The 144,179-nt window shown below is 49.1% G+C and overlaps 1 protein-coding gene across 2 annotated transcripts; it reads right to left on the bottom strand.

Annotated features, from left to right (window-relative positions):
- Positions 1-28,384: 28,384 nt before the first annotated feature.
- MYOM2 (myomesin 2) lies at positions 28,385-109,166 on the bottom strand (the record flags this gene model as incomplete). 2 transcript variants are annotated; one of them, XM_081221025.1, is made up of 36 exons in its annotated part: positions 28,385-28,914; positions 30,040-30,095; positions 31,208-31,230; positions 32,321-32,357; positions 32,607-32,770; positions 36,429-36,534; positions 49,035-49,073; positions 49,602-49,689; positions 49,879-49,992; positions 54,406-54,473; positions 55,823-55,882; positions 56,002-56,146; positions 60,357-60,493; positions 61,051-61,095; positions 63,552-63,658; positions 63,748-63,904; positions 64,981-65,095; positions 66,420-66,598; positions 67,788-67,914; positions 69,783-69,970; positions 71,586-71,707; positions 73,175-73,349; positions 74,122-74,305; positions 77,674-77,801; positions 86,313-86,366; positions 86,967-87,166; positions 89,148-89,289; positions 91,621-91,782; positions 94,122-94,286; positions 95,029-95,079; positions 95,163-95,251; positions 102,008-102,100; positions 103,239-103,396; positions 103,507-103,669; positions 107,531-107,689; positions 109,060-109,166. In XM_081221025.1, the coding sequence occupies 36 exons, from the start codon at positions 109,164-109,166 to the stop codon at positions 28,597-28,599; spliced, it is 4,425 nt and encodes a 1,474-aa protein (XP_081077151.1). In that variant the 3' UTR covers positions 28,385-28,596. The 2 variants fall into 2 exon arrangements, with proteins under 2 accessions (XP_081077151.1, XP_081077152.1); XM_081221026.1 differs by having other exon boundaries at positions 103,534-103,669.
- Positions 109,167-144,179: the final 35,013 nt, after the last annotated feature.

Raw genomic sequence — 144,179 nt, 5'->3', positions numbered from 1 at the left:
CTCCATCAATCCAGCTCTGGTCACAGAGCTGGAAAGCATTCTTTCCAGGGCACCGGCCACAATGCACAACAGTGGCTTCCCGTTCACCTCATTGTCCTGTACAATAATAAACCTGAAACAGTGACGAGCTTAGATAATAAACACACACCAGTCTAGGACTCAAGTGCAAACAGCTGTCAGGCACATCCAGGGAAAGGTCTCAGTGTAATTGTAGACTATCTACTATCGCAAGCAAGGAAGACATGTCTTTACCTCAAATTCTCTCAGGGAAAGCGCCACCTCATCCCAAGAGGGAGGCTATTTTGTTTTGATAATTGATAATTGATAATTGTTTTGATAATTTGATAATTGCCGATTATTTGAGTTTTGAGGTACATGGAGAAGATGTCACCCTAAAATCTAAACTAACTCTTTGGTTGGCAGGCAGGAAAGATATTTATAAGGTGGGGAGAGGGCAACTCTAGTCTCCACACACCATCCCACAGGGGCAGTCCCAGTTACCCCAGGGAACAAAACAGGACAGTTTTCTAAAGAACAGGGGAACTGCCTGACCTGAAGTCGGCCTTGATGTTCAAGCTGGTGTTTCTTAATTAGAGTGTATGGTAAACACGTCTAGTAGAAAACCTACACCATATCTGTGTCTCCAAAGAGACCCCAATCAGGTGGCTTCATTAATCTGCCCAAATGCAGGAGGCGTGCAGACCTTCACTGCAACGTTATCAAATAAGCACCCAGGTTTCAATGAAGTTTTTAAAAATGCGCACAGCAAAGCCCAGCCACTCTTACTGAGACTCTTGTACTGAACACGTATTCGTTCATCAGTGTGAAGCAGCCTTTGGTCACCCTTCACGCCCAGACTACATGTACTCGTTGTTTTTAGCTGGATTTTACACTCGGCACTGTCCCTGGGGCCAGTGTGTTGGGAAAGTCCGTCTGTGCCGGGCTCGCCATTACCATTTGGAGGAAGGGAAATCTAAGACCAAGCTGAGGGAACCCAGGCTTGAGTCTGAAAGACGCCGTGGGTTTAAATGAGCAGATGCGTTACGGAGGTGTCTCCCCTGGTGAGGTCCAGGGCTCTCACCCTTCTCCTCCCTCAGCGGCATCCTTCTCACCCCCTGTAGAAACCAGAAGAGTTCAAATCCAGGGTCTTTCCAGTTCTCAGGCCGCGATGCTGTACGAAGCTGGCGGCAGATCCAGAATCTGAGTTCAGATCCACTCCATGGGGCGGGCAGCCGGCAGCACCAGAGTGAGATCCTCAGCTAATGTGCATCGTGGGCCATGGGCAGGGATGCAAAATCACCTTCATTCCAAGAACAACAAGTGCTGATTAAGGACCATCCCATATCTTCCCCCCAGGCCAGCCCCCTCCTTCCCGCCCTGAACAAGACATCGGCAGTGTCTCTTGCTCTAAAAGCCTGAACCCCACTAGGCATCACCACACCTGTCACCTGAATTGGGGACTTTAAAGAAGAGTGGAGTGTGAGCCTGACACTCTCCACACTTGTGAAACTGGGCAGGTAGAGGCTGGGGTTCCCTGGTGACGAAAACACAGGGCCTATCCCCGTGCAGGTCAGCCGGGCAGCAAGACACCTCCACAGATGTAGCTGATCTCAGCCCCCGGTGGCTATTTTATTTGCCCGGACTGTGCAAGCTTCAAGTGGAAATTTAGACAATTTCCCCAGAGTTTTCTTATGTCTCAGACACAGACTTGGACAGAATCACTCCATATCACTCAACAAATAACCTGCTAGCTTGTATTTCCTTTAATGACTTCAAGGGGCAATTTGACAGGACCCACTAAACCCGTGGGCTTCATCACGATCAGGAATTCTTCCTGTTCCTCTGAAATGTATCAAAGTGTTGCTCTCTGGATGGGATTCGTATAAAATTAGCTCAGTAGTCATCCTTATCACTCAAAATGGTTTCAGGTTAAATCTAGGAGGAGATTAATTTGTTCACAGTAATGTTACAGATCTAATATATGAGAAGAGAGATCCCAGAAGATGCTGAGGGGAAAAGGCTTAAAATGAGTATTGAATGATTTGGTGCAGACTCTCACCGGCATTCCTCCCCTTGCCATGCATTTATGAGAGCGAAATAATACGCTGGTGAAGGGCTCCTGTGCGTTCAGGCGTACGTCTCAAGGTATAGGATGATCATCTTGCCTCTCTGGGGAAATGTGATGGTGTCATGGTCCCCATTCTGTAAAGGATAAAGGCAGCCTGATTGACAAAGTGATTTCCACGTTTCCAAGAAGCAAGGAAATCCCAGTGCTGGACCGTAGCCTCCATCCCTCAGAACTGTCGTGCAGAAGCGTTTGCAACGGCGCTCACCTCTGAAACAGACATGATCGCTCGGAAATTGAGGTCACACCCGCTGAAGCTGCCAGTGGATGTTCATCCTGTGAGAAGTGTCATTAAAGCAGTTAGGAGGCAGGAAAGCTGGAACGGGGTTGACACTCAGGCGGGATGCAGGACCTGACAGAGGAAGAGCTCGCTGTCTCTGACCCTCCACGCATCCCTTCCTCCAGGGAGAAAATGTGATCCTAATTGCCAGATAAAAGCCCTGTTTCGTTTGTAAATTTTGTTTTCGAAACCAAGTGTTGAATGGTGTTGTTGATGTTGCTATTTCATTTATTTATATCGCATGCATCATGCCTTTCGATTCCCCAAGAACCTTGCGAAGCAAGAAAGAAAAGTATCTTCGCTCCTATCACACAATTAACGAATCTGGGTCTCAGACATGCTAAGTGCCCGGCACAACTCCACTGTGGTGAGCAGGACCCCAGGAGGGACCCGGCCACACGAAGGCAGCATCTGTGGAGAGTGCCCTTGTGCTCCGCCAGAGGGACCACTTGCTGAATGACTGTCCCCTGGACGACAGAGGACACTCAACGGGCAAAGGGCTGCTTGTGCCCATCTGAGCTGACCCCGGGTGGGGACACTGGAGCGTGAGCACGGCCGCCCATCCAAGTGGAGGGTGAGGGTCTGCACGGCTAGGAGATGAGGGGCGTCCCGCTCCCCAGCGCACAGTGGCCCCTGTCCCTCCCCCAGTCCCGCATGCAGGGCTGAGATACACGTGGTTGAAGCACTTGCAGTTGCAGGAGCGCCTCACTAGGTCCCCGGCTATGACGGTAATTCTCTGTGTCACCTGGATGGGACTGAGGGATGCCCAGAGGGCTGGGGTAACGGCATGTCTGGGCCAGGCCTGTGAGGGTGTGTCTGGACGAGATCAGCATTCGAATCTGCGGACAGTAAATAGGATCAGTCTCCCCAGTGTGGGCGGCTTCATGAGGAAGGGAGAACTCTCTCCCTGTCTTTTCTTGAGCTGGGATGTGTCCATCTTCTGACTATGTCCTGGGGCCTTAGGATTTAGGCTGACATACATCACCGCCTTTGCTGGTTTCTGGTTTGCAGACAGCGTATCTCAGCGTCCATAATCACGAGAGCCGATTCTCCTAACAAATCTCCTCTTGTATCTCAGTCATCTATCTGTCTATATCTATCTGTCTCTATCACCTAGCTATGTATCCATCCATCTATCCATCCATCCATCTTATTACTTCTATTTCCTTGGAGAACCCAAGATGCTGGCCCTTGGTGTAAAGGTGACCACAGTGAAGAGGCCAAATGGGAAACTTTGAAACTGCCCACAAGCCCTGGCCAAGATATCAAATCAAAACCATTGTCACACCGGGGGACAGGGAGGGGAGTAGAGATTAGGGCCCTAATTAAAGACGTAAAGTGGGGGCGGGCGCACCTCTCCTGTGGACAGTCAGACCGCACGTATGTCAGGTTTTGCAGACACCACGTCTCTGTGGCCACTGCTCAGCTCTGCACCCCAGCGATGCATGAACCCCGTGAGGGCTGGGCTCACACAGGGCAGTGACAGAACGGATGTGGGCTCGGTGGGGTCCAGTGGGCTGTCAGGTGCGCCCGGGGGGGTGCAGGGTGGTGGTCCCCGCCCCGCCCCCCCTTAGCTCGCTGGGGATGGCTGTATGCAGGCCAACGTCTGTGGACCAGCCCGGGTGTCACCAGGTAGCACCCAGCCCGAGTGCTGTTTCCACAGCAGATTCCTGAGGCCCTGTCCAGAAGGTGTGTGGCCATCGATTTGCTGAAGGCATTCTTCCTCCTTCCAATTAGAAAAGAGGACGAAAAACAGCTGGATTCACATGGGACACACAATAATCTCCATTTAGAGTCCCGCCTCAGGGCTAGGCTTCCTCGCCCACCCTCTCCCACATCATAGGCCACCCCTGTCCCTGGGAAACCCGACAGGAGCCACACAGGTGATTCTAAATCTTCCAGCAGCCACATTTTGAAAAGCAAAGTGTTTAAATTAATTTTCATAATGTCTCTTATTTAGCCCAATACATTTAAGATATTATTTAACATGCAATCAATATAAAAATTATGAACATGGTATTTTACATCTTTGTTTTCATACTCAATCTTGAAAAACCAGGGTGTCCTTTGTCCTCAGAGCACCCCTCAGTTTGGACCAGCCTCGTGTCAAGTGCAGGATGGACCCAGGAGGCTAGTGGCCACCACTTGGACACTGACACTGTGGTCTAAGGGGGTCTGGACTAGCGAGGCAGCCCAAAGAACACACGACCCGTAGCACCGATGGCATCATGCTGATCAGAGGGGACAGGATGCACGCACTCGGGGGGAGGGACTGACCTCTGGGCCTCAGTGTCCTCTGACAATAATTGTGACACCTTGACGTGGGTCATCATGGAAAGTAAATGACTTCATGTGTATCAAGTGCCGAGAACAGTGCCTGGCACATTCTAACGTTCGTAAGTTGTTTCCATCATTAACTGTGTAAAATGACAGGTTGATCAAAGAAGAAATATACTAATAAACAATTTTAAAGGGAAAAAAAAGTGAGAGCACTTTTCACTTGTCACACCGGGGGACACTTTTCACTTAGCACTGCCTGCTAAGGTAGGTAAAGAGCACAAGCACTTTCATGTAACCCGAATCTGTCTGTTGCCCTTAACACCAGAGAATGAAAAGGTGAGGTTTGTGGGTATTTTCAACCTCAGCAACATTTACACAGCTGCACTTACTAGTTTATGATGCTTGGGCTGAGCTGTTCCCACCGACGTGGAAATACATTTCACACCAGTCAGTAATCTCAGTATCCCCACAAAACCACCTTCCCAGCCCCCACAAACCATCTTAGGGGAAGTGGCCCAAGTGGGCCTGGCCTGTGAGTCTCCAAACAAGCGTTACCTGGAAATAGAAGATCCCAGAGGCCCCCTGGAACCTGGGAAAGCCCTGGAATCAATTACAGCGAGGGAGAGGGAGAAGGGACCCGCTCTGGTGTTTATACAGGGCAACAATTCAGCAGTGCTTTTGATTAACTGCCTAAGTAAAGACCAGGCTTAATATATTCCGGATCTAAAATAGAAAGGAGCTCAGCCTGACAGGGGATAATAAACCAACGTGAGCCGTATAATGGGCTGTAACAGCCTTCCAAGTTCTCGGCACAGATCTGAGGGCCGGAGTCAAGTGAAAAGGAGCTTACATTTAGTGCTCAGAGGAGCCAGCCGCTGGCAGGCACTGAGGGCTGCAGAGCCGGGATGCTGCGGCCCAGGGCGCATGGATGGGACTCTGTGGACCGGGCTTTGTCTTGGGTTTTCCGAAGAGGGTGAATGGGGAACTGATTGAAATCTCATCGTGCGTCTCCGCCTTTACACATCACTCCCACTCCGTGCCGAGCCTTCTGGAAACTTTCACTGTTAGAGTCTAAAGCCCCAGAAAGGCTCTATGTAAAGAAAATGGAGCACCTCTCCCCACTTTTGCTGATTTCATATTAGTTAACTACATAAGAGCTTAGTAAGCATCCCACCTACTTCACTTCTGGGAGCACCGTGGTCCAGCTGCCAAGGCCACGGGTCTATGGGAATCAGATGAGTCTGAGCTGTTGGACCCTGTTGTCCATCTCGGCACCCCGTCTCTGTGCTGCCCTCAGCCCTGCACCCCGGGACCCAATGCCTGCCGTCACCCACAGGTTTCCAGATGCAGTGACTGTGGCTCCATCTGTGAAGCCTGGCCTGCAGAGTGAACCACTGCCTGCCTGCTAAGGTAGGTAATTAGAAATTTTGATATCAATACACATACCCCATCCATTCCCCATGAATGCCAGTGGATTTAGGGGTTAGAGGGAGAGAGAAAAGGCAAGCAAAAAATGCATGAAAAAAATACAGCATGTGTAACATGAATCTATCCATATAAAATTGCGTTTGTGCCCATGTGCACAGAAATTTGGGGATAAATAGATAGGGCTGTCTAACGATATAATGCTAAAAGGAAAATAAACTTACTATACAATGTATATAGTATTTTGTTACACATTCAAGATTTTGTTAAAAATTTAAAAATGAATAAAACCCATCTACATGCCTATATCTGGAAAAATGCTGTGTATCTCCAGTTTGATGTGATGAGGTTTAGTTATGATTCATCACCTAATGCATCCTTCAGGAATTATTAGCATAATGATTTTTTCAGAGTACAAATAAGCAAACAAAGGAGAGAAAACACAGATAATTACTAAATTAAAAACAAAGCACTGGGATTTCCCTGGTGGTCCAGTGGTAAAGAATCTGCCTTACAATGCAGGGGACACGGGTTCGATCCCTGGTCTAGGGGAACTAAGATCCCACATGCCGCAGAGCAACTGAGCCCGCGCACCACAACTACTGAGCTCACGCACCTCAGCTAGAGCCCGTGTACTGCAAACTAGAGAGCCCACGCGCCCTGGAGCCTGTGTGCCACAGCTAGCAAGGGAAAACCCACACGCCACAGCTAGAGAAGCCCGTGCACCACAACAAAGAGCCCACGGAATGCAACTAAGACCCGACACAGCCAAAAATAAATAAAATAAATAATAAATAAATCTTTAAAAAAAAAAGCGCCATTTAAGGAGCACCTGTGTGCAAAGTTAGCTGCTGACACCATGACTCCAGAATGCACAGTTGTTGTATTCTGCAACTTTCATCCATATGTTTATCCATCCCCTTTTATTTATTCTTTTCTGTCATGAATATGCATCGGTTTCTCCTCAATCACACTCATCTTGCTTAAGTGTAGCTACTCCTTTGAGATTTATGCTCATTTTCTGAGCACCGAGCGAGGAGAATCTGCAGGAAAAATCACGCTGCATGATTCATATCATATCATATAATTCAGATTATAGCCATACAAATCACATCCATGATTTGTATGCCATAATTTCAGCCAAATTTAAACAGCCTCACATCTGTTATCTACAGAAATAACCATGAATTACCTCTCAAAACAATTTTCCACATTCTCAAAGGTACCACTTCTCTTCCTATTTATAGATATTTTTGCCATGAGATAGTGAGGTATGCGCTGGGCAGCTAGGTTGATGGAGAAAATGACTTTTTTCCTGAATTTAATTAAACAGAAATGGATTGAGTCCATACTGTGTGCTGGACCCATACTGTGAGCTGCAGGAAACACATTCCGGCCCATGCGGGTTCCTCACTCCTGCCCACCTGCCACGGTCAAAACACCTGCTCTGAAGCCCCTGTGCTATCACCAGTGCAGGCTGCTTGGGTTAAGTGATCTCAGGGACATTCTGAGTCCCACGGAGATACTGCTCAGAGGTCACCCCGCCCAATGTGAAAGCATGTGGGAAATCACAGAGAATCATAACCAGGGGTATCTCTTTACTCCAGAGGATTCAGGGATCCCACCTTCACTGCATGAATCTTGACCCACAAGGGATGGCTAAGATCTCATACTTAGCTGTTTGTGTCATAGTGTCTGGTAGCCCTTTTGGGGTTCACCACTGGGTGTATGTTTCTGAATGCGATGACCTCTAAACAGAGCAGAGTTCTGCAGCGAAGCTTCTTTTCCGTGACTCTGAGTGCCTTTTATGGTCTTTTTTAAAAATAGCAAGATATCAGACTGCATCTACCAAAATATACATAATTCTAGCTTTAATCGGAGGGAGACTAATTGCTCCCACTTCGATTGTCAGGATACTGTGTGCTGCCCTGTCTTAAAATGAAAGATTTATAGATCATTTTAAAGGCATTTTAATCATTTTCTTCTTCTTTTTAATTCAGCATATTAATTTGCAGGGACATACTGACAACACTTAAAGTCTCCACAGACTTAGAGGGAAACACAAAACAGGCACTTCGATAATTCATCGGCTGAACAAGGTGGCTGGGGTGACGGGACGGGGTGTTCGTGCCTATAACATGGAAATGCCCTTAATTATATCAGGGATCGCCAAACAAGCAGCTTGACAGTGAGACTAATTCTTATCTATTAAAAGAAAGGAGGGGGTCCGGTGAGGATTTCACCAAATTCATTTTACGTGGGCTCTCCAGCATTCCGTGACAGCGCTGCGTGTGTGTTTGGATTTTGCAGAAATGATACATTGAGCTCTGAGAAATGCACAAGCAAAGAAAAAGAAAAATTAAATGGCTTAGGAGGAGATGATATTAATCTTTGGAGACTCTGCAGTGACCTTGAGCCTTTCTGGTGGGAGACGCTCTGCCCGGATGAACTTCTCAGGAAGGGCTCCAAGTGGCGGAGCAAAGGGGTTGAAACGCCTCTCCTGTGCCCTCAGCCCCTCGCAAAGTGTGAGTCTTTATCTGTAAAGTGACCGTCCTTCCTCCCTGAGTTCTGTGGCTGTAAAGAAATGAGTATTTGTAGATGGTCCCCGTGGAACTACAAAGTGATGTGGGAAGAGGGGATGGAGGGGACTCCCCACTTCCCTTCCGTCCTCCCCTCCCTCTGCAGGAGAGGCTTCTGAGGGAGGGTGGGGGCCAGGGGGCTGTGAGCCCAGCCCTGGGGGAGGCTGACACGGCCCCTCCCCTCAGGAAGGTGCTGTGCGCACCTCCTACAGACTGACCAGCGGAGAATGCAGCTCTGACCTCACCTCACCTGAAGCAGTACCTTGTGCCATGTCACCTAGCGGCTCTGGGCCAGTTCCCATCTGCACTTCAGCAAACAGCATCCTTCAGCCACATGGAGCCCAAAGTAACCCAGCCCTTTCCTTGTGTCTTAAGTTTAAGGAAACACACTTACTACTCACGCCTCTGGCAGGATTAGTGTAGCCACCTTGTGCTAAAAGTGTTAAATTTTTTTAATGAAAATGCCCCTTTGGCTGATGGGAAGTAATTAAAATCAAGATGAGAGTCAGTAAATAAACACTATTGGGGGGAAATCCCTTACTGGCAAAATAAATAAACAACAATTCTCCTTGAGGCTGTAAGGCGGAGCAAGGTCACATCCAGACAAGCCCATCTGTTTTACAGGTCGGCTTGAAAAATGAAATCAGAAAAGGTAGCAACAATGGGATCACATGTGCTCAGTCCTCACCCACCCCCGCCCGAGAGGTGTTCACCACACAGAACACGCTGCAATAAGCTAATTCACAACAACAATTCTTTTTATCTGTTGATGCGTCAAAGTGCATAGCCATTGCCTGTTTTTAAAAATAAAACATTGAGGGCTTCCCTGGTGGCGCAGTGGTTGAGAGTCTGCCTGCCGATGCGGGGGACATAGGTTCGTGCCCCGGTCCGGGAAGATCCCACATGCCGCGGAGGGGCTGGGCCCGTGAGACATGGCCGCTGAGCCTGCGCGTCCGGAGCCTGTGCTCCGCAACGGGAGAGGCCGCAACAGTGAGAGGCCCGCGTACAGAATAAATATAAATAAATAAATAAATAAATAAAACATTGATTCTTCGACAATAAAAGTAACAGGAAATCAGCTGCTACAGAAGGTCCCACATGAGCATCGTTGTCCAGCACACTCCACACAGCCACTTCCTCCCCAGAGGCAGACACCCCCCCAACCCTGCGTCCCTCTCCTTAGTAAGGCCCCTTCTCATCCAGGTATCCACACAGGGTCTGGGACCGTTCCTGTCCCCGGGGAGGGGGGGAGGGGGATGGAAAAGCCAGGGGTCCTTACTCAGGGATCTCCCTGCTTGGTCTGGGTCCTTGCCGTTGTGCCCCAGGCATATTAAATGGGTCATAGCTTTGTCCTTGTGTCCTGAACACACCATCATTCCATGTTTCAGCTCCTCCCATGGGCACTCCTGGGATTTCCCCATCTCCCACCCAGGAGCTCTGACATCTCCTGGCCCATCTGTCTGTTATGATCCACCTGCCCTCCTGTATCTCTCAACAGCCCCGCTCCCGGGTGGCCCCTCCAGAAGCCCTGGTGGACATTTCTGATGCTGAATGCTTCCCAGGCCTCACCTGCCCACATGGCCACCTGTTCTGGTTATAGAAGGTATCCTGATTTGACAGGGTCCCTTCCTCAGCACTCAGCTCTGTTCCTGCAATAGGAGGATGAACACTGAATCCCAGCTCTTTTCACTTGGCCCAGTGCTGGCAGGTAATTCATTCCTTCACACCTGGCAAGATCACAAACTATACTACAGACACATTTCGGGAAGTCCATTTTTTGCAGGTTTTGGCATATCCTCTCATAAAATTTGCAAGGTTGGCAGGGGAGGAGAAATGGAGATCCACGTATCACATCACTAAATATAGGAAAGTTAAAGTCAAGCTAACTAGCAGTGAAGTAGAATGCTTTGGAGCCACTCCCCTTTACAGATACACTTTCATGAAATCCAGGAAGGTCTGGTTCTACCTGACAACTTGTAACCGAGTCCAAGCTCACTCTGCTCGCTGCACGACAAGCCAATACATTGGGAGACAGGTGTGGAGGCAAGGAACACAACTTTATTTGTAAAGCCAGCAGACTAGTGTCTCTGAAAAACCACCTTATCGGGCCCTGGATGCCAGTTTCTTTGACAGAACAGAGAGGGGGAGGAGGTGAGGAAGTAAAGTAAAAAGGCCACTTATCTTGCAAAACATCTCCCGTGGCCAGCATCAGGGAGGGGATGTGTTAATCTCTTCCTTTCTGCAGCCATTCACAGGTGGGCAGGGTCAGATTGTCTCCCTGTGAGCTGAACAGAGGCACCTTAGTTTAATACTCTGGCAGAGGGGCCGGGTTCCCTGAGGCAGGCCATTATGTGTGATTGTAATAACAAAAGCAAAGACTAAAGTCAAAGAAACAGGTCCAAGATGGAGTCAAAATTGTCTCTTCCCTGTTACAAACTGTTGGTCTTCTCAGAGCTCCACCTGGATGGGGGGGTGAGCTGCAAGGAGGGCTGGGCCCCGGCCCTACCCCACACCCTGGGCTTCTCACCCCAGGGTACTCCCACGATGCAAGTGGCATCACACACACACACACACACACACACAGGAGTGTCGATACCCAGGCTCTGTCCACCTGCAAATGGGTGCCTCTTGGCTGCAAACTGATGAAGAGATGTGTCCCTCAGTCAAGGGACCTGGGGAAGGAGCCCAAGAACCCCTAGAATCAAGGCCAATCTCCAGGGCATCTAAGGCCCCATGGGCACATCCTTGGACCCCACCAGTCAGAACATAGCCTGAGAGGGTCCCATCAGGGGTCAGGGTGGCTCCTGTCTGGACCAAGGACAGAACTGCTCTCAGAGACCCAGAGTTCGCCATCAGGAGAGGCGCTAGGACCACTGCCAGTGTCTCGCCTCCATCCTCCTACAGAGAGGGGCACCCGGGACCACCTACCACCTCTGCGTCACCCAGCGGTAACTTCCGTCTGAAGGACGGTCCAAGTAACCATCGGCCCAGAGGAGGAAAGCTGCTGTACTCAGAGGGCACAAGGGGGGGTGCTCAGAATGACTGTGTGCTCAGTCTTCATCCTGTTCTTGGTCCCAAGGGCTCCTGGGGGAGCATCTGAGCTGGAAAGAACAGAAGGAGCCCCCGAAACACCGCAACCACGGGAACCCGGAGTGGGGGAACACCCTGGGGAAGCTGGCAGGGAGGGGGCACCCCTCCTGCAGGTGGCTCAGGGGGGCTCGGCTCAGGGACACCGGCTTTTCCAGGTAGGCAGCACTGGTCCTTGGATTGTAAACTCCACCACCGAGCGCACATAGGAAATAGGGACTGTGGACTGACCTGATCTCAGGGTCCCCTCCCCACCAGGGCTGAGGTCAGAACGGCTTCCTAGACCCTGGACGGCATGAGCTGGCAGGTATCGGAACAATTCGGGGCTGGGAGAAGTCCTGAGTGGGCTGTGCTGGGTGCACACGGGATAATATACTCACATATTCATACAGCACCGGCTTGTAAACCCTTGGGAAAGCAGCCGTTCCTGCACAGATACACACTTTTCATTCTTTGGGTGTGTTTCATCGAAGGCCTCAAAGTCAGATAAATTACACCTGACCCTGGGAATGTATGCACTGCGTGTGGGTCTTGCTGAGCTGCTCGCTTTTTGGAGGCTTGGGGTTTTTTCATTTTCTTTTCTTTTCTGATACTTCACCTCGCACACAGAGGGCAGGCATCCTCTCACTCAGTGCTCGGTAGCATCACCAGCTGTGAAGCCCCAGGGGGAGAACCCTCCAGGACCACTGCCCAGCCACCTGCCTGCCACCTGCCTGTCACCTGCGATTTTGCACGGAAGCCCCTGGTGGACGACTTACTCAGGCTGAGTGCCAGGCCTCCTGATGCCACCTGAAAAGATGCTTTTCAAGAACCAAGAAGAAATGAATGCATGTTTATAAACAGATAAAAAGAACTGCTTGGGGCACCAAGGGAGCTGGGAAAACCGGAGCTTTCGCTGTTATTTTATGTTTCTGTTGCCAATTCACTCAGGACATACTTTTGGGCTCTTAGAACATCTTTCAAGGGAATCACAGCCTGATGGTTTTATTGTTTTTTAATTTAATTAAACGTATATTAAAACTTTTAAGATCGAAGCTATTTTCCCTTTTGTTACCTTTCCCAGTACATCAAAGAACTCAGCACCCAGAGAATCACTTCAGTGTTTTCTCACGTCTTGCTCAGGTTTCCTCATTGTCTTTGGACACTACTGAGCTCAGAGATAAATTATTTCCATATTCAATCATTGGGTAAGTTCTCACCTCCGCATGAATTTCTGTGTGTTAATTTTTTAATCTTAATACTCCCTTTTAATTTTCTCTTTGACCTAACTTCCCCTCACTTTGTGTCATTGTACTGTACATATTGAGAATTATTTCTAAACACTTTTGAAATGAGGGGCGGGATAGGTTGACTGACCAGATGGATGGATGAATAGATAGAAGGTAGATAAATAGGGTAGATCGATACAAAGGTGATAGATACCTAGATAGATGATAGATAAGTACATACATACATACATACATAGATGATAGATGGATAGGATAGTTTAAGATGTTATTAATCCTCCACACCCATGTGGAAGAACAGAAATAAAATTCTTAGCACTGATGACATGGTTTGAGAAGTAAGGAAAGGAGCACAAGAGAGGAAACTGGAATAAAAGTGAACAAGGATTTATTTTCCTTTTACCACTTTCCAGTATTTTATTTTACAATGAGCACTTATTACTTTCAATAGTTTAAAAATGCAGAACATTAGAAACATACATACTCTATAAAAATAAATGCTACATAGATAAACTATTAGAAATATAAATGAATATAAAAAATATAGGGTTGAAATGTAATATATCTTTAAATTCTACATATAAAATGCCACGAAGGCTGCACCAATTTACATTCCCACCAACAGTGCACAAGTGTTCCCTTTTCTCCACATTCTCACCAACTCTTGTTGATAACCTAATTTCTGATCTATTCTAAAGTACCTCAGAAGACACCTTCATTATATACTCACTCATTTTATGTATATATATATATATATATATATATATATATATATATTCCCCCGCCCCGCCCTGCTTTGGCCATGCCACCAGGTATGTGGGATCTTAGTTCCCTGACCAGGGATCAAACCTGTGCCCCTTGCAGTGGAAGCGTGGAGTCCTAACCACTGGACCACCAGGGAAGTCCCTACTCACTTTATATTTGGAAGATAGAAGCACAAATGGATTATCTAAGATTGGAGACGGAGCAAAGAGAGACCTACACTGATGTCTAATTCACTCTCCACAAAAGAGCTCAGAGGCATGTACTTTCCAGCGAATTCATAGCAGAAGATTAACAGCGTAATCATGACCTGTTTTTATTAAATGATTTTATTTGTGTTTGCTTGGTAGATAAGATTTATGGTGAATTAAATAAGGTCCATGAGATTTTTTAAATTAAATATATTAATCATTGAGAAATAGACATGTTTATGTATTTGGTGGGTACTTTTCTTTTTAAATAATGAAAAATAATGAAATCCAAGGGAAAATTTTGATCCACACAAAACAAAAATTGAATCTAAAAATGGTACACACACACATATATACACATACATATACACACACAAACACACACTTCTCATTTGCTTCTTATTTTTTCCTAATTTCTCCACTTTCCCCTACTTTGACACACATTTCATGGATAAAATTTATTTTTAAATATTATTTTAATTTTAATAATATTAATGATACTAAATACTATTTTAAAGAAAAAAAATTTTTTTACAGCAGCTAAACAACCTGTCAACACCATACTTTAAGGAACAGGAATTATACTGGGTTGCAAAAGGCAACACAGGAGAAAGAGGCATTTGACTTTTAAAGGATGATTTTCCTGAAGTTCTGAGGCCAGAGGCCGCGTCCAGATATGCTGGCTGAGATGACCTTGAACTTGGGAGTATTTATAGCCTGTTGAGTTACATAAGCCACACAAGCGTACACTTCATCAGGCAAGAGCGCTGACAGGCGCATTCCGTCAGGAGGATGAGCAGGACAGCTGGTGTGTGTGGATCGTCTGTTGCTTAAGTTCCTGCTAAAACTGTCAGCCACACCCTCACCCTCTCCACCGCTGGCAGAAAGTTGGCACAAATTGTTCCATAGACAGCAGTCTCTTCATTATCCTTTAGATTTATCCTTTAGAGCAGCCCAGGACGGTGGCTGCTCTAAAAATAAAGCTTTTCCCCTCCTCGTTCTGAAATATGCAATGACAACACTGGATAAATATGGCTAACGTTTTCAAAAAGACAGAAATCATGCCTCCTTTCAAAAGGATGGATGTCTGCTCCATCCTTTTTCCATGTCTGACTTGGAAAATTGGATTAAGAAGATGTCAGCTCACTGCTAAGTCTCAATTTGTTAGAAATGCAGGTAACAGAGCTCAGGGAGAGGAAGTCAAATCACTGTTAAATCTGAAGTTGACGAAGTTTGAATATTCGCAGGTGGAGACATCTCTGTGAACCAAAGACTGAGGGGAGGAGCCATCAGTTTCAAGATCAGGAGGCCCCGTGTCTGCTCTGTTCACAGGGCAAGTTGTTTTTCAATCTCATAATAACCCTGCAAAGAGTTACTGTCTCGATTTTACAAATGGAGAGAGGACTCCAGAGAGAACAGAGGTGATTTTCTTCAAGACCCTGGCACCTCAATGAGGCAACGATTGGTTACAGCTTCTGGTCATTTTTATTATCAACACATATTGTGATGAAAACAAACAAGGGATTAACGATTCCCGCTGAACTCTCAACATCTGGCACTTGAAACAGTAAACAGCAGATGAGAGCAGCAATTAGTCAACTGGGATGACGTTCCCTCCACCAGCCAACAAGACGTTGACAAGGTGAAGACAGACCACAGTGTTTTAGAAGGTTCTAGAAACAGTCCACCCCAACTGGAGACAAACAGCTCCTGCACACCAAGTAGAACAATTGAGGAGAGCCACCTCCTTACAGCATCACTACATAACCTTTCCTATCATCCCCCAAAGATGAGATACAGGAGAGGTTCCAGGATCCACCAGGGATGGGGACTATGAACCCTCTAATTTGGGGAGAAGCCAGGAGAGTTCGATGGTCAGGGACCCCTTCCAAAGGGCGTCAGCACATGATTATTAATAATCATTGCTTTTGTTAAAAAGGACATAAATAAAAGAAGAGCATTTCCTGAATTTTCAACCTGTGCCAAAATTTCTCCTTTTTCAGCTACACTTCCCACCTCTCCGGTGTTCCTTCCACCCCCTACCTGACAAACGTCTCGTTGCTCAGGGGCCGCGTCCCTCGAAGACGCCTGAGGAGGCTCCTTGCCACCTGCACCTACGCTCCTAGGGCGCTGATTTTGCAGCCGACTCTGCACACCTTACCTCCTTCCCCTGCTGGATAGAAAGGCTCTGCTATCCTGAATAAATGACAAAGAACTTGAAACCACAGCAAAGGACAACGGATAAGGTAGAATGCGCCGTAGCACTGATGCTCTAAAAGCTACAGCCCACGGTAGGACACAGGTCAGCCTGGGCTGGAGGAAGGCTAGAGGCTGTGAGCCCAGGAGGTGAAGGTGAAGTGGCCTCTATTCTCCCTGCTCCCTGAGTACCACTGGGAGAGGCAGCGGGAAGGGATGGGAGACCCAGGGTCCAGGGAGCTTGGCAAGTGTCTCGTTCCTGCAACTTGCGATGTGGCCAGCAGCCTGTGGGCTCAAGAGGTCCCCTTTCCCTGGACTGGAGGGGCTGGCAGTGGGCACTGCACTGGACTTGTTCTACAACATTCTGTACACACCCCTGGGGAAACCCGTGCACTCTGAGGAAGTAGGACCTCCAGGGGTGTCGGCCAGTTTGGGCACAAGTACCCACAAGACCTCGAAGCCGCTGTGTCTGTGGACATACACACTGGACATTCCTCTGCTTGTGACCAGCGTCCTCAGTGGCCATGTGTGGTGGACATGCTGACCTCTGTGTTCAGCCTGTACTTTATGGTTTGAGGTTATGTTTCTCTTCAGAAAAGTGTTTCCCCTGTTGGTACCTGCTTGCCCAAGTTAGCCTTTGCTGATTCGGTCTCCACCATTTAATGTTAAAGAAATAGGAGAAACCGGCTGGTTAGAAAGAAGATTATAAACAGGAGAGAGAAAATTATAAGGTATCCATTGTTTGCCAAGGTTAATTGTTCCTAATGGTTTTTCACCGAGTTTTAATTACACACAATCTGAAGGTGGTCTGCCTGGTGGTGGGGGAAGTAACCACAGGGAAAGATTCTGCAAGCCCCTTAAGATCAGGAACAGAAAACTTCAAGAAACCAAATTTACATGGCAAAGCCACGCATCAGATGTTTGAAAGGAGAGGTGGTGGGTCCAGGAAGAGGGAGCCTGCCTGGGGCCACCTGGAGGCCTGTGGCTGCGGGACAGGGCTGGGTCCTGGGTAGGCGGACTCGGAACTCCCTTAGGACACTCCCAAGACGTATCATCCTGCATCTTCCAGCTTGAGGGCACATTCCCAGGGGCCAAGGTACCACATAGTCTCACCGTTTTTCAGTGAGTTGTAGATTCAGCAAACAAAAGCTTTTTTGTATTTACTCTCTGTTCTCAAAGAGTTTGCAAATGTTTATTAAACTGAAATCTCACAAACTCGAACAGGTGAGCAGCTCCCTGGAACTGGAAATTAAACTCTTGCAATTGACAGGTAACAAAGATCCTACCTGAGTGTTCTTCTCATTGGAGATACGGAGCATGTCAAGGGGAGATGACGAGCTAGCGGAGACTCAAAGCTCTGCTGGGCGAGTGAGGGTTTCCTGCCTCTGAATAGATGTGGTGCATTTCATGTCCTCCTTCACCCTTCTGCCTCGGAGAGGACGTGAGGTGGCAGCCACATCTTCATCGAGCTTCCACAATCCTGCTTGTGGACCTGCCGGTCCGTAAACCAGAGAAATTGAGTGTGAGTCCACCCCCTTCCCTGGGCAGCCTCCATTTCACACGATTATTCAAGTTACCATCAGGTTCCTGGTTCCCGCACGGCACTGGACCACCACTTGGGAGCACCCATCTCTCAGTCCCACAGGTGAGGTCTCCAAGGTCCCCAGCACATAGCTCACGTGCTGCCCACATTGGACTCAAGACCTCAGACCCCAAAGCCTCTGCACTGCGTCCCTGCCTTCACGGAGGATGGAACCTCAACAACGAAAACACGAACGTGGGAAATGCTCACTTATACCATCTCACTCAAACGCTTTGGGTCCGCTTTCCTGTTCTGATGTGAAGAACATGGTCTTTCGAAAGAAGAAAAAGAAGATAAAACTTATTTTATCCTTTGTTTCTCAGTGAGTGGCACCTCCACTGATGATGATAAAATCATTAAGTGATCAAGTTTTCTCATTTAGTCAAAAAACAATATCTAAACAAGGGGCAATACATAGGTTATGGTGTTTGGTTGAAGTAATCAGAGGAAATACCGCAAAGGCTGTATTCTTCCGTCCATGGAATGGGGAGATTCTAAGCGGCTTTCTTGTGCCTGTAGGTATGGTGTTTTGTTGCTGGTGGTGGTTGTATTTTGCTTTCTGTTAACCCAGGCGATTCAACCCCGGCAAAGGCACCTGCAGCACCCGCCTTGGGCCCAAGACCCTGCTCATCACCTTCACACGCTTTTACTATAAGAAAAGGTGAGATTCATCTGCTCTTTTTTCCCTTGAGGGACAAAAAAAAAAGGTAAGGTTGTATCTTCATCTTAGTTACAGCAGGGAACAGCATTACCTCACGTGTTTCTTTTCCCCTGGTAAAAACTACAAGAACACAAACCTTTTTTGTCTTTAACCCTTAGGCCGAATCTGTGTCCAGGTTAGTAATAGCTGTTCGGGGGAGGTCCCCTGCCTACAATCGAAAAGGGAAACGCGATTCACTATTTCTCTTATGCGACAAATCGATGTGAAGAATAACATACCAGGGAACATATTTTATTTACATTAGTTTAAGAAATCTGTCCCAAATCAGCTCAAATGCCTGCAACGATCCATTTCCACGAGGCAGAGGGGGGCAGTTTTACTCCGAGGGCGGGGTCTGACTTTCACAGCCCTCATACACCTGCCGCCCATGAGTGCCCGTTTATGATCAGGAGCCCAAGGCCAGAGAAGGGGTCACTGACCCTCATCTAGCTAAGAAGTGGGGTCCAGACTAAAGCGGATACCGGCCCTCATTCCCTGAGAACGGCTGTTTTCGGTAGGTTCCACCTCCTTGATTTATTTTATTGTTTTGTGGTCTGTACACGATTTATATCTTTTTAGCCAAGTTAAGAGGGAATGTTCGCTGCAAATAAACACAAGCTGAATTGAGGGCGATGGAGAATCAGGCTAAGGGGACCAGGGACCCCGCCCGCCCCTCCCAGCCCAGCAAGGACCAGCCAGCGCCTGCTTGCGTTTCTGGAAACCTGTCCAGAGAATGCGTGTCTGTAGCTGAAACCTGAGGAAGAACAGCAAAGAATAGCAAAGAGGTCTGTCTCCTGAGGCTTCAGAGTAAATGGTAGACTCACAAGTTGAAGACGCCTTGTGAGTCTGAGTTGAGGGCAGATGACACGTCGATTGGGCAGCAGAGACACAAGGATGCTCAACGCTGAGAGCAGAACAACTAGTTAATCCCAGAGGACGATGCGCGCCAGCTCCCCCAGGGGGTACAATTTAGCTCAAAGTTGCCGTTTTCCATTACTCTGCAGTATCACTGAGAAACATTAAGGTACATTTTCTATTTGTTACACCAGACGTTATACAAGCAATTTTCTCAATGTTGCGATACGTGTTAAGATTGGGTCTTGTTCACGTAACCACACTGATCTCGTAGAAGCTTTGGACCAGCAGACCTGGTTGATTTGTCAGACTGTTTATCGTTTGATTTTTATTTCTTGTCCTCACAAACGACAATGACTTCATCAAACTTAAAATACATTTATTCCTTCAAAGAAGAGTCCCAATTTAACCATTATTACCAAAAAATTGTGTAAAAAATACACAACACAATTGAGATAAATGGAAAAGAGGGCAGAAGAAAAATAAATACTATCAGGAGAAGAGTTCCTATTCAGTGTGTCTGTCTTAAAGATCATGTGAACTTGATCTGGGTGGAAACGTCAACACTGAGGTCCTAGCACCTAATTCTTCTTCTTTCTCCAGGTACAACTGACAAAAAGTATACATATGAAAGATATACAACGTGATGATTTGATACTACATACGCAGGGTGAAATAATCACCACAGTCAAGCTAATTAACACATCCATCACCCGTGTAGTTACCTCTGTTTTTCTTTCTTTCTTTGTAATTCTTGAGGTTTAAATGGTTGTTTATTTATAAAGAAATCAATGTCTGTGTTACCATACTGATAGGTCTCGAGGGAACCCCTAGCTGCAATTTTGGAAAAAAAACTATTTTCTTGACTAGATTCAACTGAGACCACATCATTGTAAAAATGATGCTGATTGGTTGAACACAGAAATAGAAAAGAAGTAAATTCTCAAAAAATTATTTGTAACAGTGTATAGAAGGAAGTGGGAGTGAAACCTCAGGAGAATAGATCAGAAAACGTGATAAGCCACAGAATACCGTAAGGCAGGTAGCAGTGGCGTAGGGGTGGGAAATACTTAAGCATCCCTTTACTTAGGTAGCCTAGTTGATAAACAGGAGCACTTGCTTTTTCTTTTTCTTCTTTTAATCGTTAGAAGGGAAAACAAGTAAACATATTGCCCGGGCGTTTTCTTCCATCGGTCAAAAGAACTGGGGCATCTAAAAAAGTCACTCTAGCCACGAGATGACAGCCTCGATTGGGGTCTTGAAGGGGTGGGGGCCCCAAGGCCCCGGTCACCAGGTATAGCAAGCACCACGCCCACCCACCGGCTGGAGCACGCGCCGCCCACTTGTAGGAAAGGCCCCGCCCACCTTCTGGGGAGGCCCCACCCACCGGCTGGAGCAGGCTCCCCACCCCTGCAGCTCACTGTGCCCCTTTCTTTCCCAGCATGGGCCGCCCTGGGCCTCCCGCCTCCGTTCACCCAGAGCGCTGAGCTGTCTGGGGCCTGAATGCTCAGAAGGTTTGTCCCTGGATTCCAGGTCCCTTCTAGCCCCTTTGCTGTCCCCAGGGTCCTGACTCTCTGCCTGGTTAATGAACGCCCTGCTGAACTTAAGGCGTCCTCCATCCCTTCAGAGCCGTCTTCCTGCCGGTGGCAGGTGGTCTCAAAGGCGACCTGCTTCTCTGTTTCTCACCTGGTGGTCTCCGGGGGTCAGCCATCCTTTACCATGTGGTGAGCTGTTTCTTTAAACGCTCTCCGCGGTTCAACTAGGACATGGGAACGAAGCCAAAAGCATGGACATCCTGGGCGAAGGAGCCTTCCCTGAAGCCAGAGAACCTGCTGGAGCCCAGATTCCACCACGCCTCCGGCAGCACGCAGGTGTGTTTGCCCAGCCCACCTGCGCCTGCACCGCATCCGCCCTCCACGCGCCCACAGGCTGGCAGCTGAGGTCTTGAACTGACTCCTCATCAAAACGACAGACAGAGAAGCTGATGTCCTAAAATTCAGATCTGAGAAGTACTTTAGGAAACTTTTGAACTGCCTGAAAAATCCCAAGAACCTGTTGAAAAGGAGTCTTCTGGAAAGTCCCGCATACGAGACGAAAGCTGAGTGTCACGATGGCGGGGCCCGAAGTGTGCTGGGGAGCTGGTGATGCAGTGACACCCCTGTGGTACGTGGATGGAGCTCAGCTGGAGAACTGCTGGTCCCACTTTTACAGATTAGGAAACTGAGGCACAGAAAGATAAAGAAGATTTGCCCAAGGTTGCTGTGCAGCTGGGTTCCGACAGGGCCAGGACTAAATCCTGAGCTCTCCCTGCGACGCTGTGTTCACCACTTTTCTACGGCAATGTATTAAAAGCAACGAAAGAAACGATGTTTGCGTTACCGGAGAAGCGGAGGAACATCTTTAATAAAATAAAAGCAGATACATCAGTGTGGCTGGTGAGTGAGAGCTGGAGTAGGGAGCGGAGTGAGGAAGAGGAACCAGAAGAGCAGACGTGGTGCGGCCTTGGCGTCATAAAGCTGAACCGAGTGGGGATTGTTTATCTTCATTTTCGTTTTTAATATAACCCTTTATTGTACCTCTTTTATATGCCCCCTTTGTTTAAAAAATGCCATCATAATTCTATGCGAAAATGAGGTTTAAATGGATTTTCAACTATCTTAAGCCAGAAAAAAAAAAGAAGAGAGATTGTTATGTGTAATCTTTTGTTCCATTTCTTTTCTTTCTTTTTTTTTTTTTTTGCGGTACACGGGCCTCTCACTGCTGTGGCCTCTCCCGTTGCGGAGCACAGCCTCCGGACGCGCAGGCTCAGCGGCCATGGCTCACGGGCCCAGCTGCTCCGCAGCATGTGGGATCTTCCCGGACCGGGGCACAAACCCGCATCCCCTGCATCGGCAGGCGGACTCTCAACCACTGCGCCACCAGGGAAGCCCTGTTCCATTTCTTATTTAACTATACGTCCAAGGGGCAATAAAAATGAAAAGAGATCCCCCAAACTAACCATGTTTGTTCACTATAAGACAAAAGGTGATAGGGGTTGCTAATGCCCCCTGGCAGCTTCCTCTCCCAAACTTGCATTGTGAAAAAGTCCTTTGAAAAATCGAGAAGCAGGACAACCGTTGAGAAAGTACTCAAGGACAAACAAGGGCACCTGGGTGATCACAGCTCCCCGAAGATCCAGAAGCTCCTCTGGTTCAGATCCCACACCCTCACCCGATAGCTCCGCAGCATCATTTGCTTCCCAGCATCATGGGAAAAATTCCAGTGCTGTAATTTACTGCTTTGAAAAATGAGGGCGCCTGCTGCGTTTGACATGCCTCTTTGAAACAGGGAATCTTTAAAATTCATACCCCAAACTTAATGTAGAGATAGATCACATCTTTTTATGACTTCACTGATGTAATGAGAGCCTTGTAATCTCTCACAAGGTGTGTTTTATTCCTTCTAATGTGTATCACGTGAAGATTAAGAGGCTATATTATTGCCTTCACAATGACCTGCTATTTCCTGGACACAGTAATTTGCCGGACCTGTCCTTGCCACTGGGATAAGCATAATGCCTTTAATAATTTTCCATTCACTAAGCGACGTGTTTGCATCAAAAAGATGGATCTGGTTTGCCCGGGCAGGCAGGCGTTCGGTACCTGTTCTCCGAGTGCCATCTAGAGGTTTCAGGGCCCCGAGCACAGGAACTGCCTGGGAGAGCTTTCTCCACGTTCATTAATTTAGCATTGAGAGCTTGTTCCCCAGGCTGAGAACTAGTATCTCTAAGAGCTGGGTTATCTCATCACTTCACTCCAGGCGGGAACTGTGGGAATGCAGCCGAGAGAGTGCCGGCAGAAAGGGGCTGAACCTGGGTCTGGGGCAGATTCGCGCTGAGGACAAAGAAACCGTTTAAAGCCGCCCGCACTCATCTGAGCTTAAAACCCAGCGCCGCGGAGAAGCGGGCCTTGGAAAGGCTGTTATATTGAGCTCTTTTTCCAGCAAACAAGATGCCCATCAAAGGTGATGCGAGGAAAGCAAAGGCTTTTATCAAAACCCTGCCGGTAGCGCATCCTTTCAGCCCACCTGCCTTCTGAGTGACCGGCCACCATCCTGTCCCCCTGCCCGCGGGCGGCCGTGGTGCGTCTCTGAGCTGCGGCCCGAGGGGTCACAGGTCACGGGAGCTCCCGTGGCATCGGCCGCCTCCGCCTGGAGGGACCACGGTCGCCAGGCTGGTGTGTGAGGCTGACCGGCCGTGTGTTTGCGTGTGACGTGGCACCAAGTGGAGAGAAGTGTGAGGCCAGGCGTGGCGCACTGCTTCACACCAGAGCCACAGTGTGACCCGCAGTGGCCTGCGAACGTCCGTGATGGAGAGGTAAGCGTGACCCATGTCGCTATGGAACTACCGCCACTGATTACCCACAATCCCCTCTTCTACTGCTAAGGCAGCAAAACCACCATTTTGAAGGAAAGGAGGTACAAGCCCAGCATCCCCAAGGCCTTAGTGTGAAATGAATGCTTAGGGAGCGTGAGGACAGAGAGGCAAACCCCGTCCTGCGGCGCCGCAGCTCCACGCAAGCAGCCGCGAGGACGGGGACGGGCCCCGACTCGTGGGAAACTTCCCTGAAGGGAAATGGTGAAGAGTGGCCTCAAATTTGACCTAAAATCACAGAAAAGATGGTTGAGAAAGAGCAACAAAGTGTGGATGAGGAAAAAGAGGAAAAAAAGTCAAGAGGAAAGTAATCTGGGTTAAATATTAAATGTTAATATTAAATAGTCATACAATGACGGTCATCATGAGAGCAAGCACGCACGTACGCAACACTTGCTGTGCACCAGGCACCGGCCTCAGCGCCTTCTCTGTGCTCGTCACGTGACCACCAAGCTTCATCCGGAGCCTGGGTGTCAGGTCCCACCACTGTCCCCGTTTTACAGTGGACGGAGGAGGACCTGAGTCGGTGACTGTGCCCGGCGCCCAGTGCGTGGGTGGCAGAGCCAGTGTCCTCACGGCTCAGGCGTCTGGGCCCTCTGGCCCCCTCGGTGCAGAGGCGCTGGGAGCTTCAACAGGGACATGGTGGGGGGATGGGGAAGGGAGGGAGGAAGAGTTGGGGGGGGAGAAGAGGGATCCTTATTCCTAAAGAATAAACAGGGCTTCCCAGGTGGCGCAGTGGTTGAGAGTCCGCCTGCCGATGCAGGGGACACGGGTTCGTGCCCCGGTCCGGGAAGATCCCACATGCCACGGAGCGACTGGGCCCGTGAGCCATGGCCACTGAGCCTGAGCGTCCGGAGCCTGTGCGCCGCAACGGGAGAGGCCACAACAGTGAGAGGCCCGCGTACGGCCAAAAAAAAAAAAAAAAAAAAATGATATGGGCAATCTCGATGCCCAGTTTTATAAGACGCAAAATCTCTGTATTTCCCACGTGAGTTGAACAAGTTAACACAGTCGTTTCCCCTGGGTGTATTGAAATATGATTGACGTATAACACTGCATGAGTTTCAGATGTAGGATGATTTGACACGTGTGTCTATTGTAAAACGATGACCCCGCCATAGCCTCAAATCACATAATTACTACTTCTTTTTTGTGGTGAGGACATTTGAGATTTAATCTCTTAGCAACTTTCCAGTATGCAATGGAATATGATTAACTATAGTCGCCATGCTGTGCATTAGACCCCCCCCAGAACTTACTCATCTTGTAACTGGAGGTTTGTGCCCTTTGACCAACATCTCCCCATTCACCACCACCCCCAGCCCCTGGTAACCACCATTCTTCTCTCTGTTGCTGAGTTCAGCTTCTTTACATTTCACGTGTGAGATCATTCAGTGTGTGTCTTTATCTGCCTGACCCTTTCACGGAGCATAACACCCTGGACATCCATCCATGTCATTGCAAATGGCAACATTTTATTCTCTTTTATGGCTGAGCAGTATTCCATTGTGTGTGTGTGTGTGTGTTCACAAATATGCATCACATCTTCCTTCTCCACTCACCCGTGATGGGCACCCAGGTTGCTGCCATGTCTTGTCTATTGTGAATAACGCTGCAGGGAGCATGGAGGTGCAGGTATCTCTTCAAGACAGTGATTTCACTCCCTTTGAATGTACACCCAGAAGCAGTGACATATTCTTTGGGTGATAAGCAGCTAGTAGGACTGTTTAAGCTACAAAACAATGTTTTGGTCTGTGGTCCCCTTAGTAGGTCCTGTCTCAGTTCTGGAAGCTCATGTCTGGTAACGTCATCAGTTTGGTGAAGCGTCATTTTTACAAATGCCAAGTCACACTTCAATCCTTTACATTCCCACCTGCTCAACCTGTTCTCCCAGATGAAGCCTTCTTCCATGGTTGATTCATATGCATTTATACCTAACAATTCTCATGAGATGGCCAGAGAACTAGATATTTTTAACTGATGGTTGATTTCTTTAAAAGCCCCCATTCCACCCTCACCTACCACATTTCATAATCATATGAATCTGAAATTCACTCTTGCTATAACAGCTATCAGAATGCATATCACACTCACTCGTAAAAGGCATCATTTTCCTCCATTTTTGTAGATACAAGAAAACAAGACTTAAAATAATCCAAGTGTGGAGGGGGGTGGTGGGTGGGATGAACTGGGAGATTGGGATTGACATGTATACACCAATATGTATAAAATAGGTAACTAATAAGAACCTGCTGTATAAAAAAATGTATACCATTTATGATAGGATTGCAAAAAAAAAAAAAAAGAAAAGGTACATGGGAGGGTATTTTCATCTGTCTTTGTGTCTGATTGTGTTTTATGTTTTTATTAAACCTTTGTTCTACCTTTTAAAAAAAGTGCCTTATGCTATGATAATTAAATATTATGTTTTCCAAAAAAAAAGGAATCCAAATGACTTGCCCGTAATAAAAAGCTGGCCGTTCGCTGAGCTGGAACTCGGTGCTGGACCTGGGCTCCACGCACCGCGTTTCTGCAAGGAGTCGTCCTTACCAAGGCCTGAGGTCGTGAAGCAGAGGCAGATGTGTCTCATCACGAGCTTTCATACTGAGGCAGGAGTGAAAATGAAGCCACACGTGAACTTGACCTCTGCGGTATTAGGGGACAAAGGTCACCGCAGATGACCAAGAGGAAAGTCCTCACAAAATTCCAGCCTGTGGATGCTGAGATGTCGGAGGTCAGGTGACACCCAGACAAAACCCCCAGAAAGGGGACTCGCCACCCAGGTGCCAAACACAGAACATGGTATTCAAGCTGAATTTGGACAATTTGGGAATAAGAATAAATAAGGACAATAAAATATTACAATCCACTGAATACAATAGGAACCCATAGGTCCAATCTGAGGATGATAGATAAATACAGACATTCACATAGACATAAACACAACACATAAACCCACGCCTGACGGGGAGGGGACCCTTGCTCAGAGCCGGATGCTGAGTAAGAAGCCTGGAGGGTGCAGCTGTCTGAAGCATCACCCTCCTCAGCCATCAGAAGGAAGATGGATTCAGATGAGACTTATCAGTGGGCGCTAAATCTGGGTGGGAAAGCGCCGAGGAGCAGGGTGTTTACATGGTCCTAAAGTGCCCCCACAGGTGGTGGCCTGTGAGCTGCACAGGGACACAGAGCAGCTACCCTGGGTTGCACGATGATATTCAACTTCCAGTGGAGGACGGTGGGATATTGTGCTTCTGGACGTGCCCCCCGGGGAGGCCACCGCACCCTGTGGTAGTGGGCTGGCTGATTTTGTGTGTCACCTGGGCAGGGCCGAGGGATACCCAGAGAGCTGGGAGAACAGTGTTTCTGGGCGTGTCTGTGAGGTCGTGTGTCTGGAAGAGATCAGCATTTGAACCTGCAGACTGAGTGAAGATCATCCTCCCCTGTGGGGGCGGCCTCATCCAGTCCACTGAGAGCCCCAATAGAACAAAGAAGCGGGGAAAGGGAATTCGACGTCCGGTCTGCTCCTGCCCTCGACTTCGGAGCGCCTTTTTCTCAGGTTTTGGACACAGACCAGGAACCCCATTGCCCCAGATTCTGAGGGCTTGGGACCCAGAGGGAATTTTACCACGGCTAAACAAAAATGACTACTTAAACTAAAAAATAAGCAAGTTCTTTCTAACTAAGTAAAGGTCAAATATAGAGAAATCTGCCTGGGTCTACCCTTGCCAACGATGTTCTTGGAAACACTGGTGGACTTTGCAGTAATAAGAAACTCAGCTAAAGATCACCTGTACAACAGAAGAGGTAAAAATGATTTTAAAAATTCGTATCGAGACTCACAGAAGCCTGCTCAGCTGGCTGGCATTATGAGGGATGTACTTATATTTCAGGATTTCTTTGATTACCTTTGGAAAATATAATCCAATGTCATAGAGTTTGGATTGGCCTTAATGACACAGAGAGAGAATATTCTGGACTCTCAGAGCTTGCTCTGTTACGGAGCAATATGTTTAATACAAAACTAAAATACGGAGATTAGGATTTTTATGCCAGAGGAATTTCAGCCTCTTTCCAAAAAAGGGAGAAAAGTTCAAAGAAAGGATATGTTCATCCCACACATTTTTAAATCTTCACCAAGAGATCTTCTGTAAACAGCCAAGTTTCACTTTTCCCCCCATGACCACTACTGTGATCATTTCAAATGAGTTTTCTTCCCTTCGAAATGCCTTAATTAACACACTCAAAAAGCATGCGGCCATCTATGTATTTTGTTTTCCTGACAGTGATTTTACATCCAGTGGACATTTCTAAGCCCGCACGAGATGTCACCTTCCCAGTCCAGTAGCCTCGGGCCTAAGTCCTCACGGGGAAGCTGCTGGGGGTAGCAGGCTGTGCTGGGAGTCTGGTCCCCACCCCAGGCTCCCGGCTTGGGGTGCCTCACCTGCTTGTTCCAGCTGTGAAGCTGCACCGTGACCCGTAATTAAACAAGCCAGAGGGGAGCAGGGAGATGTGCTGGAGACGCAATGGTACAGGAGCGACACCGCAAGTTGCCTTTTAAAGTTTTATTCACCTGAAGCAAGAGAGAGCTGAGAGTACGGAGGCACACACGCTGTCCCACCAGCATTTCAGAGCCCCTAGGCCTGAGGGCACTAGAGGGCACAACCCCAGCGCAACGTCAGCTCACCTCCAACCCACCCCGTCCAGCACCTGCAGACACAGCAGTGCAGCCTCCCGGAAAACATCCGCGTTTCCGCTTAGAAGGACAGAAACCCCTAATCACCAAACATGAAGACTAAAACCGAAACGCACAATAGACTATCAAGCCACGCTGGACGCCGCGGGCCCTTGTCACCTGCTGGGAACGAGCACCCGTGCCGTCTGGCTCCTGGGCCGCCCCTCAATGGGTGGGCGAGGACGCGGACGCAGGGATGAGCTTGGGCTTGGCCTGCTGGGGCAGCACCACGTCGGGGATCTGCTCCCCGTGCTTGTATACGCTGACCGTCACATCGATCTTCTCGCCCCCGTACTTGTTCTTGACGTGGATGCTGTACTTGCCCGAGTCCTCGGAGGTCACACCCTTGATGGTCATGTTGACATACTTGGCCTGCTCCACCTTGACCAAGAAGTGGTCGCTCAGCTCGATGTCCCTGTCGTTCTTGAACCACACCACGTCCGGGTCCGGGTTCCCGAACACCGTGCAGGTCAGGTTCAAGGTCTTAGGGGGAGGGTGGGCAGAGAGGGGATAGTTAGAGAAAGAAAAGCCTGGCGGCCTCCGAGCAGCCTAGGCCCTCCACCCACTCGGCTACTGATCTGCCCTTCAGGACATTTATTTAGTCAACACGCTCTTTACGTATGTAGGCACCACACTGGACACCAGGGATCCAAAAAGAGCAGGAAGTTCACAGCTTCCTGGGGCAGCTGGAGAGAAAACTCAAAGGTAATCTTTTCTATTTATTCCCAGATCTAATTCATGCGTAAGTTGATTAAAAATTTGAAGGTAATCAAGCTCTGGGTTTTCCAGTAGATATTTTTAGCCTGGTTCTAAATTTCCTTTATATTCAGACTCATGGGTTCCCTTTACCAGTTGTTCTGGCAAATCCAGAGACTGCGTTGTCTTATGATAAACTGCATTGTGGACACTTAGCAAAGCATGCTTTCGGTCCAGGATAAAGTAAAACTAGTGCTAATCCTCAATCCATGACCTGCAGGTACAGCTCGCCAGGTTTTCCTCAGCTTCTAAAGAAAAGGGCTCTACATTTTCGTGTTTTGGCCTAATAAAAATTCTCTCAAGTAGCTATGTCCCCGTGACACTGAGATGGAATCACTCAAGCACCCAGAGAAGTACCAATTAGGTATCAGTAATTCCAGTGACAGGTGACCGATTATAACTCCAATAAATGGTTTCCCTTATACACCCCAAAATGACCTTGACAACTGGAGCGGAGATTGCTCTTTTTATTTCACACTTGACAAGGCGGCTCCCACCTTCACACGAGGCAGGTGGGTCGTGTGGGCGAGGGTGTGGGTGGGGCCCACCTGCCCCTTCATTCACGCCCTCGACCGGCCCCCCGGGCCCGTGGCGTCAGAGCCAGGTGGACACCGGGGCTGGAAACACCGGGCGGGAGACCATGTAATGTGTCTCCCCGTGGTGGGAAAGGTGCTCTGTGTGCATTCGGAGGGTTAGACTATTCCCTTCTTTGGGGACACAAGTTTCCCAGAGGCAGCCTGGGCCCAGCAGGACCCAGGACGCCCCCCTCCACACCGGCTGCTGGCACTGGGCCTGCCGTGGGGACCCCCCGCTTCAGCCGCCCTCCCTGGGCACCCCGTTGCCTGCCCTCACCTTTCCCTCCATTATGGTCACCACGTCGGGTAAGCCGCCGAGCACCTTGCCGCGATCTGTAAGAGCAAAGCCACTCTGCTGAGAAAACTGTCCACGGGGACTATCCTGGGGGTCGGGCCCCGGGCTGAGCACCGAGGGGCACAGCAGAAGCTGGGAGGGGAGCGCTGGCCCAGGAGAGGACACAGGGCAAGGCACACCGAAGCGGGGACCCGTGCTAAGGTGCAGGGTGGGAGCAGGGGGTAAGTGACTCCGAGCACGGGGGTCGTGAAACGGTCGAGAGGAAACGCGGCCGTGAGCCGGGCGTGAGGAGGAAGGTCTCACCAGGGGCTCAGCACAGGGCAGACCCCGTCCTTCTGTAATTTAGTCAGGAACGGGGGGCCCGGCCTCTGGAGAGGGGATTTTGCAGGGGGATGTATTGCAGGTATATTATCATTTTCTGTCTACTGTGATGCTCTGACATCGTAAGTCCCGCCTGGCTGGGCAGAGACACCCCCCTACCAGCCAAGGGCCCAGCCAGGAGCCCGCCTGTGACCTATGCCGACAGCCCGGCCAGGCCCGGCCTCCTCCGCCTGCCCCGCCCCCAAGGAGGTGACCCTCCTCTGCCCGAAACACCCGGGCCGGGTGCCTGGCGGCTCGGGGCAGCCCTGTCACCCAAAGCCCAGCAAAATCACTAAAAGCAGCCAATCGTACGTGTTCCCCCCGCCCCACCTGCCTTTCCCCTGGAAACCCCAGTAAAGGCCGTGCCTTCAGTCCTCCTCCGTCCTGTCCTCTGTCCTCTGACCCCCTGGCCATCCCCCCACGTGCCCGGCGTGGCCCTGCCTCTAGGACCCGAGAGCCCAACAAACCGTCCTTCCTGGGCCTGTCCTGAGCCTCCTCTGGCGGCCGCTCCTGACTGACCAGCTCGTGAAAGGACACAAAACAGGTGGTGGAAGGTGAAGGCAGAAAGGAGGCCGGGGGGTGGGGGCGGGGAGCTGGAAGGCGGGCTGTGGGGAAGCTGGGGATGAGCAGGTGAAAGCAGCAGGGGCTGTGGACAGTCCTGAGGGTTTCCAAGCGGGCGGCAGGGTTTGCTGTCTATTATTTAACGCACGAAATGAACACTCGTAAGTGCAGACCTTCTGCCCCACCCCAAATAATATTTTGTGCTCGTTATAATCTAACATGTACTTACTTTTCTCTGCAAAAGCAGCTGCCCTGAAAATTAAAGGGGGGGCAGAGAATAAAAGAGTCATGAGCAAATGCTATCAAACAAGAGCATCACACATTTCAGAGGTTTGCTAGAGATGAAAGCCAGATGAAGAAGGAAACGTGTTTGCTTCTCCTAGAAGAACACATTCGGGTCACAGGGTCTGAGGACCCGTATGTATGTACTTTTCCTGCCGTTTCCCACTGCCCTGTCTTCCAGCTGATAAAACTCACAGAAAAGTTTCTTTTTTCACCAGATTACATTGGAGATTTTTAGATATTTTTGAAAATGTTGGTATTTGATTTACCTAAATCGTCCATTCATCCATTCAACAAATATTTATTGAAAAACCTAGTATGGGACAAAGACTGTTCCCGGTGTCGGATGCTCTAAACTTTAGACACATGTTTAGAAACCCCCAGTTATTCTTTAAAAAGTTGCTCCAAACACTGGGACATTGTTCAGCTAAAAAGAAATGAGAATTTTCTGTACCTTCGTCTCAATTTTGCTGTGAACCTAAAACTGCCCTAGAAATATAAAGTCTTAAAAAAGAACCTAAATATATAACATTAAAAAATTGCTCTGTGTGATGTGTTGCTATAATTATACCTATTTCAGAAATTCAGCATTTAAATTCATTTAAATTAACCCAGGGTTATTATAACTCTAAAATTAACTGATAGATGCATTTACAGTTTAGAAGAATGCCTTCTTCTAGATACTGAATGGCTTAAATTGTTTGTTTGTTTGTTTTTATTGCGGTACCCGGGCCTCTCACTGTCGTGGCCTCTCCCGTTGCGGAGCACAGGCTCCGGACGCGCAGGCTCTGTGGCCATGGCTCACGGGCCCAGCCGCTCCGCGGCATGTGGGATCCTCCCGGACCGGGGCACGAACCCGTGTCCCCTGCATCAGCAGGCAGACTCTCAACCACTGCGCCACCAGGGAAGCCCTAAATTGTTATTTTTAATCCCAGCTCCTAGGAACATCACATTCCTTGGGTCAGCTAGGCGTCCCTAGATGTTCCCACACTCAGCCAAAATGACACCACGTCATCTGGACCCCAGACGGAAACATAATAGCCAAGCATGCAAATCTTACTTGAGCTGCTGGAATTCGGCAAATGCTTCATCAAAAGCTGCAAGGAAATATTTTGTACATTAGTAACCGTTTGAATGTGTTGGGCTTTTGTTCATTCCCTTAGCTGCTCTGCTCGTGAGTTTGCTTAATGAAAACTGATTGGTTTGCTTAATGAAATAGCCAAATGAATAAAGTATCTTCTCTGAATGAAAATGGTAAAATCAGATTGCTTCCCTCTCAGCATCCTTGATCACTAAGGTAATCCCTAAGTACAAAATTATTAGGTGCTAAAGAATAATGATCTTACCTTGACCGGACAGGTCAAGTGACCGTTGATGGTTATTTTTGCCGTCAAAAATCTCGAAGGTGTATTTCCCTTTATCCTTCTCGGTGGGCTCACAGATCTTCAGCCAGGCCATCTCCTCACTCCCGCCAACCCTCATGTGCTCACTTGATGCAATCTTAGCATCCCTTTGAAAAAGTCACAGGGACATACTCAATTTAGAATCTCATATTACATGTAAGATACCGGTGGGGCCATATTACACATCTTTCAGGGGGAGCCTCCTCTAACTTGCTGGAGCTGATGTCATCATAGACTTTTCTGGATGTTATACATTTACTAACTACATCAGCAGCTCAGCTCTGAAAACCTTCTGAAATTAAATCTGATACTTAGTTTTTAAAGATACCTTATGGTTTAACATATGCTTATTGGTAATAGGTAATAGACTATCAAATACTCTAGACAGTATGGCATTTTTCTGCTCAAAAAGTTAAAAATAGAGTCACCATGTGATCCAGTGGATGCACACCCAAAAGAATTGACGGCAGGGGCTCGAACAAATATTCGTACACTCATGTTCATAACAGCATGACTCACAGTAGCCAAAGGGTAGAAACAACCCAAGTGTCCATCGACAGATGATGGATAAACCAACTGTGGTCCATCCATATAATTGAATATTATTCAGCCTTAAAAAGGGAGGAAATTCTGACACCTGCTACAACATGGATGGGCCTGGAGGACACTATGCTGAGTGAAAGAATCCAGTCACAAAAGGAGAATGACCGCGGCATCGGCTCAGCCAGGACGAGGGGTAAATGCTGCACTAGAGGAGGAGAAGTCCACCAAACGCCAAACCACACGCAACCCGCTGGGCGCCCTTCTCAGGGCCCTGACCCCACCTGGGCTCTAGCGCAGGAGCCCACGGCCCCCTGAGCCAGCATGTGCACAGCCTGGCGCGTGACCCTGAGCTCAGCTCCAGAAAGGAGCCACTCGCCTTCCATCCTAAGCCCTGACCTGAGTTCTGACCCCGCCTCTGTCACAGCCCCAACGCCTTGCTGGACTGGGCACAAATGCTGTTCCCAGACACCATGTGAAGCCACCCGCCAGCAGAGGGCCAGCAGCAGACACACACACCCCCACCTGGCTCCCCCTCCCAGCTCAGAGCCCCCAGCCTGGCTCCACCCCTGGGGTGAATTCCAGAACCCTCCCTAATCAGCAGTCCCATCCTCACCCTACACCCGCTAAGGCTGGCTTCTGCTGAATTAGCCAACTTATAAGAAGGCAAACAAGTCCTGGTAGCAAAGCAGAGCTGCTGGCTGCATTGAATTTGTTATCACTGTTACCCCCTAGGCAGTGACTTTGGCTCGAAGGACTATTTGTTTGTTATTGTTTTGGGACTTAAATGGGCCAAGTCGGATAAAACCTCTTCCTTGGTTTTATTATTGGATCACAAAACATGACCAAATCCCTTCACTCCCAACTAAATTTAAAACATCTTACGTTAAGGTAAGAAAGAGGAGGATGGAAGAAAGCCTAGGTGTGTCTGCTCGTTTGTGAGAAAGAAACCCAGGAGATGGGTCCCTGCAGGGTGTGGGGAGGGGCTGGAGGAGAGGGTGGGGAGGGGTGGTGGGCGCACCTGCACGGCAGCCCCACATCTCCCCTCCCCCAGGGAGCTCCAGGTTTCACTGAGATTTCAGGGGCTTCTGCATGTGAAATTTCCCAGATTGAATTAAAATCCAAAGTGTTTTCTGCTATAAAGAGGCCACGTGGCGTCTTCAGTGGCTGTGATGCTTCTAAGTCTTCAGTGGTCCATACTTAGCAATTTGAGGTCTAGCTCTTTCTCAATGACAGAGTAATTTCACCTTTGAGCAAGAGAACAAAATCCTTTTGCGAAGGGACATGTCTGCTGAGTTCCCCTTTGTAAGCTTCTAACTCGTTTGAAATAGGTTTCAGCCCTTCTTCTAAGTGGCCCTCGAGGTCTTACTCAGCATTTCGTCAAAGAACAATCGGCCTTGCTGACGCCCACATTTCCCCAAATCCTCATCATTCTCTATTGATTTCTCGCCACCCACTGGCACAGAATGTTCAGGTCCACAGCTCGAGTCTCCCTCGGGCGTCCCTGACTCTGTTAGGTGGGCCATTTAGCATCCAGCAGCACATTGTATTTCTTTCTTTTTTAAAAAATAAATGTATTTATTTATTTATTTATTTATTTATTTTTGGCTGCATTGGGTCCTCGTTGCTGCGCGCGGGCTTTCTCTAGTTGCGGTGAGCGGGGGCTATTCTTCGTTGCGGTGCACAGGCTTCTCTTTTTTTTTGTTTTGTTTTTTGTTTTTGTTTTTGTTTTTGTTTTTTTTGCGGTACGCGGGCTTCTCACTGCTGCGGCCTCTCCCGCTGCGGAGCACAGGCTCCGGATGCGCAGGCTCAGCGGCCACAGCTCACGGGCCCAGCCGCTCCGCGGCACGTGGGACCCTCCCAGACCGGGGCACGAACCCGCGTCCCCTGCATCGGCAGGCGGACTCACAACCACTGCGCCACCAGGGAAGCCCCAGGCTTCTCTTTGAGGTGGCTTCTCTTGTTATGGAGCACGGGTTCTAGGCATGTGGGCTTCAGTAGTTGTGGCACGTGAGCTTCAGTAGTTGTGGCACACGAGCTCAGTAGTTGTGGCTCGCGGGCTCTAGAGTGCAGGCTCAGCAGTTGTGGTGCATGGGCTTAGTTGCTCCACGGCATGTGGGATCTTCCCGGACCAGGGCTCGAACCCGCCTCCCCTGCATTGGCAGGTGGATTCTTAACCGCTGCACCACCAGGGAAGTCCCGCAGATTGTATTTCAACAAATGTTTTATATTATTCTCTATTTTTCCAAGTATTGTCTAACAAGAACTTACTTAATAGTCAAATAACCAAGGTTATATTTCAGTGATAGAATATAACTAGAAAAAGATATCCCAAGACATTTGTCCATTCAGCACTTCGGTTTACTCACGAATAGATTCACCTCAATAATGCCTTTACAAGTAAAGTAGTCGTAAGCATGAAGTTTGCCTTTTGAAATGTTAATTAGGGAAAAATAACATCTAAAGGCACGACGTGGACACTCTGAGGTCCCAGTCCGCGGAGGAGACAATTTTGGTACATGGACATCACTGAAAACTTGGCCTGCAGGTGTTGCCCGTGTCCTCAGGTTAAAGACAGACACCACGGTCCCCGCTCCATCTGCCCCCTTTGACGGGGTGCTTTAGAGATGACCCTGGGGGGATGGTCAGAAGGGCAGACCCCAGGGGGCTGGGGGCAGGCACTCGTCCACACGCTGTGACCATAATGAGAGTCTCCAGTGTTTTAGTAGCGAACATGCCCACCTGGGCAGGTAACCAGCAGCAGACATGAAACACAAAGAAAACCTGCTGTTTGTATAGGGTTTCATCCCTCTCGCTTTCTTCTTTTACGTACAATTAAGTTTGTTTCGGTCCTTTCCTTTTTAATCAATCTAGTGACAAACCAACAGACTGGAAATCTGGAGCATCTTTTCCCAGTATTATTTTTCCATTAAGTCTGCTGGATTCCAGACAAAATGTGTGTCACCAGTAAAACCACCTTTGTCCAAACCAAGACACCGAAGAACTTTGTCTCCAGTACCTTCAGGCACTTCTTTATCTTTCTCCTTCTCTACACCGCCCCCCCCCCCCGCCCCCACCCAGTTTCTGTGATGGTCCCGCCCCGAGCCCAGGGCTGTCATCATTTCTCAAAACTACAAAGTCTTGAGCGGACTTGGCTATGAGCGCGTGTCCCAGCCGTGAGCCCTGGGCACCGCCCCATGGATGGCATGGCCACAGTCCACTTACTTGTGGTACCAGTTCACTTTCATTTCTTCGCTGAAATATTTCATGCAACACTGAAGTCTTATTTCTTCTGAGGTGCACAGTATCTTCAGTGGAGAAGCAGAGACTCCTGCAGAAAATAAAACCTACTCAGATCTGAGGAAAGCAGTCTGAGCTGTGTGAGAATGGACAAGCCCTGTGGCCAGGTTCCATCCAGCTGTAAATGCACCCGCACGCATATATTCTAACATCCGTCAGCCACAAATCCTTACAATTTGCCCAGGCCATGTTCATTCATTAAATAAGCTTTTGCCACACCAAAATTATCTGAAAATCTCTTTGACGATAGCACCAAGGAACTCAAATGGCCCCAAGAAAATATTCCCTAAGGGCACTTCTCACATCCCTGACCACTGCCATCTAGTCATTACCACAGGAATCAACTTATAAATTAGACCACCCACAAGCTTCCCATATAGATGGGATTCCAAACTGACGGGGTCTGCCTTGTCTGCAAGATTGCACCCACCTTCTTGCATCCCCCCCTCCTTCTTCCTGGCATTTGCTAAAATAACCTTTCCCCTGAAGGGAATGGAGCCTCCAGGCACTCAATCCCCTATAGAACTTTCTGGAAAATCCATGTAAATGATGTAAGGATGGGAATCCCCTCATGGAGCTCCGTGGCTGGAGCCCGTCTAGCTGAATGCCCCACCTCCGTGGCCTCTGGCGTCCTCTTTCTCTCCACTCCTGCCCAAAGAGAAAGGCAGAAAATGATTTTTCCAAACCCCTTCCCCCGCTTTGCTTCTCCCTATGTCAGGGAGGGCAGTGGGCCGACCAGATGCAGAGGGTAACAAGCTGCACATCCTTGAGCACAAAAATACGGAAATGTTGCGGTCTTAAAGAGGCTGAATAGCTTAAAGTCAAGGGTCCTTTTTCAGACTACACTCGCAGTCGATAAATGATCATGAGCCCACAAGGTTTTCCAATCAAGCGGGGAGGAGGGAAAGGTACCATCCATGAAACGGACAGACAGAAGGAGAGCCGTTCTCAGCTCAGATGCAAGGATGGTGCCTGTCACGTTCCCTAAATACTGAGAATCAAGCCCCGCACACAGAATTAAACTCTAGCCCACAGAACCAGATGGGTTTCATTTCAGCTAGAAAATCAACAGATAAGTAACTTCGCCCACCACAGGGAGGAAAGGATGGCAGGATGCATGTGCCAAGTCATCGGATCACAAGAGCCTGATTTCCAAGAATGACGCTGACCAGGGCCACATGACCTAGGAAGTTGTATCCCTATTTTCTGATTTTATATCCGCTGCATCCTTACTGAGCCTTGATTTTGAAGGTTTAAGGGGCATTTATATCTTATTAGACAAAATTTAACCAGAGAGGTATTTAATTACACAGTCGCCACACCAAAAGTAAGTTCTGCCATAGGTGTTTCTGTTTCACAATTGATTCTTAAAGTTATTTGATTAGACATTTCAGAGTTCTATCAATGTTAAACATCAAGGTATATAGTTTAAGCTTGGCCCCCTTTAGGTAAAATACGCCTTAGACATTTTTGTAAAACTGAAGGACCACCAACGTTCAAGAGGTGGGTGGGTAACGTCTTAGAATACACGTCTCGCTTTTGCAAGGAGCCCGCGAGGGGGGTTGGCGCGCGCTAAACGGGAGAAGCACTGGTTTGAGAAAAGCATGGGTCGCAAGTACACATTGGGACCCTGCCATTAATGGAGGGGAAAAGCGGGGAGACGCCAGCAGATTCCATCCTGTAAGCTGGTAGGAAGCCTGAAGGCTTGATGGGATTCCAGTGTGATAGGAGGCAAGGACATGCTTCAGGACCCCGGAGGAAGATGGCGGAAGAGTAAGACGCGGAGATCACCTTCCTCCCCACAGATACATCAGAAATTCATCTACACGTGGAACAACTCCTACAGAACACCTACTGAACGCTGACAGAAGACCTCAGACCCCCCAAAAGGCAAGAAGCTCCCCACATACCTGGGTAGGGCAAAAGAAAAAAAGAATAAACAGAGACAATAGGATAGGGACGGGACCTGCACCAGTGGGAGGGAGCCGTGAAGGGGGGAAGGTTTCTACACACTACAAGCCCCTTCGCGGGCGGAGACTGCAGGTGGCGGAGGGGGAAAGCTTCGGAGTAGCGGAGGAGAGCACAGCAACAGGGGTGCGGAGGGCAAAGCGGAGAGATTCTGGCACAGAGGACCGGTGCCCTCAGGCACACACCAGCCCGAGAGGCTTGTCTGCTCGGCCGCCGTGGCGGGCGGGGCTGGGAGCTGAGGCTCGGGTATCGGCTTTCAGTCGGAGCGCAGGGAGAGGACTGGGGTTGGCGGCAGGAAGAGAGCCTGAAGGGGTTAGTGCACCACGGCTAGCCCGGAGGGAGTCCGGGGAAAGGGTCTGGAGCTGCTGAAGAGGCAAGAGACTTTTTTCCCTTTTGTTTCCTGGTGCGCGAGGAGAGGGCATTAAGAGGGCTGCTTGGGGAAGCGCCGGTGACAGGCACGAGCCGCGGGTAAGGCACGGACCTCGGAGACGGGCGTGGGCCGCCGCCGCCGCCGCCGCCCGCCCGCCGCGGCCCGCCGCCGCCGCCGCCGCCGCGGGGCCTGTGTGCGAGCGCGGGTCACTGTCCGCCCCGCCTTCCGGGGGGCCTGTGCACCCCGCCACTGCTGGGGTCCCCGAGACCCGGGGACGGCTTTCCCGGGAAAGCGCACGGAGCGCCACGGGCTGCTGCAACGTCACGCCGGCCTCTGCCGCCGCAGGCCCGCCCCACACTGCGCGCCCCTCCCTCCCCTCTGCCTGAGTGAGCCAGAGCCCCCGAATCAGCGGCTCCTTTAAACCCGTCCTGTCTGAGCGAAGAACGGACGCCCTCCGGCGACCTACGCGCAGAGGCGGGGCCAGGTCCAAGGCTGAGACCCGGGAGCTGTGAGAGCAGAGGCAGGGAAATCTCTCTGTGCAGCCTCGGAGGCAGCGGATTAAAGCTCCACGGTCCATTTGATGTGCCCTGCGTCTGTGGAGTGCATGAATGGACAGCGAATCATCCCAAATTGAGGAAGTGGACTTTGAGGACAAGATTTAAGACTTTCCCCCCTTTTCCTCTTTTTACAACGAATTATTCCAAATTAAGGAGGTGGACTTAGAGAGCAAGATTTCAGACTTCTCGCCCTTTTCCTCTTTTTACAACGAATTATCCCAAATTGAGGAGGTGGACTTGGAGAGCAAGATTTTTGATTTTTCCCCCTGCTCTCTTTTTGTGAATGTGTATGTGTAATCTTCTGTGTAAGATTCTCTCTGTATAGCTTTGCTTCCACCATATGTCTCAGGGTTCTATCGGTCCGTTTTTTTTTTTTTTTTTTCAATAATTACTTTCTAATTTTAATAACGCTACTATATTTCATACTTTATTCTATTTTACTTTACCTGCTCTTTCTTTTTTTCCTACTCTCCCTTCCTCCCTCCCTCCCTCCGCTCCTCCTTTCCTTCTTTCTTTTTCTTTCCTCCCTCCCACCCTTCTTCTTTCCACTTTCTTTTTCTTTCCTTCCTCCCTCCCTCCTGTCTTTCTTCCTTTCCTTTCTCCCTCCCTCCCTCCTTTCTTTCCTTCTTTCTTTCCATCCTTCCTCCCTCCCTCCCTCCCTCCTTTCTTTCTTCCTTCCTTCCTTCCTTCCTTTCTTCCCTTCTTCCTTTCTTTCCCTCTCTCTTTCTTTCTTCTACTAATTCTTTCTTTCTACTTTTTCTCCCTGTTACTCTGAGCCGGGTGGATGAAAGGCTCTTGGTGCTGCAGCCAGGAGCCAGTGCTGTGCCTCTGAAGTGGGAGAGCCAACTTCAGGACACGGGTCCACAACAGACCTCCCAGCTCCACATAATATCAAGCAGCGAAAATCTCCCAGAGATCTCCATCCCAACACCAGCACCCAGCTTCAGTCAACGACCAGCAAGCTACAGTGCAGGTCACCCTATGCCAAGCAACTAGCAAGGCAGGAACACAACCCCACCCATTAGCAGAGAGGCTACCTAAAAACATAATAAGGCCATAGGCACCCCAAAACACACCACCAGACGTGGACCTGTCCACCAGAAAGACAAGATCGAGCCTCAACCACCAGAGCACAGGAATTAGTCCCCCCCACCAGGAAGCCTACACAACCTACTGAAACAACCTTAGCCACTGGGGTCAGACACCAAAAACAACGGGAACTACGAATCTGCAGCCGGCAAAAAGGAGACCCCAAACACAGTAACATAAGCAAAATGAGAAGGCAGAAAAACACACAGCAGGTGAAGGAGCAAGATAAACACCTACCAGACCTAACAAATGAAGAGGTAATAGGCAGTCTACCTGAAAAAGAATTCAGAATAATGATAGTAAAGCTGATCCAAGATTCTATTTCCATGATCCATAATCTTGGAAATAGAATAGACAACATGCAAGAAACAGTTAACAAGGACCTAGAAGAACTAAAGATGAATCAAGCATCGATTAAAAACACAATAAATGAAATGAAAAATACTCTAGATGGGATCAATAGCAGAATAACTGAGGCAGAAGAACGGATAAGTGAGGTGGAAGATAAAATAGTGGAAATAACTGATGCAGAGCAAAATAAAGAAAAAAGAATGAAAAGAACAGAGGAGAGTCTCAGAGATCTCTGGGACAACATTAAACGCACCAACATTCGAATTATAGGGGTTCCAGAAGAAGAAGAGAAAAAGAAAGGGACTGAGAAAATATTTGAAGAGATTATAGTTGAAAACTTCCCTAATTTGGGAAAGGAAATAGTTAATCAAGTCCAGGAGGCACAGAGAGTCCCATACAGAATAAATCCAAGGAGAAATACACCAAGACACATATTAATCAAACTGTCAAAAATTAAACACAAAGAAATCATATTAAAAGCAGCAAGGCAAAAACAACAAATAACACACAAGGGAATCCCCATAAGGTTAACAGCTGATCTCTCAGCAGAAACCCTACAAGCCAGAAGGGAGTGGCAGGACATAATTAAAGTGATGAAGGAGAGAAACCTGCAACCTAGATTACTCTACCCAGCAAGGATCTCATTCAGATTTGATGGAGAAATTAAAACCTTTACAGACAAGCAAAAGCTGAGAGAGTTCAGCACCACCAAACCAGCTTTACAACAAATGCTAAAGGAACTTCTCTAGGCAAGAAACACAACAGAAGGAATATACCTACAATAACGAACCCAAAGCAATTAAGGAAATGGGAATAGGAACATACATATCAATAATTACCTTAAATGTAAATGGACTAAATGCTCCCACCAAAAGACACAGAGTGGCTGAATGGATACAAAAACAAGACCCATATATATGCTGTCTACAAGAGACCCACTTCAGACCTAGAGACACATACAGATTGAAAGTAAAGGGATGGAAAAAGATATTCCATGCAAATGGAAATCAAAAGAAAGCTGGAGTAGCAATTCTTATATCAGACAAAATAGACTTTAAAATAAAGACTATTAGAAGAGACAAGGAAGGACACTACATAACGATAAAGGGATCGATCCAAGAAGAAGATATAACAATTGTAAATATTTATGCACCCAACATAGGAGCACCTCAATACATAAGGCAAATACTAACAGCCATAAAAGGGGAAATCGACAGTAACACACTCATAGTAGGGGACTTTAACACCCCACTTTCACCAATGGACAGATCATCCAAAATGAAAATAAATAAGGAAACACAAGCTTTAAATGATACATTAAACGAGATGGACTTAGTTGATATTTATAGGACATTCCATCCAAAAACAACAGAATACACATTTTTCTCAAGTGCTCATGGAACATTCTCCAGGATAGATCATATCTTGGGTCACAAATCAAGCCTCGGTAATTTTAAGAAAATTGAAATTGTATCAAGTATCTTCTCCGACCACAATGCTATGAGACTAGACATCAATTACAGGAAAAGATGTGTAAAAAATACAAACACATGGAGGCTAAACAATACACTACTCAATAACGAAGTGATCACTGAAGAAATCAAAGAGGAAATTAAAAAATACCTAGAAACAAATGACAATGGAGACACGACGACCCAAAACCTATGGGACGCAGCAAAAGCAGTTCTAAGGGGGAAGTTTATAGCAATACAATCCCACCTTAAGAAACAGGAAGCATTTCGAGTAAACAACCTGACCCTGCACCTAAAGCAATTAGAGAAAGAAGAACAAAAATACCCCAAAGCTAGCAGAAGGAAAGAAATCATAAAGATCAGATCAGAAATAAATGAAAAAGAAATGAAGGAAACGATAGCAAAGATCAACCAAACTAAAAGCTGGTTCTTTGAGAAGATAAACAAAATTGACAAACCATTAGCCAGACTCATCAAGAAAAAAAGGGAGAAGACTCAAATCAATAGAATTAGAAATGAAAAAGGAGAAGTAACAACTGACACTGCAGAAATACAAAAGATTATGAGAGATTACTATAAGCAACTCTATTCCAATAAAATGGACAACCTGGAAGAAATGGACACATTCTTAGAAATGCACAACCTGCCAAGACTGACTCAGGAAGAAATAGAAAATATGAATAGACCAATCACAAGCACTGAAATTGAAACTGTGATTAAAAATCTTCCATCAAACAAAAGCCCAGGACCAGATGGCTTCACAGGTGAATTCTATCAAACATTTAGAGAAGAGCTAACACCTATCCTTCTCAAACTCTTCCAAAATATAGCAGAGGGAGGAACACTCCCAAACTCATTCTACGAGGCCGACATCACCTTGATACCAAAACCAGGCAAGGATGTCACAAAGAAAGAAAACTACAGGCCAATATCACTGATGAACATAGATGCAAAAATCCTCAACAAAATACTAGCAAACAGAATCCAACAGCACATTAAAAGGATCATACACCATGATCAAGTGGGGTTTATCCCAGGAATGCAAGGATTCTTCAATATACGCAAATCAATCAATGTAATACACCATATTAACAAGTTGAAGGAGAAAAACCATATGATCATCTCAATAGATGCAGAGAAAGCTTTCGACAAAATTCAACACCCATTTATGATAAAAACCCTGCAGAAAGTAGGTATAGAGGGATCTTTCCTCAACATAATAAAGGCCATATATGACAAACCCACAGCCAACATTGTCCTCAATGGTGAAAAACTGAAACCATTTCCACTAAGATCAGGAACAAGACAAGGCTGCCCACTCTCACCACTCTTATTCAACATAGTTTTGGAAGTTTTAGCCACAGCAATCAGAGAAGAAAAGGAAATAAAAGGAATCCAAATTGGAAAAGAAGAAGTAAAGCTGTCACTGTTTGCAGATGACATGATACTATACATAGAGAATCCTAAAGATGCTACCGAAAAACTACTAGAGCTAATCAATGAATTTGGTAAAGTAGCAGGATATAAAATTAATGTACAGAAATCTCTGGCATTCCTATACACTAATGATGAAAAATCTGAAAATGAAATCAAGAAAACACTCCCATTTACCATCGCAACAAAAAGAATAAAATATCTAGGAATAAACCTACCTAAGGAGACAAAAGACCTGTATGCAGAAAACTATAAGACACTGATGAAAGAAATTAAAGATGATACAAATAGATGGAGAGATATACCATGCTCCTGGATTGGAAGAATCAATATTGTGAAAATGACTCTACTACCGAAAGCAATCTACAGATTCAATGCAATCCCTATCAAACTACCAATGGCATTTTTCACAGAACTAGAACAAAAAATTTCAAAATTTGTTTGGAAAAACAAAAGGCCCCGAATAGCTAAAGCAATCTTGAGAACGAAAAACGGAGCTGGAGGAATCAGGCTCCCTGACTTCAGACTATACTACAAAGCTACAGTAATTAAGACAGTCTGGTACTGGCATAAAAACAGAAAGATAGATCAGTGGATCAGGATAGAAAGCCCAGAGATAAACCCACGCACATATGGCCAACTTATCTTTGATAAAGGAGGCAGGAATGTACAGTGGAGAAAGGACAGCCTCTTCAATAAGTGGTGCTGGGAAAACTGGACAGGGACATGTAAAAGTTTGAGATTAGATCATTCCCTAGCACCATACACAAAAATAAGCTCAAAATGGATTAAAGACTTAAATGTAAGGCCAGAAACTATCAAACTCTTAGAGGAAAACATAGGTAGAACACTCTATGACATAAATCACAGCAAGATCCTTTTGGACCCACCTCCTAGAGAAATGGAAATAAAAACAAAGATAAACAAATGGGACCTAATGAAACTTCAAAGCTTTTGCACAGCAAAGGAAACCATAAAGAAGACCAAAAGACAACCCTCAGAATGGGAGAAAATATTTGCAAATGAAGCAACTGACAAAGGATTAATCTCCAAAATTTATAAACAGCTCATGCAGCTCAATAGCAAAAAAACAGACAACCCAATCCAAAAATGGGCAGAAGACTTAAATAGGCATTTCTCCAAAGAAGATATACAGACTGCCAACAAACACATGAAAGAATGCTCAACATCATTAATCATTAGAGAAATGCAAATCAAAACTACAATGAGATATCATCTCACACCAGTCAGAATGGCCATCATCAAGGAATCTAGAAACAATAAATGCTGGAGAGGGTGTGGAGAAAAGGGAACACTCTTGCACTGCTGGTGGGAATGTGAATTGGTACAGCCACTATGGAGAACGGTATGGAGGTTCCTTAAAAAACTACAAATAGAACTACCATATGACCCAGCAATCCCACTACTGGGCATATACCCTGAGAAAACCATAATTCAAAAAGAGACATGTACCAAAATGTTCATTGCAGCTCTATTCACAATAGCCCGGAGCTGGAAACAACCTAAGTGTCCATCATCAGATGAATGGATAAAGAAGATGTGGCACATATATACAATGGAATATTACTCAGCCATAAAAAGAAACGAAACTGAGCTATTTGTAATGAGGTGGATAGACCTAGAGTCTGTCATACAGAGTGAAGTTAGTCAGAAAGAGAAAGACAAATACCGTATGCTAACACATATATACGGAATTTAAAAAAAAAATGTCATGAAGAACCTAGGGGCAAAACGGGAATGAAGACGCAGACCTACTTGAGAATGGACTTGAGGATATGGGGAGGGGGAAGGGTGGGCTGTGACAAGGCGAAAGAGAGGCATGGACGTGTATACACTACCAAACGTAAGGTAGATAGATAGTGGGAAGCAGCCGCAGAGCACAGGGAGATCAGCTCGGTGCTTTGTGACCGCCTGGAGGGGTGGGATGGGGAGGGTGGGAGGGAGGGAGATGCATGAGGGAAGGGATGTGGGAACAGATGTATATGTATGACTGATTCACTTTGTTATAAAGCAGAAACTAATTAAAAAAATAAATAAATAAACTTAAAAAAAAAATGGATAACCAGTGGACCTACTCTGTAGCACAGGGAACTCTGCTCAATGTTATGTGGCAGCCTGGATGGGAGGGGACTTTGGGGGAGAATGGATACGTGTACATGTACGGCCGAGTCGCTTTGCTGTGCACCTGAAACTATCACAACATTGTTAATTGGCTGTACTCCAATATAAAATAGAAAGTTAAAAAAAAAAAAAAAAAGAATACACGTCTCACGACGAGGGGGGAGTGCCGAAGGGCCGTAGAAGGAAGGCTGGACTCCCCATCTAGGGACACGAGAACACTCTGCTAGTAGTTAACTGCGTGACCCAGGACAAATCACACAACTTCTCAGTGACCAGAGTCCTCATCTAGATAATGTGGGTCTCTTCCAAGGTTCTGCAAAAATACAAAGAGCCCCTCAGCACGTCTTGTCAGATACAGTTAATGGAGATGCCGAAGACCTAACCAAGGAGTTTGAGTCTCCAATTGTGTTTTCTGCATCTCAAAAGTCGGCATGGAAATGAAGAGAAACGTCAAAGGCATGTACACACATACACAGAAGCATGTGCACGTTCACACATACACACAAAGCATCATCCACGCAGAGAACTGTAACTTTGGCCTCGATTTTTATCACGGGTTTGTTCGCAGCCGGAGAATTATAGAACTTTACATCTGGATGAGAACTTGGACGTCGCCTTGTCCAAATTCCTTATTATAAGGATGAGGAGGTTGAGGAACCCTAACTCTCTCTACAACAGCAGGTTTGCTTTGCAGCCAAGCACAGCCTTTAACCTTCGGGACACGAAGAACAAACAGCTGTGTTCTGTGGGCTGCTAGCTGACCCGGCAGGAAAGCCTCCTGCAGGAAAGCCTCCTACACTCTGCCATCCACAAGCCGCTGCAGGATCCTCTCTGTGGGATCAGGGTCGGGAAGATGGGAGCCCGGGAGGCTCCCATATTTATCCAAAGCCTCTAGTTGGCTCTGAAATTCGAACAAAATTTGGGGGGGCCCTCAAGAAGAGCCACTGATTTCTTCCCAACATGCAAACCCCAGAGGCTGTTCGGTCTTAGAAGCTCTGGGAACACTATCTCCCCACACTCCCCCCACCAAGCTGTGAAGGGAAGTTTGGTTGAAAAGCCAAGAAAACAAATATGGAAACGTTTCTGTGCTCCAGGAAACAGGAAAACACTGTTTTGACGGCTCTCTACTTGAAAATTCAGAAGAAGCACTCCTTACATCAACCCAGTATTACGCCTGATGCTGCTCCATGGAACTATAGAATTTGACCCAAAACGCCTCTCCCGGGTGGAGCTGGGCCCTCGTTCAACAGGTAGAGGCCACCAGGCAGCCAACACGCATGGCGAGACCGCGACTCGCGTCACAGCATCCATGTGACTGTCAGCAGAGCACAGACGACGCGTCCCCATCTTCACTCAGCTGTACCAGGAGTTGCACGCTCAGCGCTGTCTGCTATCGGTTAGACCAACTCGGGGCTGCATTAGGTCTAAAAAGCCACTGATTGCAGGTGACAAGAGCCCACCTGGAACCCGAGCAGGAATCATGGCGTTTTCAAGGATTAAGAATATTCCTGGGGGGCGGGGGGCAGGTGGAGGAGAAGTGAGGGTGTGTGTACGTGTGAGCGTGTCTAAGTATGTGCCTGGGCGTCAGCCCCCCCAAGGGCTCTCAGAAGACACAGAAGAGGCAAAGGCACAGCTTCTCTGAGGTCAGAGGTCAGAGGACGGAGGATGGAGGTGACCGAGGTCCCTGATGGATGCAGCAAGGGGACGTGGGAACCACAGATGTCACACCCGGACCGACACCCAGGCGGCCACGACACCTCAGGGCTGCGGGGAAAGCCCACTGCAGCCTGAGCGGGACGGCCGGGAAGACGGGGCAGCTCTGGGATAACGGGCCGCGCGCGCGGGCTGCGGAGAAGCCCCAGCTTGCTACGAACACATCCCCCTCGTAGATCAAGTAACGCTTGCTCTGTTCCTTCCCGGCTGCAACAGCACTGAACATGCAGCGTCCGGTAGACCCAGGGCCCGGCTCCTCGGGAGGACAGAGGCTGAAACTGGTGATGCCGCGTGTCCCGTGCCTTCTCTCTGCCCACCACACTAACTCTCAGTAAGACGCACGTGGTCCTTCCAGGCTCGGGCGTCTGGGACCCAAGATCACGAGAATACGATAGGAAACTACGTTCTGTGTTTCTCTGTCCCCTTCACTGGTACCTTCACTTTTCAAGACACCACGATCAATCGCATCACCAATGTTACGGGTCACATGATGCTTTAATGCAAGGTCATCCCATGGAGCATTAAGCGTGAAGCCACCTTTCAAGTGGCTTAACGTACCTTCGCAAAGTGGCACGTACACCATGGAGTGGCATTCGGCCCGTTAATAATCATCAGCAGTAAAACTCATTCAAAATGTGGTCATCTATGTGACAAGCAAAAGCAAAAAGGAACAGTCTACCTCACGGGGATGTTTTGAGAGAGTGATGAAAAAATCAACGTCACAAGTTTTCCAGAAGGATGACCAAAACCCTTACAGGGCAGCAGTTGAGCGCAGACCTGGGAGAGATGTGAGCTTCTGGTCCTGACTCTGGCTGCCAGAGCCCCATGGTTAAGCCACCTAACCGCTCCGGGCCTTAGGTGCCTGATCTGATGATATCAATTAGGTCACCTCTAGAAAGCCCACAGCTGTAAAAGTTTATAATCAGCAGAAAGCCCTCTACAAATATAAGCTATTATTATCAAATTAATAACCAATATCTTTGTTCTCACAGTTTCCATGGAAGGGTAAATAGAGAGGAAGAATTTATTTGCAAAGCTAAAAAGTAGTTTAGTATGTATTAAACCAGACACAAAACTAGAGGCTTCAAAATTCATTATTGCTATTTAGCATTTGTAAGGCAGACGCTGAGAGCAATTATGGACAAAGCATCATCGGAGTTGACCTAAGGCGAATTACAAGAAGTGGCTAATTAGGGAGTCCAAACTGAGTTTGTTTTGTCTCTCTTTTTTTTTTAAGAAAAACATATTCTGCATATAATGCCGAAAACCCCCTTAAAAAGCATCACCGAGGCGGTCAGATAACTGTTCTGCCGTTGAATCTGGGGCCTGTTCACAGGAGATGCACTGTGGTTCCATTAGCTGTGGAAAATGCCCTTCTCAGGAAATAGCAATTTTAGCACCAAAATGACTTGAAAGTTAGAAGGCATTTACTTACCACAGACTCTACTGATGGCCAAAATCATATCCTCGTACACTGAAAGGAAGAAGGAAACGCACCATTACGATGTCTAATTTGATCAGCAGCATTTTCATGTTTAATTAAATTGATACAGGAAATCAGGACGTTCATTTGAAAAATGAAACATTAAAATGGCAATAGTTATCCATCAAAGGCTCACGTGTGGCGATAAATCCTTCTCATCTATTCACTTTTTAAACAAGGAACAAGAACATTGTGCTCGACATAAATCCGACCGTACATTTAATTGAAACTCTTCACCACTGTTTCGATCACTTTAGTACATTTGTCACAGGATAGAACTTGGCTCCTGAAGGCGAACTGAGATGGCATTTCATTGAAGCCCAGAGTAATATCATACCTTGTTCTAAAACACTCAAACAGCTTTGAATGCAACTCAAGTACAAAACTATTTTCTTTTCCTGTGTCCCCGCTGAAGAAACAATATGTACTAAGGATACAGACGCTGTGCCTTCATCACACGGTTCATCCTGCTGGCGGAATGGATTTCCTTTTAGTAGAAGGAAGAAGGTTTTACCCTACCTTTGCCAGCGATCTCAAGGACAGACACATCTTGACCTCTCTCGTCTTTCAAGGTTGCCTTATATTCACCGTGGTCCTTCTTTGACAACTGCAAATAAAACACATCCCATATGTACGTAAAACTGACGCCATGATACAAAATGTAATACAGGCTAATACATTCTCTTTGCAAACCATGGAAATTCAGAAGGCAAACTGGGAGATAATGCAGAATTCACAGGTTGTTTGAGAGAACTTTCTTATCTTGCTTCTATCTGTTTTCTTTAACACAATGTACCTTTGGTAGGAGCAGCTCGCAGACCCCCTTCTCCAGATCAGGCAACTTTTCCGGCTCATACAGAGCATCATCCTTTAGCCATTTGAAGACGGTTTCCTTCTTGGTGTTTGCAACCTACAAGACAGGAATCTTACATTGAGTATGTGAATCGCCATGGCTCATGAGAAAAAAGTCTACTCTGATTTGAAATCACAGACCTAAAAAAAATCAGTTTTTATTACAGACAGTCTCAGACAGAAGCACACGGGAAAGCTGTCGGTTCTAATAATAGCAAATACATTTCTAAATTTCAGCTTCTAAAATAATTAAGCCCTGACAGTTCCATTCAGAAGAACAAATGATTCCTCTTCGTGCTAACCCATGAAATTAGACGGTGCAAGGTTTTTTGGTTCATGTGAGATGTCAATAATAAAGACAAGATGTAAGCAGTGTATTTTAAATTTATAAATAATATAAAATATCATTATTGGTCTATAAAACTGTTGAGTGACTGCTTTTTTGGCAACATGACATTGCCGACACACAGACGCAGGGGAAAGAAACTTTAACACAAAACGAGCCCACTGGGCACGAGGACTTTCCTGCTACTAAAATTCCTCAAAATTCAATCTCTGCCCTAAGCTTGAACTCACAACTCAGCTTTGCAGAATTCCAAAGATGAGTAATCATCTCAAGTCACATGCTCTGACCTACACGTCCCACAAAGAAGAATTCTGGCTCGGTAGGATCGGAATGTACTGATCACATTGAATTGTGTGACACGGACCATTCTGCATTCACATCCCATACAGACACAACAACAGAGACGTCAGCGACAAAAAATAAATTACAGGGCTTCCCTGGTGGCGCAGTGGTTGAGAGTCTGCCTGCCAATGCAGGGGACGCGGGTTCGTGCCCCGGTCCGGGAGGATCCCACATGCCGCGGAGCAGCTGGGCCCGTGAGCCATGGCCGCTGAGCCGTGCGTCCGGAGCCTGTGCTCCACAACGGGAGAGGCCACAGCAGTGAGAGGCCCGCATAACAAAAATAAAAATAAAAATAACTTACAAACATTGAGAGCACGTGATTAGTTCCGAGAGTGTAGCAATGCAACATATTTTAGACTTCCCATAGCAGCTATGTCAGTTGCTGTCGTTGGTGACAGCCCTGGGGGACAATCCCCAGACAGCAGGGCTCTGGAATGTTCTACTCGCACTTGCAACGGGGCACAGCAGCATGCCCGATATGGAGAATAATGCCATAAATGTTTCAGAGTAAGTGCAGGGCTGTCTCCCGCTGGCCTGGGAGTTAGGCTCTTCCTTCTGAAGCCAGGACCACGTGGTGACAGTCAGCGGTAGGATGGAGCGAAGCTAAACAATCCCAGCAGACGATGTCCTTTGTCCTAACACCTCAAAATCTCCCTTGTGTCCGTTTCCACGCCAAGCCAGTCCCTGACTCTCCCCCTCCTTAATTCAGCACTGTGGCCTCTTACTCTCATTTTCCAAGATATTTACACTGTCGGTCCTTGGGTGCTAAATTAAAACCTTTCCAATGACCTTCAGCCTCTGTTCTCTAAAACCTATATCCTCAGTTACTTTATTTGTCCTGTAGCTCGGGGTGGAGGGGGGAGGGGGGTGTCTTCTGTCCCCAAATAACTCATTTGTTGCTTCTCTGAACTCTCTGCAATGTCTCTACCGCTTTTGCTTTTTCTTTTCTTCCCTCCTTCCTTCCTTCCTTCCCTCCTCCCTCCCCCCCCTTCTTTCTTTTTGGCTGCGTTGGGTCTTCGTTGCTGTGCGCAGGCTTTCTCTAGTTGCAGCGAGCAGGGGCTACTCTTCGTTGCGGTGCACGGGCTTCTCATTGTGGTGGCTTCTCTTGTTGCGGAGTACGGGCTCTAGGCACGCGGGCTCAGTAGTTGTGGTTCACGGGCTCAGTAGTTGTGGTGTATGGGCTCAGTAGTTGTGGCACGCGGGCTTCAGTAGTTGTGGCACACAGGCTTAGTTGCTCCGCGGCATGTAGGATCTTCCTGGACCAGGGCTCAAACCTGTGTCCCCTGCGTTGGCAGGCAGATTCCTAATCGCTGCGCCACCAGGGAAGTCCTCTACCACTTTTTCCATATGCACACCTCACATGCACATAAGTATCTAGGAAAAGGTCACAACAGGAGATCACTCTTGAGACACAGGGCCCTGCCCGACTCTCACTATCTGAGTGCGCCCTCCCCAAAGCTTTACTGGATGTGTGTGAGAAATCTCTCTCCCAGATTTCCTTCCGTTCACGACTGAGGTTTCTCTTGCCTTAAACTTTTCTTTTAAAAGATGGTTTTCTGTAAAGTTATAATATGAATACGTCCTCACACTGATTTTTCTCCATGTGTTTTGTTATGTAAGTAAATAGAACAATAACCACCTGCCAAAATATTATTAGGCAAAAACCTATGTGGAAGAAGGTTCACGGAATCACAGGAGTGATGGGACACGAGTATGCAGGCTACGTGGGTTAAACTGCAAAAGACTCACCTCTCAAGCAACAGTTATTCAGTTTCTCCAATATCTGTGTTTAAAGACTTATGACTCACTTTGATCAGGGAACTTAAAATATTATCACATATTCACAGGAGGGCCTACACCACTAGGAGGATGTCAGAGCACTTGGGGAGCAGAATTCCTATTTGTCCCACCGCCACTGTGAGCATGTACTCAGGACACCCTTGTCAGAAAAAAGAGCCAACTGACTACAACATAGCCACTGCCTTCACTGACATTTACCACCGTGTATGTTTAAGGTGTACCATGTACACAACTTGAGACGTACATATTGCAAAATGGTTCCCACAATGAAGTTAGTCAACACATCCTTCACCTTACACGGTTACCACTGTGTGTATGTGTGAGCAGTGAGAACACGCAAGGTCACTCTCTCAGCAACTTTCAAGTATATAATACAGTGTTATTAGCTACAGTCACCATGCTGGGCATTAGACCCCAGAACTTACTCATTTCATAACTGGCAGTTTGTACCCTTTGACCAACATCTCCCCCACCCCTTAGCAACCACCACTTGTCTCTTTGTTTCTATGAGGTTTGGCTTTTTTTTTAGATTCCACATATAAGTGAAATCATGTCGCGTCTGTCTTTCTCTGTCTGACTTACTTCACTGAGCTTATTTCCCTCAAGATCCATCCATATTGTTACAAATGGCAGAATTCCATCTTTTTTATGACTGAATAATATTCGTGTGTGTGTGTGTGTGTCACATCTTCTTTAGCCATTCATTCATCAGCGGACCCTTGGTTGTGTCCACGTCTTGGCCATTGTGAGCAGTGCTGCCACGAACACGTGGTGCAGGTGTCTCTCCACAACAGTGACATCACTCCCTTGAGATGGACTCCCAGAGGTGGGATAGGTGGATCGTGTGGGAGCTCTATCTTTTTTTTTTTTTTTTTTGCGGTACGTGGGCCTCCCACTGTTGTGGCCTCTCCCGTTGTGGAGCACAGGCTCCGGACGCACAGGCTCAGTAGCCATGGCTTACGGGCCCAGCCACTCCGCGGCATGTGGGATCCTCCCGGACCGGGGCACGAACCCATGTCCCCTGCATCGGCAGGCGGACTCTCAACCAGTGCACCACAAGGGAAGCCCCGGATTTCCTTCCTTTTTAAGGCTGAATGACAGTCCATGAATTTACCACATCTGTTTATCCATCCATCGATGGGCACTTGGGCCACCTCCACGCTGGGTTATTGTGAATCGCGCGGCCACCATCATGGTGCACACGTATCTATCTGAGGCTGGATCGTATAGTAATTGCACCCATTACTTCTGAGCAGCTGCCATACTGCTCTCCACAGCGGCCGACTCATAATTCACCCTCTAATCCTCCGGCTCCTAGTTTCCCACGCGGCTGTTCACAGTTGAGCCTGTGGGAGCGGTTTCCACCCTCGTCGACCTGTATCCTTCTCAGTCATCCCCCCGCACTCAGCTCAGGCTTCACCACTTTGTTGACTTTTCTGCTTGTTTTTCTCTCTTGTCTGTGATTAGCTTGGGAACAGAAATGATGCACGATCGAGCTTTCCCCACAGCCTCTTCTTCTACAGAGACAGCCATAGAGCAGGGGCTCATTAACTTAAAGTCTGTTCCCCAAAATACAGGTTTTTATAGTTAGTAGTAACTCAGGCTTACTTTATTACCGAATTGCTCAAACAAAAACTTAAGAGCATCTTATTCCCCAAATATACCTTTTATTTCCTAAAGAAATCATATGAGCAGCATAGAAATTACCAGATAAATTTCACCATAGCATTCTTCCCCAGAAGTTCACTTACTGAAATCTTAAATAAATATTTTATAAACGACCTACCTGAATCTTCGTTTGGTTGCCCCTGTAATCTGTTGACAAAGACCACAGACGAGACTGAAAGTCTGAGTACCCCCCGCCCCTAATCCAACCCCCCACGCTTCACCACCAGTGTGATCTGAGCGTAGCTGCTTCCTGACTGTCTCCACCGTCACGAGAATGGGAGTCTCGCTCTCTTCTGGCTAGAACCGATTCCTCACCTTACAGACCAGCCGGACTTCACAGTCTTCTGTAACATCCCAGTGCAGATACTCAGCGAAATGAGGGCCTGGCGGGGAAAAGGGAAAAAAGTTTAAATAAAGGAAAAACATGTCTACATATACACACACACACATACAAATGCATTTTGGGCATAAGAAAGTAGCTGTTCAGTCTGAAACCAAGACAATTTAATACAACTAATTTCCAGGGCTCCAAAGTCAGTGTGTGCAGTGCTCATACTGAAATCTCTATTTCTAGCTGCCTGATCTCTCCTTCTCAGTGATGTCTAACAGCTATTGCTCTTTAAAAGGAAGAAGAATGAAATATTATATGTTTTTCTCAAGACATGTGTCTAACAACATCCAACAGCATAGCATAGAAAAACTTTAAAATAGGAGAACTAATTGAGGTAAGATGAAGAAAAAGCAGTTTGACCTAGCAATTATGTCAACACATGATATTTATATGGCATTTGAAATCAAAGATTAATTTATATATCTTTCAAAAATATCATTCTTACTTAATATAAATGCAGAAGTCATGTGCTAATAATACATTCAACACAAAAATACAAAGCAGTTTTAGAAAGTATTTATTGATTTCTTCCATATAAATACATCCTACAAAGTTGTAGAATCATATTGTAGGAAAAAAAATCATACTGTAGAAATGAGTAAAATAAATATTTTTGACTACTAAAAATAAAAATTACTTAAAACAATAAAATTAATGTCTTCACTTTATATTTTAAAAGCTGTATTCTAACTTCTTTTCAAAAACTATAGAAATCCCATATAAAAACAATTTTTCAAATAAACCCTTGGGTTGTAGTTCAGTTTCTGAAATTTATCCATTTCCCTTTGTATCTAGTTAATATGCATTTTTATTGTTTACTTATTTATTTTTAATATCCATTTTAAAACGATATATTTAAAAAGTATTGTTTGTAATTAAAGTTAAAACATCTAAAAGTTGAAAAGTTCACACAATTTTAAGTAAAATAACAAGCTCCTGGCTATTGGAACTGGGTCTACTGCCCTCTCTCCATTTCTCCTAATAATCCCCCCAACTCACCCACCCCCATTCTTTATTCCTTTTTGTCACAATCACTGGACTCCATCTGGACATGTAATGGAGACACCCTTTCCTTATCACTGCAGGAAAATACGAACACTCAACAATAGATTCCAGGGCTTTTCAAGGTAGAAGCAAGAAGAAAATACAGATGAAATAAAGGGAAAGGTCAAAGAAGAGAAAAGTATCCAAACTTCTACAGCTAAGAAGTGGTCTGACTTCTCCATCATTTAAAATTGAAGTTAGAGTCGTTTGGCATTAAGTAGGATCTGCTCCAAGCAAATGCTCAAATCCTAAACCTTTGTCTTGTGCTAGTGGTGGGGAAGCCAGCCAACCACATACCTTGTTTCCTGAGAAATTCCTTTCTTTGAAATTCAGCCTCTTCTAGGACAGCCTTGAATGCTAAATCCAATATTTAAGGAGAAACAAATAGAAATGAAATACATTTGCTTCTCTCTGGTCGAAAGAATTCGCTTTGAATTTTCCTTTACAGACATATGAAGACCTTCCACACGGCATACCGTCTCCAATGAGAACCAGAGAAGACTGATTTTTGGCTTTTCCGTCGCGAATCTGCACAGTGTAGGTGCCTTCATTTTCGATGGTAAACTGATCCATCACCATCTCGATGAGGCCAGTTGACTTGTCACACTTGATTCTGTGTGTCTGGGAGCACAGAAGGAAGGGGAGAATTCCACCGTGAAATTCCTCCCTTCAGTTTTCCCGCTGGCACCTCACAGTTGCATCAACTATTGTATCTTAAGGGATCATGGTGCCCAAAAAACACACAATAAGAAATTTCAGCCACTGAACCTCTCGGTGAACCAAAGAGCAAACGAGGGACATTGGGCGATGAAGCCCTAGGTCTGCGTGGGGAGTGACCTACACACAAAGAACCCAGCAGAAAGTCTGCACACTCCTAGGGAACGTGCCCGATGTGAGATAACTCAGCACACGGGGGAAAGAGAACGGGGCGCCCTTGGCCATGTCCAATCACAAAACCACAGGCAACAACCCACCACCTCCACAGCCGCGAGGGCTTCAGTCCCAGGGACTCTGGGGACACGGGCATCACGACTGGTCGCCCCCTAGTCAACACCGCCACCAGCACCAGGGTTGAAGGTGCCCAGGCTCTGCATCCCCCATCCGGGCAGCCTCCAATGGGGACCTTTTCCCGGTGCCGCCCATCCAGAGCTCACGTCTCCCTCAGACTCTACTCTCACCGCCTGTGATGAGCTACAGAGACGGACGTGTGGTTGCGAATGGACCATGTCTTATTCCACCCTTGGATACGATATCTGCAATCAAGCAGGGGTCAGGGAGGCTGAAGGAGCACATCCAGAGAATGACTCGTCTTCGATGCAGCCGTGATTCAGGGCAAGGAGAGCATAGCGGCGCCGGGACCGGGGCTCCCCTCAGGAGCACCACTCACACCACCACAGGAGGGCTGCTTCCTCTGGCCTGGACCCCCCCAACGCTACGCCCAGAATGAACAAAAGCATGACAGCCTTTGCTGGTGACCTTTCCTGCAGGCATTCCTGCTTCCTTTCAGAGGAGCCCAGCTGGGATTTACGCAAAGGCTTCCCAGCCCGAGTAATGAGCCGTCCCAGGAAGGTGGGGCTGTGGGGTGAGATGAGCGAGTCGTCGCCAGTAATCTGTGGCCAGCAGCCAACAAACAGGACGAGCGGGAGGGAAGTCCACTCCCTGCCCTGAGAACCTGCACTCCTTCTACAGCCCTTACCCTGATGAGACTGTTAAAAAGAACTCCTATCTGCGGGTAACTAACAGAACAGGTGTGCGATCGGCCTTTTTCTGACACATCATGTGTATTTATTTTCACAATGCTCTTCTTTCTCTTTCAGGTGACGTCTATATTTTGGATTCCAAATGCCAGTGTCACAAGAGAGCTGAGAAGATGACTATTAGCAAAATAGCACCTTTGTTCAACGTCCCTAAGCCCGCTTCCCTCAGCATCGGGCATCGTTACTAAACTCTCCTGCCTGACGTTGGAAGCGGCACCTCTGTCTTCTGACCCCTTCCGTTTAATCCAAGTGTATTTCCAAGATGCCCCGTGACCACTCCCCTGGTCAGTCCACCCTCCTCGCCCCCCGGCCCCCCACCTTGCTAGCTCTCACGTGTGCAAGCTGTAGGGCACACCTGTTCCGGGGCCCATTCTCTGCATTCCTCCTCCAAAGGAGAACCCAGGAATCCACTGCTCTTGAAATCTCCCCTAACTACTCCAGCCTCTCCACACCCCCCGCCTTCTCTGAATCGGTGCTCACTGTACTGTTTTTTGGGGTTTTTTTGCGGTACGTGGGCCTCTCACTGTTGTGGCCTCTCCCGTTGTGGAGCACAGGCTCCGGACGCGCAGGCTCAGCGGCCATGGCTCACGGGCCCAGCCGCTCCGCGGCATGTAGGATCCTCCTGGACCGGGGCACGAACCCGTGTCCCCCGCATCGGCAGGCGGACTCTCAACCACTGCGCCACCACGGAAGCCCTCACTGTACTGTTTTAACACGCTCTTCATTCTGTATTTTTTCTATATCATTCTCTGATTGAAGCTGTATTTCTTCAACTCTGGCATAAGCTCCAGGAGGGCAAGTTTACGTCTCATTTTTCTAGGCTACGGTGGACAATCACAAACAATCTGCAGACTATAAGTTGCCATCCACGGGGAAAGGAAGATGAGTGTCTGGGGTCCCAAGGGTTAACGTGATGCCTGAGGTTCTGTTTGATCAAATATGACTTTCAGGTTTTAAGTGAATAAAGCCCACCCCTGCCCACAGGCCCTGACTTCCAGGAAACATAAAAAAAATCACCTGGAAATCGGAAACTCCAATATTGTTTCAAGTAAGTAAAGCATACACTGTGTACTTGTACAACATCGCTTAGATTTTTTTCTCGATGGGAACTTGGTGTATATAAAGTGAGAGGGAGCAATGAACGGGAAGGCATGAGCTCAGATTACATTTTGAGAGAGAGGCCATTGCAGGAGGCGGTACCGATTACAGGAAGCCTCCTGATTACGGCAGCAGGACACTGCTCGCTCCCCGGAGACTCCGGTAGTTCTTGGGGGCTGGACAAGGAACAGCAGTCTTGAGGGCTGCAACAGGTGTACCTTGCCAGGGTCCCTGAGTTTCTTTGCAGTTTTGAGTATTTGCTTTTGAATACGGGGAGCAAATTTCAAGTTGATCAGACAACGGTGCTGCTCTGGGTCTGTAAGACGTTCGCCCCCATCAAACATCTGTGAGTAGAGGCCTCTAGGAACCTGCTCTAATTAGGTCTGAGAAGTGAGAAGGAACCACGCTCACCAGCTGGATTCTTAACAATCCAGAGCCTTCTCCATTTTCTCAGCTTCTGCACTGCAGGCTCTGGGCAGGTTTGAGAAAAGAATCAGGCTTCTAGCGATTGCCGTTATGCAGTGAGATGATGTTCAATGGCTATTATGTGACTTTCACAAAATACCATCAATCTCCACATGGAAAAGTCACCTGTGGACTGCTAATTAAGGAATGAAATAGTACAGCCGTATTCCAAACGATGAGCCGGGTAGCAAAGACATCCGTTTTTAAAGCAAGCTCTCCACAGCAGGTAGGAGTGTCAGTCAAAAGATGTTCTACAAATAAAGTGCAAGTACACTAAATTCCATTGCATTCCGTAGCATGATCTCTGCTCAGAGAAAATGTCTCCAATTACCTTGATCATGCGATGCTCTTCCGTACACAGTATCTATACTGTGGACTTTTTGGCAGCCAGGAGGAAACCGCATACTTTCTACTTACTAGCCAACTCCCTAATTTGTACAGTTCTTCAAGGATGTCATCATTCTCATGGGGAAGATGGACTGGATAAGAAAACTCACATAATCTTCGTCCATACACGATTTCTTCCTGAGAGACGTTTGTCTAACCAAGCTTTACTAAAAACCCATCAGACACAGAGGCCAGACTAGGGATGAGGCGCCCAGCTCAGAGGGAGAGTAAGTGGGCCGCGCACCTGGCATGAGCAATCCCTACATCTCAACCATCCCGTTAATATCCATGCAGCAGACACACCGCTGAGCACTGAGGACTCAGTAGGATAGCTAAGTAGACACGATGCATTGGGTATCAAGGGAAAAGAGAGCGGAGGGGGTAAAGATGGTGGAATGTGAGAGACCCCAAGGGCACCGCTGAACAACAAAGAAAGGCTCCATCAAACAGGTCGTCTTTTAACTGGGTTCCCCGTTGTGCTGTAATAATTAGACAAGGGGACATATATGGAAACACAATGTTCCACAGGCAAAAAAGGAATCCTTGTAATATTTGTAAGCTTCATTCTACACAATTAGAAGTAAAAGAAGGGCCAAGTGTTTGTATCATAGCATCCTACACATTTTTCTCTGCTCAGATTTGCCAGGCCAAGGGGGCAGCCTAAAAGCTCAGGGAAGGTGCAGAAACTAATTTCCCAGCCGACGCCTTCCATGGGGAGCTCTCAGTGGGAGGGGGGCCTAGGGAGGCGTTGCTCACATCAGGGCAAAAATATACCCCTTCAAAACTGTCATCAAGAGTGAATAAACTGATCCATTGAGGATAACCGCCACCCAAGGTAACCTGAACCTTTTCATAACACCAAGTCTCTAAACGTAGTTTGTCATTTTTTAATTCCAACAGGCTTGGATTTAAAGGCCTCCTGATCTCTCATCTGACCGAGACCAAATCTCTGAACATTGCAAGAATCAACAACCTCTCATTCATGTTGTCAGCCTTCTACACCCCAACTTCTACAGCTCAAAAAGGGATGAAAACAGACCCAGAATACTGACTTTCAGGAACTGACCTTCCCAAGTAATACCTGGCCATCTCCAAAGCCAGGGGCCACGCACGCATGTACTCACCTCGCTGTCACTGACTTCTTTGTCATTAATGATAAAGCGGTAGGTGGCGTCTGGTGATAAGTGCTCAGCCTGCAGCCAGAAGCGGACCTGGCCCTTATCAAAAATCCCATAAGCTAATTCTGACTTCAGAGGAATTGCTACAGGAAGAAAAGAAATCACAAGTCAATAATGCATGAATCCTTGTGAGAAAGAAGAGCTGTATACTGTAGGAAAATATCAATCCTCATTATTAAATTTTTGGAGAATGTGAAACCCCGGAGTATTGAACTGGATTATGAAAACCAAAACAAAGAAATAAGACTCTAGTTAGCCTGGTGCTGCATTCAAAGCCTCCATGCCCCGTGAAGCCTTGCACGTGCACGGTCTGCTTTGCTGATGGGCCCGGTGACCACAGATGGATATATTCTTTCTGAATTCAATGTCATCCAATAACTGAAGATCCCATTTGATACAATTCTCACCTGGATTAAACAGCCATACTCAACCCGAAATCCAAAACACTGCATGCAATGAAAATTGCTACACGTTACAATATTAGCTAATACTTGTTTTGAGCGAATTGTTGACAAGTGTGTAAGCTGGCGCACGAAACGAGGCCATCCTCTCCCCCCAGAGCGTCCCTTCCAGAGCTGCACGCGGTAACGAACATGCCTTCCCAGAGCGCAATCCTGCTCTGAGCTCCAGGCTCACTTACTGGGATTTTTAATCTCATTGCTCAGCGCCACCAAACGTTCCAGCTCTAAAATTAAGAAAAATATAATCACTGGTTTTGACCTGTATGTTCAGAAGCTGGCTTAAAAGCAAAGCAGAGATTTGACACCACATCACCAAGTTTAATGTGAGGCTGTGAAAGAAATTAGAACTGGGAGTTCAAAGGAGACATGGGATAACTGTAACTGTGAACACTCCCCTCCAGTGAATGACCGCCTGCAACTAAGATCCTCATCATTTAAAGAACCCACTTACTCAAGGGACCTGTTAGGACGGGTTAGGGCAGAGGTCCCTGGGAGTGGGGGGCACTGGCGGGGGCAGGTGTATTCCTCGAAGAGAGGAAGACCTACAGAGCGGGTATGTAAAGGGATCCATTTCCAGATCCTCTAATTCCATATGAACTCTTCCCTGAAATGGGTCTGGCTGGCTGAGAACGTGGCTGGTCTGTGATTTTCCTTCTGCGTTAAAAGCGTCCTGCTTCAGCACCTCTCTCACCCACCCGGAATTTCACTGTGGTGTATTATCATGAATTTAAATAATAAATAATAATGATACATTAAAAAATAAAAATGCGCTGCTCCTGAGACTCCCAAGAGCAAGTTAAGAAAAATCGAAGGTTCTAAACCATTTCTTTCCTTTTCCTTCCTTCCTTCCCTCCTTCTTTCCTTCCTTCCTTTCTTCCTAACTTCCTTCCTTTCTTCTTTTTTTTTTTTTTCTTTTTGCGGTATGCGGGCCTCTCACTGTTGTGGCCTTTCCCGTTGCGGAGCACAGGCTCCGGACACGCAGGCCCAGCGGCCATGACTCACGGGCCCAGCCGCTCCGCTGCATATGGGATCCTCCCAGACCGGGGCACGAACTCGTATCCCCTGCATCCGCAGGCGGACTCTCAACCACTGCGCCACCAGGGAGGCCCCTTCCTTTCTTCTTAAAATTAGCATTTAGAAATGGGACCATGGTCACAAAGGTCTGTATGCTCCTGTTTATTTGAAACGAACAATGAAGCAGACTTTCTGTGACCAGAAGTAACTCCATCTAGGAGGCTGATTTGAGGCTGAGGGCTGACACCCCCATTAGGTCTCACAGTGGGAACTTCCATACATCAAATGAGCTAAAGGTGCAGCATCAAGGTTTTGCCTGAAACGTACTTGAGGTCCGTATACAGCATAAAATGTGCTGGAAATGCCCATCCTTTGCAACAATTTAAAATTAAGGTGAAAACGTCATCTGCAAACTTTCAAATGGAGCACAGGAGTACATCACCTGTCAGAAGTCTTTAAGGATGTTTTGCTAGTAAAAAGCTGTGTGAAGCCCACTGAGTGAGGGTCAGAAAGGGCAGCTTAAAAGGCAGCTGGGCAGATTCCGGTCCCTTCCCGCCCTGTGAGCAGTGAGCTTGCCAGGGAACCCAGGACGCAGCCCCTCTGCTGTTCTCCTGCTGGTCCCGTTATATGCACATGGGCTCACCCCAATGCCCCCAACGTATGCGTGGGACCTGCGGACGCCTGCAGCCATCAGACCCTGTCCCCCCCACACACCCGTCCTAGGCGTCCCACCCTTGTATCCCTCCCCCGGGACCACACCCTTCGCTGCAGCCAAACAAAATGCCAGCTGATAAGGAAAGGATTAGACTATCAAGCTTAGGGCATTTTAACTGAGGGCCCTCAGAGACTCAGAAGCTTTTAAAGGCCCAACATGGAGTTTTGAGGGTTCTGTCCAAGGCTACACAGTTCCCTGCACATCACTGACTCATCATCATACAAACTTGTAAAACTGACTCTGACCAGCACGGGGTGGTAGATAAGGGCTGGACACAAACATCAACCCAGGCAGTGGAAGAATCCTCCTCCCGAGGCCAGTTCATTGTGTGGGGGACTCAGACCCGGGGACCTGCCTAAGAGAAACGGCTGCTTTTCCCCGGGTCATAGTAAACCAACTTCCTTCACTTCTTTCTGCTGTTTTCTGTTTATGAGAGCGAGTGATTTTAACTATGGAAATTAAATATTATTTCACACACCTAAAAAAATATATACAGATAAATGTGTGTGTATATATATACATGTATGTGTTTTCTTTTATCATCTGATTAGTCGATTATTCAATGTTGGGAGAAAAGGGAGGATTCCTTCATCTGTGCGCCTCTCGTTAGTTTTATGGACTTATTTGCTAATATGCTACTTGCCAAACCAACGAAACGTAACTAAAACTCATCTCTAAAAGTACAAGTGGAAGGCTATAAAAGCAATATATACAGCAAGAAATAAAATACCCCCGGACCAGTGATTTATTTAGTGGCTAGAGTACAAACTCAAGAGTTTGTGTAATTTCCAAAGTAATTTTTGGCTTTCAAAGGATTCCCCACCCCACCCCACCCCGCCTCCTGCAAACACACACCCCTTTTCTAAGCAAATCAGTCTTTTCTCTGTTAGGGTCAATCTTTGAAAGTCTTATAAAACCCCAAAAGGCAAGCCTAGGTCCTACAGGTGTTACCTTCCTCATCCAAGACAAAGCTGGAGGACACACCATCCGTGTCACTGACGGACACAGAGTAAGTCCCTACGTCCACTTTATCCAGATTCTTAAAGTACAGCTTGGAGCTGAAAGGGAAGGAAAGCCGGTATGTTAATTACTGTGTCTGTAGGCATTCCTAAGAGGTGGTGACGGCCAACTCCAGAGTGGAACTTACTGGTCCCCCACGGTCTCAACCTTGAACCTCTCGTTACCCGCAATGTCCTCGTAGGATTTGCACCACGTGAAGTGAGAGGCGTCCGTCATCTCCTGGCAGTCAAAGCTCAGGTAGATGTTGCCTGCTTCATCCACGCCCGCGCTGATCTCCTTGGTGCCTGCGGAGCGAGAGCGCCAGGGAGCATCTTAGGAACACAGTATCCTTCCAGGTCTTTTTTTTGGAGAAGGGATGGCCCAGGCGGAGGGCTTGTTTTACAGCGAATCATCAGGTTTTGCCTATGGTCTACCCAGGACATCGGGCAGATGTGAAAGAGCGAGCCCTCTGGGCAGCTGATGGAAAGCAGAGAAGTTCAGGTTTGGGTTTTAAGTCATTACCTGTCTGTCCACTTCCTCTTCTGCATCCAGCACCACTGGAGAAAACCCTCTGGGCTGCCCATCCCGGCCATAACGATCCTTTTCCCCTTTGGAATCTGACCCCTCGCCACTCCTAGGGGCCCGGGCAGCGTGGTTAGGGCACTTGTTTCCCACACACCTGGGCTCTACTTTCTCCACTTTTTCCTTCGGGGGATTGTTTGTTTGTTTGTTTGTTCCTTTTTGACCAAGTGGACACCTGGCCCAACACAGGCCAGTCAGCATCTGTCCCTCAGGAATCAGAACTGGAGGAGACACGCCGGCCTGAGCCAGGTGCACACAGACGCGTCCCTTGCCAGGAGGACACAGGAGCACAGAGCCGGGTGGCAGGGTACCCATGGAGCCAGTCTCCAGGGAGGGGAGGAATCCAGGGAAAACATGGCTTCCGGAGATCCTCCTCCCCAGGTATCCCGTGAGCTCACCCCGCTCCCTCGGAAGCACTTCTCCGCCAAGGTCCCCTCAGCTGGGCTTTTACTACTTTTAACCAAGAAGATTGCCAGCGGCTTTATCATTTCTGATCAAAACTCAGCAGTAACAGAAAAGACCATCGTCATCCCTGCACGTTCTACTGCTGAAATGAAGACCCCGCCACCCTTGCAGAATGACTGCATGTGCCCCTTGCTGCCCAGGATGCTGAGGGGGGGGGGGCATGCAGTGGGTCTTTGAAGACATGCTGTACTGCGTCTGTCAATCCAACTCCTTCTATAAATGAGACGGGTACCGTCCATGCATCCACCGTCCATTCACACACACACGCATCCCTCCTTCCAGATCACCCTGCTCTGAGGTTTGCCCTGTTAACAGCCGAGCAGATGAGGCTCACCTGGCCTGGCCTCCACAAGTACCGGCTCCGACGTGTCTGAGGGCTTCCCCACCCCACTCGCATTTACTGCCCGGACACGGAAGATGTAGGTTTTTCCTTGGTGCAGGTTGCAGACCTTGAAAGAAGGAGGAAACGTCACATGTGAACAGATAGATGAAAATGACTTCATTCTTCATCACATTTTATTACAGACGTGGCTTTTTTTTTTTTTTTTTTTTTGGCGTTATGCGGGCCTCTCACTGCTGTGGCCTCTCCCGTTGCAGAGCACAGGCTCTGGACGCGCAGGCCCAGCGGCCATGGCTCACGGGCCCAGCCGCTCCGCGGCACGTGGGATCTTCCCGGACCGGGGCACGAACCCGTATCCCCTGCGTTGGCAGGCGGATTCTCAACCACTGCGCCACCAGGGAAGCCCCAGACGTGTTTTCTTTTTACAAATAGCCTATTCTTCCGGTCAGAATAGCCGTACAGAGGAAGTCAGGCGTGCAGAAGGGAAAAGGAGACGGGCAGGCTCATGCCCTCACTTGGTGAGAATAAACAGGGGACTAAATATCTACGGGACTAAATATCATTTCACGTGATTTTTTACCTTGTGCAAAATATCCCATCATTGGGGCAATATCAAAATTAAACCCATCTCTTATACATCTACAGATGACGTATATTGTAATCTGCACTGATAACCAGAAATAAAATGTATATTAGCTAATTTCTAACGAATTCATTTAGCTGGATTCTGAGCAGTTTTTGTTCGTTCAGAAGACACTGATCTTGTTTCATGTTGTCCAACTGCTCTCCAGAGGCTGCTGCCCATTTACCTGTCACTCAGGTGTGGCCTTTCTTTAAGGAAGTACATTGCCTCTCTGTCTAAACCACACCGCAGAGCCCACAACCCAAAGAAGAAAGCCTCTGACGAGGGCAGCTGGGTCCCCGGGTCTAAGCCACTGTCACCACTAACCTGACCCCAGTGACTGGTGAATTGCAGGTGCTAAAAACAGAAGTATTTGGAGAAAGAGGGGATAGAGAAATTACACATCATAATTCTGTCAAATGTGTTTACACTCTGTGTATGTGTGTGTGTGTTTATCAGATAGACGTGCATCAGCGATCACGTGAACTGAGTGAAGTAAACACGGGCTTGGTGCGGAAAGACATAATTCTAGTCGTCACCGTGGAAGGCACGTCAACACAGCCCATGACCGTGAAGTGTCAGCACCATTGGGGGTTGTCAGACGGCAGGAAGGAGAGGAAACCCATCCAGGTGGTCCCCACACGCAGTCGCTCCCCACGTCCACGGAGGGGCAGGCACCTCCTTGAACCCCGTTGGCTGGCAGCAGGGGTACCAGGTCACGTGCACAGTTCCCTGGGGGCTTCGAGCTAGACCCCCGACAGGGATGAAATATGTTCCCCAGAAGACAATGCCTGAGAAAAAGTACCGTCACCTTTAGGTAGCGATGTGCCGTGGTGGCCTCGTTGACGGTGATCCACTCTTCGGAATCCTCTTCTTTATGGTCCACGAAATACCCAGAGACAGGGCTGCTACCCGAATACACTGGGGCCTTCCAGAGCAGCACCAGGGACGTGTCCCGGACCTCACAGAACGTCAGGTCGTAGGCAGGACCTGAAAAGTCAGGTGAGCCTGTGGACTAATTCACGAGTCTACACGCTCGCCCGGGACCAGCAGGTACATCTCACAGAGAGAAAGGTGTGCAGGAGAGGATCCTGAGGTACCCACCCACCTGCTGGGCTGGAGACCTGGGCATCACAGGACTCACCCAGGGAGTCTGACCACCCGGGGAACCAAGCACTCACCAGCTCCACCAGCCTAGTACCCCAGGCCTGCCTGTGACAGTAACCCTGGGGGTGCCGCTGACCAAGCCCAGGTCCAGGGGAGCCTTGAGCAGTAAAGGCAGGAGGGGTCCCACCCTAAGCAATCACTCTAAGCCCCCAAAAGCCTCTGGGAACTTCTACAGCTTCTCCTTCCACTGCCTCTTCCAAGGGGAAAAAATTAATTTCATTAAAACAAGTATCCCCCACGCCCCCAAAAAAAAGAAGAAAAGAAAAAGCCATATCATCTGGCCACAGAATTGAACAATCGTCTCAATTTTTTGAGCTTTTCAGCTTCAACTTCAGGTTCGTTGTTTTGTCTCACTTTGTTTTGTTCAAACCATGAGCATATTATCCATGGCATTAGGGGTCCTGATGGACTGGATACAGAGAAATCGATGCCCAGTCCCTGCAAGTTTGTGAAAACAGTTTTAAAATGTGGAGCCCTGAGTAAATGCAGGTATTTTGTCAATGTTCACTTTAGAACCAGAGGCCCCAAGCTCCCACGTGCTCTGGGAGGAGGAGAGCTGAGTGAATACACAGTCAGTAAGGTCCTGCTGTCCCCACTCTGGCCCAGCTGGAGCCTCTCCTGCTGGGAGCTGGCCTCCCTCCGCCCCTTTGGGAGAAGTCCACCTGGCGCAGGTCTGCCCTGGACCAGCCTCTGGCCACAGCATCCTCGACCAGGGGAGCAGCCGGGGGTGGGTGGCCCCCCAGCCTCACACTTCAGTGCTAATGACTCCATGCCTGTCACTGCCCTACCTGTGTGTCCATGGCCCAGACCACAGGGCGGGGCCACCTAAGGCACAGCTCTGCCCCGGGCCTGGCACGTGGTAGTGGTGCCAGGATCTGTGCAGAGTGACTGAAGCCTGCTGGCTGCAGAGGCTGGTAAGGCCTGGGCTGGCGCCACGGAAGGCCCCGTCTCCGGCCAGCCCCGCGTGTGCACGCGAGGTACCCAGGGGTAAGTCCTGGAGAGACCGTCTTACCCGGTTCCGGCGCCGTCCAGGCCTCGCACTTGAAGAGCTCGCTGGGGTCCGACGGCTGCCCGATCCCCACGACGTTGGTGGCGGCAATTCTGAATTCGTAGAGTGAGCCTTCTGCCAAGCCCTCCACCTATTGAGAGGATGTTTAAATTATAGATGAACCCACAGACATAGGAAACGAGCTTATGGTTACCAAAGGGGAAAGGGGGGAAGGGATAAATTAGGAGGTTGGGATTAACAGGTACACCCTCCTGTATATAAAATCGATAAACAACAAGGACCTACTGTACAGCACAGGGAACCACACTCGGTATTTTGTAATAACTTATAAGGGAAAAGAATCTGAAGAAGAATACGTATATACACGTATATGTATGTATAATTGAATCAGTTGTACACCTGAAACTAACGCAACATTGTAAATCAGCCACACTTGAATTTTTTTAAATTAATTAATAGGTGAAACAGAAGCTGCGTTATGACTCACGATCCATCGGGGGAAAGGGGGTATTTCTGGTTGATTTATAGATGGTATGTGAGGGTGAGGGACCCTGTCAGTCAGTCAAGTACGCGTCTGTGGAAGGTTATTGACCCACCTGCACACTGCAGTCACCACCTTCACCCCGGCACGGTTTGCCTCATCCACTCCATAAACCCTCCCCCCGGGGATGACGTGATGACCCAGGCAGGGAAACAGGCTCAGAGACAAAAGCCCCAAGGAGCCAGTGGAAGAACGGTGGGCGGGACCTGACCTCAGGCCCAGGGTCTCCACCCTCCACCCCCGGCGACACCACACCTGGGGTGTCAAGGGCCCGGGCCGGGAAGCGTCCTCGCCGGGGGACGGTGGGGAGTGACCTGTCTCCTCCCCGTACACTGGCTGGAGGCCCCTGAGGGTCCACTCTGCCTGGTCTGTGCCACAAAAGATGGAGGGAAGGGCCCTGGACCAGACCCTCAGCCCTGCCTGGCAGCCCGGCCACTGGAACAAACACAGCATCTGGATGACATTATCTCTGAACACAACAGCTCCCAAAGCAAGCACGTGTCACGTGGAGCCGCTTTATCCCCTGGAAGGCAGGTCTGGCCTCGTGGAATGCCGGCCTTCAGAAAGTACGTGGGCATTTCCTCCGGAGTTTGGGACCTGACAGCCAATAAATAGTAAGGTGTCCGGGGACAAGCGTGGACAAAACACCAGGATCTTCGCACCGAGCTTGAATTTTGGCAATACGCGTCATACACAATAAAATGCGTGAGAAATACGTATTGCGTAAATAGAGGTGTCAGCACAGACTCTTGTACAAGACAGGGATGAGACCTCCTCTCCGCCTCCCGCAAAAAAACCCTCGCTTTACCGCGTGACTCCTGTGAACGAACAGGTGGGCGTGCTGCCTGGTAACCGCGTGAGCTACCGTCACCGACCCGGGTGCTCCGTTAAGTACACGCCTTCTCCCTCATCCCTCTCACGAGAAGCCCCGTGTGGCGGCTCACGGGAGGAGCGGGGGCTCAGGGAGGTGAGAGCTGTTGCCCGCGGGCTGCCGAGGGCTTGCCTGGCGACTCGGTTCTGCCCTTTCTTACTCCAAGTCCATGTGGCTTGCGCTCCCTGCACCCAGACGGGACGTGCAGCTGGGCAAGAGTCTCACTGGGAGGCTTGAGCACACGCCTTCCTTGGGAAACGGGGACAGACAAGCAGAGGAGCCTCGATCGGCACCGTCTCCTGCGCATCCTGCCCCGAGGCTGAGAGCTCCAGCCCCCGGGGTGGAGGCCGGATGCCGCTCACAGCAACACCTGCACCTGCCAACGACCCACCTGCCGGCTCGCCTCCTCTGCTTCGCTTCTCGAAAGAAGATGCTCCGTGACCCTAAGTTCTCAGGGTGAGTTGTTTCATTCGTTTTTGTTTCTGTGTCAAATCGCCTAATGTCACTGAACTCTGAGGCACAGAATGGGGACCCTGCCCCACATGAGAAATTGCCTGCAAAAGTGAACGAGTCCGTGAGCACCCACCATCAGGATCCTCTCCCGGAGAGGCGAGGCGTTGACCTCGTGCCAGTTTTTATGGTGAGCCTCTCTCTTGTCTATGTAGTAACCGAGGATGCGTGAGCCACCGCTGAACTTAGGCACCTTCCAGCCCAGGGTCATGGAGCGGCCGTCACAGTTCAGAAGGGTGATCCCGTAAGGATGGGATGGGACGGCTGCAGGAGACACAGCGGGAAAGTCACCCGGATCTTAGTGCAATCATCATTAACCTACCGCGGCCGGCGCCAGCATCTCAGAGGGACGGGCAGCAACGGGAGATGGCCCTGGGTGCCTGTACCCTCTGTCCTGTCCAGGTCTCCCTGCTCACCATCTTTGCTTGTCTTTCTCTCTTCTTTTAAAGAAAGTACGTTTTTAAAAAGCTTCTTTCATATATATGTATTGCAATTTCTAAATACATCTTGCAATACATCCATCCATACATCCATCCTCCAATATTTCAATAATACAAGGGCCAAGAAGGACACTTGAGACAAAAGACCCTCCACTTCCTCTAAGGAAAACCTTGAGAGAGCAGCTTTCTCATCACGGCCATGAAAAATGACCACCTCACCTTCCACGGCCAGTGATGACAGATAGACTTAGGCCAGTGAGTCTTAACTTCCCCCATAGTTACAGAAACTTCAGATTAATTCAAATGAGTATGAATTCAAGTTTCCCTTTTGAACACCCTGCTCGGAAGTGGACCATCTTTTCCTAACAGTTTCCTAACAGGTTGAAGAGGATGTGTCTCTGCTTCTCCCGCTTCCCAACTCTGAGCAACCTACGTCCAATCATCCTCTGTTACCCGAGATACAGGTACCCGGGAATGAGCTGGTCTTACTGCAGAATTAAAACGTAAATGATTGGCTTTCATTTAGCAGGAATGACTTGAAGAGGCTAGTGGTAATGTCTGAAAGTCCCTCCTGGGAAAAACTGATAGATTATAATGAGCTTAAAGTAAGAGTTAACCTTTTACTATATTGCCCACCTAAGTATCAGCAGATTTGACATTCCTTGGAAATTCCAGTAACGTTATTCTATCTGTTGTTAGACGAGAAATCATAATTTCTGAAGATACTTTTAGATTTAGTTGAAGACAAAAATAAAGAGCAAAACATTTCTCTCAGAAGTGAAAAGATAATACTATGATGCAAAATGTGTCTAAGAGGCGATCGTGGTCCTAAATCTTCCTGAATACTTCTAAGTCATGGGGTCCATTTTATATGAAACAACCAGAGCAACATTATACAACACAGAGCTGCACAGATCAAGTTTCCTAGGGCCCATCACTGCAAGTTCGGCCCCGAAGTGTTCTGTGTGGTCAGAATAATAATTTTGAAAGATCACTATTTATTAACAAAGCCACAGAGTTACATAAACATTTGAAATTCTCTGGAATGACGTTAAGCTCCTTGAGCTAAGAATAGCTGAAAAAGCCATCGACGTTCTGTTTTAGCACCTATTTTGAAAAGAGACAGTCACACCCTACAGCATACATTTTAATGGGGGCACGTGCGCTTGGAAACCAGTGTGACCTCTGATAATATTTTCTATCTTCAGTTTGCATTTTACTAGCATATTATCCTTTCTCCCTCTCACACTGGCATTTCCGAGACAAGTAGCCAATTGATGAGAGGTTTCCACAGAACTGCATGTTCCCTGTTCAACAATTTACATCCACTTTTCCCCTCTGGTAATATTCCAAGCGGCATCATAAAGGTTTGTTCATGCAGAAATTAAAACGTAGTGGAGAACCGAAAGCTGGCACAGAGTCGCCCATGAATTACTTACTGAGGGCGGCCTGGACTTTTATGACGTCAGACTCCTGAGAATTCTCACTCATCCCAACAGCGTTAACGGCTTTAACTCGGAAGATGTACTGCTCACCGGTGGTTAGGCCGTGCACCACGAACCTGACAAAAACATGAATCGGGGGCGTGAATACGGGGCTCAACCCTTTCTCTTCCTACAATAGACACAGAAAGCATTTTGAACACGCCACGAACATCTGTCCCTGGGACTGAAAAGAAGTTTACTTTTTCGAGTGCCTCATGGATGCATATTAACTCCAATCAACATGCCACGTCCAAAAGTAAGCCAGCAACACCCAACGACACTGGGGCTGAAGGGAGCTGGACTCGGGGGGCGGCGGGGGCACCAGCTGCTGCCCGCGGGTCCCGGGGGGCGTGGGAAGCAAAGCCCTGGACATCCTGAGTGACCTCACTCAGTGCCAAGGCTCCCTCTTCATTTCCAAGCCTTCTGGATTTTGTCTGCATCAAAGCTCTATTCTAAAGTAGGATTCCTTTCCTTTCTTCAAAGAACCCACGTCTGTAAAACTTAGGGAGAAGGAGTGACACCACACTGGCTAAGATTTGGCTTGGAGACTGGCTTGGACACCTAACAGATTTTATGTCCTCAGTCAAGTTACCTAACCTCGGAAAGACTTTGTTTTCCCATCTGTGAAAGAGGATCATAGTACCTACTTCTCAGCACAGCCACCTTGCACACGGTAAGTACTCAGTAAACGTGAGCAATAGTTATTTATCTTCGAGTCTGCAAACATGTATCAGGCATTCACAGAACTCCTGCACTAGATTATTTGAGGTGTTTTGTTCTGAGAGCTCTTCCTGCACTTGCACTTGCTGGCGTGGACTGTGCGAAACATCGAACTTTAGCATCAGTTGTGTCTCTTCTTTTCCAGCCACAGCTTCTTCCAATTTATTGGTTTTTAAAGAGTGAAGAGGGAAGGGTGCCAGAGCCGTAATGGATAACCCAGCCGCAGTGGAGGGTCTGACAGCTATTTCCCTAAGCGTGTCCTGGGGGAACCCTAACACACCCAGGCCTTCCCCGCAGGCTCAGCATGAGATGGGAGCAAGTCAGCATCAGCAGAAAAGATGCTTGGCCCCACGGCAGGCAGAGCCACCGTCGCCCCTGCACAGGAGCCAGGTGCCTCTCCCCACCCCCTCCCTGGCTTTGCGCAATTGGTGGCCGGAGGGAAGGCCTGTCAGCTTTGTGAACAAAGCAATTTTAAAAGTTCAAAACATCAATACAGAGAACTAAAACACCCTTCCCATCCTGGTCGCTACTTTAACTCTCCCGTTCAGGGTAAGTCTTAAACGCTGAGTGCATCAGAGGAGATGCTCTGGGGCTTTTCTTCATCGACAGACAAAGCACTTCAGCCACGGGGTAGAACTAGCTCGCGAGCTTCCAGCTCTGCAGCCCCCACGTGTGGGTGAGGAACCCGGCCCGTGGTGTGGACGTCATAGGTGTTCCTGCCGTGGCACCTGCGCCCGAAGGCCCCGTGGGTCCCGGGGGGTGTGCTTCTCACGTTTTCTCGGGGGCAAGGATGTCGGGTGGAGGGGGACCCAGGCAGGCAGCACCTGTTGTAGCCGACGGGCTTGTGGTTACAGGGCTCCCAGACGGAGGACCCGGCCACGCAGCAGTCCACGTAGTAGCCGAATAGGTCCTCCTCGTGCTTCGGCCGGTCCCACTGCACCACCACCGACGTCCTTGTGTTCCGGGAGGTGATGACGCGGCCGGGGGCTGAGGGGACCACTGTGCAGGGGGGACAGGGACACAGGCTCAGCGGCACGGGAGGCTGGGGGCACGCCAGAGACCCACAGGCCCTCGTCCGCAGAGCTTGGGGCTTTAGATGAGATTTGGACAGGGAAGACGGCGCAGGGCAAGGGGGCACCTGGGAGGTTCCGGACAGTCCCTGTGCTCTCTGTCCCCAAGTCCCTCCCTTCCGAAGAAAGTGATTCCCATCACGGAATCTCCTGCCCCTGCCGCCCCTACAGACTCATCCACAAAGCTCCCCCAGTGACGCACGCGCTTTGCTACCTGGGAAGGAACTATGTGGGGATATAAAATTAGCCATTTAAAAAAAAAATAGGACACAATTCTATCAGGTTCAAGGGACTCTGCAAGGGACTCAGAATCAAACCATGGATTTCTCCCCTCGCACAATTCAGAATTTCTCTAATCTGTATCTGACATCTTCTGAGAGGGAACTTCAAGCCATATGGGTAAGAAACCCTAATGCATTTAGGGTTGGGTTTTTTGTTTTTTTGTTTTTAAGTGGCCATTGCCTAAAAATATTGCTAATCCATTTACTGGTTTCATAAAAAGAAGATGGAACTTTGGAGAAATGTTGACCAAAACAAAGCAGAGAGATCTTCATCTCTTGTAAAGTGGAATGTTAAGGCAATTTGAATTTTAAATCACGTGTGACACTAACGTCTTTATCAACGCAGGTGATGGTTGTCCAACACAGGTGATGTTATTCGGGGCACCTCCTACGGTTTGGTCACTCGCGCTAACAACTCACCGATGGTGTCCTGGGCCTGAATGGGGGCGGTGATTTCCGATGGGTCGCTCAGGCCGTGCTTATTTGCTGACAGCACTCGGAACACGTATGATTTCCCCTCGGCAAGATCGAAGACGGCGTATCGGGGGGACCTCACGGCCGTCTCTGCGTTCACCCGCTGCCAGCTTCCGCTCCCGACCACGGACTGCAAAGAAAGGGGCCTCCATGGAGCCAAGCTCCCCAGACCCGCACGGCGGGGAGGGGATGCTCCGCTCTGGCCCCCAATTACACTGCGGGGGACCCACAGCCCACGGCACCTCCGGGGCCATCAATACCTCTGTTCTGAATTTTAGGAAAAGGAAGCCAATTTGGAGAAGGAGGTGAGAAACTACCCAAAGTTGGAAATGTTACCAGAGAACATTTTTACATGAAAGCCAATAAACTATGGAAATCTTCAGGGAATCAATACACAGGTCGTAGTTTTAGTAAAGACGGAATGAACTCTAAACAATTAGAGATAATTGAGGAGTAGACGTGTAAAATTCCATCATAACTGCTCACATTTCAGTTTAAACTTTTTGCTATTTCTCAGCTATTATAGTAATAACAAAGTGACAGCAACCGAAATGACCAGCAATAGGGTTGGTACATTATGATACAAAATGATACATATACATTAAGTGTAGCCGTTTAAGTTATTGTATAAAGATCTTTACTCAGAGGAGAGGAATTGTATCATTTTGTTAAATGTAATACAGGATGCCAACTGTATGATATATCAAGATATAAAAACCGATGGAGAAAAAGACTAAATATGTCCCACATGTTAATAATGACTATTTTGCGTGATCAAATTATTCGTGATTTTTTTTTTTGCTTTATAACAAATTTAATCAGTTGTGATTTTCATTTTGTTCTATATAACATATACGTGTTTTCCAAATTTTCTACACTGCGTGTTTAAGTTTTATCATTGGTAATTACTTTTCAAACTGGGATTGCATGTCTAATTTAGTTTTTTCCTATAGATATAAGCCCCCTTTTTGAAAGAAATCCTGGGGTAGTAAAAGTTGAGTGTACACTGACCCCACTAAAGCTACCAGAAAGGACTGGGAAAGATTTCGAACAACCCAGGCTCCTAGAAATTAGATTCCTGTTTAGAGAAGTCTTCTCTCATTTTAGCAAATGTGAAGTGGCTTTCTTGGACTGACGCAGGCGTCCACAGTCAGAGGCCCCCTTGTGCCCGAGTATATTCACCATCTGGAGAGCAGGGGGAGGGCAGCGGGGGAGCCCTGGGCACACTTAGCTGGGCCGACGGGAGAAAAGGACCCTGGGGCTGAAGGAGGCAAGACAGGGAGGGAGTGGGGAAAACACCGCTAGGGTCTTACAGCCAAGCTTCTAGAAAAGCTAGTGCCCATCTTCTAAGCAGGGGTGGAGGAAGTTCTTAGGGTTCTGCACCCCGAGAACCGCAGGGCACCACTGCCTTCACAGCAGCCAAACTCTCAGCACACGAGTCCAACGTGGACAGGACAGGCCGTGCGCCTTGGGCTGTGGCCACACGTGGGCTTTCCAAGCAGAGCTCACTCAGGGGAAGACGCGTGCTTCAAACTGTACTCAGATGCCAAGCTATTAACCAGAGCGCTGCCATTCCTAGCATCTTGTGCCTGGTCCTGACATAAAGTGGAAATACAGGACTAGACAGAGGACGCTGACTCATAACCATCCCTGTGGTTCCTTTTAGGCCTGATAGGAACAAAGGCCCCCAAAGACCCCCTTGGATGGGTTGGGGCAGGACCGTCCTCCGTGAGTCGCCCAGTCCAGCTCCCTCCCGTGGTCCCTGGACACCACGGCTCCCCTCAGGCTGTCCTGGAAGCTTCCTCTCCCTGATCACACACCCTGTGCTGTTGCTCACTGCCCGTGGCAGTGGGCAGGGAATGGAAGGGTGTCCTCGGTGAGGCAGGCCTCTTTTTTTTTTTTTTTTTAGGTACGCGGGCCTCTCACCGTTGTGGCCTCTCCCGTTGCGGAGCACAGGCTCCGGACGCGCAGGCTCAGTGGCCATGGCTCACGGGCCCAGCCGCTCCACGGCATGTGGGATCTTCCCGGACCGGGGGATAAACCTGTGTCCCCTGCATCGGCAGGCGGACTCCCAACCACTGCGCCACCAGGGAAGCCCCCAGGAGGCCTCTTTTTAAAAGTGGGTTTGCTAGTGGGGGGTGAAATAGGGGACGGGGAGTCAGAGGTACAGACCCCCAGTCCTGTAGTAAATAAGTCGAGGGATATGATGTACAGCAGAAGAAAGATGGTCAGTAATACTGTAATTACCTTGTATGGGGACAGATGGTGACTACACTTGTGGTGACCACCTCATAATGTATGCAAATATCCAATCACTACCTACTACACCCGAAACCAACATAATACTGCACATCAACCATGTTTCAATAAAAAATAGTTTAAAATTTTAAAAGATTTTTAAATGTGTTTGCGGAAACCTGGTCTTTCCGGCACTGGGTAGGTGAGTAGAAAAATATCTCTGAAGAGGGCCTGAGAAAGCGCCTTTCCTCCTGGGAGGGCTGACCACTAGATTTTCCTGATGCAAAACAAGAAGCTAGCACCCGGCAGCAAGAAGTGAACACTTGACTCTGCCCACAGGTAAGCCCTGCAGATAAGCAGAGAAAGCTGAGGGTCATTATACCGTCTGGAGCCTGAACACTGTTCATTTCCATTCTGCTTTCCTTCACCTTGTTGTATTACACATTATTACTGTATGAGAGATATATGCTCACATTAAGAGTTATAGACTTTATGTGTATATTACACGTATTGGATTGTCTATTACTTTGTAATATAAATTTAGTATCACAAAACCACAGTTACAGGATTCGTATGGTTATACAGGTTTTTCAACAACGGTCCGCAGCCCAATCACAGGCCAGCGATCTGAATGACTGTCACAACCTGCATTTTTAGTGCAATTGCACAGACCAAAGCAGGAGAGAGAACACATGGCGTGGAGTAAGGACACTGTGTTTGAAATTTAGTTGGTGATGTACGTTCAGTGTATGTGTGTGTGTGTGTGTGTCTGCAACACACAAACGATTTCTTCCTACGCGTCCAGATCTAAAAAGTCTGCAAACCAATGATTCTGTGTAACCCTTCGCCATCTGAAGTGTGAATTCAACACAATCGCCACCAAGTGGCCACTCGGCTTATGAGCAAACTGAGAGCAGGGGTCGCTTTCCCCCTGCCCACATCCGGAATCCTCAGGACTTGGGAGCCTAGAATGTTCCAGCAGGAAGAAAGCTGGCGGCTCCCTCAGTGCGAGGCCCTGGTGTACAGCGGGGAGCCGGGAGCCTGACCGGCCCCCACGGAGGATGGCACAGCCTGAGCGGGACATGCTCCTCGGATGCCACGCCCCTCACAAACTCCCTCAGGCATTCACAGCTCAGCCAGTTTCTGCAGCTTCACGTTAAATAACTGATCTGAGAGCTGTGCATCCTTAAAACACATGACACAGCACCACGGGAAAGCCTACAGAGGTCTGCTGCTTCAGGAAACCCACCCGGGGTGTACCTTCTCAATGAAATACATCAGCGGCTCCTTGCCACGAGGGGTAGGTGGGTCCCAGCTGAGGACGACATATGTCCTGCTGATTTCGGAGGCGTGGACGTTGGTGGGAGGTCCTGGAAGCTTAACTTCACCTGGAGGAGGAATCAACACTGTGAGTGCTGACAGAAGCCAGGTCAGCCCGCTTGCTGCAGCCCATCTTGGGAGCACGACCCTCGGCTACTTTACAGGCATTAAAGGACTCACGTATCAGTGTCGGCTTTTGCTGCATTTCTATTCTGGGAAAGCAAGCAAACTGCAAGGACTATTTTTCCAGAGCCAAAGTATAATGAACTGGTAAAGATCGTCCAATTACTTCTGTTTCCAATATAAGCCAGTTCATAAGAAAGGAATCTAATCCAAAATTCATCCAGAATTTCAGTTGGAAGTGGGGGAGGAATTTACCCAGAAGAAACAGGGCATTTAACCAGAGACGCAGCTCTGACTGTTTGGGGAATTTGTGCAGAGAAGGTACCAGCAATCGCGTCCTGCAGCAGGGAAGCCTTCCAAGATGGGGGTCGTACTTTCTCTAAGGGCCCTCTCTGGTTGTTTTCCTCTCATTATGCCCTCAAAGCACGGAAGCAATATATCGACTTCCAAAGCACACAGCTTCCCTTCCTGGGTAGATCTGTTCCACACCCACAAGCATTGCATCTATGTCTATATACTTAAAATTCCAGCGTGATACCAATAAGCAAGTAACTATAATAGAACAGTCCCATCAAAGAAGCCCACTGCGTCTCTTCTGACACACGTCTCTTTTTAATAAAATGCTAGGTGTCGGGCGTGTTATGTCTGGATGTGAGAACTTTTCATGAGGGGTGGAGGTTTTCCAGACACACAGTTCCAGTCATTGCGATACAAAATATTATGAGCTTCCAATTAGATTAGCACATGATTAAGATGGTTCAAAACGTCCCCAGGACACCTGGGAGAGCCCTGCTCAAGATACAATGGTTCTCTCTGGACTGCACTGCCAGGGAGGAATTTAACAGCCACGTGGAAACAGCCCAAACAAGCCTGGGTTTCATTTCGTAAGAGTCCTGTTACCAGGCTTCCCTGGTGGCGCAGTGGTTGAGAGTCTGCCTGCCGATGCAGGGGACGCTGGTTTGTGCCCCGGTCGGGGAAGATCCCACATGCCACGGAGCGGCTGGTTCCGTGAGCCATGGCCGCTGAGCCTGCACGTCCGGAGCCTGTGCTCCGCAACGGGAGAGGCCACAACAGTGAGAGGCCCGCGTACGACACACACACACAAAAAAGAGTCCTGTTACCGCGCTCATCACATTTTACAGGCAATGGGGGCACAGAGGCACAGACGTGGGCTTACCCAGGAGCATCTGGCAAATGGGTTGGGTTTCAAACAAGGAGCCAGAGTATGTCCAGAAAAGTGCCAAGTGTGCCGGGCGGAGCAGGGCCCTGGCACACCCTACACGCCTTCTCTGGATCCACCTGCCGTGTCCACACCTAAAGAGATGCAGGGAGAGGCCCTAAAGAGAGGAGACACAGATCACCCATCCTTGGGTGATGCAGCCAAGCTTCCAAAGTGAGTCGTGGTGCACCTCAGAGGTACTAGATGACACAGGAACAAACCAAGGGGGCAGAAGGGAAATGACGCAAATGATAAAGCAGTGTGAGCGTGGGAACATCAGTGCAGAATCGCCTTTTCTGCACATTCAGATCTGAATGCCTCGCTGTGTTTAGACCTGGCACATAACTTCAAGACCCAGAGGAAAATGGAATAAGGAGCACTTTATCTGAGGCCAAGACAAGAAGGAAGGATCCAGCTTTTGTCAGCAGGGACTCCCCGATCGGGGAGGATGCTTGGGTTATGCAGACTCTCCGCCCCACCCGGGGCCGTGCACTAATGAGCCTTGGAGATCTGCAGATGACCCCAGCCCCGGAGAGAAAAACAGGATATTCAAAATGGCCCTGGGAGCCAAGGGGAGGACCAAGGAAATAAACTGAAGTCTGTTACCGACACTCCAACTGCTGAGAGGATCCTCAGAGAGAGAAAAAGCAAATGCAGGCAAAACAAAAAGAGCAGCAACCGCCAAGTGCCTTACGGGGTGTGCTGACCACAGTGCTGCTGGGGGAGGGTCCCGTGCCTGCCTCTGCCTCAGGGTCACGATGCTCCTCTGGAGCCCTGTTCTAACGAGCCATGTCAACACCGGATGGAGGTGGACATATGAGATGGAAACGCAGCTCAGAAACGAGCTCAGGAAAACGCAGTGCTTTCCCAAGATCACACAGCTAGTGGGCGGCTGTGCAGGGGTCCAAGCCTAGGTCTTCGAATCCCAAACCCAGCTTTTCGTTCTATTGACCACAGCCTCCAGAACCTGCCCCAGAGACTTGCATCTACGTCAGTGAAACGTAAAGTTTGTTCGGAATTGTTAGAATGCCCAAGAGGACAGAATTCAAGAGAATGAACAACTGTAAATGAGTTTGCGGCATTCAGAGCAAAGGATGAATGCAATGCGTTAGCTACAAATGACCTTGTCCAAAACAGTGCAGTAAATGCTTGGATATATAATAGTAGAACAAAAACAATCTCATTATATCTGCGAGAGCCTATTCTGGCCTTTCCAAGAATGAGGTGTCTAGTTTTCCATGGAGCAACTCAAGAGAGATAGGAAGATTTGGATGATATTAAAAGGAGAGCATGGATATTAATTTAAATGTTTGTAGGAAGACACCAACCAAGATTAAAATGATTAGAAAGATCAAAAGAGGGACCTTCAAGATGGCAGAGGAGTAAGACGTGGAGATCACCTTCCTCCCCACAAATACATCAAAAATACATCTACATGTGGAACAGCTCCTACAGAACACCCGCTGAACGCTGGCAGAAGACCTCAGACCTCCTAAAAGGCAAGAAACTCCCCACGTACCTGGGTAGGGCAAAAGAAAAGAGAAAAAACAGAGACAAAGGGATAGGGACGGGACCTGCACCGGTGGGAGGGAGCCGTGAAGAAGGAAAGGTTTCCACACACTAGAAGCCCCTTCGTGGGCGGAGACGGGGAGTGGTGGGGTGGGGGGAGCTTCGGAGCCATGGAGGAGAGCGCAGCCACAGGGGTGCGGAGGGCAAAGCGGAGAGATTCCCGCACAGAGGATCGGTGCCGACCGGCACTCACCAGCCCGAGAGGCTTGTACGCTCACCCGCCGGGGTGGGCGGGGGCTGGGAGCTGAGGCTCGGGCTTCGGTCGGATCCCAGGGAGAGGACTGGGGTTGGCGGTGTGAGCACACCCTGAAGGGGGCTGGTGCGCCACGGCTAGCCGGGAGGGAGTCCGGGAAAAAGTCTGGAGCTGCTGAAGAGGCAAGAGACCATTGTTGCAGGGTGTGCAAGGAGAGGGGATTCAGAGCACAGCCTAAACGAGCTCCAGAGATGGGCACGAGCCGCGGCTATCAGCGCGGACCCCAGAGACGGGCATGAGATGCTAAGGCTGCTGCTGCCGCCACCAAGGAGCCTGTGTGCAAGCAAGCACAGGTCACTGTCCACACCTCCCCTCCTGGGAGCCTGTGTGGCCCACCACTGCCAGGGTCCCGTGATCCAGGGACAACTTCCCTGGGAGAACGCACAGCGCGCCTCAGGCTGGTGCAACGTCACGCTGGCCTCTGCCACCGCAGGCTCGCCCCGCACTCCTTGCCCCTCCCTCCCCCCAACCTGAGTTAGCCAGAGCCCCTGAAGCAGCGGCTCCTTTAACCCCGTCCTGTCTGAGCGAAGAACACACGCCCTCAGGCGACCTACATGCAGAGGCGGGGCCATATCCAAAGCTGAACCCCGGGAGCTGAGCGTACAAAGAAGAGAAAGGGAAATCTCTCCCAGCAGCCTCAGGAGTAGTGGATTAAATCTCCACCATCAACTTGATGTACCCTGTATCTGTGGAATACCTGAATAGACAACGAATCATCCCAAACTGAGGAGGTGGACTTTGGGAGCAACTGTAGACTTGGGGTTTGCTTTCTGCATCTAATTTGTTTCTGGTTTTATGTTTATCTTAGCTTACTATTTAGAGCTTATTATCATTGGTAGATTTGTTTATTGATATGGTTGCTCTCTTCCTTTTTTTTGATTTATATATACATTTTTTCCGTTTTTTTCTCTTTTTGTGAGTGTGTATGTGTATGCTTCTTTGTGTGATTTTGTCTGTATAGCTTTGCGTTTACCATTTGTCCTAGGGTTCTATCTGTCCATTTGTGTGTGTGTATGTGTGTCTTTTTTTAGTATAGTTTTTCGTGCTCGTTATCTTGGTGGATTTGTTTTTTGGTTTAGTTGCTCTCTTCTTTCTTTTTTTAATTACTTTTTTATTTCTAATTTTTTTTAATTTTAATAACTTTATTTCATTTCATTTCTTTTCTTCCCTCCCTCCCTCCTTTCTTTTCTTTTTCTTCTTTCTTCCTTCCTTCCTTCCTTTCTTTCTTTCTTTCTTTCTTTCTCTCTTTCTCCCTTTCTTTCTTTCCTACAGGGTCTTGGTGCCCTGGCCTGGTGTCAGGCCTGAGCCTCTGAGGTGGGAGAGCTGAGTTTAGGACATTGGACCAGCAGAGACCTCCTGGCCCCAAGTAATAGCAATCGGCGAGAGCTCTCCCAGAGATCTCTGTCTCAGCACTAAGACCCGGCTCCACCCAATGGCCAGCAAACTCCAGTGCTGGATGCCCCATGCCAAACAACTAGCAGGACAGGAACACAACCCCACTCCTTAGAAGAGAGGATGCCTAAAATCATACTAACTTCAAAGACATCCCAAAACACACCACTGGACGAGGCCCTGTCCACCATAAAGACAAGATCCAGCCTCATCCACCAGAACACAGGCACCAGTCCCCTCCACCAGGAAGCCTACACAACCCACTGAACCAACCTCACCCACTGGGGGCAGACACCAAAAACAACGGGAACTATGAACCTGAAGCCTGCGAAAAGGAGACCCCCAAACACAGTAAGTTAAGCAAAATGAGAAGACAGAGAAACACACAGCAGATGAAGGAGCAAGGTAAAACCCCACCAGACCAAACAAATGAAGAGGAAACAGGCAGTCTACCTGAAAAAGAATTCAGAGTAATGATAGTAAATATGATCCAAAATCTTGGAAATAGAATGGAGAAAATATAAGAAACATTTAACAAGGACCTAGAAGAACTAAAGAGCAAATAAATGATGATGAACAACACAATAAATGAAATTAAAAATTCTCTAAAAGGAATCAATAGTAGAATAACTGAGGGAGAAGAATGGATAAGTGGCCTGGAAGATAAAATAGTGGAAATAACTGCCACAGAGCAGAATAAAGAAAAAGGAATGAAAATAATTGAGGACAGTCTTAGAGACCTCTGGGACAATATTAAACGCACCAATATTCGAATTATAGAGGTCCCAGAAGAAGAGAAAAAGAAAGGGTCTGAGAAAATATTTGAAGAGATTATAGTTGAAAACTTCCCTAACATGGGAAAGGAAATAGTCAAGTCCAGGAAGTGCGGAGAGTCCCATACAGGATAAATCCAAGGAGAAACAAGCCAAGACACATATTAATCAAACTATCAAAAATTAAATACAAAGAAAAAATATTAAAAGCAGGAAGGGAAGAGCAACAAATAACATACAAGGGGGGCTTCCCTGGTGGCGCAGTGGTTAAGAATCTGCCTGCCAATGCAGGGGACACGGGTTCAAGTCCTGGTCCGGGAAGATCCCACATGCTGTGGAGCAACTAAGCCCGTGCACCACAACTACTGAGCCTGTGCTCTAGAGACCGTAAGCCACAACTACTGAGCCCACGTGCCACAACTACTGAAGCCCACGCACCTAGAACCTGTGCTCTGCAACAAGAGAAGCCACCACAAAGAGAAACCCGCACACCGCAACCAGAGAAAGCCCGCGCACAGCAACGAGGACCCAATGCAACAAAAAATAAATAAATAAATTTTAAAAATCAATGTGATACACCGTATTAACAAATTGAAGGAAAAAAAAACATACGATAATCTTGATACAGAAAAAGCTTTCGACAAAATTCAATACCCATTTATGATAAAAATGCTCCAGAGGGCTTCCCTAGTGGCGCAGTGGTTGAGAGTCTGCCTGCCGATGCACGGGACGCGGGTTTGTGCCCTGGTCTGGGAAGATCCCACATGCCGCGGAGCGGCTGGGCCCGTGAGCCATGGCCGCTGAGCCTGCGCGTCTGGAGCCTGTGCTCTGCAACAGGAGAGGCCACAACAGTGAGAGGCCCACGTACCGCAAAAAAAAAAAAAAAAAAAAAAAACTTCAGTGAGATATCACCTCACACCGGTCAGAATGGCCATCATCAAAAAATCAACAAACAATAAATGCTGGAGAGGGTGTGGAGAAAAGGGAATCCTCTTGCATTGTTGGTGGGAATGTAAATTGATACAGCCACTATGGAGAACAGTATGGAGGTTCCTTAAAAAACTAAAAATAGAACTACCATATGACCCTGCAATCCCATTACTGGGCATATACCCTGAGAAAACCATAATTCAGAAAGAGTCACGTACCACAATGTTCATTGCAGTACTGTTTACAATAGCCAGGATATGGACGCAATCTAAGTGTCCATCGACAGATGAATGGATAAAGAAGACGTGGCACGTGTATACAATGGAATATTACTCAGCATAAAAAGAAAAAAAATTGAGCTATTTGTAATGAGGTGGCTAGACCTGGAGTCTGTCATACAGAGTGAAGTAAGTCAGAAAGAGAAAAACAAATACCATATGCTAACACATATATATGGAATCTAAAAAAAAAAAAAAAAAGGTTCTGAAGAACCTAGGGGCAGGACAGGAATAAAGACGCAGACATAGAGAATGGACTCGAGGACAGAGGAAAGGGGAAGGGTAAGCTGGGACGAAGTGAGAGAGTGGCATGGACACATATACACTACCAAATGTAAAATAGATAGCTAGTGGGAAGCAGCCACATAGCACAGGGAGATCAGCTTGGTGCTTTGTGACCACCTAGAGGGGTGGGATAAGGAGGGTGGGAGGGAGACGCAAGAGGGAGGGGATATGGGGATATATGTACAGGTATAGCTGATTCACTTTGTTATAAAGCAGAAACTAACACAACAATGCAAAGCAATTATACTCCAATAAAGATGTTAAAAAAAAAAAGAAGCCATTGCTAGGAGGGAAAAACAAGTATCATATATTAACACATATATGTGGAACCTAGAAAAATGGTACAGGTGAACCGGTTTTGCAGGGCAGAAATTGAGACACAGATGTAGAGAACAACGTATGGACACCAAGGGGGAAAGTGACGGGGGGGTGGTATGATGAATTGGAAGATTGGGATTGACATATGTACACTAATATGTATAACATGGATAACTAATAAGAACCTGCTGTATAAAAAAATAAATAAAATAAAATTCCAAAATTCCAAAAAAAATATGCGTATTTTATACAGGTTGTTCTCCTGCAGCAAACATCTCTTCCAATATAACTGGGCCATTTTTATTCACTCAAACATCTGTGTTTTCATCAGCTGTTTAGGAGGTCATAACATCCACCTTTCCTAAATTGTTTTCTTTTGTTACTTACTTGTTGGGCATCTTTCCCAGTTCCTGAGTTTTTCTGGAAGCAGAGGTTTTAACTAAGACTTTATTTTATTTTTTAAATTTTTATTGGAGTACCGTTCCTTTACAATGTTGTGTTAGTTTCTACTGTACAGCAAAGTGAATCAGCTATATGTATACATATATCCCCCCTTTTATGGATTTCCTTCCCATTTAGGTCACCACAGAGCACTGAGTAGAGTTCCCTGTGCTATACAGTAGGTTCTCAGTAGTTATCTATTTTATACACAGTATCAATAGCATATATATGTCAGTCCCAATTTCCCAATTCATCCCACCACCCCCCTTCCCCCTTGGTATCCATACGTTTGTTCTCTACATCTGTGTTTGTATTTCTGCTTTGTAAATAAGATCTTCTATACCAGTTTTTTCAGATTCCACATATATGCGTTAATATACGATATTTGTTTTTCTCTTTCTGACTTACTAATTTTTAAGTTTTCACTCATTGTCAACTGTAGTTATAATTCCAGTTAAAATCTTTGGATTCCTGGTTAATGATGCCAGATTCTCCTTCTCAGTAAATTGATCTTCCCAGATATCTAAGGACTATTAAGAAGAAGTGTGCATAAAATCCAACAGAAAAAAGGAAATGCAAACTTTCAAACCACAGGGACATTATCTGATAGGAAAACTAGTCCCTTTTAGTCAAAATGTTAGAAATAAAATTTTTGCTTAAAAAAATAATAAAACAAAATACTGTTCAGTTGTGGAGTCTGGGAGAAAGGACCCCAGCCTCGGCCAGGACTCAAGTCTCAGGTTGGGTCTAGTTACTCCTCTGTAGGTCCCCGAGGATGCCTGAGAGACCCCACATGAAGCCATGAAGCCAGGACTCCACTGACCACTCTCACTTTCATTCCTGCCCTCTGCCCTGCTGACTTTTTTAATTCCATAGACCTTAAGCTTGACCCACAGTTTTTATTTTTACATGTGAAGAGTGTACCCACTATTCTCTAGTTACAACCCTAAATCCCTAGGGTATAAGCAGCTGAAAGGAAATGGTAACGAGTTCCTTACCTTCAAGGTCCTCCTGATGGATTACGATTTCTTTATCTCCCTCCCCGTGGACTGCTGCAGAGAGAAAGGTCAGTGCTGAATCTGACGTCCAGAGAGCGCTGGATTCCCAGAATCACCTTTGCATTATGATGACAGCACCCGCACTACTCTGAGGTCATCAGAGTTGATATTTTGGAAGTGGTCTCAAGGAGATCAGGGCTTCTCGGCTCTTTGTATTGGATTCAAAAGGCCACGCAGGCAAGGAAAATGCAGCGCCCCACTTAAAACCATAATTAAGGGCCCAACCCCGTTAAGGAATCTGGGTCATGTGAAATTAAAATTCAGAAAAGGAGGGGCTTGGCTTCAACGCTTTCTGAGTCTCATCGTGTTTTGAAATTACAACATCAGTGGACTAAGAAAAGTCTAATTCTGAACCAATTTAACTGGATTTCAGTGAAGAGCCTTAGGAAGATGAAGCACCTTCGTTTCAAGGTGTAAATGTCAGCCTGGCATCCCCACCCCTAACGTGACCTTGACGGCCACCCGGAGCCCATGAGGCACAGCTGTGCTGTGCTCAGCTCTGAAGATGATCTCAAGGCTCAGATACAAGATGGGGGGAACAGAGAAAGAACAAATCACACAAAACTGCTGGAACCTGAAGTCTGAGCGCCCTACCTTGTAACCGTTTGCGGTCATGGGGGTCGAGGGCAGCCACAGCCTCAGAGACTCTGGAAGGCCGGCTGATCCCTGCATTGTTGACAGCCCGCACACGGAATATGTAGGACCTTCCTTCAAAAAGCCCGGTTACAGGGTATTTACAGACCTTCACGGGGCGGTCATTGCACTGAACCCAGCTGTCAGTTCCCACTTCCCATCTTCAAATAAAAAATAAGGGTAGAGAATAAAACTATATCAGTCTAGTAAGTATATAGAGCTGTATACATACATTGCGCACATATACATATATATATATATATATATATATCACAGTTATAACAGGAGAACATCTCCCACTGGTAACATAAATGCTGTCAAAATACTGATTTACACAAATAGTAGTGTAAATAAACTTTAAAAGACAGAACTGTCTAGGAAATGTAGTATATACACATATACGTCCCTGAGCCTTTCTAACTTACAGCTGAAGCTCAATTCCCCACTTCAAAAACATTTCGGCAAAATCTCCTCCAAAGGTTATTTCAGATCTATCCCTGACAGTTCTCTTTCAATTGACACCACAAAATCTCTGGGTGCCCCTAAGCTCCCTGGCACGTCTCCTGCCTAGGCCCAGGAAATCAACGGTCCTTCACCCGGTGTCCCAAAGACGCATCTTTCTCCACTGGGTCACAGAGTGAGTCTTCGCTGCGAGGCTGGCTCAACATCTACTCCAATCACGTTAAGATGTTTCTTTCTAGAATGCTTCTCATGTGGAATTTGGAAGTCTATAGAAAATATTAAGTCCTGACCAGAAACCTGGAAATGTAGAAAAGATTGACCTCCATTTTTCCCAGGTTGAGAAATTTCAATACAGAAACTGCATGTCAAATTCCAAGGAGAAAGGAGCAAGTTCAGAAAATTCGTCTTGTACCTGCGCTTTAGGAAGAATCAGCTCTCTTTCCTCCTAACTCTTCGGAATTTTTAATGAAAGTTCTCTGACCTGCGTATGCTGACCTGTTTCGGCCAGAGTCTGATGTGGTCAAAACTGAGAGTCTGGAAGAAACAATCTCAGCCCAGACCAACAACCGGCAGGTTACAAGGATAGGAGGGCGTCAGAAAAGAGAAGAAGTGGAGTATTATCCGAGAAGGTGCATGAAGTCGTTTTTGCCAAAAAGGTTGGGAAAATGATCAAATGTCATAGGAGAATCAAAAATAGCTTTTGTTTTGGTTTTTCTGTTTCAATTCAAGGTAAACCCTGAACAATGCAAACCTGACGCCAGCATATCAAAATATCACCCTGATGGTGACTATAGCTTTGTTGGATGGAGAAGAGAATTTAATCAACATAATGCAATAAAACTGAGCTGCTTGGTTTTTTCTGAAATAACTGCCTTATATTTATGTGTTTTACACATATAAAATCTTAAATTCCTACCTAGAGCCATCCTCTTAAAACAACATAGCTTATACCCTTCTATCTTACTTCTAAATTCACTATCTTTGAGTGTAATGTCTCTCAGTGATTAGAATGGATAATACACTGCATATCCAATAAATTCACAGCTCTGCTTGGTTTCCCTCCCAGGCTCTGAGCACTATTCCAAGTAAAGGAACAAGAAAAGAGTTCAAACTCCTTTGGGTTTAATGATGACCTGCATTTACGTTATTACTCAAATTCCAATATTTTGTACCTTGAAACGTCAGTATTTTTCACCTGGAAACAAGAAGAGAACGTTATTTAACTGAGAAGAAGATTGGCCTTTGGGTATAAATGAGCTGGCATCCTCAGCCCGACGTCACCATGCCCAGGCTCTTGTCCTCCGAGGGAAGGACGGGGCTGAGCACAGACCTGCCGGCCGGAGCCCCATCCCAGCCCCAGGCTGGACCCTCAGTGGAGCCTGCAGCTCGGGCTCAGAGCGAGCCTGGAGAGGCAGGGTGGGATTTGATACTGGTGCCAATCAGGCAAACTGAGCCTCAGCCAGCACACAGTGGAATCGCGTGTGGGTACATGAGGCCCTGCCTGGCAGGCGATACTTTCCAATTACCCAGTCAGGAGTGACTAATAACCAAATAGTGAAGTTATATCCCATCAAGAACGGTGTCACAAACTTGAGATGAGAGAAATACCTACGCACCTCGTCCTGGGTAATACTCTTTTGAGGAACGTTTCCATCTCCAGAGGAATCAGTGGACACTCACCGATCAATGAAATAGCCGATGACCGGGCTCTCCTTGGTCGTGTTGGGTGGCTTCCAAGTTACGATGACATAATCCCGGTTTACATCGTGGCACTGCAGGTCCATGGGCGCGCCAGGGGCCCCCGTGATCAGGGGGTCAGCGTCTGGGGTGGGAGAGGAGAAGGAAGTCACGTGATCAGGGTCCTGGGTGCAGGGGGGACAGCTGAGGCCGGCTGACAACTTCTTCAAACTCGGTGAGCTATCTGCATGCTCTCCTCCCCTGCTTATCCTCACGCCCTTGGTGGATTGGTGACGAGAGACATACATGTATTGATGAGTCTTTAACTCGAAACACTGTCCTCTATGACACACTCAGTCTGTGATTTTCCATAAACGAATCCAAGTTGAAGTTCGCCTTCTGCCGACGGCATGTCATCACATAATGTCATGTCATCCAAAACCGACCGATGAAACGATAATAACAGTGGGGCCTTTTGAACACCTGAGAGATAGTACCTTAGACACTTGTGTGTTTCAGAGTCCTCAGAAGGTCTGAGGACTTCGATTTTTTTTCCTGCAAGTCGTGAGCACACTTTGGGTCCGTACGCACGCATCCCTTCCACACACAGCCAATTATGATCACCGTGCAATTACGTTTGTTTTCAAATGTTAATTACGGCGGCACTGAAGGCCAACAGAGCTATTTAGAAAGTTAATATGCTGCACATTTAATTTCCTTATGTAAAATGTGTATTTACTCAGGACCTAGGGCAGTTGGACCTTCTTAGCAGTGTAAGCATTGTACACTTTCTTGGTCCCATCTCCTCAGCATATTAAAAGCTAAGGATTTCTTCACACCAAGCCAAATATTGTCTCTCATATTCAAAGTCCTCAGAAAGTTGTCAGAACACTTAAACTCCCCATACGTGCATTATTTTCTTCCTGTTGGCTGCACAAGCAAGGCAATTTCAGCTACTGCATTTATTGTGCTTTCATGGGGCAAAACATCTTGCCAGAAGGCATGTACGGAGAATGGAAGGCACATTTTAGTGCCAACCGAATAAAAATGGTAAAACTTTGTGGACGTGTCTAAAACCCCAGCCTTGCAGGTTTATGCTGTCTGGTGGGGGGTTGTGCTTGTTGGCACTTTTTTTTTTTAAGTTAAAATATTCCCTGATGATACAGCCCTTCCATCATGCATGGATCTAACTGAAATGGTTTGGAAAAAATAATATACTGACAGTGTTATTCCAGGCACATATAACCTGGAGCCCGAGGTGGGCATACAGGTGCAGGAGACACGGAGAACAGGGCAGGTAAGGCGGGGGTGGGGAATGGAGGATAGAGTGGCCAGGGCCGCGGGGAGAGGAAGAGGGGGGTCCCGGTCAGGAAAGCAGCCGCCGGCCACCCAGAAGAGACTGGTGTCCCGGGGAGGGGCCAGCCGGGCCTCAGCCAGGAGGGGCCTCTATGCCCGAGGCCGCTGCACGAGCCAGGGCCGGTGCAGGGTAAGGGCTCGGCTGGGGGGCACTGCCCCGCACACAGGGTCGGGGCTTCGCAGGGGGCCAGCTCCCGCTTCCCAGAGAAGGGCCCAGGCCTCTGCACTCCACACTTTCACTGGAGAAAGCGAGAATATTTTCTTCCAAAACTGCTATAAGATTTTTAGATTATATATACATATGTGAATATGTATGTGTGTGTACACATATACATACACATATATACACCTGTATGTATGTATACACATATACATATATATAATATTATATAAAATTTTATCCATTTTATATATCCCTTACATAAAAGTATGTATATGTGACATATACATCTATACACGTATGAATATATACACCTACAAGCCTATATATGATAGGCATTTATAGATAATATATAAATATCTATGTTATACATATACATAAAGATAAATACACGTATATCTATAACATCGACCACTGTGCCTGGTATATCACGAGCTTTGTTTTCCCTTCCATGAGTGGGATGGACAAGGCTCTCATGGGCTGCTGGGAGGATGAAACATGACAACACACGTGTCTCCTGGTGTAAACGCCCTGGAGGTGTGGCCCCCGTGGTTACTGTCTTAAACACACATGTGACTGAAGTCAGTGGTCATGACAGTGTCAGTCCTTCCTGCCACGGCCCTGGCCCTGTCACAAGGCCTAAGCAGGGGAAGAGGGGAGGGAGGCCCAGGCGGCCCCGGAACGGGCCCTTCCACTCTGGACCCCACTCCCCGCTTGGATTTCTTCCAAAATCAGCAGTTCAGGGCCATTCGCTCCTAGGTGTCATCCTACGAATTCCAGCAATTTATCAGCGACAGGGACACAAAGCTCCGCCTCTGCTCCACCCCCAGTGACACCTGCTTATGTCACGGATGCGATCGGGACGCGCCCAGGAGACACCTCCCGGCGGTCAGGCCATCTCCGGGGAGCAGCCTTGGGCTCCATCTGGGCCCCGTCCCACCCCACCCGTAGCCTGCGCACCTCGGACAAACAGGAAGGCGCTGTGCTCGCTGACCCCTCCCCTGGACACGATCCTCAGGGTGTAGAGACCCTCGTCATCCTTGTTCAGGTGGCTGAAGGACAGCAAGGCCTGGCCTTCCCCGAAGAACATCTTTGTCCACTTGGACTCCTTCAGCAGCATGTCTGGAAGACGGTCAAGGGAGACGGGCTTCAGGGACATGCAGGGACCCAGGGCACCCGCGGAGGGCAGAGGTGCCCGCCAGCCTGACCCACAGCACAAACACACACATGGGGCTGGGGGGACTGGGACACGCGGGACAGGACAGAGGTCAGCACTCGGAGTGTGAAAGGCCTGCTGCGGCTTCGAAATGCGCTTAACCCACACGCTGACACCAGGAAGTCCCCCACCAGCGTTCCTTAGAAATTAATAATAAAGTGCCAACAAACCACAGTCAAAAGGCAACAAAACTAAAGAGGCAAATTTCGGGAGAAGAAAGGTAAGTGACGAAAAATATTCAACACTGGATATCGAGGAGACACAAAATAAAATAATGAGAAATTATTTTTCACCCACTGATTTGGCAACATCCATAACTAGAGAGTGAAGAGAAGACAGCCTGTCAGGTGCAGCCTTGAACCTGCCTGTTCCATTCGAATCATCCAAGACTATGAAACCGCGGGTCCCCAGAAGCCCGGGCACTTCCTAGTCTCGGGAACACCTTCTAAGATCCATGCCAACATCCTCTGGGAATATTAGGAGAACTCTCCTCGAATCCATTTCATTTCCAGAAAGCGTAAATTAGAATCTTAGAACTTCACTCTTAAATCTTAAATTAGAATTGCAAAGGGTAAGTTAATCTCCTTTGCCACCACAAAGAGGCTCTCTCCCTTCCTCTCTCCCTCCTGGACCAGGAAGATCAGACACAACTATCCTATTCCAACCGAAGGCACAGGCCCAGTGCCCTGGGATCCCAGCAGCGGACTCCCGGGGGATGCAAGGTCACAGGCATCTCCTCTGCACCTGGGACGCGTACCTCTCCTCTGCGCTTGGGCCCAGGGGTCCCCCTCCGCCTCTGCCAGCTCAGAGCCCTTCTCATCTGTCAACAGCCTATTTTTTCTTTCGATAAAGCTCTCCATCATCACCGCAAACCTGCTCTCTTGGCTAACTTTAACAGTGCGCGGGGCCAGTGCCATGCGTTTGGCAAATTATCACAGCCTGTTCTGGGACATTCCTTATACTTTACAGAGACTCTGCTTTACCATTTTGTGTATTTTCCCGAACTAGATTATAAATACCTTATGGGCAGGAATGGCATATGATTCTTTTGCATGGTGTTAGGCCCTGAATAAACACAGGCAGAATGTTCTGTGACTGAATCCGTAGGGAACAAGCTCCCCTTTAGAAGCAGCAGCCAGAGATGAAGCTTCCTTCCACAGTCTACCCACACACACCACATACACACACACATCACACACACTACACACACACACCCCACATACATACACACACACACCACACACACCACACACCACACACACCACACACACACCACACACACCACACAATCACACCCACCACACACCACACACACCCACCACACACCACACACACCACACACACACCACACACACACATCATACACACCACACGCCACACACACACCATACACATACACACACACCACACACACCCATCACACACACCACACACACACCACACACACATCATACACACCACACACACACATCACACACACCACACACACACATCATACACACCACACACATCACACACACCACACACACACATCATACACACCACACACACCACACACACATCACACACACCACACACACATCACACACACCACACACACATCACACCACACACAACACACCACACACACACCACACACACCACACACACCACACACCACACACACACACACACACACACGGCCGCACAGGGCAGCCCACGCTGGCTGGCGGAAGCAGTGGAGCAGGGCCCCGGGAATGGGGGCTCCCAGCCTTGCCACTTCCCGGAGGTCGGGGGGAGGCCAAGGAAGTTCCTTGCCTCAGCCGCCCACGTATGAGGGGTTGACAACACTCCCCTCCCAAAGCCCTGATGAAAATCAAGTGAGTTATCACACTCCGAAGAGAGTCGGGACGCAATAAGCTCTAATAAATGGTAGCTACTGTTTCAGCAGAGGAAAAACATAAAGACACAGACACCCCGCTCACTCCTAACCACATGGAGACCCTCTTTACGGAGCTATAACAACCCCATGACTCATCTACCTCCAGGCCTCCCTGCTAACCCCATGCCCGGGGAAGTTCAAGGTCAACGCGGGTCCAAGCTGCCCCAGGCTCGCCTGCTTTGCCGGCCGCAGCTGTCGCGGAGGTGGAGAAAGCACCCGGTCAACACTAAGGCTCAAAACTCACCATCACCCCAGCGAGGCCAGGGGCGGAGCCCAAGCACGGCGGGCGTGGGCGCAGAGCGCGCAGGAGGCCGCGACACTCACCGTCCCGGTACCACTCGGCCCGCGGCTGCACCCGCTTCAGGTCCGGCGTCACCAGCAGCGTGCACTTGAGAGCCAGCGTCTCGCCTTCCCTCCGGAAGGTGACGCCGAATTTCTCCAGAAACTGGATGTCGAAGTGCATGTGTGGGATCACGGCGGGCAGGGGCACTGCACGGGGCAGAGGGCGCGGTCACACGCGGGTCGGCTGGGCAAAGCGGCCCCTCACCACCTCCTGCGCTCGCTTCCTCACGGGCTGCGCTGTGGCCTAGCGCCTGCGTCCCCCCGTTCTCAGGACGAAGCCCCGCTCCCCGGTGTGAAGATATTGGGGGGGCGCCTTCGGGGGATTAGGCTGGATGAGGTCGTGGCGGTGGGGCCCGGGATGGGGTCAGTGCCCTTGTAAGGAGAGGACGAGACCACAGCCCTTTCAGCTCTCCGTGAGGACACGGCGTCCCACACCTAACAGCTGGGATGCGGTCTCCCCTCCTCTGAGGCACTTCGACCTGGGACCTCCAGCCTCCAGAACTGAGGGAAGTAACTGTCTGATGTTCAAGACCCAGGTGTGCTGTTTGTTATGGTGCCCGAGCTGACTCAGCCACTTCTGAAGAATCAGAAAACCAGCGTGGAGTGGCATCTGGGCATTTGTGCCAAAGGAGCATGGAAGGCAGACTGAGCAGGGGGTGTGTGCTCTGAGCCACGTGCAAAGCGTAAAGGGTTTAAATCCTGCATCAGCCCCAAGATGTGTGAGCCCCCGAATCCACGGCAGCGACGGTCAGCACACCGACACCAGCCAGGAGAAAGGGCCTTTTGCAGTACCGTTTGAAAAGAGATTTGATGCTTAGAAAATATGTTTCAATGATATGCTATGTCAGTACACGTTCTTCTGCACAGAGAAGGAAAAGAATCAACTTACAGCTGATCGGGAGCCCCACAGAATGGAACGGCTCCTCGTCACCTCGGAATCCTGCAAGACAGTCAGGCGATCACGGCGGAGAAAGAGGAGATGAGGGGGGACAGCGCCCCATCCCCTCAAGACGGCAGACTCACTTCTCACCACCACCGCCGCATTGGTGGACGCCTGTCCGTGCACGTTTGTTGCCACCGCCGAGTAGTTCGCAGTATCGTCAAAGTCCGCCCTTGGAGGGAAAAAAGCAAGACAGCGTCCTGAACGTGCTTGTGGGGCCGGCCTGGTCTCTGAGAGTCAGTGACCCGAACTCGAGCACAGCCTTGCTCGACAGCAGCTCGTGTGACCTGGACCCCCTGGTTCGTGAGTGATTTGTTTGAGAATAGTGCCAGCTCCGCCCTCGGAACGAGGTATTAGCTACAGACACGGGCGACATCTGATCCCGTATGATGCCTTGGCCTTGGCTTTGCGGGGGAAGAAAGTGTACTATAGCACTTCTGAAAATGCGGAACTGCACTCTCAGAGGGAAGCTTGTATTCCCTCTGGTTCTGTTTTTCTACCTGCAGCATCCGTGGTTTTATCTTGTCAATGGGCAGCTCCAATGGCCTCAACCTCCAGGAGAATCAACCCCACCTCCCTCCCCAACAAGGGGTTCCCTGCGCAGACCCCCAAATCAGTGGGATGGCCCAGACAGGAAGCACCCACTCGTGGGCGTAACGAAGGTGCCTGGACTGGACCCACCTGAGGCCTCCGGGCCTGGAGTGTCGTGAGGGACACGTGTCCACCCCCGGGAAGGACAATGGCCCAGGGACCGCGGAGCCCGGTTTCTCAGGGGTGGGGCTTCTCCAGCCCCCTACGTCCATCCCACGGAAGCCGAAGCTTAGTTTCTGGCTATGAACTGTCTTCCCACCAGCTTCCGCCCAAAACTTGACGTGAGGACTCTTACTCAACTGACTCTCTGCTAGTTACTTTCCGTTGGCTACTTTGTCTGAAAGTCTCAAGTGCCCAGCAAGACAGTACTATTACCCTATTAACTTGGAGAGAAAGTAGAGCCTTTAAGAAGTTGGGTAAACAAGGTCCACAAAACTCTGAACTCTGCAGCTTTCTGGTCTTTCTTCCATCTCCCCAAGCATAGGCATCACAGGCATAGTGACAAAAACACAGAAAAAGTTTACTCAGGCCTCATGTTTAGATGCTTTAAGCATCCAGTGACCCAGAGACAAACCCGTTCTTTGGAAGTCCTTCGTCATTTTATTGTATTTTCTATTCCACTTGGAGCTGAAAATAGTTTCTTTGACCAAAAAATACAGTGTCTCCAAGAAACGAGAGAGAACATTTCAGGGACCCACGCTACCTGGGAAGAACCCGTCCCTGCCCCGACGAGGTTCTAATCCAGTTCCACTGCACCCGGCGATGCCACCTGACCTCCTGTAACTGTGCCGCTGCTCAAGGGAGAGAGAGCCGCTACCGTAGGTGTTCAAACCAGTGCATTAAGTTCAGGCTCACCTTGGAGGGATAGAGCCCAACCTCAAGGCCCCTCAGCAAAGCTGCAGTTCTAGCCTGAACGCATCACATTCCTTTGCTGTGCCATTTCCACGTACACTGTGGGTACAGCGTATCACCAGGGGCAGAGTAAGGGTGACAGTACAACACGTAAAAATCCCGTAACCAGGGCTTCCCTGGTGGCACAGTGGTTGAGAGTCCGCCTGCCGATGCAGGGGACACGGGTTCGTGCCCCGGTCCGGGAAGATCCCACATGCCGTGGAGCGGCTGGGCCCATGAGCCGTGGCCGCTGAGCCTGCACGTCCGGAGCCTGTGCTCCGCAACGGGAGAGGCCACAACAGTGAGAGGCCCGCGTACCGCAAAAAAAAAAAACCCATAACCATAACACAGACGCTTTCCCCATCACTGGCCATTAATGTTCTCTGCTGATCTGCGCGCGCACACACACACACACACACACACACCAACAAACAGGCCACAGCAGCTACCTCTGGGAACACGGCTAGGGCTGGGGCTCTAGGGACGAGTGGAAAATTTCTTCTCTTCCATAACCTTAGGCATCGCTTGGATTTTTTTAACCTTGCCTTTGGATTATTTCTTCTAAACAATGAAACCACTGTATTTTCATAAACGCATTCTTCAAACAGGAAGTATTCTTCTGGGATTAGCCCTACACCTCGCTCTACAAAGATCCCTCCCCGCTAGCGGGACTCACCCTCCCCGCAGGCCGGAGGGTTGGGCCGCCCACGGGCATGGGCTGGGGAGTCAGGAGCCAGAACAATGCGGGGGGAGAGGCAAAGGCTGCTGTACAGACTGCCGCACCAAATCCCCTGACCTGGAGGCTGGGATGGAAGCTGACTGTGACACAGACTCAGAAGTAGGAGCCGTCGGGCAAAAACAGACACCCCACCCAGAGCCGAGAGATGGGGCAGCCCAGCACAGGAAGTGGCCCTCCCCCTGCTGGACCTGAACTAAGACTGTCCCCGGGCCCAGCTGGTCAGCGTCGCTACCCACTGCTGAGTGAGGAGGTTACTGGTGCCTGAAGCACATCAAGTGCTTGAGAAGACCGTGCACAGACGTCACTCAGAGTGTGTCCGTCAGCCACCATAAACCTGTTTCCATCTTCTTCAATACCTCCCTCCAAGGCCTTTCTGGACGTTACTTAGTCTTGGTAGTCTCCAAACTGTGTCCCATAGTTTTCAAACCAAATCTCCCAAGCGTGCTACCAATTTCTTCTTCAATGTGAAATTCAGCAGTTTTTAAAACAACAGTAGAAACACGCCCTTGACACACCACGTACTGGCCACTCACTGAAGCCCAGACACAGCTTTGTGCTGCGCTTGACTTGTTTGTGCCCTGATGGCCCTCAGGCAGAGCTGCTCACACCTTCCCTGCTTAACTGAACTACATTCTGAGATTTCAAGGTCAAACTTAATGTTCCCATTTGCGACTACTAATCGCTGTGAATCAGGGCTTTTCTTCAATATGGTACAATCAGAATAAAAGCCAGGGCAAACTTATGTTTGCTGAGACTATTACAAGACTGCAGTCATCAGCCACAAGTTCTGATTTCAGATCTGTTCCCTCATCAGGCCAGCCTGATAAGTCTCATCTACTGACTTTTTAACAAATAAACAGCATGTATTTAAAACTTCTCAAATACGTGTATTGAATACCTACCCTTTACTTGGGGGACACTGACGATTAAATAAAACAATGCATTTGAAAATACTTTGCAACTGGTATAGTACTGTATGAACTGTGTATATAATTCATTGAAATGTATTAGCTGAATTCTTGGACTGAAGTTCAAAGAAGGTTCCCTTTCCCTCCCCGGAGAAGGTCCTCTCCTTCGCCTTTACATTCCAATGAAACAGCAGGGATTTCTAAGCGTTTTGAGAACCGCAGTGAATTGCTCTCCATGTTTCTTAGCTGAGAACAGCTGGGGGAACCCAAGGAGGAGGCTTGTGACGCAAAGAAGTGGCAGGAGAAGCCCCAGGCACCAAGCCCACCTGGACAGCAGCATCTCCCGCCGGAGTCTGAGCTGCTCTTCAGTTGACTCACAGAATTAGGACCCCGGAGGCAGACGTACCTAACACTCTAGCGCTGACAGCTGGTCAAGTAACCAGTTAGCACTTGATACTTAGCAGGAGGGCCCAGGCTGGGGAAAAGGTGCCTTGGAGGCAGGATCTTGGTGCACCAAACACGTGCACACCTGCTCACGTGCACCTATCCAGGAGAGAGGCTCCACGGGGTCATCTGATTGGTAAAGAAGCCCATGCCCCCTAAAAATATCCAGACCCACTGATTTACGCAACAGACCCCAGGCAGGGCGCACCCGGCTGAGGGAGTACGCAGGCGAGAGTTAGAACTTCTGGTCATGCTTACTTGTGTCTCGTTCTTTTTGCACATTTCTTTTGTAAATGTTTTACATTCTATAAAATACAGTAGAACATATATAGATTATACATAAACACACGTGCATGGATTGGGGGAAGGCTCATATATATTTGTTGGCTGCTCTTGCATGGGGTGGGCTGCAGGAAGCATGGCGCCTGGGGGCACTGGACAGAGGGCACAGCAAGGGACCAGGCAGGCAGGACTTTGCAGCTTCGGAGGAGACTGTGCCCAACTTAAAATTCTGTTGACAGGTCACTTGGAGACCCACATGCCTGACCACAGCCCAGGGGCCCCCAACCTTCCTCTCCTTCCCGAGGCCACACTAGGAGAAGCACGTTGCCAGCCCACAGAGTCTATTTCAAGCCTCTACTTCATGCGGTCAGAAGTTGCAAGCAAGTGATTAAGGGGCAAACGGGTTTATTTTCTGTTTGGACCTCATCCCAGAATAGACAGAGGTGGTATCCTTTGGGCTCAATTTTTACAAACTTCCACGGGGCACTTTTGCAGCCCAGAGTCTCAATCTGAAGTGCTCCCAAAACCACTCCAGGGGAGAAACTAATAACACTTCATCTATTTTAAAGAGGGGCAGGCAAACGTTTAAGTGGCACATGAATTTCTCTTGTGTAGTCAGGCCCCATGTACTCAAAGTCTAAGCGGTGTTGACACGGGATTTACAATTTAATTCAAAGTAGAATTTGAATATCAAAGTCTAAAAATAAAGTGCAAGAAGAGATTAGCCCTGGAGTCGCCCTGCGAGGAGTGGGGAGTGCAGAGAGGTGAGGTTAGAATAAAACACAAGATCGGATGTTCTAAACACCTTTATAAAAACACGAGAGCAGCATAAAAATTCTTTGAAGAAATAGAACTCACCCTATGACTCCCAAGAGAACATTTTATGAGCATATAAAATCGTATCAATTACAGCTTCAATTCGAACAGTACCAAAGGGCACTAAGCTTTCTTTTCGGCACTTCAAGAATTCGGCGACAGTGGCCAAAGAATATTCATAGGAATAAATGTCACTCTTGTAACAGAAAGAGCTCATTCCCCAGCCAGGGGAGCAAAGGAGCCAGCATATTCCTCACCACTTAGCCGGCCACAGATCAGATGATGGTAACTCAGCAGTTTGGAATGAACAGCTGAGGTCAGCTGTAATTTGTGGGCTTCCCCCGGCTCTTTTTTCTGAAGACTATCTACATTTCATCTGTTAAGAATGTCCCAATGTGGGTAAGAATACTGAGAGAAAAGTCAGTCTCAGGAATTTCCTTGTCCCAAATTCCTTAACTCTTTGCAAGCTGAGGCAAACTCCAAGTAATATAACTGAGGCCATCTGGATATACTGGGGCCTCACTGATTTAGTTCACATGGTTCAAAGCTTCTCTTATTCCCAGTACAAATTTAAAAGTTGTCAACATAGTGTGAACAGGACTTACTTGAGAAAGGGAATTCGTTTCTCTTTTCCAAAAGATGACTAAAATTCAGCTTGAAAACAAACCAGTTGCTAGGGCACCCCAGGTTAGAAAAGAGTCACCCCCTCACCAAATAAAAATACTCTTCAGAATGAAGGAAAGTTTCTCTTTCTAGATAGTATGGTTTACTGCCTGTGGAAATTTCTGGAAATTTTGGAAATTGAAGGAAAGTGGGATGCCTAGACCCTGCCCACTCTCAGCCTTCCGCACCCCAGCTGACGCAGAAGCCCCCAAGCCTGGGGCTGATTCCGACCCCTCTTTTTCACTGACACCCACATCCAATCTATCAGCAAATCCTACTGCTCTAACTTCAAAATCGGTCCCCGCCCACCTCACTGGCTCCACCTCATCCACGGTGGTCCAAGCCCCACGATCTATCTTTCTTGAATTTCGGCCAAGCTGTCCAAGTCTGCCCTACTATCCGTTCGCAGTCAGTGACCCTTTGGAAACGCAAGTCAGATCTTTTACTTCCCCTTTGCCCCCAGTAACAGCCTTGTGAGGGCTACAGGGTCCGGGGTGATCTTCATGGCACTGGTGACATCTCTAACCTCTGTCCTATGACTCCCACCAACTGCTGCAGCCCTGGGGTCCTGATGCTCCTTCTCGGAGCCTCCGCCCCACACCTCTGTCCTCTCCCCCATCCCCTTAGATGTCTTCTCCTCTAAGGCCTGCCTGGCCCCCCTTTAACACCACACCCACCCCAGCCCCAGGCCATATGCCCCGACCCCTGCACCCAGCATCATCACCCTGATCTACTGTATGATTCCCTTTTTATTACACTTAAGGCTTGCCGCCATGTTCTGGACCTCCAAGTCAGGAATCGAGGTTTTGGTCGCTTTAACACAAGTTCCTAGAGTGTGTGGGGCACATAGTAGGTTCTCAATAAACAGTGCCAGTGGGGCCCATGGGGCCAGGGCCTCCAGCTTTTCTAAACAGCCTCAAATTTACCTAGAGAAACAAGGTTATGACTCGACACAAATTTTAATCTTAACTGTAACCTGTTAGCTGTGTATACAGAAAAGCAGAGAGTAAATGAACAGCGGAATCTCACTTCTGTTAAAAAAAAAAAATCAAAACATGCTTGTACGGTTCTACACGTGTGTTGTGTAAGGGAAACAGCAGTGCTGTAAGTACACCAAAATACCGACCCTGGATGTTGGAAATACGGATGAACTTTACCTTCTTTTAGTTATCTGTATTTACTGCATGTTTTCAATTTGCTATGAGAAGAAAATAAAGGTCATATTTCCTTGAAGAGTTGAGCTTAGGAACTGTTGCCCAAACCTGCAGGAGGTGCAGCCCGGCTGCTGAGCAGGTGTGAGGGTGTCTGTGCGTTTCCCCATGGCCCTCACACCTGGCACTGCCGTCCTGCCTTAGGCCATTTTCTCCTTTCATTCCCAGAATAGGAGCCCCGCAGAACCAACCCCTGAATCCACATCCCTCTGGCCTGACCCCAAGGAAACAAAGGGAAGCCTCTACCACCAATATTTAACTCAGAAACACCAGGAGCGTCACGCGGAATTCAGATGTGGTGTGATCTGACCGCCGCTTCTGTGTGTGGGAGGCTGATCACCCGGGCAGGTGCTGGGGCACGGCCGTGCCCGCCAAGCCCTTACCTGTTGATCTCCAGTGTGTGCACCCCGTACTTGCTCTCAATCCTGTACTTTCCTGGCTCCCCTGCCTGGCAGATCAAGCTGCCGTCTTTATACCTGAAAGAGGGAAACACTTGTCTGAACGTAAAGGCCGACTGGCTGTTTTGCACGTGTCCCCACCTTCCTATTTCCCATCCCCTGCCGCCCCTTGCGGGTGGGCACGCACACATGCGCGCACACACACACACACACACACAGAGCACATTTTCTCTCTGCTTCTGCCTGATTCACCGCTCAGATCGTAGGCGGTGGGCAGCACGGGAGCAGCTACAGGAAAGGTCCAGAGCCCACTCTTGGCTGTTTAAGGGGAGGTGGCCCTTGCAGGACTCAGACTACCTGGGCAGCCCTCAACCTGCATCGTGGGCCAAAGGTCCCCTGGAACTTGTTAGGAACTCTGGATACATCACTCCGAGGAAAAGCATAACCAGTGTTGGTTAGGCCCTGGTCCAGCCTCTGGAGGGAGGCCGCGGTGTAGCCGGAGTGCATGTGGAGAGACCCAACTGCTCTGGACCCTGCCTGGAGGAGCCTGGCCTCAGTGTCCCACCAGGACAGCAGGGCCACGGCTCCCCCTAGGGCAAGGGTGGGCGGCTCTCAGCCTCCCTGGCTCGCCTCATGAGCAGCCAGAGGGCGGAGGCACCACTTTCCTGCTCTGCTGCTGAGAGCCCTAACCCAGGACGCACGTGAAAGCACGGTGTTGTGCCCAACGACAGACCCTGGGGACTTGGTACCAGCAAGTGGGCAAATAAATGAATATACAAGTTAGTTTTAGCAACATACGTTGAAACTAAAAGTGTTGGTGGGGCTTATTTAAATTTCAGCGTCACAAGGCTCGAGGGACCCTCTCACTGTGGCTCCAGAGCCTTGGAGTTTAGGGTCTCCACTTACATGAGTAAAAGCAGAGCTGCAGGTAAACACAGGTCATTTCCGGGAACCTGGTTTTCAATAAAAGTCCTCTGGAAAATCATTTGGGTCAATTGCACTAAAATGAAAACGCCTGCCTAGGATTTCCAGGGGCCCCTCCATGTGTTTTCACACGCGCATTTCCTGGTGAGTTTTAAGAGCATCGGTCCCTGGAGTAGGTGCCGCGCGCTCCCTGCAGGTGGATCTTCTCCATGCGCTCAGGTGAGTCAACGGCTGCAGATCCTTCAAAGGAAGAGCAGCGGGGCCTCCGCCCCGGGGAGGCGCCCCCACTCACCACTGCACCACAGGGGTTGGGAAGCCCTGCACGGTGAAGCACAGCTTGACAGACATCCGCTCCCAGATGGTGTGCGACCGGAGCTGCACCAGGATCTCGGGGGCTCTGCTTAGCTGCTCCTCAAGTGGGTGCATCTCCCAGGCCAGCCCGTCGTCCACCTGCCCCGGGAAGCCACGCGTCAGGGTGCCAGGGGCGCGAGGCTCCCGCCACCAGGCCCGCGGGCATCGTGCTGACTGCACGGCTGCACCCGGCACCCACCCGCCCCTACCGTGTGCTGCAGGCCGTATCTGTCCACGTGCTGCAGGGCGTATCTGTCCAGCTTGTCCCGGGCATGGGTGCGGGCCAGGTGCACGTCCTCCTCCAGCTGGGCCAGCTCGCTGAGGAAACGCTCCCGCTTGGCCTCCCCATAGGAAGCCACCAGCGACTGGTACCTGCAGAAGCCAAGATGCCACAGTATTCTCGGGACACGTGCAAAGGGCATGTGGTCACTGAGGGCCTGGGACCAGACACGCGGTCCCCGGGGACTTCCTAAGTGGGCTCGAGGAGAGGGTGGGAGAGAAGCTACTTCTGCTTCTTTTGCAAGCTCTCCTCTGCGTGGCGACACACAGGACCCACTCGTTTTCCTTAGAGGCTGCCGTTTCTGAGTGAATTTAAGACTGAAGTAAAGGCTTCTGAACCAATAGATTCAAATTAAGAAAAAAGTCTGTATTCTAGAAAAAGTAAAAGGATACAGTCAGCAGCTTCTTAATCTGTCGGGGCAGAGAAATGAAGGGCACCACCCTTCTGGCCCGAGGGCCACCTCTGTGGGCTCCACAGGTTACATCCTGGCACTGCCCGGCCCAGCGATGCGTCCACCCACCCTGTCACCCCTCCCCGGCCCCATCCCCTCCTTCACCACCGCGTTCCCGAGGCCCCAGCAGAGCCAGAGGCTTGCTGTGCCCTGGGCTGCCCGGGAAGGGAAACCGGCAGCATTAAGTGTGCAGCCGGGGAGGCGGGGACCAGGTGGACGTGGCTCATAAAGGTGGGGTGTCAGACTGGAGGACTCTCTGCTCTGCGTGGCCCAGCGGTGTGGGGAAAGCCGTCCTAGAACCCGGGCAGCTCCCCCCCTCCCCGGCCTCTCCCGCCCCACCCCCCACCCCTGCAGCCCTAACCACCAGTCCGCACTTCTCCAGACACAGCGCAAACCGCAGGCCTGGTGTCAGGTGTCCGGGAAGTTGGAGATCGAACACAGAGTTTCAGGAAACTCTGCAGCTTCTTCAAGCAGAACCGTGGAGATGGGAACTATAATAAAAGCCAAACCCCGAGCGAGTGCTGACTCATCCTCGTCTTCACTTCTGACCAGCCCAGCCCAGCCCACACCCGCCTGCGTCCCCTCCCGGACACACGCCCACGATCTCCTCGCTGCTTAGAGGTCATCTCCTCGCCCCTCCGGCCTTTCCCCACACCCTCTGCTTGTGGTGACTCTCCACGGAGGAGAACAAGCGTCTAGGATTTTAGGCACAGGCGCAGGCGCACACCCATCACAGCACCCTAATCCCAGCTGCCCGGTTCCCCTTCACTCACAGAGCCACACGCACAGAAACGATTCTGTAGGTCCCTGTGGGAGAAACAGCGAGTGCCTTGCTAAGAGGGCTCGCAGGAACCGAGCCTTCTTGTCTGCAGTGAATCCCACTAAATGACAGCGCAAGCAAAGGCAAATCTCTATTCGTGCCGCAAACTGTCCTGATAAGCTTAAAGGATCAGAAGTCCCACAGGGACCTCGTTTCAAATGTCTATGTGAATTGCACTTGTCAATAGCACCGCCAGCCCCGAAGGTTTTATAATAAATATTAGAACTAGAATTGCTCCCCCTGGCCGGCCCAGCCCCAAATACTGTGATCTGGGACACTGAGAAGGCGCCCCTGCTAGTCTGTGATGGGGTGACTGTGACACTGACCCTTGTGCAGAACGATGTCACTCATCGTGCATCTGCCCTAAAGACGAGCCCCTCGGACAGCTGCATAACGCAGGGAGGCCCACTTTTCACAGGACGGAAGTAGAGGCATCAAAGGGACATTTCTAATCCCCTGTATCTTCCAGGAGGACATTTCCAGACCCTTCAGGGCACGCCGATGCCTCGTTGGTATTTATTTTACATGAAGACATAGCTTAACTCAAACTGATGAACCCATCACTTCATCTCTCTCCAAGGAACGATTTTGTCCTGTAGGTTAAACTCATATCTGCCCCAGGAGGTAAGGAATAAATACGTACTTTCAGCAACGCCTAAGGCCAGCAAGAGTAGTGAATTATCATAATAAGGACTGGAATTCGTTGAACTCCTCGAATCACCCTACACCGGGCTCCCTCGAATGGCAGTGACAGAGCTGTGGGGGTGGCGATAAAACCTCCACGAACTCCGGCCCAGCTCACCCAGACCTCCAATTACTTAGATGTACTTTTAAAGGAGGAAAGACCTAATTTCAATAAGACCTTTCACATGGGAGATATGCACATGGGTTGTGAGAATAAAATCCTGGGAGGGTCCTAAAATGCAGAATCCCCAAGCACGGGTGCTGGGCTCCGTGGAGAGCTGACACAGCCCTGACCTATATCCACTGCACTTGCCCAGAGGGACTGACATTTACCCTGAGCTCCAGGGACACAGTAACATTATAATCAGGCATCAAGAATCAAAATACATTCTTGAGTCAGATTTGCTATTGCAAGAGTAGCTTCATGTGTTTTAGGAAGATTTCCAACAGCCAGGATTGTCACAAAAGTCATTTTTGCTGAAACCACATCAATCATGGTAACACACTCCCTGACTGTTCAAATTAATACAAGCTTACTTTCCCCATTTATTTCACCCCAGGAAACTGAGGAATGGGAACTTTATGGGATAAGATCACACCGAGGTATAACTGGTTAAAATAAAATTATAAAGCTCTGGTCCTCTCACTCCCTGTGCCAAAACCTTAAGCACAGTAGAACCCTTTCTGAAATAATCCAACACATAAAAGTCCAATTTCTTAATGTACACATTCTGAAGTGATTCTTTTACAAAAGAAGTCGTCCCTTGACAATAAAATAAATTTTCAGGGCAAAATTCCCACAAGGTATCTAAAAGATGATTCAAAATTTTGTGTGTGTGTGTGTGTGTGGTACGCGGGCCTCTCACTGTTGTGGCCTCTCCCGTTGCGGAGCACAGGCTGCAGACACACAGGCTCAGCGGCCATGGCTCACGGGCCCAGCCGCTCCGCGGCATGTGGGATCTTCCCGGACCGGGGGACGAACGCGCATCCCCTGCATCGGCAGGCGGACTCTCAACCACTGCGCCACCAGGGAAGCCATCAAATTTTTTAAAAAAATAAAGGCTAATCTTTTCAGCTATACAATATTTTTACTAAACAGATTCCTTAGCCATAGTGCAACTTTCAGACTGAAACATGTTGAGCGAGATCTCATTTTCCTTCCGGTTTTGAGTGTTTTAACGATACAGAGAAAACTTTCTAGAAATAAGTAGGAGGAGAAGGTGACGGGGAAAAAATAGAGCAGATATGAAATGAAGCATTCATGAGATGCTCAAGTACTCTGCTCTGAAAAGATCCAAGTCAGTTGACCACCTGTTTCTCTGTGATCTGGAAATAATTTGAAGACTGACATTCTTAGGAACCCACCCCATTCCTGTGACATCTTCCCCATGAGCTGAGTCTGTAGAAATGTGAAGCATGAGGGTTTACAGAGCCCCCTCCCTTCAGCTCTGTGTCCACACGGACACGTGGCTGGAATCTTGGCCTCTCTTTGGAAGATTCCCCACTCAAGTCTCAAGCCTCACAGCTGTTCCTTAGTAGCCAAAGAGGCTGGTGGTGGAAGTTCAAAAACTCTAACTCAGACCTTTAGGTCTCGAGGCCTCCGAGTGTGACCAGCGTGCTTTCTGGGGAAAGGGAGTGAGTTTGGGGGGAGAGGACAGAGGCCTGAGGCCAATCCAGCTGCAACGTGTGGACAGTGGCCGTGGGTCCTCTGGACCGCAGGGTTGTCTTCTGCACGAGGATGCAGAAAATCCATCCCCAGTCATTTCCTTGTCGGGATGAATCAAGACGATGATGGTGGAGAATAAGAATCGACTGAGAACAGTCGTGCGTGGCTTTCACTGCAGCAAGTGTTCCCTTCCCAGTTTGCACACGTCCCCTTGCAGCTATGCCCCCCCCCCACCGCCTCATTCTCTGACCGCAGAGCCCCTGCCCAGGCCCCGGGGCAGCGCAGGGCCCCCAAGGCTGGCCTGGCGGCAGGCAGAGAGGACAGGGCGTTACCTGTGCTTCCTTTCCTGCTCGTCCTCTTCCAGCGTGGAGCTCAGCCTCCTGGCACACAACCTGCAGGTGGTCCCCTCCGGTGCCGTCTGGTTGGACTCTATCTGCGAGGACGACTTCTGAGTGACAGATTTCTGGGAAGACGTCTGGGTGGAAGCGCGCCTTGGCGAACATGGGAAAAATCACATGTGGTGGAGAAGTGTAAAAATGCATCGGCACAAACAACATCACTCCCTTTCCATGCCCCCAAACCATCCTCGAAATGCAGGGCACCCACACCTGCACATGCGGACACATACACATGCACATGCCTGCAGGCACACCTGTGTGTATGCGCTTACTTGCACATGTGAACACACACACACACACCCCAAAGTGTGGCCTCCAGACCGTCTGCACAGGCCCATTCCCCCACAGGGGCGCGCCGCCCCCAGACTCAGCTGCCCGCCACCCCTGCCCCTCCCTCAGGCCAGCCAGTGCCTTCCAGGCCCTTTTGGCCTGAGGCCATGATTATATATATATATATCTTAAGGGATCTGAAGCTCCTGGAGGCTGCTGGGAGGGGCAGAGAATGTTTGGCTTTGTTTGTTACCAGGATGGCAGCTAACCACGAGGACCACAGGTGGTTCTAAATATAGGGGCTGGGGATGGGGACCTGAGGCCGGAGCCCGTGCCCGGTGTCCACCTACTAAATTAACACCGCAGAAATGTGGGCGGCCAGGGCATGTGCCGCTGGCCCCTGCAGACGCAGAACCTCAGAAACTCACAGATGAGGCTGGGGCTTGACACCAGTCTATCAGGCAGTGAACAAAAAATCTACCTTTTGCAACATTATTATTAACGTAGCAAAATGATCATTGAGATGGGCTTCCATCCGATCTTCACTTGGCCCCCATTAACTTCTTTCCCACCGACATTCTATCCCATGGGTTTCCTTCTCATTGCCCTCGCTTTTTGGTGACCTTTTAGATTCTAGCTCTGGAAGGCATGTGAAGAAGAGTGAAGTCAAGGAGCAATTACTGAAGGTCCGTGACTCATGAGCTAAACCAGGGGCTAAGAGCCAGTCTACCAGGACCTGCCGGGATCTACAGGATTTGCTGAGATCTCCCAGGATCTTCCAGGACCTGCCAAATCTGCCAGATCTTCTAGGATCTCCCAGGATCTGCCAGAACCTGCCCAAATCTGCCAGATCTTCTAGGATCTACCAGGATCACCCAATATCTGCCAGGATCTCCTAGGATCTACCAGGATCTGCCAGGATCTCCCAAGATCTTCCAGGACCTGCCAGGATCTACTAGGCTCTGCCAGGACCTGCCACGATGCCATGGAGTGCCCCACACAAAGTTTGCTGTGCAGCCGGGTCAGCCACGTTCCCCGTCTGGCTCTGGACACGGGCATCGGGGAGCATTACCTCCCCGGCTAAACCAGTTCATCTCCAGGCTTCAGGGGACTGGATCAAGCTTCTTGCCTTGAAAGTCAGACAAAGCTCGTAATCAAGCCTCGGCCTGCCCCGTCAGTGAATGACAACTTACTTTTTCGCTGCATATTCATTCAGAAGGTACCTTGTTTGGATATTACGGTATGACTGGTCAAAGTGTCTGTGTCTCTTTTGGTAGAAGGGCACGGCAACAAGCGACATCTTTGTGGACACCTAGGAAAAAGAGTAACAGATAGAGCAGAGGTCCTGGAATTTCTAAAGTAATCAGGCTCCTGCACTTCACACTAACCTTTTAGGTTGTTCCAAAGAGGAAAATCAACTCCAATTAACAAAACCCTTGTGGGGGAAGAGAATATAAGAAAGAGTCTATAAGAGGAAATAATCTTGGACACCTATTAAGTTCCCTGGGACCTGACTTCATTTCTTGTTTGCTTCCATAAAAATTAGAAGATTGAGGGGCTTCCCTAGTGGCGCAGTGGTTGAGAGTCCGCCTGCCAATGCAGGGGACACGGGTTCGTGCCCCAGTCCGGGAAGATCCCACATGCCGCGGAGCGGCTGGGCCCGTGAGCCATGGCCGCTGAGCCTGCGTGTCCGGAGCCTGTGCTCCGCAACGGGAGAGGCCACAGCAGTGAGAGGCCCGCGTACCGCAAAAAAAAAAAAAAAAAAAAAAAAAAAATTAGAAGATTGAGCCTCACGTTTCACTTAATTATAAACTCACCCAATGTCTATAAACTACCTAGTTTGTTCAAGGCAACATGAAAAGCAATGTGAGTGATAAGGATAAAAATAATTAAAGCACAGTTCAGAGAAGTAAACAAACACTTAGAATACAAGAGAGGAGGAGATAAGAGCAAAGGAGACACAAAAAGTGCTGGGAAGTAACAGGGGGAGCACGTGGCCCAGGGCCATGGCAGCCAGAGGTCCTGAACCAGGTGACATTTGAGAAGAGCCCAATGGACTGGGGAGGTGATGGGCGGAGGTGGGGCGGGCAGAGGGCATCCCAGGGGCAAAGGGGGAAGCAGGAAAACACTGGGGCTCAGGATCTCGGGAAAAGCAGACGGGAAACATCGCTCCGGAAAACATGCGGCCGCGTGGAGCTTTCGGCATCCGCGCAGGAGGTGAAGCCTCTCCTGCTCTGAAGGGGGCTTTGAGAACAGAATGGTCTCCAGGAAGCCTTCCAGACCCAGTCCCCTAAAATCCCATCTCACTGACCACTTGTCGGCTTTCTTGGTTGGGAGGGGCAGGCCTGGGGGCTGAGCCCAGCTCCAAAGTCTGGGGGATACGGGGAAGTGAGTGCTGTTTGGCTAAATTCTCCCCAAACAAGAAGTCGTCGAGACCCACCCTGCAGCAAGGATGTGGGGATTTGAAGCAGCGCAGGTATTAGACGGCCGTTTGCTGCATGTGTTCACCCAAAGAAGTAAAATGCCAACTTACTGGGCTGCTTGACTCTCTCTAAAAAGGGACGCAGACAATGTCCCTAAATCCCTGTGATTTTTTTTTTTTTCGGTACGCAGGCCTTTCAATACTGTGGCCTCTCCCGTTGCGGAGCACAGGCTCCAGACACGCAGGCTCAGCGGCCATGGCTCACGGGCCCAGCCGCTCCGCGGCATGTGGGATCTTCCCGGACCGGGGCACAAACCCGTGTCCCCTGCATCGGCAGGAGGACTGTCAACCACTGCGCCACCAGGGAAGCCCCGAGCTCCGTTTTTGTCCTCTGTGTTGAAATTGGAATAATCTGCCCCGATTTAAAGAAGAATCCTTAGGAGGCCTCACAGCACAGCCCCAAGGGACACGGGGGTGGAAACAGGCAGAAAACGCCAGGTCCTGTCCTGAGACGGGCCCTCACCGTCATTCCTCATTGCAGCGCACACCTCTAAGCAAATATTAGAAAACCTTACAAGCATAGAATTTGCTCCAAGTCTGTGTCTCAGGATCCGTTCCCTTTAGACTGTGATTTCCTAGAATCACAGAATTATAGAGCTTGGAAAGGTCCTTGGGGATTATCCAAACCCCTATTCTATGGGGGAGGACGAGTGGGGCAGGGGACCCGACAGCCTGCCCACCCAGAGGCCACCAGACTTCTCTTTCGGGGTCTTCTATACTTTTCCACACTAACTCATCTCAAAATTCCCTCCTAAAAACCAACTAGTCAACCAACTACCACATTTCCATTGAGGGTCCAGCGTGTGTCTTGTGGCTGGCATACATTTGACTATAAATATATAATAGAATGTTGCACCTAAAAGAACCCAATAAAAACATACCCCCTCCATCCCACCCCCGGTTGGAAAGAGGTACCATAACATTGAGGTCAAGTGCACAGGTTTTGACACCTGACAGGCCTAGGATCAACTTCCGACTCCAGCACTACTGTGAAGTGACCTTGGGCTGACCTAGCATTTCTCTATCTTGGACGTTCTACTGAATCTGCACAGTGCTGGCCCGTGCTTGGTAGGGAGGAACAAACAACCAAAACTGGGAGCCACCCCTAGCACACTATTGTTGTTTGTTGTTGTTAAGTTGAATTCTACAGGCAGGACAGGGTGTCTGAAAACATGCACTTATCACTTTAATATTTGCACAATATCCTCGACTGCATCTCTGGGATTTTCCAATGAGTTTCTCAGGGTGAATCTTCAAGGAAAGCTTCTGCCCATAAGGTACACACTCCGTTGCTGGGGACAGGTCACTGGATTGATGTGTGGGGGCACATGGGTCACCACTTGGAGCCAGTTTCATCTAGACGCCTTCTCCCATCACCCCTGCACTCATGGAGGAAAAGGCAGCTACAGCAGAAAAACCCAGAACAGCCCCTGCCCCTGCTGTTGCACCAGTGGTCCTGTCCTGTCACAATATTTACTTACATCTCTGTGGAGTTACCCTTCAGATCCGGGTGTGTTTCTTGGCAGAGGGAAGAGTCCAAAAATGGCCTAGGTGACCGGCGAGGATAAGCTATCTCGACACGTTTAGAGTGTGGCAGCTATAGCACCCTCAGAGCCCCCCCTTGGTGGGACCCGGCTCCTGTTCAGAGCCAGCGGCCTGCGGGCTCTGAGCGCAGTCAGCAACCGGCGTGTCCTGGGCTGACGTGACACCAGCTCGTGTGGCCGGTGAGTCCTCACGCCTCCTGCCGGGAGCAGGCACTTTGTGGAGATCAGGGGCAGGGCCGGAGTCGAGTGCACATGGTTCCCCTGCTCTCGCTCTGACCGTGGACTTGCTGGAGGTACGACCCCCAGGACACCATGGGGCCGCGGCAGTACCCAGGGTTCAGCCCACGTGATTCTCTGCTAGCTGAGTGGACATGACGCTGACCCACCTGCACTTGGAGCACCTGCCCTGCACCATGCCGGCCAAGCCTGGACCGGGGGGCCATTGCATTTCAAGGACTGAGACATCTTAGGGACGCCTGCTCCAGGGAAGGCAGCAAACTCCCACCTTCTGTGCATGGAACCCCCTGCCCGCGCTCACTGACTGTATGAGCCTCAATCCCAGCCCAGGTGCCCGGGAAGAGCCACCACACAGCCCAAGCCCACGCCAGGCCACCCATTTGGGCTCTGCTCAGTGGACCTCAAATTCCAGAACCTGGGGACTTCCCTAGTGGCACAGTGGTTAAAAGTCCGCCTGCCAACGCAGAGGACACGGGTTCGAGCCCTGGTCCGGGAAGATCCCACATGCCGCGGAGCAACTAAGCCCGTGAGCCACAACGACTGAGCCCGCGTGCCACAACTACTGAAGCCCACGTGCCTAGAGCCCGTGCTCCGCAACAAGGGAAGCCACCGCAATGAGAAGCCCACACACCGCAACAAAGAGTAGCCCCCACTCGCCGCAACTAGAGAAAGCCCGCGTTCAGCAAGGAAGACCCAACGCAGCCAAAAAATTAAAAAAAAAAAAAAATTTCCCGAACCTGCCTGGGTGTCCCTGTCCCCACCGGGGGCCTGCAGACAGGGGAGAGGACGCCTCGTAGAAGCAAGAGAACGCCTCGTGGAAGCAAGTTCCCTACAGGCTCAGCATGGGCTCCAAACCCCCTCAGCCTGGGGCTGTGAGGGACGTAGCCAGCTGTGCTAGGGGGACCCCACCGAGAGGAGGGCGTGGCGGGCGGTGTGCACAGAGCTCTCTCCACTTTCTCCTCTTTAGGGAAACGACCCCCAGCTGACGTCTCAAAACACAGCGAAGACAGCGGCCCCCAGCACAGTTCTGGGGGGTGAGTCCCTCATGGAGGGGGCGTCGGGGGCTGGATTCCAGCGCTGACCCTGCCGCCCACCCAGCTCTCGGGTCTCAGTTTGTTTTGTTGGGAACAGAGGGGCCAGAGGAGGAAGCAGGGACTTTCCTTCAAGCGCCAGCAGCGCCCAGATCTGTGGCCAAGTTTAAAACCACTGACCGCCCTCAAATACCGAAGAAGCAGAGTCGACCTTGGTCAAACCTCAGGTTCTGGTGTTTTCAGCAATCGTGAGTGAATTTACACAACTTGAGATGCAGCACCTTATTCTGTCCTGGTTCGAATCTCGACCTTTCCCTACGAGGAAACTGCTTCAGGTGATGAAACTAACCCTCAGGTCACTGGTTCCCGGGGACGGAGCCAAATTTCCATCCCGGCGTCTGACTCGGCACCGGCCTGCTCCCCACCCACCACTGCTCCTGACACGTTTGGGAATCATGACACTGAAATGAAACCCGAGCCTGTCCTCAAGTACAGGGGGCTGTGCGTCCGTGACAGGCTCCGTCCTGATCCCTTCCTGCGAGGGCTATTTGGAACCGATCTCTCAGGTCACCAAGAAGGGTTTTAATCTGTGAAAACGTTTCAGTGAAAACACATTTACTTCCATTTAATAAACATGCTAAAGTTGTTGAAGTCCATGAACACACCGTTAAAGCTCTTCTAGAGAAACAGAAAGGGTACAGTTGGTCCACAGCCCCAAGGAACTATGCCCTCAGTTCCCAAGACGGGTTCCATTCACATCGGGAACTACTTTCCCCAAGGTTTTTCCAAACTACTTGGCTCCAAAAGTAAATATAACTGAGCACAGCGTAACTCTAGAAATCCTCACCATCCAACGTGGCCTGACTTCTAATGTCTGTCAGCCAGCTTCCCAAGTGTCCCCCAGAGAGCCTCTCAGCCCCAGGTCTGAATGTCTTAGCAGGTCGCTCAGCTACCTCTCTCCCTGAAGCTCCAGAGTTCTTCCAGGGAGCCTGATCCATCCGGGCCCAACGCTTAAGCAGGATCAAATCAGATGGAGAAACAAGATAACGTGCTGCTTCCTGGACGGGAGCTTTCCAGCAACCCAGCGACTTACCACATTTTTCATAAATTGCGAGAATTAAAAACAAATCAACGGTTACACAAATATTTCATCCCATAAACTTTACCCACAGGTTCTCCTTGTTTTCATGAAGCACAGGCACATGGGTGAAGGTCTCTAATTCACAGTTAGCTTCATGCAAATTTGCTGCACATAGAACCCAGACTCAGTAGAGTGAATAACGACTCTAAATAATCTTTGTTGTATGTGCTCTTCAACGCCTGTTTTACTTCTACGCAGTGAGGAATTTTTAATGCTTTGGGGCTAAAGTTTCCCTGGTACCTAAACGGACACTGGCAGATGAGTCTCTAACACAGACTTGATTGCAATAAGCTTTTTCACCATTTTGACACCAAACCCTGAGAGTGCTGTTAGCCGTGGATGGAGGGAAGGTGGCCTGTGTGTGTGTGTGTGTGTGTGTGTGTTTGGTTGGTTGGGTTTTTTTTTGTTTGTTTGTTTGTTTGTTTGTTTGTTTGTTTTTTGCGGTAGGCGGGCCTCTCACTGTTGTGGCCTCTCCCCTTGCAGAGCACAGGCTCCGGACGCGCAGGCTCAGCAGCCATGGCTCACGGGCCTAGCCGCTCTGCGGCATGTGGGATCTTCCCAGACCAGGGCACGAACCCGTGTCCCCTGCATTGGCAGGCGGACTCTCAACCACTGCGCCACCAGGGAAGCCCGGTTGGTTGGGTTTTTAAAAATTTATTTCAGAGATGACTCAAGTTCTGACTTGGTTTCATCCTGGGGTTAATTTAGCCAGAACTTCTACCTAAAAGAGGACCCACACCTAGTCGGCAAGTTACATCTTATTTATAGTTTTACCACCTTGAGACCAGGAAGTGGAGACAGCTAAGCATTTCCAAGCACTGAGACCCCACGTTCCTGCCTCACTGCCCCTCCCGGGCCTTCTGGGTGCAGGCATCCAACTCCACTGCCTTTTTCTGGGGCAGCGTTTCAAGAGCATGACCAGAGGAAGCTCAGGCTCTCTTAGGGGAACTGAGCCTGAAAATCCTGCAGGATCATAATGCATCAAAAAGCACAAAGGAGAAACGCATCATTGTGGGGTGAGAACTTAGAAACAGTGAAAGAAGTACTGTTTTCATCCCCTCCCCTAGATGCTACAGTCCAGGTCTGAGCTGAATGGCCCTGCTTTCTTTCTGTTTCTCTTAAGAAAATATCCAATTTTATTTCACACCCTTTCAAACCTGCCCTCTCCTGAGAGAGGCTCTCATTTCTGTGACTCGTGAAAATTGCAGACATCCATCCACCAACTCAGGGACCCAAAGGAGATGCTGCAAAAACCAGGGTTAAAGTGCAAGGGCTGGGAAGGGGCTCAGAACCTCCTAACAACACAGAAAGTATTCAAATCCAGTCAAAGAAACACAGACCTTGGCTCTAATTACTGGCTGACTTTTTCTGCATGGAGTGGAGTTCCTTGGTTCCCATGGCTTCACCCTGACACCCTCTGCTTAGGAAATCTGAGTGCAGCCAGCTTCTGCACACTACTCTTCCTGCCTCCAAAGCCTCACAGCAGAAGAGCACAGAAGCGGAGGAAACTTACCCAGAGAGAAAGGAAGGTGGCAAAGAGGAGACGGCGTCTGCCTCACGGGCTCACCAGGCTGCAGGCTCCGGCCGAGGGAAGCAAAGCACGTCTCCCTCCAAACGCCCAGCCTCCCTCCCATTTATGGCTGAGGAGATGCTATTTATAGACCCTTGGGAAGCCTGGCCCCTCGCTGATACCTGCATCATAAATCATCAGCCTGCTCTTAGGAGGGAAAAAGTTTAATTCGAGGCGGAAAAATCGAAAAGTGAAAAGCATCCTTCCCGACTCACAAAGTGCATTTCTCATGCCCAGGAAACTGAGGAAGCAGCTACTGACCCAGAAAAAGAGGGCAGGGCCCTGACATCCCACCCCTGCCCGCCCTCCCCAGACTCAGCTGCACTCCGAGCATAAATTTGCAGACTTATTTTTAATGCTTTGGGGCTAAAGTTTCCCTGGTACCTAAACGGACACTGGCAGATGAGTCTCTAACACAGACTTGATTGCAATAAGCTTTTTCACCATTTTGACACCAAACCCCGAGAGTGCGGTTAGCCGGGGATGGAGGGAAGGTGGCCTGTGTGTGTGTGTGTGTGTGTGTGTGTGTGTGTGTGTTTGGTTGGGTTTTTAAAATTTTATTTCAGAGATGACTCAAGCTCTGACTTGGTTTCATCCTGGGGTTAATTTAGCCAGAACTTCTACCTAAAAGAGGACCCATGCCTAGTCGGCAAGTTACATCTTATTTATAGTTATTACCACCGGCGTGCGCGGCATCTAACCCGCCCAGATGACTACGGGGTGCAGCATGTGTCCAAGTATAAATAACACACGACTGGCATGATTGATCTGGGCTGTCACAGGGAGCCTATCGCCGAGAGGCGGGCCGAGTCGGGTGTCCCGCCTCAGAGGCCAGAGCTGACTGCAGCCATGTCCCAGGCTCGGCGGCAGTGGGGCTGATTCCCCGCTGGCACAACGTGTGTGAGAACAACCGGCTTTTAAGTCTGTTGCAAAAATTAGTGAGAATAATATATAGGAAGCGCCTGAGAGTCCAAAAAACTCCCTGTTCCCACATCTGGCTTATCAGGAACATAGCCAAAGGCCAGCAGCACAGGTCAATGGATGAGCGAGATAAATACCACAAAGGCACACAAGACGCGGAAGCAACCCCAGTGTCCATCGACAGAGGAATGGATAGAGAGGACGTGGTACATACATACGATGGAATATTACTCAGCCATAAAAAAGAATAAAATCATGCCATTTGCAGCAACGTGGATGCACCTAGAGATGTTCATACTAAGTACAGTAAGTCAGACAGAGAAAGACAAATATCATATGCTATCGCTTATATGTGGAATCTGAAAAAATAGTACAAATGAATCTATATATAAAACAGAAACAGACTCAAAGACACAGAAAACAAACTTATGGTTACCAAAGGGGAAAGTGGGGGAGGGATAAATTAGGAGTTTGGGATTAACATATACACACGACTATATATAAAATAGGTAACAACAAGGACCTACTGTACAGCACAGGGAACTGTATTCAATATCTTGTAATAACCTATTGATATAGTGGAAAATAATCTGGAAAAGAAATATATATTGATACATATGCATAACTGAGTCACTCTGCTGTACACTTGAAACTAACACAATCTTGGAAATCAACTACACTTCAATAAAAAAACAAGGTATCACAAAGGCACAGAGTAAAAGCCATTACTTCACCATCTGAGCATCCTGGCATCCTCTCCATCCAGCCATTCACTCTCCTCCCTAAACACTGCCATCTATGTTCCGAACGTGGGCTGAGCCTGCAAGCAGACGGGAGCCAAAGAGAGGAAACCCAGAGGATGTGGTCAGAGGTGCGAGTTACAGCCACCCTCCCCGGCTTCCCAACCACAGGGATCCCTTCTTTTTTTTTTTTTTTTTTTTTTTGCGGTACGCGGGCCTCTCACTGCTGTGGCCTCTCCCGTTGCGGAGCACAGGCTCCGGACGCGCAGGCTCAGCGGCCATGGCTCACGGGCCCAGCCGCTCCGCGGCACGTGGGATCTTCCCGGACCGGGGCACGAACCCATGTCCCCTGCATCGGCAGGCGGACTCCCAACCACCGCGCCACCAGGGAAGCTCAGGGATCCCTTTTTCACTGAAGCCACTTGGCATCGGGTTTCCGTCACGTGCGACCTAAAGAATCCTGACTAATGCAAAGAAAAGCTTCAGTGATGTTACTTCTACAAATTGAGCTAAAATTTGCAATAAGATGGAGGAAAAAAATGATATCAAGGAGAAATGTCATAGGACATAAAAAAGGAGACTGAAAGCTAAAATGTGGCGTCAGAAACGTTCTGAATCGTGGAAACCTTAGGGTCACATGGATTACAGGGCAAAGTTAAGTCCTAAGGATTTCATGAAATTATAGCACAGGGCCAAAATAGATGCTCAATGCAGAAAAATCTATTTGAATACTTGAAAAAAGTAAAATTATTCTAAGATATTTTGTGAACTTCCATACATTCTGTCTCAGAAAGCACCAAAAGAAATGGTCTAACGCAGTTTAGAAAATGTCTATCCAACTGGCCAGATATTCGTAACTATTTTATGTTGCAAAGATTGAAGGCCCATCAAAAAGAAGCTTCCAGGCTTTGGCAAGAACATGAAGCACAGCATCAATCACGGTGGAAACGGTGCTGCTGGCCGTCTGGAACGTGTGTTGGACTTTATTTCCTCATGTCTACAGTGGGTCCCCCCCTAACAGACGGCTGCCAGGAGGGGCGCCTGGAGAACTGGGCCCCCTTAGCCCCAAATATGCCAGCTCTTTCTCCCGACTGTTCACCTGTCTGTTGTTGAGGTTTTCACTTCTCACCAAAAAATTGATCCTAACATTCTTGCTGCAGTGGCCCATCCTGAGCCTATAAGCTGGACACATGCACTGCCCAGCTCACCAGCCCTGCTCAGCCATCTTCCCAGCAGATGCCACCTGACAGGCCCCACAGGGTAGGGGGGCAATGCCCATCACAACTCCCCCATGAATCTCACTCCCTTCAGATTGCTGGCCTGCCTGCATGGGGGCTTAAGCCTGTCCCCCCAACCCTGCCCCCTGGACCCTGTCCCCGTGGACCCTGCCCCTGGACCCTGCCCCCCTTGGACCCTGCCCCCCCCGGACCCTGTCCCTGGAGCACAACCATCCTGTGAGGCAGCTTCTCCACTGAGGCAGGCTCGTCCTAGAGGAGCTCAGTAAATAACTCACCCAAGAGAAACCACAGAGCAGGGTTTTAAACACAAGCTTCCTGTCCGGCTTCCTGTCCATGTTCTCAGCTGCTGCAAAGGGCAATCAGAATCTTCTCAGCCCTCTCAAACAATCCCACATTTTAGGCAATGAAGCAGCACCTCGAACGGTAAGCAAACCCTGCATATGAGAAACGAGAACCGTAGACCTGGACAACTCTGTTAGGCCATCAGCCCCGTCACTGGCCCTCCTTTTCAAGCCCTGGAAATGTGAGGATCCCAAAGGAGGTACACTTTGAGAAATGTGCTTTGTCCTTCTCTCTCTCTTCAGAATGTCTTTCTTCCTAGACATGTGTGTCTGTATGTTCCATATTTGGATTATACGGGAGAATGGTTTAAACTTCAAGAAAAGCACATGTCTAGATGAGAACTTTCTGAAAATGTTCGTCGTACAAGTGTGACCTTGTTCAGAGAGATGAAACCACCCCCTTTTTTAAATACCTGTGTTCAAGAAAAAAGACTACAAAATGGAGAATTTCATCAGAGAACTGGAGTTTATTTTTTTTATTTTATTTTTTTTTTGCGTTACATGGGCCTCTCACTGTTGTGGCCTCTCCCGTTGCGGAGCACAGGCTCCGGACGCACAGGCTCAACAGCCATGGCTCACGGGCCCAGCTGCTCCGCGGCATGTGGGATCTTCCCAGACCGGGGCACGAACCCGTGTCCCCTGCATCGGCAGGCGGACTCTCAACCACTGCGCCACCAGGGAAGCCCTGGAGTTTATTTTTTTAATAACAGATTTTTTTGGTAACTTATCCTTTACTCTTTTTTTAATTAATTAATTTCTTTTATTTATTTATTTTTGGCTGCGGTGGGTCTTCGTTGCTGCACACGGCCTTTCTCTAGCTATGGTGAGCGGGGTCTACTCTTCGTTGAGGTGCGCGGGCTTCTCATTGCAGTGGCTTCTCTTGCTGCAGAGCACAGGCTCTAGGCACACGGGTTTCCGCAGCTGTGGCTCGCGAGCTCTAGACACAGGCTCAGTAGTTGTGGCCCACGGTTTTCGTTGCTCTGCGGCATGTGGGAACTTCCCGGACCAGGGCTCGAACCCGTGTCCCCTGCATTGGCAGGCGGATTCTTAACCACTGCGCCACCAGGGAAGCCCTTCTCTTTTTTTTTTTTTTTTACAGACGTTTTTAGAGCAGTTTTAGGTTCACAGCAAAATGGAGTGGAAACTATGGCGGTTTCCATCTCCTCTGGTCCCCCCACATACACACCCGCCCCCATGACCAACACTCCACAACAGGGGTGCCTTTGTCACAGTTATCACTCCAAGTCCTCTTACATTAGGGGTCCCTCTTGGTGTTGTACTTTCTATGGGTTTTGGCAACTTTATGACATTTATTCACATACAGTGTCATATAGAGTAGATTCACCGACTAAACATCTTCTGTGCTTTCTATTCATCCCTCCCCCCAACCCCTGGCAACCATGGATCTTTTTACTGTCTCTGTGGTTTTGCCTCTTCCAGAATGTCACACAGTTTGTGGACTTTTCAGGTTGGCTTCTTTCACTCAGTGATATGCATTTGAGGTTCCTCCATGACTGTTCATGGCTTGAAGGTTTATTTCTTCTCCGTGCTGAATAATATTCCATTGTCTGGAGACACCACAGTTTATTTTATCCGCTCACCTACTGAAGGACATCTTGGTTGCTTCCAAGTCTTAACAATTATGAATAAAGCTGCCATAAACATCCCTGTGCAAACGTTTATGTGAACATGAATTTTAACTCATGAAACTTGTTTCCATGAGTTTTACAACTCATCCAGCACCATCGCTGGATCATAGGGTAAGAGTATGTTTAGTTTTGTAAGAAACTGCCCAACTGACGTCCAAAGTAGCTGTATTCCCACCTCTGCATCCCCACCAGCAGTGATGAGAGTTCCCGTTGCTCCACATCCTCACCAGCATTTGATGTTGTCAGTGCTCTGGATTTTGGCCCTTCTAATAGGTGTGTAGTGGTATCTCATTGTTTTATTTGCATTTCCCTGATGACATGGGATGCGGAGCATCCTCTCATATGCTACTTGCCATCTTTGTATCTTCTTTGGTGAAGTGTCTGTTCAAGTCTTTTGTCCAGTTTTTAATCAGGTTTTTCATTTCCTTTTGATGATTTTTAATAGCCCTTCGTATATTTTGGATAAGAGTCCTTTATCAGATATGTCTTTGGCAAATCTTTCTCCCAGTCTGTGACTTGTCTGTTCATTGTCTTGACAGTGTTCTGCACAGAACAGACATTTTTAATTTTCACCAAGTCCCACTGATCAATTATTTCTTTCATGAATCGTGTCTTTGGTGTTGTACCTAAAAAGTCATCGCCATACTCAAAGTCATCTAGACTTTTCTCTTAGAAGTTATTGTTTAAAAAGAATAAAATGAAAATTCTAGAACTGAAAAATCCAACTATAGAAATTAAGAACTTAATAAACATCTTTAACAACACTCCCTTTCTCTCCTCCGCTCCTAAGGCCAATATGCCCCCCTGTGCTGTGGACCCCATCCCTCTCGTGTGGAATAATCCCCAGAGCTCATAGAGGGTCAGGAACACTTTGTGAGCCCATCAGCCAGAAAGGAAAAGCTCACAGTTCATGGGACATGTGAAGAGGTCCTCAACAGGGCACTGACTAAGCAACACATCAAATTACCCTAAGGTAAGGCTGAGCTCACATCTCTATAAGCTCAAGAAGGAGGGAATGCATTGAACATGCTAAATAAAAACACAGACGGTATTGAGAAGATCCAAGTGAAACATTTAGAAAGTTCCACGTCTGAGGTTTTTCAGGTACTGATGGCATGGACCACACATTACTTCAGAAACAAATATCGCTGAATACTGAGGATGCAACAAGAGAACATATACAAGATAAAACACACAGAGAAAAAAGATGGGAAAAAATAAAAAGAGCCTCAGAGAGCTGTAGGACATCTTGAGGCAGGTAATTACAGACATGGAATTCGGGTCCCCAAGGGATCGGGCTGGACAGAAGAAACTATTTGAAGAAATAACTTGCAAAATGTTCCTAAAACTGCTAAAACTATAAACCCACAGACACAAGAAGCTCAACAAACATCAAGTTCAAGAAACATGAATGAAACTATGCAAGTCATATCGGTATCCAAGTGCTTAAAGTCAGTGATTAAGAGGAAAGCTTAAAAGCAAAAAGAGAAACAAGTCATATTCTGTAGAGGAATGAAGCTAAGAAGGATTTTTTATGGAAACAATGCAAAGGAGAGTATTCAGCCAAAAGAAGGAAAAAACCTTTCAGAAACGAAGGTGACCCCCGCCCATGCACACACACAGCCAGGGTGCTGTGAGTGGGAACCCCAGGAGACACCCTTGCCTCATACCCAGGGTGTCGGCCGAGGCCCGGGGTGGGGGGCGCCTGGTCTCACCCTCCTGTCTGCTCAGGGTGTCCACGCTGTCGCCCCGCAGCCCCACTGGGCCCTTTCCCATCACTACCCAAACGTCCTTCCAGCTTCCCCCGGCCGTGGGAACAGGGCCCCCAGCCCCACACGTGCTCCAGCCGCGGCCTCGCCCTCCTGGCCTGGCTCCCAACCTGCACATGCTCGCATTCCCCGTTTATCCCCTTTCCATTCGTCCTTTGGCCTCTCCCAATCCACCTTCCGTTCCCATCACATCACTCACCAAAATAGCTCTAAGTCACCCACGACCCCGGGTCACCACCTCCAAGGGACGCGTCTGCTCTCAGGTTCCTCAACCTCTGGCCACCGTCTGACTCCTATGGCCACCTCTCTCCCAAGCCTTGCGATCCCACCGTGAGATGTCAAAGCTGCCCCAGGGCACTGCTCACGGCCCCTTCTCTGCCCATCTGGGCCCCCTCCCCTTACCCTTCAGAGGCTCCACCTGGAAGCAGGTGCCTCCCCGGGCGGGGGGCGGGGCCAGCGTTTGTGTCCAGCTGCCCTCCCTCCCCCATCTGAAGCGCAGATGGAACTTTACACTCAGCAAGGCGAAGGCTGAACTCGGGCCCCCTCCTGCTGCCCCGTCTCCGTGTCCAGCAGTCCCCATCCCACGAGCAGCACGAGGCAGGGAGCCCGGGCGCCTCCCCCAGGCCCTTCTGATCCTGCACAGTCTTCCTCCTGCACACCCTCAGTCCCGCCACCTCGGACCCCCTCCAGGGCCATCGCCCCAGGCCGAGTTGGGACCGGCTCCTGCTGAACGGCGACAGCCTCTCTCCGCGCCCGTCCTGGCTCCTCTAACGAGCACTCTCCAGACCACGACCAAATAAATGTCTCAGCAGGCAAATCGGAGCAGTCACCCCACGCCCCTCAGAGCCCTGATGTCTTTTTTTTTTTTTTTTTGCGGTACGCGGGCCTCTCACTGCTGTGGCCCCTCCCGCTGCGGAGCACAGGCTCCGGACGTGCAGGCTCAGCGGCCATGGCTCATGGGCCCAGCCGCTCTGCGGCATGTGGGATCCTCCCGGACCGGGGCACAAGCCCACGTCCCCTGCATCGGTAGGCGGACTCTCAACCACTGCGCCACCAGGGAAGCCCCTAGAGCCCTTATGTCTTAATCTAAAGACCAGCACCTTGCCGTCTGAGCCCCGCCCGCAGGCTCCTGGCTGGAAGGCTCCAGGTTGGTTGCACGGTCTCCCTCTTTCCGCTCAGGTAACCCCTGTTCAGACCTCATCTCAAGCACCATTTTTCAGGCGCCTTTTCCGAGCCCAGTCTGAGCGGGGTTCCTCCGTTACATCCTCCCCAGGGCCCTTGCTGCGACTGGTAAGCGCGCATGCGCAGTGACTCGGGCGCCGGTCTGGCTCGTCCATCTCACCGGCAGGGCTCTGAGCACCGGGTGCCCTGCTGGCCATGAAAATACAGGGGCTCAGCTCCAAACCCACTCAAAAAACACTCTGAACAAAGAAGAGCTTCCTACCGAAAACACCAAACTAGTTAATGTGCCTCCTTCACTACGAGCAAGAAACTGTGTGGTGACCCGACATCAAAGCAACTGGGTGGCGTGGAGCATTTCTCAGCGTCTCTGTAATGAAGCCCGAAGTTTTTCCATCTTTTGTAAATCAAAACTAATCCTAGGAAACCTGGCACCAGCTCTTGGCCTTGTACCTTGCAGGTGTCATGTGTGCATTCTCTTCGGTGTGACCTCTGTCGCATTCCTCACCGAGATGGGGGTGCGGGGAGCTCCCAGGGCCATGGGTGACGTGCAGCCCAGCTCACCCGGGGTCAGATGTTTCCCAACTCGTGAGGTTCATCTAGAGGATAAAAATTGTCTTAGCAGAGGAGAAACCCAAAGAGGCTACAAAAACCCATGTGGGAGAGGAAAGGCTGACACTGAAGTCACTTGTGGTTGTCAAGGCAACCACAGATTTCTACATCTTGGCAACGTTCAAGATTACAATGCGATCCTCAATGCAATATTCATGGCTGTGTTTTAAAACTATGAGAACTGCCACCTGACTGTTAGAACTGTACCCTGTATGCCTTTCTTCTAAACCAACTGTCCCCAACGCCCAAGGACTGGTGCAGAGACAGGAGTTGGTTGGGATCTGCACTCTTACTTTGACCAGATCGTGCCTGGCCCATCGTACAAGCTCAACAATACATTTTTACTAAATGTGAAAGCATGGCCTTTATCCTGTAGATGCTATTTACGGGTTCCTGTTTACAGCTATGGCCCTCAATTAATGGGAAGTTTATCTCTACCCTGTCATTAAATAATCATAGCAAGGCCAGAGGAGGTAAGACGTGGCCAGAAGGCCCTGAGCTGTTGTCAAGGGCACTGGCTCCGGGCCTGGTTTTCCTGTTTGTTAATCTGTTGCTGAAGCTGCGTGCGTGCCTTGGGCGGACTCTCTCCACCCACCCAGACCTTGGCTTACCCACTGGGAAAGTGAGACTTAGATTAGATGATCCTGGTCTAAGCCCGGATACGCTACGATTTCAGTCCTGAACGATCACGCCAGGAAAAGAGAGACTTACCCACTCCAACACGGTCGCCAGCGGCCTGGCCCAGAATAGGATCCAGGAAACAGGAACCAGAGCACAGGATGGTTCTGCCAAGAGGATTCTGAAAGTGCTTAATGGCTTAAAGATCACCAACAACACAACAAGCCAGGTGCTTGTAAAATAGAGGTTGTCATAAAACAAAGGCGGGTGGAAAGTGCAGGAGTGTGTTCAGCTGGCAGGGACCACGTGTCCTGTGCACAGCAGGAGACAGACCACGTGTCCCTGGGCTCCGGGGGGGTGCACGCGGGGAGGACAGGGACAGGCCCAAGGCCAGCCCACGGAGGACGCTCAGAACCAGACAGAACATCCCCTCTGGCCCTCACCTCCCCCTATAAACTTGGAAACTGAGGCCCAAAAAGGTTAAAATAAGTTGGCAGGGTCACATGCCTTACATGGGTTTGAACTAAAATTCAAATATCTTTATTTTCAGGCCCTCATGATTTAGCCGCCAGGGAGGAGTTGGTTCCCACAGTGGGTGTGTGAGGCCAGGTCAAGGTCAAGGTGACGGCCACGACCAGTTCAGCAAGTGACTTGGGCCACGACCCACTCAGGGAGGCCACAGCCAGGGTGAGTTATGGGGTGATCCACACACAGGTCAAGTTTGTTGAGGGGCCAGGCCCACAGGACGCATCCAAACATGGGCTCTGAGGTCCAATTCTTTTTTTTCATTATTCAAGTATAGTTGATGTACAATGTGACATGTTACAGGTGTACAATATAGTGATTCATAATTTTTAAAGGTTACACTCCATTTACAGTTATTATAAAATATAGGCTGTATTCTCTGTGCTGTACAGTCTATCCTTGCAGTTTATTTTATACCTAATAGTCTGTACCTCTTACTCCCCTCTCCCTGTATTGCCCCTCCCCCTTCCCTCCCCCCGCTGGTAACCACAAGTTTGTTGTCTACATCTGTGAGTCTGCTTCTTTTTTGTTATATTCACTAGTTTATTTTTAGATTCCACATATAACTGACATCGTACAGTATTTGTCTTTCTCTATCTGACTTTTTTCACTTAGCATAATGCCCTCCTAGCCCACCCATGTTGCTGCAAATGACAAAATGTCATTTGTTTATATGGCTCAGAAGTATTCCATTGTATATATATATGTACCACATCTTCTTTATCCATTCATCTGATGATGGACACTTAGGTTGCTTCCATATCATGGCAATTGTAAATAATGATGCTATAAACATCTTTTCTAATTAGTATTTTCTTTTTTTTTGGATGTATACCCAGGAGTGAGATTGCTGGATCATATGGCAGTTCTATTTTAAATTTTTAAAGGAACCTCCACACTGTTCTCCATAGTGTCTGCACCAATTTACATTGCCACCAACAGTGCACGAGGGTTCCCTTTTGTCCACATCCTCGCCAACATGTGTTATTTGTGTCCTTTTTGACGATGGCCATTCTGATAGAGGTGAGGTTATCTCTCACGGTGGTTTTGATTTGCATTTTACGGTCCACTTCTTCCTAAGCACGTGGAGGTCAGGAACAGGCTCTAGAATCCAGTGTGGCTTAGTTCTCACCTCCTTGATCCTGAGAGCAGACACAGTCAGGGGTGGGAACCAGGGTGACATTTGGGCCCAGAGACCTGCTCTGACAATAACTAGGCGTTTGAACAAGACAAGGCCTGGAAAACCACAACGATTTTCCCCAGGACTTTCAATTCTGTGTTTACTTGAAATCAAGAATATGTTTGTGTTGGCTCCTCAGGCTTCCTGGAAAACCCCAGATTCTCCCATTCACAGCCATGTGTCCACGATTCTGTTATAATGAAGGACCTTCCAACTTATCACCCAGGCTGAAACCATATATGGAATCTAAGAGAAAAAAAAAAGGTCATGAAGAGCCTAGGGGCAGGACGGGAATAAAGACACAGACCCACTAGAGAATGGACTTGAGGATATGGGGAGGGGGAAGGGTAAGCTGGGACGAAGTGAGAGAGAGGCATGGACATATATACACTACCAAATGGAAAACAGGTAGCTAGTGGGACGCAGCCGCATAGCACAGGGAGATCAGCTCGGTGCTAAGTGACCACCTAGAGGGGTGGGATAGGGAGGGTGGGAGGGAGGGAGGGAGACGCAAGAGGGAAGAGATATGGGGACATATGTATATGTATAATGATTCACTTTGTTATAAAGCAGAAACTAACGCACCATTGTGAAGCAATTATACTCCAATAAAGATGTTAAAAAAAATAAAAAGAGAGCAAGGACCATAAAAAACACTCGGAGACAACAGGCATGTACCTACTGTCACCTGGGGTGTCCGATTTCATGTGTCACCCGGACGGGGCTGAGGGATGCTGGGAGAGCTGGGGAAACGGTATTTCTGGGGGCGTCTGGGTGGGTGTGTCTGGAAGAGATCAGCATTTGAGGTAGTAATTGAGTAAGACCACCCTCCCCAGTGTGGGCGGCTGCATCCAGTCCTCTGAGGTCCTGAATAGAACACACGAGTGGAGGCAGGGACAACGCTCTCTCTCTCCTTGAGCTGGGACGTCCACCTCCTTCTGCCGTCAGACGTTGGGGCCCCTGGTTCTCGGAAATTGCACTTGGACCAAGTCCCACCACCGGCTGTCCTGGTCCCCAGCTTGCAGACAGCTGATGGTGGGGGGTGCTTCTGGCCTCTGTAACCCCATGGGCCACTTCCTATAATAAACTTCCCCTTGTGCCCATCTGTCCATCCGTCTGTCCTGTTGGCTGTCTCTCTGGAGGACCCTGACTACCACACCCTCACTACAACCAGCATAAGCTCAACCCCAAGAATGGGGAAGTTGTTACCTCACATCTTGGGGAACCAGAACCGTTTGGGGGCCCAGATGTACTTCATAAAAAGTTAAACACTGGGCTTCCCTGGTGGCGCAGTGGTTGGGAGTCCGCCTGCCGATGCAGGGGACACAGGTTCATGCCCCGGTCTGGGAAGATCCCACATGCCGCGGAGCGGCTGGGCCCGTGAGCCATGGCCGCTGAGCCTGCGCGTCCGGAGCCTGTGCTCCGCAACGGGAGAGGCCACAACAGTGAGAGGCCCGTGTACCGCAATAAAAAATAAATAAATAAATAAAAAGTGAAACACTTGAGAGGCGCTCTCTCTGTGAGGATGACTTTTTTTCTCCAAAACACTAGTATTTTTCCTTCTGGTCTGATTAAAAGCTGAGTTCACAGAGTTTTCCTATTTTCCCCATGAGCTCTGCACTTTCACAGAATCATCTCACTTGACGAGCTTTACGTTGTCCTTCTTTAAAAGATTCCTTTTCTCATCGCAGACTATTTTACTTGGAGAAGACTCTGAGAAAAAAATGTATAGATGATCCCCTCAGTGGTAAAATATCCTAAGTTCATGGAACGGTTATTTACATAACATTCTAATTTCAGCCAATTAGGTATAAAACTGCAGACCTAGGGCCTAAAAGTACTCAATTATTCATAAATTAAAAGATGAACTTCCTGAGTTGAATTTGTCACTGATTTTAGAAATTTGAGCAAATTATTTTCAAGAATGCATATAAATAAGGCTATTATTATTCTTCCCCAGGAGAGGCAGAAACTGTGTCTCATTTTCTTTTTATTTTAAACAACTATTCCTGGGGCTGGCACGGAATAGACACGTGATAAATACTCCTTATTTGATTGTTTGAAAGAAAATTAAATGAACTGACCTAAGAGATGTGGTCAAGTCAGGAGTGGAACCTGCTTTAATGCTGTGAAAAGTAAAGATACAAGTGTCAACTCTTGACTTTTTTGACGTACAAATGAAATGATGTTAAAGTATCAAAAATTAACAATATATAAACATTGATTATTATTATTTATTACCCCATTCTAGTTTTGTAATTCAGCGTTACATTTTATTATGAATTATCTGCAGATTATCAAGTAGTCCTTTAGCCCAAAGTTTCTTGAACATTTTAGTCAAACTTTTTGGACCCCTATGTGCCCTTAAAAATATCCCAAACAGCTTTTACTTATGTGGGTTATATATCTACCTACATGTACCACACTAGAAATTTTAATTCACTTTAAGGTAACAAAACCTAACCCATTTTATGTTAACACAAATAACATATTTATGAAAAATAACTATATTTTTGAAAACAAAAAAATAGGTAGAGTGGCTCTCTTTTATGATTTTACAAATCTGACGTTTGGTTTAAGAAAAGACAGCTGGAGGTGTGCTTCTGCATTCAATTTGTTGCAGTCCAATTCTTGGCTGAAATGTGTGGGAAAGATCCAGTCTCACGTTGACAGGCAGTTTAAGACTGCGCGGATCTTAATAGCCTTTTCAGAAGTGAATAGTGTTTTCTTTTACTGCAAACACCATCTGGTAATTTCTTAAAGATTAGTTGCAATGTGGAATCTGAAACCATAGCAATGACCTTTACATGCCTGTTACGTTACATCCTTTGGCCTCTCTTGCAGCTTGGATGCGCCTTCTACCCATGCACGATTCGTGACATCCTGTGTTGGCCACTGGAAAATAAGACTTCACTGAATTTACACAGAATCTTCCAAATCCCATCATACGGTAGCAAAAACTCACACTGTTGATATAGCCACCGGCCTCATCAGTATTATGAAAATGATTCTTGACACCCAGACTCTGTAAGAGGGCATCAGAAACTTCCCGGCCACTCGGGACCACATTCAGAAGAAGTGCCGTTTTAGCCTCTGCTGAAGGTGCGAACCTTCCAGGCTTTGGAAATCTTGACAAAGTGACTATTCAACGTATGGCCACTAGAGGGCGCACCAAACTGGCAGAACCGTCAAAAAATGTATTCATACCAATTCCTTTAAGAAGAAATTCAAAAGCGTTTCATAAGAGAGAGGAAAAACACCATAAGCAAATTTAAATAATTATATTACCAATAATCTTCTGCAATTTTGAAAAAAAGTTACATTAATCCTAACTTGATTCCAGCTACTCACAGTAGTTGTGTCAAAAACACATCAGTGTAAAAGCTCCAAGCTGAGTAATGGCAGGTTAGTTATTTGTAGTAACTCTTATACTGAAAGTAAGTCTTTAAAAATCTGAGGGTGTGTGTGTGTGTGTGTGTGCGCGTCTGTGTGTACACACTGGGACATTCAATTTTATGTGTTAACTTGGCTAGGCCGTGGCACCCAGACGTTTGGTCAAACACCCACGTAGCTGTTCCTGTGAAGGTATTTTTTGGATGGGATTAACATTTAAATCAGTGAACTCTGAGTGAAGCCGATTGTCCTCCATGATGTGAGTGGGTGGGCCTCGTCCTATCAGTTGAAGGTCTTGATAGAAAAAGACCAAGGTCCCCATAAACAGGGGGTCCGCCAGCAGACCCCCTTCAGGCTCGAACTACAGCTCCCCCCTGGTCTCCAGCCTGCCGCCTGCCCTCCAGATGTTGGACGTGCCAGCCCCGCAGTCGTGCAAGCCAGTTTCAGTCTCTCTCTAGCTCGGTTTTTACATTGATTTTATGTGTTACATCCTGTTGGTTCTGCTTCTCTGGAGAACCCTGCCAAGCACACACACACACACACACACACACACAGAGGCTGACAAGGAATTCCACAAGGAAGAGCAGCCTGAAGCGGAGGGAATAAGGAAGCCCCGTCCATGACGGCTGGTCACACGTAACTGTCATTTGACAGCCTCACTTAGAAGGCAGAAATCAAAATCCCACATCTGGAATAAGGTGAGGAATCCAGTAGGTGACCCCCCAAGAGCTCCCCAGGGGCCCCCTCAGGATGGGGACACGGTGGGTGCAATAGTACAGCCTCAGGTCAGGTCCCGTGTACCCTCAGGAGGACCATAAGCCCTGACCTTGGCTAAAGGGAGTCCCACCCACCCACCCAATGCCCCGCAGAGGTAAATGTAAATAAAATCTGAAAAAGGGCATCTCATCTGTGGGGAAAATTATTCTTCCAAATACTTTTCCAAATACAATGACTTGTAGTATCTTGTCAAAGATAAAGTAACGTCCGTGAAAACTACCGACAAAAACAGATCCACAGAGACTTCACTTATGGCCACCATCGGGCAGACTGTAACAAAAACGCTACAGACTCATCCGTCAGGGAAACGCAGACCAAAACCACAGTGAGGTGGCCCTTCACCCCCTCCATGGCAGTGAGCAGGACAGACGGGGACAGGCCGGGGGGCCCTGAGGAGGAATTTCAGTGATGCGCCCACATTGGCGAACAGTCTGGCAGCGCCTCAAAGCATCTGACACAGAGACGCTGGGTGAAAGGATCACGAGTCCACACGACACTGGCATCCCAGTGTCCCCAGAAGCATTCCTCATAACATCCCAAAGAGTGGAAACAACTAACTGATTCATGGATAAAACAAAATGTGGTCTAATCACAAAGACCACATGTTGTGTGGTCCCATTTTATGAAGTGTCCAGAACAGACAAATCCACAGAGGCTGAAAGTAGATTCGTGGTCGTCTGGGGCTGAGAGATTGAGGAAAAATGGTACAGGGTCCCTTCTGGGGTGATGATGATGTCCTAAAATGGACTGTGATGGTTACACAACCCTGTAAATATACTAAAACCCATTGAATTTTATACTGTAAATGGGTGAATTGTACAGTATGTGAATTATGTCTCAACAAAGCTACAGTAGAGTGAAAAAATATGTGAAAATGTTGAAATAAGTCAGAGACAATCCTGAAGATATCTAAGATAACAGGAAAACATATCAGATTTTAAAAACAACTAAATAGAGCTTTTCGAAATAAAAATTAAATGACCAAAATCAAAAACACAATGGATGGATTTTACTGCAGAGTTGGCACAAAAATATAAATATATGGCATTTAAATCAGAATCAATTATCCAGAGGCAAAAATTAGAGAGTGACACGGAGACGACAGATGCAGACAGTGGAATTTTTCCAGAATGGATGAAAAATACCAATCCTCAGACCCCAGAATACTAACAAATCCCAAGAAGATTCAGTTGTAGAAATCCACACCTAAACTGATCATAAGGAAACTGCAGAAAACCAGATACCAATAAAATCCTATCAGAAGGCAGAGGAAAAGAAGGGATTTCCTCAAAGTCATGACGTGTGGGAACAAGCTGACCTCTGACCAGCAGCAAGGCCAAATGGCATCCACGGTACACAGAGAGCACACAGCCACCAACTTAAAACTCTGCAGCCAGAGACGTGATCTTTCAAGAATGAGGCAATGTCAGTAGTTTTTTCAGACAAAGAGAAAGTAAGACATTTTGCCACCAGCAGAAAATACTAAAGGACGCAATTCAGGCAGAAGGAACACAGCCAGAAGAAAAGTCTACAGGACTAAACTACAGAAGGAACGGAGAAAGTAAGAAATGGTCCCAAATCTACATAAACGAACATCCATCAAATTCATGGAAAATTTTTTTAATTGGGATGAATTTTTAAGACTTTCATGACATCCTAATGGGGTATTTATGATGAATGGCCCACACCACTGGAATTTACCTCATTTGCAGGACATATTTATTTTAGAAAAATTAGGGAAAACTGCTCTGGGCATGCACACCCAGGGCTGTGTATTCCTTCAGGCCAAGTTCAGCGGCCTTTAAGACAAAATGGCTTTTACATTTTTAAAGGGATGTTAAAACAAAACAAACAAGACTATGTCACAAAGACCAGTAGGTCCACCAAACTTAAAATACTTACTCTCTGGCCCTTTACAGACAAAGCTGGCTGACTGCTGGTCCAGATCATCTAAGTTATAGGATGGTGTTTCTTTCTTTTCTGTCGTAGATGCAAAAAGTTTTTAATTAAAAGAGCAGTTTGTTGTCCTCAGGCGGAGAAAATGTGTAAAGTGTGCTGGGGGTAAGTGGTAGGAAGTTGACTTATGAATTAACCCCCCAGGCGCCCATGCTGACCTGTCACCTGAAAGGGATGTCCCCAGACCCCTGTCTGGTAGGCAGCCAATCGGTGTCACTATTCGTCTCACCCTTCTGGCCCTCCTGCTGGAAAGCACAGCTTTCAAATCTTAAGTGACACACAAAAAGTCTATCGTGCAGGACTTCCCTGGGCGCAGTGGTTAAGAATCCGCCTGCCAATGCAGGGGACACGGGTTCGATCTCTGGTCCAGGAAGATCCCCCATGCCGTGGAGCAACTAAGCCCATGCGCCACAACTACTGAGCCTGCGCTCTAGAGCCTGCAAGCCACAACTACTGAGCCCGCGTGCCACAACTACTGGAGCCCGCGTGCCACAGCTACTGAGCCCACGAGCCACAACTACTGAAGCCCGGGCGCCTAGAGCCCGTGCTCCACAACAAGAGAAGCCACCCCAGTGAGAAGCCCGCGCACCACAACGAAGAGTAGCCCCCGCTCGCCGCAACTAGAGAAAGCCTGCGTGCAGCAACGAGGACCCTATGCAGCCAAAAAAAAAAAAAAAAAAAAGTCTGTCGTGCAATCAAGCAAAGCCTAGAAGCACGATGACCAAGGTGTGTGGATTCAGCGTGAGTGTGATGCTTTCACTCTTCCTAAGTCAAGTGTGGAGTATGAAGCCATGGGAACTGGGTGACTTACCTCCCAAAAGTTTTCTTCTCCAAATAAATGGGAAAACCAATGATAACTTAATGGCAGCAGAGAATTGGTATGTATGGATTTACATTTGAAAATACAAATGAAACGTTTTAGAGGTAAACCCTTCTAAAAACATTTGAGGGTGTGATGGAAGAATGCAGTATAAACTCTACAGAGAGACTCTGTGTGCCAACCTGAGGGTGTCACCTTTCAAGTGACAAGTCAGCATTGGCTCCTGGGGTTTTAATTAGTACCTCAACTTCTGCCACATACTCCAGCTCTCACCACACACTCCCTTTGCCTGAGAGAAACACTACATCCCAGGCACTAGCAGGGAAAAAAGGATCTAGAATATTCATTCTTCTTTCTTCTCTCCAACAATGTCAATTCGTGTTTGTTGCATTCCTCTATCAAGCAACCTAATTTTCAACCACATCATATATTTACATGAAGAACATTAGCTGGTGTGTTACCTGGGAGTTTCGGGATAATTAGCTCAGAATCATCTATAACATTCGTAGTATTTACCCCGCTGGGCTACTTCAGACAGCCCAGGACCCCATGCCCGCTGGAGGGCTCTGTGTCGCAGCGCTTACTTATTCTTGCAAACAAAGAAGAAACTGGGCTTGTGCGCTAGGTTTTCCCGCCAGCAAAATTCTGTGTTGAAATAGTTGACCCATAACAGTTGGTGTATCCAAGACACTATATAATGGTTTTTTTTTTTGCAAAAACATAACTGTGCTCCCGGAAAGGCGGTAACATTTCAAAATCCACCCCTCTCTCTAGTGCAGGCTCCACAGGATCCCAGAGAGAGAAAATGGCCCTAAAGATGTAGTCCGGCCCCTCCTTGCACAGATTAGGAGGCTGATGTCCTCAGGAATGAACCCCGCTCACGCAGAGCCCGTGGTACCCACATCCGCTGCCCCAAAGGCCCCCATCACTTCTCTGGGTCAGCTTCCGGGAAACCCAAAGGGACGGTGTGCCAGCTTCCTCGGGCCAAGGTCCTCCGTGAGCCTTTATCCTATGACCGCCTGTCATTTGCCTTTTAAACTAAAGAATGGCTGCCACATGTAAACCTTTTCCCCCGAGAATGATGCTCCAGAAATACACCTACAGGAAGATTCGCTTACTTAACTTTCAACATGATTTGAAATTTTGAAGAGAAAGATGTTGGGTTAACACAGATTAACAAATCCAGTGCGTGTGGGGACCAGGCCCTCTGCTGGGGATTAGCCATTTCAGACAAAATGTGCGTTATTTCTGAAAAATCGTCTGCCAGGGCCAGAGAGGGCCGTGAAAGGAAGGGCCCAGGACATGGTGGGGGGGGTGTAATGAAGAGGACGTGGGTCTGACCGGCCCCCTGGAAACCACGTGGGCCCTACCGAAGCCCACACCTGTCCACCAGCCCCTGCTACTGTGCACCCACTATGTGCAGGCACTGTTCACATTTGTGGTCAAAACACCAGAGGTCACAGTAAGACAGGACCCAGAGGGTTCACACAAACACGCTGGCTGGTGGTCTGCACCGCGGGGAAGCAGAGCGGGGCAGGGGCCCGGAGCCCGGCTGGCTTGCGGGCTTGGACACGCAGCTGGAGAAGCATCTCGTCAGAAGGAGATACTGTTGGATAAATTAGACAGAGGCATCACTTCCTCAATATTACATGAACTTGTGGTTGCCAAATGGGAACACTTCCTCGAGTCTTCTGCTTAGGTTCCTAATGTTTTATATTATAAATGCTGGATGTAATTTTTCTAGCCTCCATAATAAGTGTGGGCTCCTATTTGGGATTTTCCAAAAGGCCCCTATTGATAGCAGGAAGCCACGTTTTTTCACTGCTGAGGGTGACTTTCGCACACCGTAGTGGGCACATATGAAGGAGCCTATCGTGTGTCGTGTTATTAACAGAAATGTGTGTCCCTGAAGGATTTAACTCATCGTAGGGCGTGCGTCACCTTTGAAAATAGAGATGCATCTCTATTCTTTAATTAACAAGCATTTATTGTGTGGATGCACTTTAGGTAACGTTAAGTGTACATAAAAGGGTTTGGAAAGTATCTTACATGCTCTGATCTATGTTATAGTAGCTGTAACGTCATTTAAAACGTTTGGCTCTCTCCTCAATTCAACGTCCTGAGTGTGTTCAGTTCACACTTGGCTCTAAAGTGTAATGTCTCCTGTTGTCCAGCAGATGGTGGTATTGGACGCAGTGCTGCCCATCACAGCTGGGGACGCGGGGCCTGGGGTTCTAGACAGACCCCGGGAGGCCCCAGAATCGTCCCATCCGGCGGAGGAGGCCCGAGCATTTCCCTCCTGCTTGTTCTGAGGCGAGAATCCAGGCTCACAAATGCAGGGGGTGCAGTGGACTCGAGGTGCAGTGAGCTCTGGCCAAAACTGGAGGGGAGAGAACAAAACTCTTTCTCCCACTTAAAGTCAGGTGAGGTACCAAGGACATGCGGGTTTATACAGAGACTGCACGTGGGACTCGGAACGGAAAGGTATAAATTATCTCTCTAAATAGAACAGCAGCAGTGGGACCGGCTGCGCCGGAGGGGCGCGGTCCACCGGCTTCTTCGCCCGGGTTCTCTCTCCACCTCCAGGGCTGCATCTGTCGTGTCAAACGTTATTTGCCTCTGTGATGGTTGGTTTCAAGTGTCGACTCCACGGGGCCCCGGGCTGCCCTGATTTCTGAGTAAACATCATTTCTGGGTGTGTCTGGTGGCATCCCCCCATCCACTGCGGGCCCGAACAGAACCAAAAGACAAAGTGGGGCACATGCGCTCTCTCTGCCTTTCTGCTTGAGCCCAACATCGGTCCCGGGCACTCCTGGCTCCCAGGCCCTCAGACTCGGACTGGGGTCCACACAGCAGCCCTCCAGCTCTCAGGTCTCAAGCTGCCCCCTTGGCACCCTGCATCTTCAGCTCCAAGACAGCTCATCCCGGGGCTTCTCTGTCTCCAGCGTCATGTGAGCAAATACTTTACGACAAGTCTCTTTCTAGAAATAGACGTAGTTATGTATGTATACAGACACAGATGTTCATCTATGTATCTATTCTGATATCAGTATCGATCTATCTATCTCTGTACCTCCTACTGGTCCTGTTTCTCTAATGCAGGCTCCATGATCTCTAAGTGGAAATCACAAACGATGCAAAGATCGCTGGGCGCGTGGCACCAGACGTCTTATGGACAGGAGAGGAGTGTAGACAGGCGGGCACAGGAGGGCAGCAAGTGCAAAGGCCCCTTCCTATTGCCCCAGAGGGCACGTGTGTGTGAGAGAGAGAGAAGCTCTGATATTGGTAATTCTTCCTACTTCAACTCGTATGTGAGGCTGCATCCCGGCAAACTGATTTCCTGACACGTGAGCCACAACGTGAGGTTTGAAAACACTGATCCGTAAGACAGCTGGTTCCTGCTGGCATTTCTGTTGCTTAGACGTTGCCCAGCTGTGTGGGGTGGGACTAAGTACTTGCTATTAGAACTGAAAAACACAAAAACGAAACAGAAGTGGGAGGTGGGCGGGGGCATCGTGGCAGCTCCGCCTCCCACCCCCTCCGCTTCCCACTCTGTCTGCTGTTCACTCCGGATGCACGTGGCGCTACAGCATCACCCCCTCCTCCGTGCACCGCGGGGCTCCTGCCCTGCTCCCTGCAGCGGTGCAGCCCTGAGACTGAGTCCAGCTTGTGTCCTTAAAGGAGGGATGCCTGCCCCCTGCCCCCACCAGCCTGTGACTCAGATGCAGAGCTGAGTTCCTCCTGTCACAGGAAGGAAAGGGACACACACTTCTAAACCCCTTAAGCTGCCGTTGGCTTGAGTCTCCGCTATTCGTGGCTAAACCTGCCTCAGCGCTGACACACCAGCCACATGAAATGCACCGGGAACTCAAAAATGAAACCACGGACACGGTCTCTGCCTTCCAGGGACTCACGGTTTAGTAGGATGGGCTAAAAATAAAGTAAATAATAAATGGATGGATTGACGTGGTGAATTGAGCATTGATCAGTTTTATCAAGTTAAGTGTATGTAATCATTGGTTTTGATTAACAATTTGATTATAAACAACTACGTAGAACAATTACAAGTTGTGAGCAACACAGTGAAGGACAGAAAGAGATCCGGGGCCGAAACTCACCAGGTGGCTGGGGGGGGGGGCGTGGTTGGAAAAGGTGACATCCCAAGCAGAACCCCCCAGACAAGCAGGAGGGTGGAGGCCCCCAGAGACATCGCAGGTCTGGGCTGAGGAGGATGAAGCAGTCGGGGTGGGGGTCAGAGGTGGCAGCCAGGGAGTCACAGCTACAAGAGGAGTGAACTTTGTCTCAGAGACAGTGCATCATCCTGGCTTTCACTTTCTGTCTACTGTGATGCTCTGACATCTGAAGTCCCGCCTGGCTGGGCAGAGACAACTGCCTGCCAGCCAAGGGCCCAGCCAAGAGCCCGCCTGTGACCTGTGCCAACAGCCCGGCCAGGCCCGGCCTCCTCCGCCTGCCCCACCCCCGGGGAGGTGACTCTCCTCTGCCCGAAACACCCGGGCCGGGTGCCCGGTGGCTCGGGGCAGCCTTGTCACCCAAAGCCCAGCAAAATCACTAAAAGTAGCCAATCGGGGCTTCCCTGGTGGCGCAGTGGTTGAGAGTCTGCCTGCCGATGCAGGGGACACGGGTTCGTGCCCCGGTCCGGGAAGATCCCACATGCCGTGGAGCGGCTGGGCCCGTGAGCCATGGCCGGTGAGCCTGCGCGTCCGGAGACTGTGCTCCGCAACGGGAGAGGCCACAACAGTGAGAGGCCCGCGTACCGCAAAAACAACAACAACAACAAAAAAAAAAAAAAAAAAAAAAAAGTAGCCAATCGTACGTGTTCCCCCCGCCCCGCCTGCCTTTCCCCTGGAAACCCCAGTAAAGGCCGTGGCCTCAGTGTTCCTCCGTCCTGTCCTCTGTCCCCTGACCCCCTGGCCATCCCCCCACGTGCCCGGCGTGGCCAGCTGTGCCCTCTTTCCAGGGGACTGTAACATGAGACCGACTTCTCCCTGCCATCACCCAGTCACCTTTATAAATGAAGACCCAGAACAGGACAGAGAGGAGGAGAAAGTCAGCCCCCTCTCGATGTGTCAGATAATGAATTTAACATCGGTTCTGGTAGGCAGTGTTTTCTGGGACGGTCAGCCTGTTGGTGGCAGAGAAGAGACAGGAGAGAGGGGGGAGGTGGGGAGTGCGTGAGAAGGCGGGGGCTGTGCTGACGGAGGAAGTGTCTGCAGAGGCCGGAGGGAAATGGGGAACCGGTATGGACGCAGGGGCGTGGGTGCAGGGGAATGGACGCAGGGGCGTGGGCGCAGGGAAGTGGACGCAGGGGCGTGGACTCGGTCGTGGGAGCAGGGGCGTGGACGCAGGCGCGTGCGTGCAGGGGCTTGGGCGCAGGGGCGTGGACGCAGGTGCGTGCGTGCAGGGGCGTGGACGCAGGGGCTTGGGTGCAGGGGCGTGGGCGCAGGCGCGTGCGTGCAGGGGCGTGGGTGCAGGAGCTCCAGCGAAGGTGGAGGGTGGTATGGAGGTAGCCGTGGGCGAAGAGCAGGAGGAAACAGGAAGGGGTGACCCCGAGCAGGTCACGGATCAGCATTTCTGTGATCTGCAGGTGGCGGCTGAACAGAGAAAGGGCTGTTGGGCTCCTGGCCAGGCCGGGGTCACCTGCCTGGGTCTCCGGGACGCCATCTCCCAGCCTCTGCCTCCTCTGAGCCCAGGGTTCACGGGGAGACGGAGGAAGGGGGTGGGAAGCAGTCAGGGCCCAAGGGCCTCTGGTCCCTAACAGTCTCCCCTGACCTCAAGGCCATGGAAAGCTGTGGCTTTTCTTCTGGAAGATGGAGCTCACTCCTCCCTCATCTCCCGGGGGCATGGGGGACCCTTCCTCCTGTGCGTCCCTGCTCCTGCGTCCCTGCTCCTGAAGCGCAGCAGCCCTGGACTCTCTGTGGTCACAGCCCTGGGCGTGGGCCTCGCTCACTCCCATCTGTGGTGGCCGCGCCCTCGTGTCAGCAGCACCCCGAGGACGCACGTGCCCCCCCCACGGCGAGCAGGTGAGAGGCGGGTTGGTCCAGGCCCCGTGAGCCCTGACACGCGGTCCTCCCGGCCTCGGCTTCGTGCGGGTGTCGACGGCCCTCACCCCATCCTTCTCCTCTGACCCCACCAGCTCCTGAAGCCTCACTGGGCCCCCGGGAGGCACTGACCAGCCACACCTGGTCCTCCTGCCTCTTCCCTGGCCTCTGACACGCTCCCCAGAACCACAGCGAGCCCACGGCCGGTCCTGCTCGGCCACGTGCCGTCCCTCACCTGTCAGGCTCAGCCCCCCAGAGTGCAGTGTCCCGGGGTCCATCCTCCACCTGGCTGGGTTCCATGTTCTCCAGGAAGCCTTCCCTGATGCTCAGGACCCCCAGTCGTGCCGGCAGCGTAGACACAGCTGCGCTAGGCCTGCTCACAGCTGGGGTCCTCACAGCTGGCCACTCCGCTCCCCCAGCCCCCGACGGCGTCTCGTTCTCTCTGCGGCTCCGGCGCAACGGGAACTCCACCACTGTTGAGTTAACAACTCCTACTTATGGTTGTGTATTATCGCCCCTCCCTAGAACACGCATCTCTGTTTGGGTTTAATGCATTTGAATTGTGCCAAATCAGTGACCAGTAACCAGATGGGGCAGACCATCCATTCCTTGGGGCCAAGGGTTAGAGGATGACTTCCCTGACCCGGATACAAATCCTCAGACCTTGACCTGAAAAGAACAGCGAGCCCATCACAGAAAGCCCTTTAATTGCTAAGGAAAACTGAGAGGAATTAACAGACGCCTCGGCTCTTTTCTCCACCGCGGTCACCTTTCTCAGCAGCAGAGGCCCCTGTGAGGTTCATCATTTGCTCCTGGATGCCGTCCCACTGGAACCCAGGAAACAGTAGGAGATTCAGACCAGAGGCCGGCGGAAAGAAAGAGCCTTTGTCTGCCGGGAGCGGCCGATTCCCACAGTCGCTTTCACACACACACACAAAGGAAGGCCGTGGACACTCCTCTGCTGTTTTCCTGTCCCTGGGTGTTTACAGAGCAGGATGGAAGGCAGGAAAGCGCCTGCCGTGCAGAACTCGGCCTGGGAAATCAGGGTGTCGATTACAGAGTCTTTCCAAGGAAAAGGTTAACAGGAGGCTGAACAGCAGAAAAAGTGGGCAAAGAAAACATGGAAATCGCCCCGGTAATGTTCACGCAGTGGGAGAGCTGAGGTTTGGGGCTTGTCCTGAGCTAGCTGCCCCAGAGGTCTGGATATTTGCTAGAATTGTTTGTGACGTGCCTTGGAGGACTTTCCAGGATGCTGCACCCTGATGGAAGCCAAGACTGGGCCTGAGGAGTCCCGGCCGTCGTACTGCATCCGGGGACCCGGCTGCCCTCCCTGCTCATCCCGGGTCGCCATCCTGGGCCCGTTTCAGACCCAAAGCAAAGCTGATCCTAGAGCAGTAGATGTGCCCACATCCTTCTATAAGTTACCACTTGAATCACAAAATCACATCTGAAGAGTAAACACTCTCTAAACGGCAACAGCTGCTGGGCAGCTCTTGCGCTGGATATGAGGGGCTAAGCCTCGACCTCCCGTGTCCCAGGGCGCTGTCAAAGGAAAACAGCCTTTGTGACCTAACAGCCTTAATATCAGGTTACTCGTAGATTATTCTGGGGGCCTGTTGTCTAAAGCCCAAGAGGAAACAGAGCAGCCTGACTTGGCATGTGCAGTATACTTAAAGGGTTACACAATACTGAAACCACAGCCATGGGCATGATGGATATTTCTGATATATTAAATTTTTCCTTAGATTGTATGTGCAAGCCCAATTATACCATTACTGCTCAGATTTTAGAGGGTTTCTGAATTATGCCAGGGCAGCAGAAGAAAATGTTTTCAGAACGCGTTAGAAGGGTTAACGTCAAATCTGCAGAAAAAGGAGTGGGTTTGGATTTGAATCTCACTAGTGCCTGAGTATCTCCCCCAGCTGGGTTTACTCTGTCTGCCTGAGGACTCTGGGCCCTGCACATCAACCACTCCATCTGAGCTGTGATACCAAGACCCTCGACTAAACTCCAGCAGGGCCGCTGGCCCGAGGCTGTGTCCTGGGGGGACCAGACCCCATGGAAACACCTGCCCCAAAAGCTCAGGGTCGCCGGGGGAATTCACCATCTGTCCCACCCACACCCGGCCGTAGCCCTGGCCTTTCAGAGCGTTTACTAAAAAGGGGTGACAAGTGTGGGTCCCTCCCCTGTCCCTCTGAGATGCCCATGTACCCTCCCACAGCTCGGGAGCATCCTTCTCAGGGGCCTGAGCGCCACGCCCTCGAGACGGAGCCTTCAGGAAGGACGGGCTGGACGGGCTGGCCTCCCAGGCCCCGGGGAGGGTGCCGCCCTGGGGACGGTACATCCCCAACTTGGCAACTGCCAGCTACAGACACGCGGCCCCGCTGTGGAACAGGGACAGATGTCGGCACCGCCTGCTGGTCCCCTCTCTCCCCTCCCCGCTCCTCGGCCTCCTGCTGAGGCGCCATCACCCCTGCGTGAACCCCGGGGGCCCTCGGCTCTTCCCGCCGTGGGTGGGAACTGAACAGAGCCTGTTGTCACTGCTTCAGCTGAAGTCCAGCTGTGTTTGTCTTCGACGGGCTTCAAAGGTCAGGAAACTCACAGTCACACCCAAGCCTTGATCTGGAGGGAGGCACAGTGGCTCCCAAGACGTCCTGATGAGACTCGGGTGTGGTGAGTGAGACAGTGGCTTTGTAAGGATCGGGGGCCAGAGACGCGGGAGCTTTGGGCTGGGACGCTGTGGACACAGGCCCATGACAGTGGAGCTGGAGGACGGCCGGGGAGGAGAGAGAGGGGAAAATGAAACGTGAGCACGTGTGTTTGACAGTTTGGGTTTGGCGGATTCTCCTACAGAAAAATCGGGGGCCCGCTCACTAAGCTGATGGCCCTACCTGCTCATGCGCCTTCTAAAGGCTGTTCGGACCGTGGATTTTCATAGGGAAACATAAAATGGCCAGGCTGGTGCCGGTCACTTCTGGGGCCGCAGGGCTTTCACGTCCATCGGGGCAGCAGCCGGGCACTCTGCTTCCTCCACATAAGCGCCTCTTCAAGATCCCGGGCCTGGCGGTGAGGCTCCCGGATGGCACGTGCTGCCCTGCAGATCACCTTGCGCTCACCCGCGGTGCCCATGGCTCACAGGTGCCAGCCGAGTGCCCGCCATCCCAGCAGCTGACCGAGATTCTGGGGATGCAAGGGTCAAACGACCAGGCCCACCCATGTTTTCATAGAGCTTGGGGACCACAGACCACAGCAAACAGAAGATGACCTGCTCTAACTGGATAGTAACACAGAGACGTGATCTACATGGATAATAATAAAGACATAAGTGGATAACAATAAGACAGACCTGATATAAATGGATAATAAGAAAGACAGGTCACAATAGATATTAACAATAAAGACGTGACCTAATTGGATAACAATAATAAAGGCCTGGGCTTCCCTGGTGGCTCAGTGGTTAAGAATCCACCTGCCAATGCAGGGGACACGGGTTCGAGCCCTGGTCCAGGAAGATCCCACATACCGTGCAGCAACTTAAACCCGTGCACCACAACTACTGAGCCTGTGCTCTAGAGCCCATGAGCCACAACTACTGAGCCCGTGAGCCACAACTACTGAAGCCCACGCGCCTAGAGCCCGTGCTCCACAACAAGAGAAGCCACCGCAATGAGAGGCCCGTGCACCGCAACGAAGAGTAGCCCCCGCTCGCCACAACTAGAGAAAGCCCGTGTGCAGCAACAAAGACCCAATGCAGCCAAAAATTAATTAATAAATTAAAAAATAATAATAGCAAAGACCTGATAAGACAGGATAGTAATAATAAAGACATGACACACTGGATGTTAACAATAAGGACACGACATAATGGATAATAAAAATAAAGACATGGGGGCTTCCCTGGTGGTGCAGTGGTGGAGAGTCCGCCTGCCGATGCAGGGGACGCAGGTTCGTTCCCCAGTCCGGGAGGGTCCCACATGCCGCAGAGCAGCTGGGCCCGTGAGCCATGGCCGCTGAGCCTGCGCGTCCGGAGCCTGTGCTCTGCAATGGGAGAGGCCACGGCAGTGAGAGGCCTGCGTACCGCAAAAAAAATAAAATTAAAAAAAAATACACGACCTAACTAGATATTAACAAGAGCCATCAAGGAAACTGAAACATGCTGAGTGGACAGACAGTGGCTGGGTTGGAGGGTGGTGTTGGAAGGCCGTCTCCAGGGCAGGACTGAAAGAGAGACAGGTGGACATGGGGGGCCGGAGACGTGGGGACAGAGGGCCCTGGCAGAGGGGACAACAGCAAACACTGTGGGACAGGGCTGGAGTCTGGGGTCCACCGAGGCGTGTTAGCAAGCCGCCAGGGCGTCTGTGTGGGAAAGCGACAGACCCATCCCAGAAATGGTCGTCCTCAGGGAGATGACAAAGGCCAGAGGGTGAGATTCGTGCCGGGTCCTCCCCATGGATTTAAAACCCTGTCGGTTCCACACAAAACCCTGCACACTTTATCCATAATCGCCAAAACTTGGAAGCAACCAAGGTGT

The sequence above is a fragment of the Mesoplodon bidens genome (genome assembly GCF_964165515.1).
Source record: "Mesoplodon bidens genome assembly, chromosome: 20".
NCBI lineage: Eukaryota > Metazoa > Chordata > Mammalia > Artiodactyla > Ziphiidae > Mesoplodon > Mesoplodon bidens.
This window is presented reverse-complemented; position numbering and strand designations above follow the sequence as displayed.